Source organism: Agelaius tricolor, unplaced genomic scaffold (assembly GCF_023055355.1).
Source record: "Agelaius tricolor isolate 1412-34295 unplaced genomic scaffold, bAgeTri1.0.p SCAF_6, whole genome shotgun sequence".
Lineage (NCBI taxonomy): Eukaryota > Metazoa > Chordata > Aves > Passeriformes > Icteridae > Agelaius > Agelaius tricolor.
This window is the reverse complement of record NW_027269266.1, coordinates 13,555,309-13,677,204: the sequence shown is the minus strand read 5'-3', so window position 1 is coordinate 13,677,204 and position 121,896 is coordinate 13,555,309. Positions and strand designations below refer to the sequence as shown.

The 121,896-nt window shown below is 41.7% G+C and overlaps 3 protein-coding genes and 1 long non-coding RNA gene across 17 annotated transcripts; 2 read left to right on the top strand and 2 right to left on the bottom strand.

The window, feature by feature from the left end:
• Nucleotides 1–898: 898 nt before the first annotated feature.
• LOC139590872 (microtubule nucleation factor SSNA1-like) lies at nt 899–16,124 on the bottom strand. Of its 9 annotated transcripts, none has more exons than XR_011679461.1 (4): nt 15,982–16,120; nt 14,610–15,038; nt 11,483–11,547; nt 2,540–7,060 (listed from the first exon to the last, which is right to left on the bottom strand). XR_011679461.1 is itself a non-coding variant. In XM_071428747.1 (3 exons), the coding sequence occupies exon 2, from the start codon at nt 14,995–14,997 to the stop codon at nt 14,653–14,655; it is 345 nt and encodes a 114-aa protein (XP_071284848.1). In that variant the 5' UTR covers nt 14,998–15,038; nt 15,982–16,120; the 3' UTR covers nt 899–1,955; nt 14,610–14,652. The 9 variants fall into 9 exon arrangements, 7 of the variants coding, with proteins under 7 accessions (XP_071284848.1, XP_071284850.1, XP_071284847.1 ...); XR_011679460.1 differs by lacking the exon at nt 11,483–11,547 and adding an exon at nt 7,798–7,871; XM_071428747.1 differs by lacking the exons at nt 2,540–7,060; nt 11,483–11,547 and adding an exon at nt 899–1,955.
• Nucleotides 16,089–73,521, top strand: WAC (WW domain containing adaptor with coiled-coil). Of its 6 annotated transcripts, none has more exons than XM_071428740.1 (14): nt 16,089–16,193; nt 16,932–16,968; nt 18,368–18,563; nt 36,491–36,597; nt 37,341–37,456; nt 38,023–38,135; nt 39,579–39,887; nt 54,592–54,837; nt 56,788–56,910; nt 57,857–58,005; nt 61,348–61,466; nt 66,293–66,479; nt 69,578–69,705; nt 72,014–73,521. In XM_071428740.1, the coding sequence occupies exons 1-14, from the start codon at nt 16,177–16,179 to the stop codon at nt 72,081–72,083; spliced, it is 1,917 nt and encodes a 638-aa protein (XP_071284841.1). In that variant the 5' UTR covers nt 16,089–16,176; the 3' UTR covers nt 72,084–73,521. The 6 variants fall into 6 exon arrangements, with proteins under 6 accessions (XP_071284841.1, XP_071284843.1, XP_071284842.1 ...); XM_071428742.1 differs by lacking the exon at nt 16,089–16,193 and adding an exon at nt 16,401–16,542; XM_071428741.1 differs by lacking the exon at nt 16,089–16,193 and adding an exon at nt 16,628–16,762.
• A 25,134-nt stretch (nt 73,522–98,655) lies between these two features.
• On the bottom strand, nt 98,656–102,194 carry LOC139591368 (uncharacterized). The gene is made up of 2 exons (XR_011679623.1): nt 102,031–102,194; nt 98,656–100,084 (listed from the first exon to the last, which is right to left on the bottom strand). It is a non-coding gene; the product is annotated as an uncharacterized lncRNA (long non-coding RNA).
• A 93-nt stretch (nt 102,195–102,287) lies between these two features.
• Nucleotides 102,288–107,196, top strand: BAMBI (BMP and activin membrane bound inhibitor). Its single transcript, XM_071428736.1, has 3 exons — nt 102,288–102,675; nt 105,657–105,947; nt 106,396–107,196. The coding sequence occupies exons 1-3, from the start codon at nt 102,600–102,602 to the stop codon at nt 106,812–106,814; spliced, it is 786 nt and encodes a 261-aa protein (XP_071284837.1). The 5' UTR covers nt 102,288–102,599; the 3' UTR covers nt 106,815–107,196.
• The last annotated feature ends 14,700 nt before the right edge of the window (nt 107,197–121,896 follow it).

Sequence of the window (121,896 nt, the reverse complement as noted above, 5' to 3'; positions counted from 1 at the left end):
GGTAATTCGTTACCTCCCCAAGGCAGCAATCCTGAGAAGGAAAGCGAGTACAGTATGATTGTTTAGGAGAGAGGCACACTGCACTGTGTTTTAACCATTTCTCCATTTTAGAGCTGTCTCTTCCCCACAGACTGCTCTTGCACACAGCAACACCATGAGCTCCTCCCATGGGAATGCTCCGCATCCATCAGAGAAATCACTGTGTCTGGAGGCACAAAAAACTAGGTTGCATATTTACCCATCAAAACAGTGACCTCTGAGAATAAAGTTATGGTTTGGATACATTTTTAGATGCTGTTTTGTGGTGAACACAGACTAATGAGGTATCAATAAACACCAAAGTTTTTCTTCCAGCTATAAAGGTCCCAGGGGTTGCCCTCCCCACCTCTTTTTTTAAAAAATGAAGCTTCATAAAAAAACGATGTTCTTACTCAGTTTCTGGAATGCAAGTCTGTGAAAGGGGGGTATATTTCCTCATGGATCAACTTTGTGGCAGCCAAAAATATACTGTGGCTTTGCATGAAGGAATGGGATGAATGAAACTGGGGCTTGCACTGCTTTTCTGTGTATGCAAAAGGCAGAGGCAAATGTTCCAGTTGAAAGTGTATTGAGAGCATTTGAGACAACAAATGAAGGTGGCAGAAAATTATGCCTATGTGCTTTTTCTTGTGGGTGGTATGAGGCATTTTGAGGTGATTACAATTACAGTAAGATTTTCCATGTCAGTTTATAAGATGCACTTCATTCTTTTATTGCTTTCACTTTTCTGGCTTAGTTCTACTAGCAGTTCCTTGTGTTCACTGAGGATTTTCAGTTTGCAATGTGAGAGGCTATTGAACATGCCTTTAGCACCATTAAAATATTCCTGGATAAAATATACTCTTATAGACTTGGGGGATAATTTCAAAATTATTTAATTGCCCTTCAGGCACTATAAATACCACTCTGTTAGTGAAGACAACTGATGAGTACATTTCTTCCATAAAGGTGACCACAAATATTGCACTGGGAAGTGCAGGCAGCTGGCAAGTTTTACAAGTTTGATCCTGGTGCCTGGCAGAAACACAACAGGCAGAACTGCTAATGATATTTTATTTTTGTTTGCTTGTATAATACATTTTTAAAAGCTTAAATGCGTTTTTAAATAGGCCCACGCACATTTCAAATGGGACGTCCAAAGTGTAGCAGGACTTCCCAGGGACACACTGTATCTTGCCATGAAGACACCAAGGAAATGTGATGAACAAAGAATATCCACATTCTTTGGAAGAAGGCAATTTCCTAACTCATCATACATAAGCCTTTCATAAAAGTAATGCAAAACTTCCACAGAGCAGGAGAGGAACAAAGCCCTAGCAGCTCTTGCTGTTGCAGTGACACAGCAAACTTGCTTGAAGAGTCCTTTATAAGTCAAAACCTACACTTAGTTAACACTAAGGAAGGATCCCTCTATTACTTTAATTAGACTTCTAATATTAATGTGGAATATACAACTTGTGAAGAATATCATGTGAAGGAAAAAGCATTTATTGCATGTGTTTGTCCATTTTCACTGCTATGAAAGGTGGAAGAGAAGGGGGCTCTCCAGCCCAAGCTGGCAGGGAGGCCCAGCACTGCCCTGCCAGCAGCTGGAGGGTGCCCAGCCTCCCGTGGGGAACACTGTATTAGGAAAGTTCTCCTTCACTGTGCCTCTCTCTCATAAATCAGCCTAATTACTCTAATGAGAGCTGCATCCCTCTGCTGCGAGCCCTGCTGGTTTACAGAGAGGGGGAAGTAAATAAAAAGGAACAATGCTGGCTGCTGCTGCAGGAGGGACACGGGGAGGGAGAACAATGGTCTTGAGTCTCCTCCCTGCCACCACCCCCTTAGGAGGGAAGAAAGAGATGGCTTCGTGCACAGCCCTGGAGTTATTCCAGATCAGGACTGAAATCAGACGCTGGGCTTGACAGCATCTGCTGAAGAAAAAAGCACATAGAAAAGAGGGCAAAGGCATGTTATTTTCCAGGCTCTGAGAGGATGCTGCTAAGGAAAGAAAAAGGATGGGATACAAGGCCTTGCAATGTCTGTCCGAGCAACCAACACAATATAAATACTGACCTGAGCTCTAATAGCAGCATCAAGTCTTCACACCTTTAGATTTTTTTAGAGTAAAGGTGAATTTTACTTTTTGTCTCTTAAAAAGATTTATTTTGGTTCCTCTTCTTGCTTTGTATATAAGCATTTCTTTTGCAATTGCAGAAATCAGAAACTTGTTTTTGTGTAATGAAATCTTAGCTTATTTACTACATGAATCTGGGAGCTGAGGCTTTAAGCAAACCACAAAGATTTATTATAAAAATAGGAGAGCAAAAATTATGTGCAGCCCCGCTCATTGTTGTCTATATTTTTGTCATGCTTCCTCTATTGTCCCCTCTTTATGATGACTGAAACAAATCATTCAAGTCTAGATTGCATATAATGACACCCACAAAGCCTCCTTGCTATTGTTTGGGCCAAATTTAAAACATTTGTCAAAAATAATTGTGGAATGGCATCAAAATTCATGTCCATTTTGCCAAGGATTTAATTATTTCTATTGTGATAATTTTTTCTTCATGTTATATACTAATTTATGTTTTAACAAAAAAGATTGGAAAATTATACAATTCTGGCAGTTCTTCTGATGTTCTCTCAGAAAAATTCCTCTAGATGTTGTCAGTTGCTTATTCTCTCTTGATCAGAGTTAGTTTTATTGAAATGTCTTCGTCCTACCCTTTATACAGCATACTTACTTCAATCTTTAGCTTCAGTTTGACAAACTGTTCCATTTCTAAATCACATCTTCAATCCCTCAGCTGAATATTGTGATCATATTTTTGGCCTTTCAGACTCCAAAGCAGGCTCTGCAAGTACTACAAACCCCTTCTGTTCAGTCATCTTCCCATCCATCTTTCCTGCATTCACTCACAGGGAATACATTGTGATGTTAGGAGATCCCTAGGAGCCTCTTTCAGCCCTGAAATTGCTTATTCCTCTAAGATTCCTGATTCTAGGAAGCATCATGTCAGGCTAATAGTTCTTTTGGCAGAAGACAGGCTGCTGCTGCATTGGTGCTGCATGCTCTCTCTGCCAGGAGTCAGCAGCCCTCCCTTCCCCTGCCATCCCATAGGGTTTCCAGCTTCTGCTGGCCAGGAAGCTCCAGAATTCCATACACCTTGTTCCCTGACAGCTGCAGATCACATTGAGGCTGGATTAAAAGGGGCTTCCCTGACAGTTCTGAGTAACCCAAAATGACTGTGGAAAGCTGGATGTAGTTGATAAAGGTACTAAGAGGAATTTAAACTCTGCACCTTACTTTCTGTACCTCACAGAAAGGCAGTTATGTCCTACAGCCACGGATTATGGGGGCCTTTCTTGGAGCCATCATTGCATCTGATTTGACTGAAGCAGAACATGGTGTGAAATTTTCAATAGGACTTTGACCATTACCAGCTTCAGGCACTGAAAAAGACATACACCAGGCCAAGCATGAAGTGTGAGACTGTTGTTAAATCATGAAAAAGATTTAGAATTGTTTATATTTGCATTTCTGAGCCTTTCTACTTGCTTTGGCGCTTTCAGCCTTTTCTTTACAAGAAACAGAAGTGTAACTTCAGGGGGTAGGGGGAAGAAAGACAAAGAAAATGCCCTTCTCTCAGGAGCCAGGCCTCTGAAAATGTATGCAGAATCCTGAATCTTAAAATCCAGAGCAACACCAAGCAGAGCACAAGACCCACAAACTTTCAGTGAGTCTTGTGGCATAAAATCCTTAGGCACCTATTAAATTCTAATTAATATCTCAAAACTCATTCCAGAATTTCAAGATTAATTTTTGTTACCTTCTTAGCTCTTATACAGGCCACAGCACAAGGATCAGAAGTTTACATTTTGAAATCCAGTGACACTGTACAACTACTGTAGTTAGTTTAAGGGGATTTGTGCTCCTGCTAATGAGATTATTTTAACTACAAGTTACATCATGGCTTCTCAATGTAACAATCCCAGTGTAGCAGAGGTAGCATCTAGCAGCTCAAGCAGCTATTATTTATTTAAAAGACACTTAGATGTGGCACTTAGGGACATGGTTTAGTGGTGGGCTTTGCAGTTCTGGGTTAATGGCTGACCATCTGGGAGATTCCTTCCAATTTAAATGGCTCTATGGCTTTTGATATGTCTTTAAAACATTTGGCTGTGCTCTCCCACCACACAACCAGATGCAGAAGTTATTTGAAACAAAGTCAAGTTCCATATAAGGCAATATGCAAATCCTAATTTAAATCTGCAAAGTCAAGTTACACTTCCCAATGTTTGGCTGCTTCCGACTTTGCCAACACCTGAAACTATAAATACTTATCAGCTAATCAAAGTTCAAAGGTCATCTTAATGCCTGAGAACTAAGCCTCCCTCCAGCTACATCTGTATGGTAACACATTTAGTAATTCATGGCATTGTAAACCATGGGAAAAAAACTTGTACTTAAAAGTTATAGGTTAAGTTTCTTACCTAAGTAACAACATACTTACATAAGTAATATATAACATGTATATATAATATACATACAATATAAATAAAAAATGTATACTGCTTTATTATATTTATCTAAAATAAGAAAAGGAATTTTGGACTGAACAAGTCTGAGACCAAAAATCCATGTTTCGGACAAGCAGTACTTGCAGCCAAGAAACTGCACATAGGAGTGAAGTTACTGAAGTATAAATGGTCTGCAATGACAAGCAAACACAACATTTTGTTGTTCCTCTTTTCCTTACAATGGCTGCTTGCTTTTAGAATTTGCATTTTGAAAATTTTTTGATGAAAAAATAAATAAAGCTCACATGGAGCAGCTTTATCTGCCTCCTATGTGGCACTAGCTTTTCTTGAAGCAAATTATGCCATTTATTATTATTCAAAAGAATTTTTTTTTTTACTCAGCCCAGTAATGATGTAGGAGGGAGCAAGTGAGCAAGTTAAAAGAAAGAAAAGCCCTCTCACTTGCTACGCTCGGAGGCAATCCCCTTTGATTCAGACCATGGCCAGCAGTTTGGTTCTTTTGTGCTTTTCCTTGTCTTTGATGGAGGCCAATACCAGATACTGCCCTGCCCCAGGTTCTTTCACTACATTACCAGAAGTTTGCCTTTTCTTTGTCAGAAATGAAATGATGTGCTCTAATACAACAGCATCTGATCTGAAGGAACCACTTTGTCACCAAGACTTTGCTACCAGTAAATAAAAACGGAAACCTTTATGCAAACCAGCAGGACTTCAGCCAGTATGAAAATAACTGAGTTACTGTCCTTATTCAAAAATTATTTGCATTCAGTCACCCCAGCCAGCAGGAAAACCAATTGTTCCCTAAAACACTGTAAAGGTCTGGGCAGACACTGTTGGTACCCAGAGACTTCACAGCATGCAGACTTTTAATTGCCTCTCCTTCTTCTCTGCACACAAAGGCATCTGCAATGTTTATCTCTAGCACATCTTAGTGGGGAATAGATTAGGTTGTAAAATAGAGCAGGATTGCAAAGAAAATTGCTGAACACATACAATGCCTTGACATAATTTTTCCAAGTTGCCTTATTGTGCCATACTCCACTCTGTCTTAGCACATATTTAATAATTTGCAATACAGATCACACTCAGAGCTTTGAAGAAGACACAGCTGACCTATAACAGGTTCCTCAATGAGATCACTATCTGCAAGATCCAGCACTTTATTCCTTTTCCTCTTTCTAATTTCAAGTTATAATTTTTTCTCAAACATAGAGCAAACATTTCTGAAACAAACTCACATCACTCTGGACACAGCCTTAATACAAATTAAATTACAGCGTCTCATATAGACCTTTATCTGCAGAAGATTACATTATTTACACTCAATGACAAACAAAATAAACTTCTGATCTTTAATCTCCATAGCAAATCAGGAAAATTCCCCTCCATCCATTGCTTTGACCTACATCCTTTTTATAGAATGAAACTCAGATCAGGTGTCTGTTGTTTCTCTGGAATATAATATTATCACCCCATCCAATCATAACTTTTGGGGCACTGTCAAATTGAATGTAATCTGTTTATCGTGCAAACAATTTTCCCAAGTGTGCTAGAACATGCCTGGACAATATCAAGATAGTGAAAGCATCTCTGACCCACCACATGTCAGAAGAGCAGCATGTTTCTGGTCAGCAGCTTGGGATAATCAAACACATGGAAAAAAAGGAGCAAGGAACTAGAGGCAACAAAAGCTGTTGCAGGAGGAAGATGAGGATGGTGCTACAAATGATGGCTTATGTGGAAGCAAGACTGCAAAGACTACTGAAAAAACAGAGTACACAACCTCATGCAAGTTGTTAATGTCCAACCTGTTTAAATTGTCTTTTCTAATGGCAGATAATACTGAAGTATTAGACAGCTTTCTCTATACTTACGAAAATGCTGAGCATATTTATATATACATTTTAATGTATGTGTGAGTATACACACACACACACATACATATACATACATATGATATGTGAATATATGAATACTGCTGTCAGGGGCCACCTGTCCTAGGTTCTTAACCTGAATTCATGCAGCCAGCTTATTTTCAATACAGAAGAGCCCCATCCATCTAGATATCTAGAGTTTCTCCCTTGCCATACTACCTCAATCCATTAACCCAAAACAAGCTGTGCTGGAATTATGGTTACCTCACAGCCTGCTGCTGTTGTATGTGCTCTGTATGCTGTTATAGATGGACTAGAATTCAGACCTCCCACTACCTTTAAGCATCAAGGAGCCTCCATGCCTAAAAAACCTGGTGGTCTTACATGGACTAGTATAAGGTAATAAGCAGCCTGATAAAACAATAGGGTCTATAAAGACAAGGTACCTGAAAAAGGTTAGGCTTTGAAAGGTAATTAATTAGCAACTATCATTAAAAGCTCTTTCTGTTCCTCTGCCCCACCTCCTACAGGTCCCAAAGCAGGGGCTTGAAAACAGCAGGTCTGGAAAGTGAAAGTGGCTGCTCAGGAGCTGGGATGCCTTGTCATGCAGGGTGTATCTATGGAGAAAGAAGTAACATATTTAAACATCATCATCAAGCTGCATGCAATGTTAAGGAAGCAACAACAAAAAAGTGTGCCTCTAATCTGTTATATCTATCCCTATCCCTAACACTCAGGTTGAGAATTCATAATCCTGTCCATTTATGTCAAAACACCAAACAGGACATGAATCCCTGGGAACCAGTCCAAGTCAGAGCATTCAATTAAGGCTGAAAAAGCAAAGCCTTTATTCCCAGATCTGTCCCTTATTTGGGGCAGATTACTACTGCGTGTCACTGTCAATCAAAGGGATAAAGATATTAACATTCTCTGTGAGGTACTATGTGATCAGTTCATTGGAAGCACTTGTTTATATATCCTATAGAAATATATGTATTTATAGAAGCGTCATTTCTAAACACTTTTAAAAACAAAACCAGCATGGCATAAAACCAAATTTTGTTTCAGTTAAATGGCTGCTGTACAGGTAGTTTCCTACTGACATTCTCAAAGAAAACATTCTCACATGCACACCATGAATGTGTATGGCAGAGTGCCACGGGAGGCCTCAATGGAATACTTCATTAAAAAACAAACAAACAAGAAACCGAAAGCACATTCCAAACCGAGCAAGCAACACTTCATGCAAATCATCTAAACTAAGAGGAGCCACAGAGTTTGCAACCTGACTGAAGATTAAGACTGCATTTGACCAAGAACTTGGTGTACTACACAGTGAGTACCAACAACTTACAGGCTTGTGGGCTTCAGTGGAACGTGGGCATCTGTATTTTTGGCCACAGGTATTTGAACTCGAACAACCTGAATCTAAAGCAAGAACACTTTAGGCTTCTTAGAAAAAACACTAAAATGTACAGGATTTTAAATAAATATCCTTCTCATGGAGTCATGTCACTAAGTCATGTATCACTAAGATGCAGGATTCCCTCAGTTTCAAGAACAGGTCACACTTTTCTAACAAGTCCAGTGACTCCAGAGTGTATCAGATTCCTTAAGTGTGTCCACAGGGCCAACTGCTTCTTGGCAGAGCAAAACAACACTCACTGAGCCCAGTTCTGCAGCAGCTACACTGCTGCCAGCTGTACCTGAGCTCCTGCCTTTAAAGATAACCTGGCTGCAATTGGGTATCACATTCCCTGTGACTGACAGCATGGACTGGGTTTTCTTTTTTTCAGCTTGCTTCAGTGGACCTTTACAACAAGGTCAACAAGGATGCTCCTCGCTTTCCAGACTGTGGTCTCTACTAAAAAGGCAGCTTATCTTCCACCTCATGTTCCCTGGAATGGAGTATCCTCATGCTAGCAAAAACATTTGAGGAAGACTCAGTATTTAACAAAAAGTACCTTGGATTCATGAGTTACAGCAATTAATCTCACTTACTATACAAGGCAGTGAGCAGCACAAATGTCTAGCAGGATTTCTGTTACTGAACAACTGCAAAACCATTTAAGAATTACTGCCAGTTTTTTTGTTTTAAGCACCTGACAGTGTATGATTCATCCCTGAATACTAACTACATTAAAAAAACATTCAAATAAAAAACTCTCTCATGCTGAAATTCAACTTTAAGTGCTCTTACTGTATAAGGATAAAGGTTTTTAAAAAGTGCAAGCTTGCAGAATATGAAGAGGATTTTGTGTCAGGAGCTGACAGACATGCCTGATCAGAACTGGTATCCAAGTTGTATCAACTTTTTAATAATCATATAACAACAACAAATAGTACTTTGATCTAATTCTGAATACAGACAGAGATTTGAAAGCCTTTAGGAAAGAAATAAGATACTTTTTACTATGTTCAACTAAATCAACTATATGGTTTTTTTTAAAAAATGTAAATTACAAATCTGTCATGGACTATGATGTAAATAATTTTCTAGAAGTGTTCCCATGTATCCCATATCAATGGAAAACCTCAAGCCAATCATGGGAGCTCTGACTGAAGCAACAGAACCTAGGCATATGAAGCTCAAAAAATAACACCTGTGAAGATTTAACTTTAAAATGCTCTGTGACCAGTCTATCAGGTTTCATAATTTTAAACATTTTTCAAAGTAGGTGTTAAAAATTGTTCAGCCTATTTGTTTTATAGTCTCTAACACTCCTGTGGTCTTGATTTAGGCTGGCCAGGAAGCTGCATGCCTACTTCACACAAGATAGCAAACAAGAACACTCAACACTGTTCTAAATCCTTCAGGACCAAGTACACACTCTCTGTACATGAGTGCTGCTAAGGCTTGAGAGGAGAAGCCACTCCATGAAATTTCACAGGCCCTGAAGTGAGGTGTGAGAGAAACAAGCTCCCATCAAAATCAGTGGAATCACAATCAACCCCACCTCCAGATCATGACTAACAGGACTTTATTCAAATGCCTTTTCCTGAGCATGATCTCTGTCAACACATGCTTGTTTTCCTCTAATATGGATGAATCCTTTTCTAAAAGTAACATTTTCCCCATTTGTGACATTCAAATTAAGCATACTTACAAATATTATCAGCTTTGCATCAGATCACAAACAATGGGTGTGCTATGATCAAAATGGATGTATTTTATACTGTTATTTTCCATTGTGCTGCTAAATAAGATACCCAAGTTTGTACTAAAATTGAGCAATTTTCTGTAGTAGTTCCTGCAGCATAACCATAGTCTTGCACAAATAGGCAAAAAACCCCGCAAAGTGTTCCACCCCACAAGATCTTGTAAAACTACTTTTCAAAACCACTACAAAATGAAGTGTTCCACTAGCCCCAATTCTACTAACACCTTATTTTAGTCAATACACACTACAACACTGCACTACTTTTCACACAAACCCCACAAGCTAGAGCTATGAATGACCATATAGCTCCCTGCTCTGCAAGCCTGAACTCCTCCATGCTTCATCAATGCCTAACATGCAAGCAGCTGGGTTTTACAGCTGGACAGTGAACCAAACTTCATCAGAAAGCAACTGAGGCAGACAACCATCAAGGACTACTCTGAGGCATCTAATAAAATCCCTGACAGATTTATAAATAGTTAAAGGGCAAAGAACAAAAAAACCCATCCCCAATTTAAAAAAGGCATAGAACAGACCCCCAAGAAATGGCCATGGTGCCTGACTCTGCCCCAGTAAGATAACAGACACTGACAAAGCAATTGGTGCACAAATTTATCAAAGGCTAGTCTGTCCTTCACCCAAAAAAGAAAATATTTTCATCTATATATAAAAACACACACATACATAAAAGCTAGAAGAGCATTCTGATTTTAGGAAAAATTGCCTATTCATCTGTTAAGAAACGCACCAAGACACACACAAATAAATCAACACTACAGTATTTATTAATAATTCTTTGTTCATTCCTGAAAAGGAAGAAATTTAAAAAGAAAATAAATTATAAAAAAATAACTGTTGTGTCTACTTCTTCTTTGATAAAACCCCAAGAATCTAGGATCTGCTCAAAGTTAAGGCAACAGCCACAAGCTACATCTTATCACTCAAATCTCTCCTAACCAGCAAAATCATCTAAGGAGTAATAGATATTGGTCTTCTGCACAAATCTCATCTGTATGATGAACTAACTGTAGACATTTAATCCCTTGGCTAACAATCTTCTGAATGTTCTTGTTACAGAATTACCAGTTCAGTTTAATCCACTTACTGGATTTGGAGTGGAACACACCTGTACCCCAAGTACAGATGGAAATGTCATTGTACCCCTAGATGGAAATGATTCTCAATTCTGAAACAGCAATCCAAGGTCCAGGCACCTGGGTTTAGACTACAGCTTGCTTCATTGTTTGAATGTACAATTCTTTGGGTATTTGAAGACGCCGAGTCTTCCTGGTCTGAAGAATTCCTAATCCAAGGAAACAAATCTCTTGCTTTCACCAAAAGCCAAAAACCTGCCAATCCTCTGCCTAAACCCTCCAAGGTCAATCTGACATACAGACTACATCAAGTACACACAGAACTGGAGGTTCTTTATAAAACTCGAGTAATTCCCTGAGAACTGTTCATAGGAGAGCAACCAGGACAGGAAACAACATCCTGTGTGAGCCTGGCAGCACACTTACCCAGGAAACAGGAGGCTCAGACTGCACAGCCTCCTGCTGGAACAGAAAGAAATAAAAGACAGAAAGAGAAAACAAAACACAGATTGCCTCTTTTGCTGACCATTCGTGGGCTTAAAGGAAGGGGGAGAATGTCCAGAGCTCAGATGAAGCTGAGATGATTTCTGGAATTTGATTTATTGGGTAGCAAGAACTGTAGGCAGTAGCTCAGTACAAGTACACTTAGAGCAGACAGGAATCAGGAGAACCTCCACCTCTCTATCCTACCCCCTCATGCTCCAGTCCCTAACCAGGACTTCACATCCATAAATTCTCTTTATTCCCTACCCTTAAAATCAGGGTGAACCCCCAGTCCACTCACCTCCATTTCTGTAAGGTGATTAACAGCAACTGCATGTGGGAAGCACCTAACAGCAGGGTAAGCACCTTTGAAAAGAGACAGTAATGGGGTGTGAATGGCTGCTGGCATAAGCACTTCACCCAGTGGTTCCTATAATCACTTCCACACAGAAAATTACTTCTACTTCAACATACCACCCACAAGCAGTTTCTTTTGGAACTGCCAAAATCTCTTCAGTTTACTTACAAGGAGTCAACAGTCAAACGTTTTGAAAAAACTGTTGATCATTAGTGTGTTAAGTGCTGGGCACATTTTCAAGAAGCATTGCTATAGAAGCAGGGAATCATCAGACCCCTTCCAGTTATCTTCTGTTATTTGGAAGCCGGGTAAAGTTGCCTCTACATAAATTCAGGACTTTAGACAACGGATCCAGATGCATTTCACTAAACCTCTGAATCAGGCACAGATAGGAGTTTCAAAAACTGTCTCCTCACATACTAAATAAGATACAGAACACTCAACACAGCAGTTTAGATTAAGAACCCAATTTTTCTCAGTAAGGCTCCTAGACTGTAAGCACTCCAGTAAAGCACCAGGTCAAACTCAGAGAGTCATAAAAATTCAATACAAAAATTAAGTTAGGAATAAGTATGATACTTTAAACTTACGACCTGCCTTATTCCAGGTAGAATTTCTGTTTCAGGCTATCCTTGCAGAGCTGCTGCCATCTGCAAATTATCACTTCTCTTCCAGCAATACTTTGGACCAACTTAAGTCTGCATGTCTTCTGAACAAAGTGAAGGATTTTAACAAAAGCTATTCATGTCAAGATTTATAGTGTCTGAAAGAGCAGTGAAAAAGGTTACCGCATCAATAAAAGGGTTCATTTGGGTAAATACAAAATGCAATGCTAAACACTATTTCTGAGTAGCAACTCTACAGGTGCAGGATGACTGCCACACTAGGGAGTTATTCTAAAAATAAGCAGGCCCTAGAGATCTATTATTTCTCTCCACTTTTAAATGTGAATTTAAATGGAAACTTTAGATTGGGATCACTGAATGGAATTCTAGCAACATTTCAACTTTTTATTTGAATGTTGGGAGGCCCCTGCATGTGCATAAGTACTAGTCAACAGTTACATTTTCCCTTCGTTTTTTTAGTAAAAAAAAGAAAAACCAAGCATCTCCAGTTATTTAGTTTTGACACCATAATAGCTACCACTAGACATAATAATGGCCGTGAAGTAGATTTCTTTGAAGTTTTTTAAGGCTTCTCTTAATGCTTCTTCAGTTTTATCAGCTTCACTAGAACAAGAAGCATTATTTATGATTACTCTAAGGCAAACAAACCTGTAATTATTGGGTGAGACCAATACTAGAAATTAACTGTACTGTTCTCCATAAATGAGCTTTCTATGATACAAATTGTTTTTCACAATTTCGAGTTCCAGTGTAGCTAATAAGAAGCAGCAGCTTACATTTGCAACTCAAAGTTCTTGCTCTTTAGGTAGTACTTTTCCTGAATCTTCCTATTTCTTATAAATCACTTACTACTATGAGTCTAAGGGCAGACAGAATGTCATGAAGTGTCCAGTCAAATAAATCACTTTTTTGCTACTAAAGAGAGCAAAATTTTCGTGTTTCCCTTCAACATAAACAAGGTGGTCCTGAGTGCTGCAGTACCACAACAGCAAAGCCCCTGAGATAATGTACTTTTATCACCTCTGCATTGCCCACTGGGAATCCCCCAGAGGGAAGCCCCTGAAGTGCCACACAAATAAACTGCCATTAGCTCAGTCACACTCATCCCTGACGTAGCTTGGCAACCACAAGAACATAAAATTTGCTCCCTATTATTGATGAAGAGCTATTACCAAGATTATTCACATCTCCATTCCCTCTGTATGTGCACCTGACAGACACACCACTATCAAGTCAGGAGATTTCAATTGCACTTCTTTCAATTTAATTAATTGGTATTGAATGAAGATTTGACAAGACACAGTTTAAAAAGTTACTGTTGTAACACACAAATAAGTGGGACAAAATGCACATGTACATGCACCTACTGCTGAGAGAGATTTCTGCAGAACAGAGAGGTTCAGCAGGAACAAAAAACAGCATTAAATTGAAATTTATGCCACGCTGTTATGTCATCCCTGATCTCTAAACTAAGGTCTATTTTGATGTCCTCTGTAAGAATGGCTGATAGCTGTAAACCACTTCTCATTTTCTTCTTTCACCTTTCATTTGTATTTCTTTCACATCATTTCAGGGTGTTCATTATACTCCACAATCTTACTACAATTATTTAACAGATCAGTATAGAGCTAAAAGGCACTAAAAAGGCTTTCAGACATTCTATTACTGGCTTTTAGCCAGGATTATCTTCTTTGGTCTTGTATTTACCTCTGTATTTTTAACTGGACCCCAGTGGTTTTTCAGGACTTTTAGTTGCTACTGACACATTTTTTTACCCCCAAGTGAATTACTGGTCCAGCCTTCCTGGTGTAGCTGCCTGCACTTGCACCAAACCTGACTTTCACTGTGGCACAACTCCTTTCTAAACAAGGCTTTGAAGAACAGCCTCAGAAGATGCATGAACCACATACAGTGCTAAATTTTAAGCCTCCATGCCCTGCATTACTCCTGATTTCTCACCTTATCCCTCTCTTATTGAAGTAGGCAATTACTGCAAACGGGGCTATCTTTGTGCATGCATCAGACAGATGCGTGCTCCTGGCTCCAAGCTCCTAGAGGAAGCTAAATAGCTCATTTCTACTTGGTCCCAGCAGTAAAGCCTAAGCATTTGTAAAGTGAAAAGAAGTAGCATCTGATTGACTTGCATCCAGTAGTTTTCAAAGCATCATTTACTGGGAGCCATCTGAAGGCAACCAATAAAACATGCCTTTTGTCTAATCCTTGAAACACAATGATGTCAAAACTGACAGTCTCCCATCTACCTCAACTACCTATCTGCTATTTTTTGTAGTGTTCAATTAATTAGATTTTTTAAAGCAAAACAGCAACTTTATTTAATCTATTTTCTAGTGCATTTGAAAATAAAACATACAGAAAGACTGGAAGAAAATCCCTCTCTGCTTACACTGTGGCTGTAAGGTTCTGTGGTTGACCACATTTCTCACCTAGTGGAATTTTAGCACTGCAGAGTCCAAACATTTGACTGTTTCACGTTACATTGGTTTTCAGATCTGGTGAATGCTTTAAGCTTCCCACTTCTTTCTTCAGGACATTAAGTAAAGTTCTAGAACTATCCAAAATCTTCATGTAAGCAGCTTCAGTTTCAGCAAGTATTTTATCAAGCTCATTCCGTGAAGCCACTTTTTGGGCCAGGTTTTCACATACACACTCCAGCTGTTCGCTGAGGACTTGGATTTCATGCTGGAGTTTATTCTTTTCCTCTTCTGCTTGCTGGATTTGTTTGTTCAGTTCTTCTTTCTGCATACATAAATCTTCAATGCATTTCACTAGTTCATTATTGTAACCCTGAAGAACAGCTCCCTGCTGAGTCATCCTGCACTCACTCCCTGAAGTCCCTTTTCAGCAATGGCCTCCTGCACTCAAATGAAAGAAAAACAAACAAACAAAGAAACAGAAAAAAATCTGTAAGATGTTGCCATGAATAATGCTTCATTAGCATAGATGGAGCCACCGGACAAGGTGCTCTATTTAAGGTTAAAATTCTCAGATGTGCCACATCTCTTCCCTTTTCAAGTGGGGAACGGGAGAAAACTTGGCAAATGCTCTTAAACCTTTACTGAAAGCTGCTGGTCCCTATGACACTGTCATGGCAATAGTATCAAAGTATTTATGATATTTATTTATAATACCTTTATACAATCCTGAATATAGGATGCTTTGTACCACAAACTTCGAGGGAATGGTCAGAAATAAGCAAAAATTACAGAATCACAGAATGGTGAGGGTTGGAAGGGCCTTCTGGAGACCATCCAGTCCAATTCCCTGGCAAGACAGGGTCACCTGGAGCATCCAAGTGGGTATTAAATGTCTCCGCAGAGGGAGACTCCACGCCTAATCCAACACGAGAAGTCCTTTCTCACTGTGAGGTGAAACTTCTTGTGTTTTAGTTTACGGCCCTCGCTCCTCATCCTTTCACCAGGCACCACCCTGAAGGGCTCAGAGGGCACTGACAACGCGAGGAAATCTCCCCGACACAGCGAGCACCCGGAGCTTCCAAACACTGGGATGACGCGGATCGCGTGTGCCGGGCCCACGGGCGGGTGCCGGGCCCACGGGCGGGTGCCGCCACTCACACCCCCACGGAGACAACGGGGCCAAAGCCCAACCCAGGCGGCCGCCGTCCCAGGGACATTTTAACACCGTCCTCGCCGCAGAGCGCGGCCCCGCGGAACACGCGCCGCGCACAAAATGGCTCCTGTCTGCACATCGAGAGCCCGGGCGGAAGGGGAGGAGGGGGTAGGTAAGAGGAGACCGTCCCATTCCTAGCTCCCCCCCGCAATTCCCCGTTGCCCCCACCTGCCTGGCAGGATCGCGATTCCTCCCCACCGAGGGAGCGGCTCTGCCAGCGAGGCCGCGCTGCCCTCGGCTAGCCGGCCCCGTGCGCCCGCCAACGACCGCGCCGGCCCGTGAGGGGTCACGGAAATACCCGAGCGCTTCCGAACGTGGCGCCGCCCTGACGGCCGCGCGGAAACGTCTCTCCGGAAAAACGCGATGTTTTCCGAAGACAGGTAGCGCTCGCAAGAGTGGGCCGAGGCGGGAGGGGCAGGGAGGGCCGAGCGTTACGGAAGGAGCCGATGTTTTCCGAAGGGAGGGACTGAAGGGCGTCGTGCTCGGCGGAGGCAGCCGATGTTTGCCGAAGGGAGGGACTGAGGGGCGTCGGGCTCGGCGGACGCAGCCGATGTTTACCGAAGGCAGAGTCGCCCGAGAGCAAAGGGGACAGAGGGGACGGAGCGCGTCGGAAAGAGCCGGAAAGAGCCGACGTTGACCGAGCGCGGCGTCGCCCGAGTTCCCCGGATGTAGTTGGAGCGGCGGCGGCGGGCGCGGCGGGGGGAGGCGGTGGCCGAGTCGGTGCTCCCGGTGTGTCTCAGCGCGCGCGGGGCCGAGCTGCCAGCGTCTCCCCTCTCGAGGCGATGGGCCCGTGAGCGCCGCTCCAGCCGAGCTGCCCGAGCCGCCCCCTTCCCCCGCCCCTGCCCCCGGAGCGCTGCCGCCCCCGCCTCCCCCCTCGGCGCCTGTGGCCCGGCCGCGGCCGTGCCCTCCTGGTCCCCTCACCCTCACACACACAGGCCGGGCATTGATGGTAATGTATGCGAGGAAACAGCAGAGACTCAGTGATGGGTAAATTCACCCCCCCGGCCCCGCGGGGCCACCCCCCCCCCCCCACCCCCTCCGCCATGTTCGGCCCGGCCGCGGGGCCGGTAACGGGCGCTCGCTAACGCCTCTCTGTCTTTCTCTCGCTTTCTCCTCAGCTGTCACGACCGCAGGGGGGACTCGCAGCCCTACCAGGTACCGCCGGGCCGGGAGGAGGAGCAGGGGAGGCGGGGGGGTGCTACTTCAGCAGAGGCTCCGGCGGCCGCTGCAGGCCGCGGTGCCGCGGCCGCCCCGGTCCGGCCCCTGGCGGCGCTCTGGGCCTGGGGCCGCGGGGCCGAGAGGCGGCGGCGGCCCTGGCGCCGGGAACGGGGCCCCGGTGCTCGGCTGAGGCCTGCGGAGCCGGGACGAGCAGGAGCGGCCTAGTGCAACCCGTGCGGGCCTCGGGCCTGGGAGTCGGGGAGGGTGCGAGGGGCGGGAGGGGGAGCCGGGGTCTCCTACGGTGGAGTGGAGATCCAGCAGAGGTGAATGTTTTTCTTCTAAAAACAAAAGGAGTCTTACTCTTCCACTCCCCCCCCCCAGCCCCCTCCCCCAACCCCTCCCCAAAGCCCTTTCTTCTCCCCAAAACTGCTGCTGGGGGCTGTAATCTGAGTAGGGCACGGGTTTAGACCCTGACCAACTTGGGGCTGCAAGTGAGGCTTAATTTCTGCAGTTGCCAGCTGCTGGGCATGTTCAGTAACCATCAAATCCTTGGCTTACCGACAATAGCCTCAATTCCTGTAAGGTGGACACTGCACTTCTTTGCTGTGTCCACTGAAGAAACCCAGTTGTCGAGGTTTGAGTCTGTGGAAAGCCATATGTTGTGATATTGATGTCTGTAGGCCCTGAATTGAACTATTTTAATGCATTTCTGTGTATTTCAATCACTGGAGTGCAGTATGGCGGTCCAAGGCAGCTGTCAGTGACAGTTCACATAAATGTAAACATTTGCCACTCAGGAGTTCACAGAACCAAGTAGGTTAGAGTTAGGCAGAGCATGTAATTTTTGGTAAAGACTTTAGAATGAGTTATTACATTACATGTTTTGGCCCCCTGGAATGATTTTTTTTTTTAATTACACGTATTACAGGGCTGTTAGTACTGAAGAAAACATCACAGAAATTCAAGGTAATGGTGAAACTGAGTGGTCTTGGCTAGAGTATAGAGGACATATTCAAAGTTTACACTGATTCAGTCTAACTGTAAGTTTGTTTTACTAATAGCAAGTGGAGACTAGTTCTTCTCCCAGAAGTGTGGAAGAACTGTGGCCCATTTACTGCTGAAAGTGTGTAGTCCATCAGTGAAAAGATAGAGAAACTAGGTTCTTCTTAACAGCAAGTGTTGCATTGGATGTAATAGTGGGAGAAATTGGTTTAAGTTCTAATTACAGAACTTGTTGCTTTAATCTAGGTAATTAAAACTAGGAAGACTAATGCTGATTTTTTTTTTAATAGGAAATGAAAATTAATTAAGTTTTAAAAGTACTTTTGGAAGAGAAGAAAAAATCCCAAAATGCTGCATCTAATGTCAATGCCTGTTTTCTTGTGATGTGTTTCAGGCTCTTAAGTACTCATCCAAGAGTCACCCCAGTGGTGGTGATCACCGTCATGACAAGATGCGAGACACCACAGATCCCTCACCACCAAATAAAATGCTGCGGCGCTCTGACAGCCCTGAAAACAAATACGGTGACAACACAGGGCACAGTAAAGCAAAAAGTGTGCATACTCACAGAGTTAGAGAGAGGGATGGTGGTAAGTCATTTTAACAAACTTTTACTTCAGCAATCACTAATTTCTCATTAAAATTAGCCAGTATCATTCAGGTGATGTCTTATACTAAATGTGCCTTGTACTCAGCTAGGGTGACTGCAGTGAACCCAAAATGGGAATTTAATTGGAAGCAATCATTGAGGTAACACCTATTAATTTCCTGGTTTTTACAGATATGGTAGTTTTCCTTACAGCCCCAAAGATTAAATAAACCCTTTTTTTATTATTTGAACTAGTATGTCTTATTTATTTAGACATACTGCAGCATTTGATAACATGAAATAGTTTTCTGAATTTTCATTAGCAATAAATATTTGCTGTTTTGCATTCTTTTTAATAACTTTGTGTATTGTGGTGCTGTACTGTGTAGGTACATGCTCCATAGACTATACCCCATCAGAAATGAGAAAAGCTTCTTGGTAAATTTAGCTGCTATGTAGAACTCTTAATAGATGATCAAGGGTAGCACATACTAGAGCCTTTCTTGACAGGAGCTTGAAGAACTGTGGTCACAGTCAAGTCAGCCTGCTGTGTTTTTGCAGGTTTATAAACAGTAGTAATATCCCCAGTATTTTTTAACTGGTCTTATTTTGTATCCCTGCTTCCTAGGAAAAGAGTAGGATTTTCCAGGTAATAAACAGTGTTACGTAACAAACAGCCAGAGTTTAGAAAATTGCAGTTGCTGTCCGAATTTGGAAAAATTCTTTTGTTTTGTTGATTGGTCTTTGTGTCAAGGTACAAGGTGAAGAATTCAAGTAGAGAATTTGGAGCTTTAAATCAGTGCTTCTTTGTTCTGTATAAAGCTAACAAATTCTGATGTACATACACATTTATTGCTGCACTGCTTTTACATGATATAATAGTTATAGTAAAATAAAGGAAATAGCTTTCAAGTACCTTTTTAGGACATACTAGTTTACCACTACAAATGTGTTCATGGGTACCCAATTATTCTTATAAATCCTATTTGTTCTTCCTTCTTTGACTTAATGCTGAGGCTCTGTAGACTACTGTTAATGGCATAGAAGTGTGTAGATGCATTATAAGAACATGCCTCTTTTGTTAATGCACTGATTTTCGTTGTATCTGATAATAATTGAAAGTGTTGTAATCTCAGAATTAAATGCATGTGTAATGCCCATATGCTGCTATTCTGTGCTACTTTGCAGGATATAGATGTGTCCTCTTTTATTTTCTGTTCACCTGTCCAAAAATTAGTCCCACATTCTCTTGCAATTCTGCTTAGTTTTGCTACAGTCAGTAATTTTTTCTGCTTGAACAGAGCTGCATTTAGTGGAATCATGCATATATGAAAACATCTGGAGGATGAGGCTCTATATGGGGAGTGCTTCTGCTTATTTGTGTGTTGGAAGTGTGGTAAGATAGGAGAGATATTCTGAAGTCCTTACAAGGTCCAGATGGATTTAATAGCTGGGGAGTGGTCTGAAGCATGTATGCATGCAGTCAGGGTGAAGGAAAAATTAATTATTTGTAGTTTTGTGAATGAAAGGAACACCATCCCCCTGTACCTTCTCCTAGTTGTTAAGACAGTGGAAAGTTTCATTTACTCTGATCTGAAAGCAGGTGTTTTCACATCATGTGTTAACAGACTGGAAGAAGGAAGTAGTCTTCAACAGTCTAAGGGAAATTACTAATTTTAAAAGTTTAACATTTGTACTGTTTAATGTAAATAAGTGATTTTTTTGTGTGTCATTAGTAAGGTTAGTTTGACTGCAGTTTCACCTCTGTGAAATGTAGTCAAAACAACCAAAATTATGTTAAATCCTGTGTACTGTATGTAGTTAACCAAAGCTGAGTAGATGTGGGCAGAAGGGTATTAATTTTTCTTTGATATACTGAGTATTTCTGTCAGTATGAATTGAAGGTAGGTGTTAAAATATAGGTGAAATGCTGTAGTGTAATGAGCATTTGCATATTACTAATAGGCAAAAGACATAATAAAATATTTTACCATTTTCTGTATTGAATTACTCTGAAGGGCTGCTATTATAGTATTCCCTTAGTTTTGCAATTAGAGACATACAGTGGAAAAAAGAAAAACATTACAAAAGTGCTAACATTTTTCATCTAAGCCTTTATAGGACTGAGAACTACTAATTTGCTATGATACTACTATAAATGCCTGTCTTGTTTTCTTTTTGCATTCTTCATGGAGGAAGGAAGAAGCTGAGTGGTTTTTATTTTTTGTAATTGCTGTGCATTATTTTAAAATTGGTGCTGCTCAGTTTGAAACTACTACAGGTGTTACTGCCTTCCTGTGATCTAGCTGAACTTAGCAAATCTCATTGAAACATCTCTAGTATTTATTTTCCTAAACTGAATTAAAGCTCCAAACAAACAATATCTTCTTCTCTCATACCTTAGAAAACAAAATAGGACATAAATTCAGAGTATTACTGCTGAACATAAAGCCGATTTAACTTGATCTCTCCCTCTCAACTCTGTGTTTGGAAAGAACTCCTATACATCTCTTAGTAATTTTAGCTCTGAAGAGAAACAGGAAGATTCAGTGTTGTAGCACACTGATTCAGTCATGACTGGTTCATGTTTTTGTGGTAAATGCAGAATGTCATTTAAATGTCATTTGACGATTTAAGTATATGCATTTAAAATATAAGCAGGAGTTGACTGAAAATTAATTAGTCAAAAATGATAGAACCACCTCCTATTAATATTCTTAGTATGTGTATAAAGGTATTTTTTGTAACAGCTTATTTCTGTAATATTCATGGCAGAATCTTCTGTAGAATTGTAATCCATGGGGAGAAATTCAATTAAGGTTTTGAAACGTGTTACGGGTAAGCCCTCCATACTGATACAGTGCAAACAAAGCATTTTTCAGAATTGCTTACTGCATGGTTTCTGTAGAAAGAGACTGTGTACAGAGACACTTGTTCTCTGGAGAGAGACTTCCAAGTTTACCTTGGACTGAACACCGTGGAGTAATTGCAAGTTTTTGTCACATTCCTGGTTTCCTAAGAGCACTTGTACATGCAGTGTATCAAAAAACTGCCTTAACTTTGTTCGTGCTTTCAGGTCCCTGTGCATGGGGGCATTGTCTCTGTATGCAAGTGTTCAAAACATAATGAACAGCTTCTCCCCCTCAGTGCATCTCTTATTTATAGGTCAGCTGCTATAGGCAAGTGTGGGGTTTGAAGAGATTAGGGGGTCTTATGAGACCAGCTCAAGTGTGAAGTTTCTTAACAGTAACAAATGGGGACTTAAAGCCAGCATTGTTTATGGGGAATAGAACTATGAAGGGCCTTGTAGATGTGGAAAAATGTTTCCATGAAAGAAAAAGGGAAATACAAAGATTTGAGGACTCTCCTGCTTGAGGATGGAAGGCTGTTGTAGGTCTTTTAAAATGCATGAATGATGAGATACTGGTGTCCAGGAAAGAAAATAAAGAGGCCAGATAAGTAGGATAGCTTTAGGAATAATGAGAGGGAGATACATAGCTATAAATAGATACAATTTAAAAGTAAAAATGCTAGATGCAACCCTTGTTATAAAAAGGGCAGAGGGTGTTTCTGCTTCACTGTATGGAGCAGAATGACCCACAGTAAGATACACAGTAGAACTTTATGCAAACAAGCAAGGTTTGTTCACTTGAGCCACCTGTACTCAATTGTTTTTTACTGTGAAGAAAATACTGCGTGTTTCACTACATTTATATTTAAGAGACTTTGAAACTTTGCTTCATACCATGGTCTTACTGAATTGCTTAAAATAACAACTGAAGAGTGTAAATGTACATAGCATAAAATCTGCTGAATTGTGTGCTGTTGTGCAGTGCAGGCTCTTTTAATGAAATTTGACTATAGCTCGTGGTATTTAAATTCCAAAGTATAATTGAAGCATTGTGACTGTTTCTTTTGCACGTGAGTTGTTTTTTTTCTTTTTAATTGGCAATTAAGATCATTTGTCAGTGAGCACTGTTACTGACTAATACAGTTCTAAGATTAAAAATCTTACTGCTATTAGAGGCTGAATGAAATATTTTAAATAATGAGTTCATATTTTTACTAAAGTGGTGGTAGGAGCTTCTGTCATTCTTTGTTGACTTGCTTTGTTTCCACTGGTTCCTGAAGGAGTTCAGAGTCCTCATAGCAAAGGGATGGCAAACAGCCTTGAACTGAGAACTGTGTTAGGTTCCTGTGTTGGCAGCCCTGGCAGCAAATGGGAACTGCTGATTAAATTAGTATGACCATTGGCCAGGGAAACAAACAATGAGCAGGGTGTTAGGGCAGCCACAAGAGAATGGAAGATGCTCGGGCAATGGGCTTTGTAGAGAGGAAATTGCAGGGTAGGTGGAAAGAGGCAAGTCTGAGAGTAATGGAGCATAGTGAAGGGTTCAGGGGGAAGCTGGAGTGGATTCCATCTATGTAGTTACTATTAACTGCTGTTAATGTTTAAGTAATTATTCATTACTATGAAAACCATTTCTTCACTGTAACTGTATGGTCAAAGCTGGGATGAGAAAACTCTGATCACAAAGGAGAGTGAGTTCTCCATGAAACTGCTTTGAATATCCCCTAACATCCAAGTGTAGATTTAGTGATTCACTTCACTGTTCCTTGAATGTTGGCTTTAAAGGACGTATGGGTTGGGTGGTTTGTTTTTTAAGAAAAATAGAATTGCTTCCAGGATCATTCACCTTTTAGAAGTTTTTCTTTGGATTAAAAAAAAAAAAAATTGGAAGAGTAAGTTTCTGTTTTCTGATGTTTATAAAAGCTTTCTTTTAATTTTTATTAGTTCTACTGCCTTCAGACAAGGTTTTAATTTTAAGTTTGCTTTCAAATTTAGAACTTGTAGATAGAAAGTAGCTTTCCATTTACTCAGTGGATTTGACAATATTTCTGAGGTGAGTTTTTGTGGGATTAGTTGTATAAACAACTTATGTGTTCCTCTGTCGTGAGGATCTCTAATAGAAAAGAAATTGAAAAATATGTGCTCATAGAATCACAGTAAGAGATCTGACTTGTGTTTATACTTTTTAAATCTAGAGGTTTAGAATGTTAATATTGAAAATTGTTTTTGAAAAGTTTCTGCAAAGCTTTTAACTAGCTTTTAAGTAGCACAGAATGGAAGATAAGGCCCCCTAATTTTATATTATTGATGTTAGGTAAGAATTGTGATATTAATATGGTGGTATTAAATGCTAAGTCTTTATTCATGTGGGTGGATGGAGTCCTCTGTTTCTCTTAATGAAGTTCAAGTGTCTGGTGTAGGTTGCTAGAGTAAAGATGTATTAGTGTGAGACCTGATCTGAAATGGAGGCTACATCAAATGTTAATAAGCAGAGCTATTTGTTTGTTACCTGTTGACGCAGCTGCTTCCCAACCTCTTGCTATTAGGACTTTGGGAATTTTCACTTACTGTTTTTACATTCTTTTGTATGTGAGAGTGTAGAATTCTGATGTCTAAATAGCTCCTGTGAAGGTTTCCATTTATAGTTGTTCTGTTTAAGCAAATATATCTCGTAGTTTTAAGAATTCATTGGATTGTAAATGTATTATGTTCAAGTCAGTCTGCCTGCTAGACCTGCTAAGCTTTTGTACATAAGCAGATTTTATGTTTTGGAAAAGAGAAGATAACTGACAATATACAGGATTTGGTGAATTTGGTTGGTTTTGGTATGTGAGCTAATCAGAAGGGAATGATTTTTACTTAGCATCATGCTTTAATATATGCTTCTTCCCTCTGACTTTATAGAAATGGAATATACAGTTTACTAAACTTGTACTTTTGGGTTGCTTTTCTGAAGATGAAAAGAAGTAATGAAAACTTTTCATTTCTGATGAGCTGCCTGCTAGTAGGCCATAGTCAAGATACCAGTTTGTAAATTATGTAGCATTTTGCTCTGCATTCCCCAGTGGCCCCTGATTAGAGTTATTCCTTAACCATGTTTTGCGACATGGCTGCTTTCTAAGAGAAACACTGTTTATTGACAGTTTACATTTGTTTTCCTGGCCATTTCTGCCTATTCATTGTAAAGTGTCCAGTAAGGCAAGTATCACTGAAGCTGTGCAGAACTTGGAAGAGAGTGCTCTGCTTCTGTTTTGGCTGAGAGGGGAGGTGATGCTGTAATAACTTCTCTGTGAGTAATAGTAATTTAATGGCACCCAACTTGCAATGATAACTGCATTTGTTTACAAAGTCAGGCTTTCATGCAATTTCATGAGCATTTTCAGGGAAAAACCTCTTGCTGCACAGAGAGATCATTCCCTATGTAGCTCTTCAGTAAGGATTCTTTCCATTTTTCTCCCTACTTTCAAGCTTGTGAAGCAAGCTGTGTGTTCTAAGGCACAAATTGTACTTGCCTGCTCACTGGAAGTGACTGATGGAATACTGTTCAAGAATAATGACAGAGTGGGTCAGATTGGAAGGGGCCACAGGGGTCCAAACTCCCTGCTCAAGCAGGGTCATCCTAGAACACATGGCACAGGATTGTGTCCAGGTGGTTCTTGAATCTCTTCAGTGAGGGAGACTCCACAACCGCCCTGGGCAACTGTCTCCAGTGCTCGGTCACTCGGGCAGTAAAGAAGTTCCTCATCATATTCAAGTGGAACTTCCTTCACCACAGTTTGTGCCCATTGCTTCTTGACCTGTTGTTTGACGCTGCTGAGAAGAGCTGGGAGCCATCCTCTGACACCCTCTGTTCAGATACTTGGAGACAGTGATGAGGGTCCCCCTTGGTATGTCCAGTTGGAAAGTCTGTCCTTCAGGTCACTGGGAAGGGAGATAAATTTTTGAGCAGATGACTGACTCTTTTTACCAGGTGCCTTAAGAGATGTCTGTTAAGCTTTTGTGGCCTTGGCTTACCTTTCCATGCATGCAGCAATGGTACATTGTGTTTGAAATTAATGAAAAATAAGGCCTTGAGACCTGTGATTAGGCCCTGTAGTACTTTGGAATAATCACCTGTTCCTTAATGTGACTGTTGTTACAAAAGGAGAGATGCATAGGAACAGTCTGTCAAAGTTTCCGTTGCCATGTTAAAACATAACTTGTTTTGTTTCTACAGCGGAGGTATGATAAAAAAATTATAATACCCTCCTTTTGTCATCACTCAAAAAGAGATGTAAAACAGCTTTCAAGTGCTTAATGACAAGGAAAAGGCAGCCAGAAATACAAACAGTGTGCTAAATGAGCTAAATTCCTTGTCTTTGAGGGGCAGCAGAAATCTTCAAGAGGTCTTTTTTTGGTCTAAACTATTATCATTACTTTTCTGATAACTGTCAATATAATTTCTGTGACCTGCTATATATATTAAGTAATGTCAGGCTTTCTGAAAGTACTTTTACGAAGCAGATTTATAGTTCCATCCCAGCTACACAGATTAGTTCCTCTGTGAGAGTTTCCCAGATTTCTTAAATATTGTGCTTTGTTATGTTTTCCAAAGCAACAGTCTTCCTCAGTGTTTTTCTAGCTTTGTTTCTGAGTTTTTTAGAGCAGCAGAGTTATCAATTATCAATGTCTATCAGTAGCAAAAACAGGGAAAGGAAATTTTGGTCTGTCTTGCTCATCTCATTTTTATATTTTAAACATACCTATTCACTCCCAAATGTGGGAAAAACCCACAATGAATGTTTTTTTATTAAGGTATATAATAAGTAATTCACATTTGTGCATAAATGCCACAATACAAGTTAGGTAATGTGCTCTACCTAATTTTTTTTCTGCTGTGTTTATTTCACATGATTATGTTCTTCTGGATGGTGGTGTGTTCATGCCAGCTGTGCCCCTTGAATAACATGGGGAGGAGTTTAGATCTCATCTAGTTAAGTTGTTTGAGTAGATTCCTCATTCAGACACCTGCTGCTGACAGATTAACACAGACTTCATTTTAAAAACTGTTCATTTGAAAGAATGCTATTTCTGCTTACTTTAATACAAGAAATAATATGATCCTCTTCAAATTCAAGTAGTATAAAGTTCACCTCATACTGCCTAGACCTTGTCAATAATAATGATTGCAGTTTTTGTATAGTCCTTTTAAGAGTGTTTACTTAACTAGAGAAATAAAATTAGACACTTAGGCAATCAAACAATTGTAAAATAGATTTTGAGTTTGTAAACATAACTACAGCTTTTGTGAAGAGGATTATTTTTTATAGTAAGGTAGTTCCAGGAAAGACCAGTTGAATTTGATGTATTTAAGAATTACTTAGTGGGAAGAGGGATGAATTGTGTTGTCACCTATTGTGCTGTAGGTGCTTGAAAGCCCTGTTGCACAATACCTTTGTTAAGCTGAGCTAAGCTTTGTTAAGTTGAGCTGGGCCAGCCTAAAATAAAGCTGTGAATCTGTTTTTTTTAAAACCACACCACTATATATATTAATTCTTAGGTCAATCCTTGCTTGACATCTTTGCTTCCTCCCAGAGCTGTGGGCCAGCATTCCTTTATTAGTGAAGAATTTCTATGTGACAGAAAGTAATAAAGTAATTTGACTTGCTTTTTTTATTTTTTATTTAGTATTACTAGCATCTCTCAAAAACAATTCTCAGCTGAAAATTAAATAGGCATGAAATTAAAATTATGCTTGTTGCATATCTGTACTCAAATAAATACACATGGCATAGTATGTCCAGAACAGCAAATGTATTTTTTCTAAACCTCATAATTTCTCAAGTCATATAAAAGTGTAGTGACCAATTGCTGTTTTTAATACTAAATATTTTCAAGTTAGGTTTCTCATTTGTGGTGAAGAAATAACATGACCAGGAAAAAAAGAGTAATCTTTCTGAAAACAGAAGTATTCCACAATTCTTTATAGGCAGATCAGTCAATATCTAAATTTTAGATGAAATAAGGCTTTCTCTGTTTTACTGACACATGGACATAGCTATAGTCTTAGAAGAAAAGAAAGTTCTCTTCAAATAGCAAGTATTAGTAGCACTCAAGGAATTGAAGTATTGAAGTGGATGTTGGTTCTTCTATTGTGTTTGATGCATTTTAAGACTTTGAGATAATCTGACCTACAGTTACTATTTTTAAGACACATTTAAGAAGGTCAATATATGGTGCCTTTTTTTACTTGCCTTGTTTTAATGTGGTTAGACATTGTTTCTGCCACAGCTTTTTGATTAAGGATATATGTGTGCTATGTGTGACAATCCTTTTTGCAGGATTGCAGTAATGTTTTGTGACAGAGACTCCCTTTTTTTAGTACTTCTACAGCACCATGTACTTTTTGCATTGCTGTCAATAGTGTGTGCTCAGTTGAGATGGAGGAAACTTGAGATGGGATGAAGTTCACAAGTATTTGTCATTGTGTGGCACTACCTATGTGTATAAAAGCTTCTGGCTTCACCTTCCTTGTTCTAAGCCTAGTAATGGAAACATTCAGTGCAAGTTCATTTGTAAGCAATATTGCATTCACAGGGTCTTCTGTTTAAACTTTCTTGTTCTCAAGACGCTATCCTCAAAACATCAAAAGAAATTTGACAGTTGCTAAACAACCTGGCCTTGTTTTTAGTTAACCTTATTTTTGCTCAGGGGATTTTGTTAGGGAGATTAGTTGTCATATCTTAGTTAATTGTTTGGAGCTTCTGTGTGGGTGTGTTAATTTGGTGCTGGAGACACAGAGAAAAAGGGGAAATAGTCTCAGAGCTGTTTGGGCAACTGCTTTTTTTTTTCCTTATAAGCAGAAATTGTTTTGCATGACCCCTGATTTTAATCAAACTACAGTTCGTGATGACTGGGTTATGGTGTGTCAGTCTTTCACAGTCCTACTCTGCTGTTTGTAATCTAAAAATACTGAAATATACAGTTTTTATGAAGTGTCTGCATTTGAGTAACTCCCATCTGAGGTGTGTGTTGATAAATATCAGTGGTTCTTCCAATATTTTATGTTCTTTAAGAAGCTCCTTGAATGAAAAGTAAAATTTATGATGCTTGCCCCCCTCCCCCTCCTGCTATGTTAAAGGAAGTGTTATTCACTTCAGTATCCCTTGAGCCTAATTTTCATGAAGCATTTGAGTATGTGCCTGTTGCCCCAGATGACTAATGTATTTTTTTAAAATGTCTTGTCTAGTTTTTCTTGGCTTTTGAGGGGAAAAAACTTCTAAATTTGGAACTGTCTACTGACAATTATTGTGAATCAGAAATACAGTCTCAGTCTTGTGCTTAATTTTAGTTGATGAGTTTTGTGGAAATGTTGCTGGAGGTAGGAGAGTGTGTTGTGGTGCTGTTAGACTTCCATCACTGAGTTTGACTCTCAGTGCTGTATTACACTGTGTTCATGGGAGGCTCATTTGGGTTTCGTGGTGTTGCTGAGGAGCTCTTTGAAGGGGGAAGTTCAGTCCATTGTCCATTTGCTGAGCTGATCCATATGGAGTTCAGATAACATGGTTATTAGTTTGTGGTAAGGATCCTAGCAGTCAGTTTAACACATCTGTTTTTGCATGTCATAATAATAAAAAAAGTCTCTATATGAAGCTGTTAGTTGAGGTTGGAAGAACCTCTCTTGGGCAGTCTCTGACACTGTATTAGAGATGTAAAAGTTTTGGGAGCCACAGTCCAGAAGGAAGGCAGAGTTTGGCTTTATTCTCAACCTGCCTCCTTTCTTTTTAGAGCAATGTCCCACTCCTTGTACAAATACAGTCATGTTAACTAGTGTTGCAATTCAAACTTCAAACTGGCAAAAGTGATATTGAACAAGGATTTTGGTTTTTTATTAAACATACTAAAATCTTCTGGTGTCATGAGCCAGAAAGTTATGAATATGACTGTTGCTGAAATTCATGGTACTCACTCACATTTTCCATGGGTGAAGCTGCTTAAGCTGCTTTTTTCAAGTTGATTCATCTCAAATGAAGTGAGTGTCTTAGTAGATCTTCAGGAGTGTTGAGGATGCTGCTAGCATTTTTTATTTTATTAGGTGACCTGAACCTAAAGTTCCCTATAGGGAAGAAATCACAAACGTTAATCTGAAGAACTTGTCTACCCATAGTTTTTAATTCCACATAAATCCACTTTGTATATTATAATTTTAGGAACGTTTGAGTATTACCAGAAATGTTTAGAAGCTGGTTGGAATTTGCCTTAATTATTGAGAAACAGGCAAATTCTTTCAAATGATGCTGTTTACCCCACTTCAGAGTAAAGAATAAACATCTTTATGGGCAATGGTAAAATTATTTGTCCAGTCTTTGTTTATTGTTATTTCAATAGTTGAGATATGAAGGAAACTAAAATCTACTCATTTTCTTTGAAGAAGAAAATCGGTAGGAATTATCTCTGGAGTGTGCTGAAAATCCATTTTTCATCCCTTAGGCTTTTTTCAGCTCTATAATTTGTGACATTTGAGTGTTGGATCATACAGAAACTCACTGCATTCAGTGGACCTTGTTAGTGAACCTGATAATTTTCAAAGTTGAGTCTTAAGTTGAAAAGTGATTTCTCATTGCTACTGGGAGGTGGACTGGGAGGAGAAAGAAAATAACCCCAAAATTATTTAATTATTAAGCTGTAGCTGTAACGAGGAAAGGAGCAAATGATAGGATGGTTGGATAAAAAGAAGTTTATCTGCTCTATCAGTGAGGAGAACCCAAGCTGTGTTACTCATTTAGGCTGAAGTACAACCCTAGGAAAACAGTTAGCTGCTAGAGTGGTAAATCCCTGAATTGTTAACTTGAAAACTGAAAGTTTGAATTTAGTTTAAGGCATTTTATTAACTTTTGCTTTACTTTTTGGTGGGCCGGCATAACTTGGTGTTCTTTCTAGAACAGTTTGGTCTGTTTGCCCTAAAATTAAGCTTCAATTTCTGAAATAAATTGAGTATAGCTAAGTAAAAATAAAAAGTAAGCAGAAAATAGCAAAATAAAATTTACTGTACATTATGCAATATGTAAGATTTAACTTTTTCATTTTAATAATCAGTATTGCCTTTGCATTTGCTGAGTGTTGCATTAGTGAAATGACTCCTTGACTTTCATTAGTTTACTGCTCCTCACTTTTCCTTTTCAAGGTGTCACTTTCTTACTACTGTTTTAGAAGAAAAATTCTATTATGAATAAAACTATATGTTTACAATATCACTTTCATCCACATTTGGTCATTTGTGCTATTCCATGTATGTATGACTCCTGGTCTGTTTATAGCAATGATTTTGGCTGATGTCTGTGAAATTCTGTGTGAGTGGTAACTTGGAGAAAAAGGGAACTTCTTTACATTGGAATGCTTACCCTGTGAGTCGGATATTGCAAAACAGTACAGACTTTGCTGTGCTGGATTGGCACTGTGGCAGGAGAGAGGGGTAGGGAATGAAATAAGGCTTTGTAAGTTTTTTTGCTCCATAGAGCTACTTCTTGACTGGTATAAAACATTTGTTGGGGGGGCATAATGAGTATGTAGTTGGGCAGTACCATGATCAGGCCAGATTTTCTTTCTTTGGCAAAGTATTGCGCATTCAACTTAGTAGGTTATGAATTTCTGGAAAATGTTACTGCACAGTTGGTGTATTCTCTGAGGCCACTGCTCTGCTAGGAAAATTGCAAGTTTTTATGCTTTTGCTTGCATGTGGAAGGCAGCCATGTTTATTTCAATACACCAGGTCACATAAAAATGCAGTGAAGAAAAATTGTTCTGTCTTATTACTTTTACATTTGGCAAATCAAAATGACCATTATAGGCTGTTCTGTTAGTGCTGGCATGTTGGGTATTGTGTTCCTATTGTGTTGTTTTATTTTCTCCCATATGCAGTACTTTAGAAAGTGTTCTGCACAAAGATTTGCATTGAAGTAACAAAACCAGTTAAAATACACTTTAGACATTTTAGTTTAGACTTGTCCTAGATAAATTTCTATAATTTTTACCGTTTGAAGAAGTCTTAGTTATCCCCATATAATATCACCACCCTAAACTAATCTTGCTGTTTTCTCTGTTAACAACTAATTGGTATCTGTTACTTGCTAGTATTTGTTCTTTTGAGGAAGTTCAGATTCTGATATTGTCTGTAGTTTAATGAATTTGATTGCATGTTAGCTGAGAGGTGGAACATGGAGTCATAGAAAGTATGGATAGACTTGTCACAAAGGTAATGACCTTCCTTGACCTTTCTTTTCTGCTGCCTAGTGTTTCTTTCCACATGCCCAGTATGTGGGCACAGAAACAGTGACTCTCCTAATGCCCTTCCTGATTCCCAGTTCCCTCTAGAGGGGCTGGAGGAGCAGACCATCTCTGAGTTCCAGCTGGTGAGCACCTGTAAACTTCCTTTATTTTATATCTACACTGACACTTTTCAGTATGGACAAAATGAGAGTTAGGATATTGACAAGGTATTTTTGTGGCTAAAAAGAAAACATAAATGCTCTATCAGCAGTGAACTGTGTAAAGTTAACTGTCATGTGGTACAACAGTATGTATACTGCAACTCTAATGTCTCTCTGTTCCCACTTGTGCATTTCAGAAGAAGATTTTATGATTCTGATACTGTGCGATGTTATGAACCAAAAAAGAGTTAATTAGGCTAAGATACTTGGATGCCAGAGGATGGTGGGTAATGCACAGTCATATATTAGATTATTCTAATCAAATGGCAAGAAAATTTATTTTAGGTGGTTTCAGGTGGATGTTGTAATTGCCAGTGTAAGTTCACAGGTTCTGGAAAGGAAGGAGTTTTGGTTGGGTCTTGAAGATGGTAGGGGAGAAGGGAGGGAAACCAGGTGCTTTATTAGAGCAGTCTGATCTTTAGTTAACTCAAAATTTGAACTTCTTATACTTTCAGAATTGAAGTGATGTTAATGGAGATGCTCATTAACTTGATAATTGCTAGAAAAAGTTGACTGTATTGGAAAATGGAGTATTCTTATTTCAGCCTATGTTAAATCTGTTTTTCAAGTCCAGGATAGTTTTGAGCCTTTGTTGCAGTTCAAAGTGTCTTGGATTCAGCAGTTGGGATACGGAAACAACTTACTCTAGGACTCATTTTAATGTTTTTGTAACAGAATCTCAGATCTGTAGTAGGCATTAAGTCAATTTTGAATTGGTTCCCAGACCCTTACTCTTTGTGCTTTCTGGTGATTTTCATGCGTTAGTAAGGAAGATGTGATTTTTGTTGGAAAGGTTAGGAGATAGCTGTGATATTTTAGCCTTGATTCTGACCTGCCCTATGACTTGTTAATCATTAGGGAAGACTTGCTCACACAGTTGCACCACTACAGTTTTATATAACTGTAGGGCTGATGCCCTTGTTGGCCATCTTCCAGTTAGGAGTAGCTCTTTCCAGCTTCAACTGCTTTCAAAATAATGATTAAACAGAGGAAACTCACTGTAATTGTGCAGTAAACATTTCCATGGGGAGTTCTGAAACCGAATTGGAGTATTTATAACACAATATAAATTTCCTTATGGTGCATCAAAGATATATATCAGCAATTGCTAAATCTGAAAATATGCTAATAAGGAGTGCAAAACCAAGTCTTTGTTCCTCTTTCCTGAGGAAAGTGTAGCTAGTAAGGAAGGTCTAACTGTAAGAGGAGAAGGTGAGAAGTTGCCATGAGGAGCTGTCTCAAGGGACAGTAGTATGCTCTCTCCCTTATCAGGCCTGTTTCTGGGGTCTGGACTAGTCTTTGTGATCCTGTTCTCAGGATCTCCTTTGCCAGGCATGCAGCTGGGAGATACAGAGCTGGTGGCAAGTCACAGCCACCTTGGAATTGCTTGGGGTTAGGCTTTGCAAATTATCATTCAAGTGAGGGGAACCCCCCTGTTTTTAGAGGTAGACCTCTGCTTGTGGGTTGCTTTCTGGCCTTTTAAACATCCTCAGCAACTTTCCCAGACAACTTGAGCTGGCACTGCTTGCTTGGCTGGATTGTCAGATTCCTAGGTGACAGCTGTGCATGTATTTAACCACATACTAAAACCTTGCTGCCTCAGTATAAAAAGGTAATTTGGTAATATGGTTGTCATGTGTACATACAGTGTTTAAGCCCTTGACTTGTTTGAAGTTCCTAAAATTCTTGTTCCCCAGAGTATCATCTACTTTGGTCTTGTAAGCTTTCCAACAGCAAGCAGCAGTTCAGCAGTCCTTTTGTATGCTCATTCCTGAAGTTTGGGTACAGATCCAAACATAAAGTGTTATTATGTGTAAAACAGAATGGAGGTCTGGGTGGTGAACCCACACCTGTAATTACCCTGCACCATCAGCGTGCATTTATGGCCAGCTCTGTAAAGGCCTGTGTCGCCTGTCCTAGTCACATGAGGCAGTCAGCATTGCTGGAGCAGCCATGATGAGTTCTTAAGCAGCTGAGGTAGGACAGGGTTCCTGATGGATAGAGCGTGTGGGTGGACAGTCTGGGAGGACTGCAGCTCAGAGAGGCCCAGGGGCCCCTCTTGTGGAAACTGCTGCCTGGCAGTGTTCGCCTATCGGGGCCAGCTGGAGGTGGGTGTGACTTGCTGCAGCTGCGCTGCTGATACTCCTGCAGAGCCCTTGCTGACTCGGTACTGGGGCTGGGCACTGCGTGACATGGGGGCATGCTGCTGAGCTGATAGACCATGTGGGGTTCAAGTCTGCGCAGTGAATTTGAGGGGCTTGTTTATGGGCTGGATAGAACCGGCTTCACAATATTTTATTGATATAATAGGTATGTTGTTGGCTCTTTCACATGTTTGGGAAATGCCTGTTAGATTTAGGTGTAAATACACCTGGCGGTGTATTTAGGCCACTACAGAATCTAAAAATCACCATGTATGTCTTGAGCATGCTGAACAAAGTGTAGTGATACTGCAGCTGTGGTACAGGATTAATTAATTAATTTACAGGTAAATTAAATGCATTGGTGCTTTCTAATGTTTTGAAGGGACTGTTCAAACAAAGCCGTCTGGTAAATTTTCATCTCATTTTTTTCCTTGAAAAAGGGAGATGATTTTACCTTTTAGCAGAAATTAATTAAAATATGTCTGTGTTGAACAACCTACAAAAATACATTAAAAAGTTTTAATAATTTTTACCTCAGTAGAATGATACAGTAAATAAATACTAAAAAAATTGCTAAACAGCTATTTCCCTACATGATCAGTGTCTTAAAAAAATTGAGAATGTTGGTGTAGCTGTGGAGCACAGCCTCGTAATTATGATATACTACATATATCTTGGGGGGGGGAAATCAAATGCATCTGTACATGGGGTTTTGTTGTTGTTGTTAGGCATGTGCATCACAAGTGTGTCATGGTTGTTAGTATTCCTTTGACAAGCCTAACTTGCCCCCATGCTAAGTCATTCTGCCTGGCTCTGAGCATGCAAGATACCTTTGGTGTAGGATTATGGCTTAGCTTTTGAAAAACTGTATTTGAGTATGAGACTTACTCTATTATCTTTACTTTTTTACCCTTATATCTTTACAGAGAATAACATACAGTTTTAGCCAACATAGTGTAGGGAAAGGTTTTGAGGTAGTGCTGGTTCAGGTTGGAGTAACTCATGTTTGTGCAAATTGACCTTTAATCTTTATAGAATACTGAACAGTTTGGTGGTGGTCTACCTCTTTTTGCTTTTTTGTGGTGGACTGTCTTTCAATCCTTCAGGGTTAAAGGTGGGGAGAAAGAAGTTTGAAATTGCAATTTTGTCACTGCTTGTGTAGCTAGAAGGCTCAGAAGACAAAATTTGCATTCTAACGGCTCTCATTTTGCACCATACTGTGTCATTTACTTGTGTTCTGTGTGTGTAGCTCAGAAGACTTTGAAACAATTATTTTTTTATTACTCCATTCACTCCTACCTATCAGTCCTTTACTGTTCTTTACTGTAATTGCTATAAGATAAAGTCTTTGCCATTTTCAAATCACTTTGACTTCTTATTTACTATGAATACTAGATTGCTATACAACTTGTGAAGGTAGTGTTACTTCATGTAGTACCCCTGGGTATTGAGAAATTTCTCAGTAGGGAAAGGGAAAGTAAAAGCTGGGAGAATGTTATATTTGCAATATCTTGGTTTTTTCCTGAAATGTGTAAGAAAATTACTTAGTTTGGTGCGATTTATGTGAACATTTGGAACTTTAGAAAAATCCCATCTAGAATAATGGAAAAGTTTTTACTTGCTTAAGAATTTTTGAGAAATGGGAAGCCTTAAGAGCAGGAAATTTAAAAGAAGGTTGCAGTGTGAAATGGGTATTCTTGTTTAATTGTAGATGGAACTGTTCAGGTGACTTGAGCTTAGGCACAAACACAGATCTAAAAGATGATGAGAATTATCTCCTTTCTTGTTTCAGCTGTTCAAGTGTCTTCACATTGAGGAAAACCAAGTTGCCTTGAAGAGTAGTTGGTAGGGAGGCCAGAAGCAGGTGGCCCATTTGGGAAGTGCTGCTTTTGGTGTTCTAGATGCCAGTACCTTTATTGCAGAGACTGAGGTGCAGGAAAATTTAGTCTGCTCAGTATGCATAAACAGAAATAGTTGCCTAGAACTAATAACAAGTAGTCTCAAAAGAAAACAACAGTTTTAAGAAAACAGCATTGCTTCAGTAAACTTAAAACCTGATTTTATGCATCTAACCATGTAGGCTGTTGATAAGCCTATTTAAATTTTCTGATCTAAGGTTGAGGAGAAAATGTCTGTTAATTTCTGAATTGGCATGTTAGGACTATTAAAAGCATCAAAATTATAAAGGCTGTTTGTTTGCTAGTAATGAAATAAAGTTTGAAAGTTTGTCAATTCACTGGTCTTACTGGATTACTCTCAATTATAAAATAAAAGTAAGTTTTATGCTATGTGAAAAAAAAAAAATGTGCATGTGGTCTCTTGAAATACTTCTGCTTCTGAACTATGGTTCACCTGGCTGTGATCCAGATTTTGGACAACTTTCCTTTGCCCTTCCACCTCCATAGAATGCAGATGGTTGATTACTTTGAAATCATGCATGGTGAATAGTCTTCATCTTTTCTTTCAGGGACCAGTTACTCTCCACAAGAAAATTCACACAACCACAGTGCTCTTCATAGTTCAAATTCCCATTCTTCTAATCCCAGCAATAATCCAAGCAAAACTTCTGATGCAGTGAGTATTTGTGATTGATTTTTATCAATGTGTTGCCCTGTTCATACACCCCATATTTTCATCATTTTGTCTAAGACAGGCAGCATATACATTGTGCTTGAGTTTTCCAACATCAGTCTTTATTTTATAAACACTCTGTAAACCCAACCTGCAGTTGTTATATGTTTTGAAACTATTCTAATTGGTAATCATTAGAGCTTTGAGTTACCTGTTGTTCATTTTAAAATATTAGATTATTTTAATGACATAGAAACAAATATTTTCCGTGAACTTTGTGGTAAATCTAGAGTAGACAGTGTGATTTTACTTACTTGAAATGCATTACATATTGTGAATTTTAGTCACTTCAGTATCAAAGTTTTAGTAGTTGCTGTGGTGTTTTTAAAAAATTGCCCAAAATTAAAATTTGTAAGTTTGTGATCAGTGGAAAAGTTTTGGAAAGATAATAATTCTGAGGATGTTGTAAGGTGAAAGAAACTAACGTTATCAGTATTGACCTTACTGTATACCACTAAATGTACTACTAGATTTTGTTATGGGGTTTGATGGGAATAAAGGAAACCATTGCAGAATGCAGCAGGAGGAATGCTGGTCATGTGTTCAAGCTGTCATTTAGAGGTGGTGGAACGCAGTGATATGGGTACATAAAAGGTGCCATGTAGTTTTAAAAACAATGAAAGATATTAAATTTGTATATCCAAACTCTCAAGTAGACTTTTTTCCAACACTGTTTTGTTTTAAAGGCTTATGATTCTGCGGATGATTGGTCTGAGCACATCAGCTCTTCAGGCAAAAAATACTACTACAACTGCCGGACAGAAGTTTCACAGTGGGAAAAACCAAAAGAGTGGCTGGAAAGGTATATGTTTGTATTTGTTTTAATTGTATAAAGAACAAATATTCTTAAGCACATTGCAGAGCACTTGAGCTTATCTAATAGATTACTGCTATAAAAGATTGTGCTCTAAGTCTGCTGTGTTCCTACCCTTACCATGACCTCTAGCACCTCTTTTATCCCTTGACAATCCAGAGCCTGAGAGGGAAGTGTGGTTGGTTTGTGTGGAGATGATTTGTTGGGGGAGTTCTGTTGTTTGGTTGGTTGGTTTGGTTTTTGTTTTGTTCTGGGGTTTATTTGTTTGTTTTCATTGGATTTTTGTTTTAGTTTTCTGGTTGAGTGTTGTTTTAAATGTTTTGTTTCAGGGTGGGTTTTTTGGGTGGATTTTATTTTGGACAAGATTCATGAGCTGAGCTGGTATATTGTGGGCTTCAGCAAGCACGCATGTAAGGAAGCAGTGGCTGGGGTTTGCTAACCCCACCTGTAGCAGCAAGCACTTAACAGTTTAATTCATCTCATGTAATTTATAGAAACTGGTTTATTATTAGATAATACACGTTTTTACCTAACTTTTGTTTTCTTTTCTTCAGAGAGCAGAGACAAAAAGAAGCAAGCAAAATGTCAGTTAACAGTTTTCCAAAAGATAGGGATTACAGAAGAGAGGTGATGCAGGCGACAGCTGCCAGTGGGTTTGCCAGTGGAAGTATGTGGTTTTTTTACAGCAATATATTCTTGCCTTGCTTGCATTACTGTTTTCTTTTCCAAACTTCAAAAACTATAAAAAAATCCCTTTCCTTAGCTATATATGAAAAATCCCTTTTCATATATAAAAGCCAAATGGGTAGCACAGTTAACTCTCACAAATGTGGTTTCTTTAAATAACTTTACTAGTGCAACATTTGCTTAATGCTTTTCATGGTTCTCCTCCTTTTTGTGGCTTTTACTGTCGAGTTCAATTATCTTCATGGGTAGTTACTTAAACAACTTGCATTATCTGTAATTTAGTTGGACTGTTGTGATCATTGAGACCTGCTAATGTCATATTCTGACCTTAAAAATAAAGATTTCACATCTAAAATAATAACCTAATTCAATGGATTTTGATATCAGGGTTTTCAGAGGCATGTGTGTGTTATTGAGAGCATTTTTACCTCACCAATACTCTTATCAAAATTTTCCCTGGACTGTAAATTTATGTAACTTGGAGATTTTTATCCTCATACCTAGCTTTAATCTTTGTCAGTTTTCTTCTGGAAAATAGTTGTACTGTAAGATCCTGTCTGTATCCTCATGTAGTTTGGATAAATTTGTAGCATAGTTCTCAGGGTAGTTTAAAAGCAGAAGCCAAAGGATTATTCTTCTACCCACGCTCTTGGGATTTGACAAGGTGATGTATAAAGGGGTATTTTTCTGTGTAAACTGAAACTTACTGTGTATGCTAAAATATACTGGATGCTGCAAAAAGATAGCAGTCATGCATAATGCAGTGAGTATTTGTTTTGTGACAGGTGAAAATGTAAGAATCTATAGAAGAATTACTCTCTGTTTACTTGGTATGTTCTCTGAGTAGCATATTTTAGTCTATCATAATGTGACCAGTGCAGATGAGTCATTCATTTAATATATATAAATGCCTTGAATTAACTGTAAGTAAGCTTGTTGTAGTAGTACTCAAGTGACATGGAGAGGAATTCTTTGAAGGCGTAGAATGCGAAACTATTAAATGATACTTGATGTTCAGGGATTTTAATGAACAAAAGAAAAACGGCATAAATTATCTCTTCACACTAAATACAAGATGGAAATAATAGATCTTGATTTAGATCTTTTTAGGAGACTTCAAAAGTTAACTTGACTGTAACACTCATTATAAAGCAGCCTTTCATCAAAATACAGTACTTAACTGGAGCTCTAAATCAAGCAAAGGTCAGAGAAAATGCATTTTGTCAGTGAGTAGAATTAAATTTTGCCTTTTTGATGCTGATCTACTTGAAGCTTTTTTTAATCATAAAAAGTTCAATCAGCTCTAGTTGTTGGTGTGCAGCTGTATTAATCAGTTACTGCAATCTTAGACTTGTTTCTAATTTAATCCTTTTTTTTTGTTTTTGTTTTATTGCAATGTTACTTGGGGAATCCTGAAAAAAAGTGGAAGACAAGCATTCCAGTGACACCAGCAGTATGCTCCCACAGAATATTTTATCTCAAACGAGCAGGCACAATGACAGAGACTACAGACTGCCAAGAGCAGAGACTCACAGTAGTTCTACTCCAGTACAGCATCCCATCAAAACAGTGGTTCATCCAACTGCTACCCCAAGCACTGTTCCTCCTAGTCCATTTTCTCTACAATCTGATCACCAGCCAAAGAAATCCTTTGATGCTAATGGAGCATCTACTTTATCAAAACTGTCTACATCCGCATCTTCCATCCCTGCACAGAAAACAGAGAGAAAAGGTATGTCTAATGAAATTCCCTCTAGTATTCAAGACAATGCGTTGCATTACATTGCTTGTTCAAAGTATGTTAGTACTAGAATTTAAAGATTTTTTTCCTTTTTGGTTGTGTGTGCTTTTAGAACCTGATTACTGTTTTGATATGTTTACTTACCCCCAAACCCAATTTGCTGTGCCTTGTAGAACTTCACATTGACACTGTGATATTTACTATTTATGGCCTTATTCTGCAAATTAACATTTCAAATGTATTTTTGTAGAGCATAATTTAATTCTTGTTTTCTCTCTTGTTGTTTTGGATTTTTGCCATTTATTTGAGTTGTCATGTAGTTACACAATTTGAAAGTCATTTTGGACCATTATGTTTTATGAACTGCTGTTATTGTTTGGAATGCCAGTGTCAAACCTTTCAATCAACACAAGCACAGTTCTTACAGAAAGTGAGAGTTTTCTACATTTTCCTAAGAGCTAATCTCTTTTGATTTGCATCTTGAGAAATACTGGATCTTCAATTCTAAATCTGATAGTATGTGTTTCTTTTACCTGATAATACCTGGTAGATCCAGTTACAGTCGAGCAAAGATCAGGACTTCACAGTGTGCTGTTTATGACCTCTCAGACCTCTGTCTTTTTGTTAGATTTATTTCATTATTAGAGATGAAGAGCTCAAGAAGATTGTGAGAATGAGATGTGTGTCATTACTGATAGTGGGTTACTTTGGTGTAGTTTTCAGAGTGGTAGTGTGTAAGAAAATTCTATTTTGAAGGCTTTGGGAGGGAGAAAATAATTTTTGGTAATCATGTTGTGTTTTAATATAAAATATTGTGTACTTAATATGTAATTGAATTCTTTTTTTGAAAGATGGCTTGTTGCCCTGTCCATACTTGCAAGTTGGCCTAGTTAAATAGTTTTAAAAAGAAGACCAAAAGAGACTCTGGTCTGACACTAGTCTTGTGCTCTGTGTTTGTTTTCGACTCTTCCATTTTTGTTTATTAAAGAGTTCCAACTTCTATACAGACTTAAGAACAGCTGGCTACACAAAATATTCGAAACTGACAAATACTGTAAGGTAATTGTGCATGTAAAGAAATATTTTTACATTTTTTCTTGACACTTTGTGCAATTTTTACATAACCTGGGTTATTAATACTGATTGTAAACTACAGAGGAACAGGTTATTTTCAGCAAGCCTTTTCCTATTCAACACAGTAGAGGACAAAGTAAGGTGTACTAGTTCAAGCATGGTTCTTGTACTGAGTGCAGTAGTTACCTGCTTCAGTTCAGCCTCGATTTTCTGACTGCAGTTTGATGCATTTGAACACATTACAGTGCAGAACATCCGTGTCAGGTGTTCTTTCCTTTAGTATATCTACTCCATTTCCATTTCTATATTTAAAATAGACTTAAACCCCCTCTTATTATTACTCAATTCTGGCATGTTCTTGATGCCCATTTGGTGTGTGATCAGATTTCATACTGGGTATTCTTTTGCTGCTTAACTGCACATCTTCATTAATTGAAGAGATGACTCTTACAGAAATTGAAGGAACTTCCCATCCTGACAACTGCTGCAGATGTTGGCAGAGTTCAAGTATTTCTTACATACAACATTAATTTGAGGACATACAGCTGGGAATAATATTGAAAACAATCACACAGGGCAGTCTTGTAAATCTAGATATTAGAATCCATGGATAGTTCCATATTAAATAATTTCCTGAATTTCTGTATTCTTAGATAGGTATTTTTTAAATTTTTTATGGGCTAAATGAATAGATTCTCTGTAATAATCATGCCTCATTGATCTGTTTCATGGCACTTGATTGTGAGAAAATACTGTACTGAGCTTCAGAAAAGGGTCAATTACAGAAAATTAGTAAATAATTGAAGAATTAGAATAGGTAAATGTTGGGCTTGAAATTCTTACTGTAGAAAATGTGAGTTTTACACGTTGCTTTACTTCTTGTACAGAAACAGAAGACTTCAGTGTGGGTGCTGTCATGATAAAAGCTCATCAAACAGTACATTCAGTTGACTTTCCTTTTTCTGGTGAATGTTGGACTGTCTTTTTAAGAAATTAAACCAGTAAATTTTCCGTAGCATTTTACATATCTAAATTTTTTAGAAGGGAAGCAGCAGTGCTTTGGATAATTTACTGTTACTCATTCTCTCAGGTGACTCTGAACCTGTAGTACTAGAAGTATGCAGTTTAGTAAATGTTTTTTGTAGCTGTTTTACAAATTGAAAATACAGTAATTGTCCTGAGACACTCGGTTCAAACTATCTTCTAAAAGTTTTTGCAGAACTGAAAAATAGTTTGAGAGGTTTATGTTTACAGTAGTAAAGCAAATAGCCTTTGATCTTCTTTTTCTGTTCACTGACTATGCCATCCCTCTCTCTTTCTAAAAAGAGGTAAAACTGTTTTTTGCCTAAAAAAATAGGTTGGTCCAATGACTGAATAATATGTGCAGTAGTCCTTCCTTAAATGAATTCTTGCTTCTTGTGAATGTGTTGCTGGCTGCCTCATCCCAGCATATATGTACCACTATTTTAATAGTTCTGATTTCAGTGTGTATTTTTTTAAGCAGTAATAGTTTTGAACAGAAGAACAACAGAAAAACACAAAACCCAACGACAATGCTTTTTTCAGCTCAATCTCTTTTGCTGCAGGGGTATGTTGTAGTCCCACAAGGAGATTGAATAAAATCCCTGGCTGAACTATAGCTCAGCTGTTAGCAGTAGTCCTCTGCCCTCAATGGCTGGCAGTAGTGGAGAGTTCCTGGGGAACTATTTGACCTCTACCCTTTGGTTTGAATGTTCCAGTCAGAATCTGCTGCTTCTGTTTGTGCTCACTGTGAGTGCTTTATGCAGGTAAAGTGTGGGGTTGCTTTTCCTACTTTTTGGCTGCTTTATCTGTAGGGCACATCGCATTTTCCTATTTCTAATTCAGAATGAAATGTTGTATTGTCCATATCTTAACAGTGTGTCTGTCTGTAGGATACTGCTTCTCACACCATTCCTCCAAGTCCCATCAAGGCAGCACTTCTGTTTCTAGTGCAGCAATACTCTAAAACTTTTATGAGAGCACGGCAAGCTGGCCAGTGCAATGCTGGATGGGCTGTGACTCCAGTGCTTCTTTTCCTTTTCTCACCCTTGTGGTTTTCTTGTAACACTTGCTAGCTTTAGTGGTCAGTTATTAACATTGCTTCTGGTATTGTTGCATCTTCTTTGGCTGAGTTTTGCAGTTCCAAGTACATTACTCAATTCGTATGTCGGTTAGAAAAAGTTACATGTGAGAAAATTAGTTTCTTCCAATACTTAATGCTTGTTTGCTGAACATTGCTGTTACATTTGTCTGGACAGCAGAGGTAAAATACAAAAAAAATTCAGTTTTAAGACTGGAGTAATCCAAATGTGAGAAATAGGGATTTTTTTTTTTTTTTTGTATTTTAGGTAATTTGAGTTGTTTTGAGACTCTAGTTGCTATTGTTACTATAGTTTCATTTGGCCAAATGTGTTTACAGAATGCATTGCTTTTAAATATTTATGTATTTTGGCTGTGGCTTACAGTCCTTAGTAGATCAGAACTGAACTGTAAAACAGATAAATGTGACTGTCAGTGCTCAGAGAGCTTAGTTGATGGACTGTACACTCCAGGTGCTTCAGCACAGAAAATGTGTTATGACTCTTAATCATGAGCAGAAAATGAAGCAATTCTGTTAGCTGTTCTGGGTAGTAGTTTTTTAATCAGTGAAGCAGAGATGAGTTCTATAGGGCGACAGGATACAAATTTCTAGAATTTTGTAATGTAGTTTTTCTCCTACTGAGAGCACACTGTGAGAGCACTAGTGCCTAATAGTTGCTAGCAGTGCAAAGATAACAGCTCAAGCTCACAAGAGAGTGAGGTAATATTATAGTGTTGACTCCAAAGGACTTGGGATGCATTTGTTTTGTTTTAAATGGGATAAAAATACATCAGCAGTAAAAGCTATAGGAACACTCAGAGTCATTTTAATAATTTAGGAATCATCTAGTCAACAGTAGTTGGTAATCACATGTCATTAAGAGTAAGTCTTTGTTGCTATAAATCAGAGTAAGAACAAGCTAATATATAGCATTAATTTAAAGGTAGTCATACAGGGAGTGCAAGTATGTTAGCTGTCAGAAAGAGGGCTGTGAAGTCCTTTATTCACAAAAAAGGCATTTTCCAGTTTTGTTCTTTTTTCCCCATCCACTTCTCTGTCACGCTCGTGTGCCCGATGAGCTCGGCGCACCCTGGTCAGGAGGGAGAGTAAGCAACTTCCAGGTGCTCACAGGCCTCCAGCAGCACAGCACAGGTGTGGGACTGGCAGTGTCAAACCTCTGCATTGAAGCAGAGTAGCTGAACAGTCAGAAGGCTTCCATTTCCACCCCCTTGCATTCAAGTCTTGTAGGCTCAGGGTTGCATTTCATCATGTCAGTCCTGGCAGATCAGCTGTTTGCTTAGGTGCAAAAATTCTTGTCATAATGGGCAGAGATTGGTGATGGCAAGGTTCTGTAGTGTGTTTATGTACTGACTCAAACTGAGAAGATAAGAGTGCTTAGAAAAAAACCTGAGGATCATTTTGGCACAACTGCTGAAAATGATCTGTTTTCTGTTTTTTTTCTGAAAGGATTGTTTGGCCATTATTTAATAACCATTTAATAACCATTTATTTGGCCATTATTTAATAACCCATTATAGGTTGTTAAAAAATTCGCACTGCTTGGAAGAATCACACCAGAATGTTCCCATTATGACTTGACCTGGTGTTTCTACTTCAGCAAAAACTTTGGCAAACCTCTTCACAAAACTTAAAACAAACTGCGTCTTGTGTCATACAGGTTCTTGTCGTGTGAAATTCTGACTGATAACTTGGATTTCTTTCTTTTTTGTCCAAAAGATGTGATTGTGGGTCGCACTCCTAGCAGAGAGGGTTAAGAATAGAAAGCTCTTCCCTAATCATTGTGGTTTTCAAAAATAATTTTTATTATAAAAAGGTTTTTTGCTGCTCCATTTTAATGTTACCAAATTAATACTTCTTCCCTTTAAGTTAATGTCTAAATCTAATGGTGTTTCTTTTTGCCATCCGCCTACTTTGTTTTCCTCTGTGGGTTTATTTTGGTCAATTTTTTTTCCCACGGGATGAAGTTGATGGGCCAGAAAGTTGTTTAGTTCTATAATACAGGTATGTATGTAGTCTGCATCTAGTAAACTTACTTGCATAATTGTTAGAAAGCAAACTGTATTTTCACGTTATTGCCACAAAGGGAATGGATTTTTAAAGTTTTTTTAAAAGCTCCAGATATTAAGACTTTATTGTGCATAGCTTATAATGGAAAAATTGGTGCAAAGTCATGTTTTTAAAATCACAAAAACTTATTTTAAAAATTATCTAATTTTCTTTTTTTTTCTTTAGTTATTCAGAGGAAGAGATAAAACAAATTTTATTTAATGAAGTTCTTACAACTTGAAGAGATTGCAGTATGCTGTATTGTAGTTTTAGTTTTTGGGTTTTTTTATTTAAAAAGCTTTCCTTGGGACTTGCATGATAAAAGCTGAAGTTTTAGGTGAGGTTAGAGTCATTTGCACAGCATTTGTTTTGAAATTGATGTTGACAATGAAGAGGCTGTAGCCTTGCCCTGTTCCACTTATTAAGCCATAATCTGTGCTGTAAAGCCTGCAAAAGTCTCAAATTGTTATAAAAATTTCTTTATACGACGTGGATTAATTTTGCATTTTGTGTTGATAGAATTCCGGTTGTCATTTCAAAATTAGTTTGATGCTTAATGATTCAGGTTAGGTTTATGAATGACTGCCACGTAATCCAAATCCTTATTTTGCAATAATAGTGGAGATTGCTTGTCAAGGACCATGAATTGATGTTGACACAGGTGTAGGGACCGGTGTATCAGAATTGTAAAACGACAGGATTTAAATTTGTGGAGATGTTTAACTTTTCTCAGCATGCTGTGTTCATCTTGACTGTGTTTCGTGATGTTTGAGGGCTTCAAGTGCACTTAAGAACCACAGGATTGTATTATTAACAGCCATTTTGAAAAACCTTAATAAACTAAAAAATAGTGTTTTAGATGTTGGAAAGTAAACTTAATTCTTCGGCAAAATAAACAATGAAATAGTCTCTCAGGAAAAGGGAATTAAGGAGGAAAAGAAAGGGAGTGAGGAGTTTCTGCTTCTATTTGTGGAAAAAGCAGGGGAAATCTATACACCCCAGTGAGTGATATCTGAGGGTTTTTGTCAGACAAATATTTCATCTTGAGGAGTTCTGGCTAGTTAAATTAACTTCAAAAGGCAAAACTTGCAGGATCTGTACAGCATCATAAATTAAACCAGGTTTTAAACTTTGTAGTTACATTACTCAAAAATGGATGTGGAAGTATTTTGAGGCTTTGTTTTGTTGGCAGCATTCTAGGATTTAGTATCCTGTCTGAGCTGTGAAGTAAGATAGATGGGTTTAAATTAAGCTAAAGAAAGTTGTGATTATATACAACTAATTTGTAGTCTGTATTTTTAACATGCGAGTTTCCATCACAGAGGGGTTTCTCTTTGTGAAGAAGAGGTAAAGATCACAGGTTGAGATGAGAACAATTTACTGGAAACGGCAATGAAATAAGAAATGAACAGTAAAAGCAACAATATTATTAGAAGGGTGTACAAGAGAGGTGAGAAATTCACCTGTGAACTAAAGCTCAGCACGGGGGAGCTGCAATATGGGAGCTGCTGCCACCTTCTCCCACTGGAGAAAGGCTCCCTTCCCCAGCCCTGACAGTGAAGTGAGGTGGTACAAAATAACTGCCCTTCCTGGCTGCTGCAGAAATTAACCCTGTGCTGGCCAGATCCAGGACATTATCCACCCCCTATTCTATACCACCTGCATCATGCCCAGATCCTACACCTTCCACCTGGTGTGCTCCTGGCTAATTGCAAGATGTATCAGAATCTCCTGATTGGTATATCTGAAGCAGTCCATGCTCACTGTCCACAATAGTTATAGCCTACAGTGACAGTGTCATTCAGCAGCCAGAGTTTTAAAATTCAACATTACAGACTGTTCTCACAATACAATCAAATCCCCTTGAGGTACACGTAGTGTTTCCTTATCCCTCTGCATTACCCACCAAATGCACCCAGGTTCTTGAGCAGAAACATGGATGGGTTTGCCTACCCTGTGTATGGGTTTTGCCTTTGCTTGAGGAAGGAGTAATCCAAACTGTCTTGCCTAACACGTTCTTCATGTGCACCACAGGGACTTAATCCCTTTCTGTGGTACATGAAAGTTTTGTTTGGACAGGGTTTTCTCACTTAGTGGAGCTTCTGGTGTTAACTAACTAGGTGGCCTTGGCTAGATTTATCTCCCAGTGTTTGAATGCCCTACCACTTGCTGCTTTCAATGTGGTTTTTAACAGTCTGTTGTACAGATCAGTTTTCCCAGAGGCTGGTGTGTGATATTATATATCCACTCAATACTGTGGCCCAGGTGTCTCTGAGGCTGTTTTTGAAATGAGTCCCATTGGCTGATTCAGGTCTTTCAGGGTACCATGCTGCTACAGGACTTGCTTTTCAAGGCCTGAGGTGGTGTTCCAGGCAGTGGCCTAAGGCACAGGGTATGTCTCCTGCCATCCAGTGATTGTTCCTGTCATTGTAAGCACGTAGAGCTTGCTGTGGTGGATTTGTGGAAGTGTGATACAGTCAATCTGCCAGGCTTCCCTGTACTTTTCACCATAGTCCATTGAACCACAGGGGCTTTACCCGCTTGGTCTGCTTGATTGCGGTGCGTGGTTTGCAGTTGTGGATAACCTGTGAGATACTGTCCATGGTTAACTCCAGCCCTCAGTCGTGAGCCTGTCAGTGTGTTGCATCTCTTTCCTGTTGATGTGAGGTGCCATGAGCCCACTGAGGCAGAAATAAATAATTCACCCTTATGTTGCCAGTCCAGATGCATCTGAGACACTTTAAGCTTGGCAGCTTGGTCCACCCCTCTCCTGTTGTGGTGTTCTTCAGTAGCCCAGCTCTCAGGTACAGAGAGCATCGGCATGACAGACTCCCACAGTGAACTTCCCTACCCGAGCAATTATGTCTTGCCACTGTACAGCAGCCCAGGTGGTTTTCCCTCTCCAGTGCCAATTGGTCTTTTGCCATCAGTCCAGCCACCCCCATAGAGCATTTGCAACTGTCTGTAACTCATTGTAGAGGTAGAGTGTTGGCCATTTTGTCTCATTCAGTGATATCTAAAACCAGTAGGATGGCTTTCAGCTGTACAACCTGACTTGATCCACCTTGTCCCTCAGTAGCTTCTGTGGCTTGCCTCATAGGAGTCCAGCAGCTTTCCATTTTCAGGTGTGTCCCTACAATACAACAGGAGCCATTGGTGAAGAGACTATAACTTTTCATTTGGTAGTAGCTGATTATGTGATATGGTCTCCTCAGCACATGTCACCTTCTCCTCCTCTGATGATGATGATAGTTCAAGATTTTCACCTTTGGGCCAGTTAGTGATGACTTCCAAGATCCAAGAGTGATTGGGGTTTCCTGATTGAGTTTGCTGTGTAACCAGCATGACCCAATTTCTCCACATGCCATCAGGTGTGGAAGGGATTTCTCCCTTGCATCTCCAGCCCAGCAGTGGCAGTCAGGATGCCAGTAGTAGCTGTACTTCGGTGCCAATCACTTCTGAAGCAGCTTGAACCACTTCATAAGTTTCCAGTATCTTCTTTTCAGCTGGGACGTAGCAGGCCTCAAATCTTTTGTATCCCAGCTCCAGAACTCCAGGGGTTGTCCTTGTGTTTCCCCAGATGCTTTTACCAAACACTTTACCAAACACTCCAGGAAGGACCATTCTCCCTGACTGCAGTGTAGAGCATTTTTCACATCTTCTGTCTTGACTGGCCCAGGGTGACTGCATGATCCTGTTTTGTTTAAAAGTTTGTTGTTCAGGGCCCAACTTGAAATCGTTCTTCATGTCACATGGTAGAGAGGGCTGACTACCTGTCTGTAATCTGGAATATGCACTCTCCAAAAACCCACAGCACAGTGGGGTAGTTTTGCCATTCATTCCCAGTCAGATTCACTTAACTTCCAGTACAGTCAGCTGTTGGGATGCCCCTGTCACCTCAGAAATCCAGATGGATTTTGTCTCTACGTATCTCGATGGCATCAGGGTACATTGCGTGCTGGTGTCAACTAAAGCCTTGTACTCTTGGGGTCTGATGTGCCAGGCTATTGGCTCCAATTATAGGATCCATTGGGCCAATAGATCCGATTGCCCCTTTCCCCCATCTGGCTGGGGGCAGGGCCTGGTCATAGTTCTCATTGCTCACTCCTTATAAATATGAACTGGAGGTTCCTTCTAGAGGATCAGAAGTAACATCACCTCTTCTGTCTGAGGACTTGCCCACTGAAAACTGGAGTGGCATTTGTCCATGAAGAGTTTCCTGTTGTGGTTGTTCTTCCAAACATTCAGCTCACATAACCATACTGCTAGGGCAGAGGTGAATTTTCCATCCCACTTCCTCATGTCCTCTGTTTTGCTCACAATAAAAACACAGGTTGCCTTGTCTGTGTCTTCTCTCTCAAGCAGGGGGGTGCTTGCTCCCAATAGCAGAGACTTTGGTCTGTACTGGCAGGGCACAGGACATTTCCTTGCTGACTTTTTCAAGTTTGTCCAAAGACAGTCCCCACAGCCGAGGTGTGTGTCAAGATGATCTTTATATTGCTGGCATTGGGTAGTCACATGAAGTACTGTTTGTTTCTCCTTCTCTGGACATGAATGCCAGTTAGTTGGTGTATGACAGTGGCATGCTCTGTACAAACTTCTGCCACATGGATTGTGTGCACTGGACCTGATCTGAATATACAGGAGACTCCTTGTTATTTGAATCTATGTACATTACTCCATCACATCTGATTCATGTACTGGATACCTTTTTTCCATGGCATTCTGCCTGCTGGGGTGCACTACTAGATTGTCCTTGAGATGATACCTGATACCTTCCCTCCTGCATGACAGGAGTCACCTCCAAAGGCTGAGGGTATGTCTTCTTCCCAATTCCCTATTTAATGCCCATATCCCTTGACAGAGATCCCAGTTGCTTGGCTCCACTACCATCTAATTTCATATCATGGGCCATGATACCCCAGCATTGGAGCAGCTAGATTACCAGGAGTTCATTTGACTGGCAGCTGAAATCTTCCTGCATATCTCACAACTCACTCAGGGACAGGGATTGGGTAATTATCTTTGGCCCTTCCTCTTCCTGCTGTTGTGAGGGTTCTACTTTGTCTTCATCCCTCACTAACTGAACTGATTTGATCTTGGATTTCTTCTTATGTATAGGGCAACTTCTAGTGGCACAGATCCATCCTGTGGTTCAGCTGCTGTTTGAGTGGTCTCAGTGCCTGTTTGTTTTCCTCCTGTTCTCTGAGGGACTGTCTAGTATTGAACTATGTCTGGTAAAGAATGGCCAGTGCCCAACACACTGCAATGATTTCCTCCCCTCTGGAGATGTCACACCATCCATCCTCCTTGAAAATATACTGTTGCTTTATCAGGATTCTGTAGTTGTTCAGGGGTGAACTTCCAAACCGTTGGAGCAGAGAATTTCCCCCAAAACTGGCCCATTTTCTCTGACATTCCATGCCACTCAGGATGATCCACCTGCAGAGCAGGCCTCCTTAGAAATCTCTCTCTGGATTCTAAACATGCTGTGGGCCACACTGACTCTAAACGTGGTACAGACTCTACTCAAGAGACATAGCAGCAAGACCATGCTTTTTTAACAACCAAGGGAAATCCAAAATTCTCAAAAGCTGGTTTAATAGGCCTGAAAGTGACAAAGGGCATAAAAAGCTGGAGAAAATTACCTGCCCCTGTTCCCCCACAGACTAGGTACAATTTAATGAACTCCTAGAGGTAGGCCCCAAAGAAAGGATAAAAGAGCATTACTGAGCACACATCCCAAATGACTCTCATTGCCCCCCCACATGCCATAAACTGGTCTCCCACAATACAGCAACACAAGAATCCTGATCCCTCTCTCTCCCTGCTATGAAAAGATACTGTGGTGGGCACACAGGGTGTATACAGGAATATATACAGGGTTGTGTGCCACAACCATGTGAACGGACCAAGCAACATTGTGGCTGTTGACTCCCTGCCCAGTACAACAAATGCATAAATCAAATTTGTTTCAATCCCCTCTGGTCAGATCTGATTATCTCAACCCTTTGGGTGCCAAATAAAGCTATTGAGGTTTATGAGTGGTGTTCCCCATGCACTGTTCATTCACTGCTTCCTCCCTCTCCCCTGTGACAGGCTAGAGAGGAGAATTGGAGGCACAAAATGAAAAGATTGAGATAGGAAAAATTTACTGGAATCAGTAATAAGAAATGAACACTAACAGCAACAATATTAATAAAAGGGTGTACAAGAGAGACAATTCATGCTACACTGACTGGAAAAACTCCCTTACCCCTGCCCCTGGTAGTGAAGTGAGGTGGTATAGAATAACTCAACCCCTCTGGCTGCTCCAAAAATTAACCTTGTCCTGGCCAGAACCAACACAGCTACTTCATACCAACAAGAAATACTTTATTTTCTACCAATATTTTTACAAGTTTGTTTTGGGGAGTTTTTTTGGCAGACACAGGTTTAAAGCTTAAATTTCATTAATAATAAATTAATTTGTGAAATGCAGTGATGCTCTGACCAGTCATATTATTCTGCATCCTCTGTGATGTTAAGTAGCAGTTCTAATGTGATGTACATGTAGCTAGTCATAATCATAGAGATGTATTCTTTTATAACATTTAGTGGTTTGATTTTGAGTTGCTAAACATCTCAGAATAGTGGAATGTTAGCAGTAGGTGTTATCCTTGCTTTGTATCCTTTCTCTAGTTTTGATAGGGTGATTGTACAAAAATACCTTTCACAGATACATTTTAACTTATACTTAAAATACCTGCAGTAATACAGCTTTGTGAAATAATGTCTCCATATTGTTTGAAAGAAATAACTTGACTGTATTGTGTTGATGCAATTCAGTGTGCATTTTTAGAGCTTAAAAACTCAAACTAAAGTAGTTTTACAGACCTCATGGAATTTGGTGGTTTGAGTGACATGTTTTGAGTTCTGTTATTCAAGTAATAAGTGAATACCCAGGACTGGGTGGGTATAAGGTTTATTTTAACTGCATTGTTAGCTTGAGTTTGCCTTTGATTCAGTGTATTTTCTGTTCAAACTGCAGCATGGGTGAAAAGCACTTCCAGCTGTTTGGTACAGTGGTGTGGTTTGAGGATCAGGTATTTGCTTACATGAATAAATAATACAGTAGTGAGTTGATTCTTTACTTAACTTACTATTTAACTGTGAAGAGAAGCCTAAATGCATTAAATATGTTTTAAAATTAGTGCTGGCAGTTGCAGTATTTTTTAATTTTGAAATAAAGGTGTTTTTGGGTTTTTAATGGTTGTTTTTCTGGTAAGGTTTTCAAAACTGTAGGTAGCAGGCTTGTACATGTAAGTACTAACGTGCTCCATTGTGCTTATTTCCCTTGCTTTTGTCTGCCAGTGTATCTTGATCTTATTTGGACTGTGACAGATCCAAGTTCAATTTCAACTTCACATGTTTTTGTTTAGTATGATTAGATTATTGTTTGTTGGATATGTCTTTGACCTGAAGTTGTCTTAATGTTTACTTTAAACGGTATAACATAGGGTGCAATATTTTATAACAAAAACTTTTACTAATGACTTAGTGTTTCATGGTAACTAATACCTAATCAGCTGTTCTAGTTCACATGTTACTGAAAACACTACAGAAGCTTTGTAACAGGTTATTCTTTTTTTCCCATCTTCAATCTTTGTAACCCCTTTGTCCCTTTTTAAGTTGTTCTTACCAAAGCTCCTGGCCAAATGACCATGTCCCTTCACAGATTCATTGCTACCAACCCTGAGGAGATTGTAACTAGATAGGGGCACATCTTTTTCAGAAGTTCGCCTGAAACTCCAAAATATGTCTCTGTGTCCTGGCTGTTGCATCCTTGCAGGCTTTCAAATTCTTTAGCAGGTTTTTTTTCTGGTTCAGATTTCTCAGCTACTTGTCTGGAAAAAGTTTTCTGGAGTATTTGTGACCTTTATAAGCTATTAATAGAATAACAGCATAGAAACAGAAATCCTCTTCCCAGTGAGATGAGAAATCTTAGTGAAAAGATTTATACATCGTTACTTCTGTAATTCTTTGTTTGGTTTTTTTTTAGGGTTCTTCTCCAAATTAGTCTTGGAAGTTGCAGTTAAGGTTATTGGAATACAAAAGCTGTTAGAAATTCTATGACATTTTATTCTTCAGTAGTAAAACAAACCAGACCATATCACCTCTTTACTAATAAAGTCAGCATCATCTTACTTTTACCATTTCTTCAAATAAAAAAACCAAGCACACCATTAAAGTAAAAGAACTTCCTAGCCAGTTTTTCCCTACTTTTGGGAAAAACTTCTAGACTTTTGCCTGAAATGTAGAACATGCAGGTTGGCCTTCTCTGCCCGGTTTGAGGTGGGTTTAAAATCTGGATCTTCATTACTGTGGGCAGACATCCTGCATAAGATCTTGGATCCATGGCTTTATGCTCTGCATCCAACTTCTTTGGTGCTATAGATGCATTAGTCTTGACTGAATTTGTGGGCAGGGTCTCTGAGGGTTTAATGAGGATGAGAGAAGGAGGAGCTCAGATTGAAATATGGTGATCCAAGTTTCTTAAAGGAAGGATATTTGAAGTGACTGAAGGTACACATATAGTAAGTTGAAATACTTCCATTGCAGAGATTTATCACTGTATTGGAATGGAGGAGCAACTTTCTGTTGAGTGGAAGTCATATTTAAAATTAATTAACTCATATTAATCAGAACAAATTACCATATAGTATAATTGTATTTAAGTACTGTGTGTTTCTCTGGAGAAAAAGTGGTAATATTTCCTAAAATCATATTAATAAAATAAAGGATATCGGTCTTAATGCTTCAGAAGAAGCTGACAAGTTAAAAATTAATTATAGGCAGACACATTTTAGATATTTTTCCACTCTGCTGTGGGGATGTTAACAGCACTGTTTTACATTTCTAGTACAGCTCATTATCCTTTCTAAATCCTCAGCAATGTAGCTGGATTTTGTACAATACACTTATATTTGTGGCTTCTTGCACTGGTGTCTTCATAAATGAAGTATGGCTTTATACCCTCCTGTCAAATTTGACACAGTAGCCTATATGCAAAATCCGTGGGTTATGAGGTTTTTGTTCATAGTATATTTTCCAAAGAAAGGTTGAGATCATAAGAAAAAGTGTAGAATATGAGTGGAGGTGATCAGTAAGGAATTTTTGGCCTACATTTGCCTTAAAGGTTAAGGAAAAAAATGTCCTGTTTTTAATACTGGCTGCTTTTCATCCAGTATCTTGAAGTGGAAAAGTTGTATTTGTGTGTGCATAATAAATATTAGGTTCAGTAGCATAAACTGCGTTAGAAATCAGCTGTCTTCAATTTTTATTCTATTAATGTTGTGAGTTTTTTTCTTAAAATGGTAGTTAGGCATTTGATCTTCTGAATTTGACTATTGTACTAGTGAGTTGTCAGGTTGTATTGGGGAAAATGAAAAACACTGTCTGTCTTCTGTTCAGAGTCTGCATCTGTGGACAAGTCTGTATCCCATTCTTGCACAACTCCTTCTACATCTTCTGCTTCTGGACTGAATCCAACTTCTGCGCCTGCTTCATCTGCTCCTACAGTTCCTGTTTCACCTATCCCACAATCACCAATTCCTCCATTACTTCAGGACCCAAATCTCCTTCGACAGCTGCTGCCTGCTCTGCAAGCCACCTTGCAGCTTAATAATTCTAGCGTAGATATATCCAAAATCAATGAAGGTAAGGATTCTTTAAAGTTCATGTAATCTCTCATTTACATACATTAGTGTATTATTGCATACCAGACTGTAGTAAATGAAAGCCTTATTTTAATTGAAAAGTGAATAAATGAATCCCTAGGTAAAGTGGAGTTTTTTGTGGCCTTTTTTTTTCTGTTAAACCTTCTCAACATTTAAGGATTTCAAATTAATAAATGTTGATGTACATGAGCAGTGTAATTGAAACTGGTGACTTAATCACTAGATCAGCATTTGTCTGTTGCGCAAAATTTCGTTAGAGCTCTTTGTTCTTTTGTTTCACGCACTGTTCTTTGTTTTCTGTAGTTTGTGCTGCTGTTCTATTAATGTGTGTTGCATATAGTGAAACTTCTAGGGGTTCTTAAATCTTGTTGCCTAACAACTTTTTTCTTTAGCATAACAAAGAAAGCCTCTCTGAATAAAGGTAGCGTATCAGTAACTTTGCTAGCCAGTGAAATTTTGTACATTTAATCAGTGTGTCCCTTATATTTTTGTTATATTGGCTTAGGTTGTTAGAAGTCAGTTTATCACTTACCTGTAGTGCCTTTTGCTGCAAGAGAAGGTAGAGTTGATGCATTTTGAATGCAGTTTTTTCTAATGTGTTTGCATGTGACAGGTTACTGATAAAGTGGTGTAGGAGTTTTGTTTGCTTCTCGTGCAAGAATCACTGATTTAAATAGGAAGTAAAACATTTGCATGGAGTGCTGAGAGTTAATTGTCTTTAACTTTCTGAAAGTACAAATCAAGTAAGGGAAAATGCTTACAAAGTATTCTATACCTTGCAATTATTCATCAGAAAAAGTGGTCAGTTGCTTCCTTTTAATCAGCAAATATTCTGTCTTCATTCAGTACTAATAAGTGAGTAGGTCACTGGTTTCTTTTTCCTGTGCAGGGAAAGTCTTTAAAACTGTAATCCACTAGGTTGGACTAAAAAAAGACTGAAAAAACCACTAAAAAGTGTTATGGCTGTGTTGAAAAATGAAAGGTCCACTCAACTCCAGTTGTATTTTATTAAAAAGCTGCCCGGTGAAATTTCTAGTAATTTTCTCTTGCCATATGAGCAGCAGCTGTGTATGTCTTGGAACAAGAGTGTTCAGAATTGTTCTGATGACATGAGGGCCTGGCTGTGTCCACGTGGGCAGAGTGACTTCACCTTGCACAGCAGGGCTGCTCTTACTGTGCACACAATCCAGAGTTACTCTCTGCTTTGCTGGTGAGTCAGTTTTTGCAGGAGTGTGCTGGAAGGTATGTCCAGGAAGTATGCCACAGAGCCTGTAGACCTTTTTGGAAAGGTTAGTTCAGAAGCTCAGAGTTCAGGGTTTTGTCATCTCATACTGCAAGATGCTCTTCCTGTATTGTGCAGTTTTAAAATGGTTTGAAGTGATTATTTTTTTTACTGGTGAGGGGATGACATGGGACAGCTAAACCCAGAAGAGGTAAGGGTTTTTTATTAGTAAGAAGAAACAATGATTTTTAACCTGAAAGAGATATGTCTTCCTCTTGAACATGAAGTCTGGGCCCCATCTCTTTCAATGAGTTGAAGTGATTCTGCTTTTTGCTTTTTTAAAAAATTATTGTAGTATAAAAAAATCTTCACACATGTTCTGCTTACTGCAGTAGCAAATTAAACAAATTTTCTCTTGCTGTTTACAAGAATTATTACTAATCCATACGATCAACTGGAAGACTTGACGTTATTTCTTTAAAGAATTTTTGTCAAATGTGTGTCTTAAAACTACTAAAGAAAGGACTTGCTAGACATTCCAAGTCAACTTGAAATCAAGTAACTGAAGAACAGTTCAGGTGGATCTTTGGTCATGGTAGATACGGGAAATAAATGTGAAAGAAAACATACCTTAAATGTAATTAGCCAGTTTCAACAGTTTAAAGTGGTGTTCTGGAATTGTCAGTAAAACAGAATGTTTGTTTTCAGTTCTAACAGCAGCTGTGACACAAGCCTCTCTGCAGTCTATACTCCATAAAATTCTTACTGCTGGACCATCTGCTTTCAATATCACCTCCCTAATTTCTCAAGCTGCACAACTGTCTACGCAAGGTATTCAGAGTTTTTTTTTTTCACTTACGTAAATTTGTTACACAACATTTTAAAAAGTCTGATACAGTTGTGGAATCTGTCTCATGTCATATCTTCGGCCACACAATGTGGAGAATGTGAAATGACTTCTTTTTCCAAAGATAGGATAAAAAATTTTTATTGAGGGGCAGGAACCTGACACGCTACTGAGTAAACATGCTTCTCTGTCTCACCTTTTGGGATTTTCTTTGTATGTTAAGAAATTCTACAGGAGTAATGTGAAACTTGTGGAATTAGATGTTACTTAACAGTATAAAAGACAACTCTTCCTTACTTCAACACCCATCTTGTAATACTGTGCAACTGTTGACTCTTGGGGGAGGCTTTAAATTCTTAAAGTTTCCTCTGTCTGGTGGGGACTTTTTTTTTCATCTTCCAGGCAAGATACTCTTTCAGGTATTTCCAATATGTTCTGGCTTGTAACTTAATAAAAAAAATTTTAAAACTTAAGTTTAGAAACTTAAACCAAAACAATAAATGCAGTCATCTTACTGAGTAGGTAAGCAGTGCTAATGGTAATTTTTAACTATGGGTGGGGAGCTGTTGGTATATGCCTAGAATGGATTCATAGGTTTCTATATAAACTGTTCATGCCTTCTTTTGGTTAAATCAAATTGAACACTCTTAAAATAGGAGTCGCATATGATTTAGTCTCTGAATCTGTAAAAAGCATTTCCTAATAGCTTCTTCTCTTTCCCCTCCCCTGAAATTTTAGAAGTGGGGAGTTTGGGGAACGTAACAGTCCCTTAGCTAGGATTGTTGTTGAGCATTAAATAGTTCTAGTTGTTCACAGTGAGCATGTTTGTATATCATCTAATACAGCATACTCCAGAGTACCCAAAGAAAATCTAATTTGCATTTATGATAGGACATGGTTTTATTAAAAGCATTTTTCTTTTCTTTACAGCTCAGCCATCTAATCAGTCTCCAATGTCTTTAACATCTGATGCCTCATCACCAAGATCATATGTGTCTCCAAGGATAAGCACGCCACAGACTAACACTGTTCCACTGAAACCTTTGATGACTACGCCACCAGTATCATCCCAGCAGAAGGTGAGCTCCTTTTGGCTTGTGCCATATTGTAGTAAGAAATCATTATACATAATATTAAATATTGTTCCTATATATCCATGTGCTAACAGTTGTGTGTAGGATAGTAAAATATGTGTATCTTTCCCAATAGAAACAAACAGCTGGAAGCAACTACTTGACTGTATTTTGGCAGTGCAGCTCCAGCATGAAATCTAGTTTACTTCTCTTGAGGAAATTCTTAATGCTGGCCTCAGATGCTGTCTGGAGATTTTACCAAGGCATTGGTATTCTAGCATATTTAAATAGCAACAAAAGCATACCTCAATGGCAACAACTGATACAATTATTTAGACTTGCCCAATAAAAGATGTTTAGAATGGGAGAGAACTTCTTGGGGAAATTTACTTGAAGTAGTCTCAGATTTTGTTTAGAAATGTTCCAGGTGTTTACAGGTCAATAATATAATGTCCCTTTCCCTTCCTGCCCCCTCACCTCTGTTCATTCAGAATTCCTTCACTGGATCAGTGTCTAGGAAATGTAAATTGAAGCTAACATACAAGCTCCTGATGTTCTTTCTGAGAAACCCCCACCTTCCTAAAATCTGTCTTCTCTATCACCTTCTGCTTAGCTGAGGTGTCTTTTTCTCAGTTTTCTGCTCACAAGTGAACCTCTAATGTCTTGGATGCCTTTGAGGAATACTTTTCAGGAGAACACATTGCATTCCTCATTATATTCAAAATGCCTTATTTTCTTTCATCAGATTTTTTTCATGGGTACAAATAAAACCAAGTGATTCTCCCAGTTTCTTTTGATTGACAGTGATACAATGAATTGCAAAGCTTCATGTGTGTACCAGTACTGGTTGTTACTTTGGTTTCTGACCCTGGATTGCATCCTCAATCTATGTTCACATCCCATAGCTAGGTGGCAGGTAATGAAATTATCAAATACCAAGGTTGAGATATTTGGTACTTCCAAATCCTGAGATATGAGAAAGAATCTTAAGTTGTGTACTGTCAATAACTGGAAGTAGATCTCTTCTGGTCTCTACAACCCAGAGATTGATTGTTAGTCCCAGAAGTAACAAATTTTTTTTCTGCAGCAGATACTTTGCCAGTTTGATAAAAAAAGAACTGTCTTGATAGTTTTTCTATTTGTGTAACTCAGTTCCATGAGATGGGAGCTTAGGTGGTGATAGCTCCGGTGTGAGCACGTCTGCTTTAGCAGCCCATCGGGTATGTGAGTCAGGCTAGCTTGTCCAGTTGTACAGTTTGAGGTGAATTATGCCTAATCAAGATGTGGTGCTGTGCCAGGACACACTTGGTTTTAGAGCACATGGGCTTAGAGCAGACAAAGCTGAAGTGACTCTGTGCAAGAGGAGCCCAGTGCCAGAGGCACAGGGATTTGAGCTGGCTGTGGGACTACAGTAGTGCCATTGGCACAGTACCATTGCTTAGGACTGCTTGAACGTGTCAGCACTGATTTCAGACTGAAGCTGCTGTGGCTGCCTTTGGGGTGCTGTGTGCATGTGGCAGCTCAGGGGGCACAGACTTTGCCTTTTAGCTGTGCCTGTATTGTGTGGTCAGAAGCTGTTCTGAATTTCTGCAGAGTAGTTGTGTAAAGCACTTTACACAGACTTGTCAAGCTCACTGAGAGTGTTGCTTTTGGTTGGTTGGTTTGCCTGTTTTTTTGAATTTATTTAGCCCTTACTATTTTTCTGTTTCTGGTATATATATTTACAGTCTTTGAAACACTTGGACAACATGGAGTAATTGAAAGGTTTTGTGGTTCATTTATTTTACAAATCCCACTTTTTCTTTATGGTCCTTTTTTTTTTTTTTGGTTATTTTTACCAGCCAAGGAGCTGGTTGCTTTACCAGTTTGTATCTGCTTCATGATTCCTTTTTTGCTGATGGGCTTCTCTTTTGAAATTGTTCTGTTTGAACAGCCTTGGTGATTTAATGTCTGCTCACACACTGAGCAAAATGCAGGCATTAATAGCAAAGTTCTTCATGTCATACATTTCATAAAGGTACTTGTGTAGTCTGTTCTCATAAATCAGTTTACGATCTGCTACTGTTTCACCCTCCTGAACTATATAGTTCTGTTTATTTCAACAGCAGATTGATCTTACAATTATCTTGCTTTTCCCTTTTAGTACCATGGACTTATCATGTGCTACTCAGACTTCTTTAGTATATGCCTATTAATCTAAAAACCAGAAAGAACACATGTTCATTTTGATGATAAGTTTAAAGGTGACTTTTCCTCTTAGACATTTAAGAGTTTGAATTGGCATTAAGACAGCCCCCCCCCCCCCGAATATTTAAATGAATCAAGTTGTGTCTTCAGTTTATTTTACCATCTGTGGTTTGTTTCATAGAAGTCATAGTTTCTGAAGTAGAGCATTTCTGGAGGTTCAGGAGACCACTAGTTAGTATTCTACACTAATGTGAAGTCAGCAAATGCCAGAGAGGCTGGACAATTTGTTTTTTTTGTCTTTATGGATCCCTAGAAGCCATTTTTTCTTTGCTCTCTCCCTTTTCTCTCAATATTGTTAGCTTGATTTGTGAAGTGGAGGATAAATTTTGAAGCTCAACCTCTCTTGTATGTATTTCAAAATTGGTATGCAAAGCATTGGGCAAGATGAAATATCTTGGACTTCCTTTGCTGTAAATTAGGCATTACTAGATTCCCAAACTTCTCATCCTGATGTAGTTGAGAAATTCATAGAAAAAAGACTGTATCTTACTGCTGGTATCTTAATACCTTGCATTGAATGGGTACTGCAAAGGAAAAGCAAGAAAGTACTGATGGCTATTTTTGTAGTCACCTGTGAGTTTAGAATTTAGAGATGAGGGAACAGCAAACTGATAAATATGCTTTAGATTTTTTTTCCATTTTTGATAGAGATGTTTTTAATATGCTTGTGATGTAATTATGTTCTTGACACTGTGTTATGTATTTTCAAGTAGGGAACTCTTAAATTTGTACAGGAAGATTTTATTTGGGTGATTAACAACTCTTCTGAGGTTGAAAATGAGCTCAGTGCTCAGATGGAAGATACAGTCAAAGATAACATAAGCTTGCAATATTTCGACAAGTCACATGGGTCTAAATTTGCTTCTGTTACGTCTATTAATAACCCCTTCTTAGTACAAAAAAAAAATCTTTCTGCACAGCTGTGGAATAGAATTTTTTTTTTAACTAACACCTTGTGAAGATAATAAAAATTGTGTCAGCAAAAGGCCTTGTAGCAAACAAACCCTACAGGTGTTGAAACTGTAATTTCCTTATCTTTTTGTGTTTCTTACACTTGCTCTTTACTGTGGAGGAATTCTAATGAAGTCTTGAACTTTCCAGGTTGCTACTTCAGGTGTTAAACAAGGACCAGCTTCCCAGGCAGCACCTCAGCAGCCAGTAATAGCTGACAAGCAGGCAGGTCATGAACCTGCCTCTCCACGAAGTCTTCAGCGTTCAAGGTATATTGAAATGCTTCTCTTCTGTCATTAGATTTTATCTGCATTCAGTGTGTGTTGTATATGTTGCAGTTAGTGGACTCTCTTTGGCCAGTTTATTGAACTGCTGCTACTGAGATGATGCAGCTAAGTACCTTTGTTACATATTTAATGTGGTAGATTCTCCATTTTTGGGGTAGTCATTAGACCATTCTCACAGAAGTAACATGGTTGTGTTCTGTCACTCTGGTGTCAATTTTATAAGTGATTCCTTGGATTGTGATTTCAGAGTTTTGAAGTTTCTGTCTCTGTGCAGTTAGAGAATCTGTGATGCTTAGTGTTAGCTGTTTGTAGTGTCTTGCTGTAGTGTAATTTAATTCTGAAATTAGCATGATATTTTGGTTTGTCGGGTGATATTGCACTCTAATGAAAAGCATTAAAATTAAGTAAGTTTCACAAATACCTTTCATTGGCCAGACTTTTTTGTCAACATTGCAACTTATTAAGATGTTGCATGATACCAACATTTAACCTCTGATTTACAAGGTGGGTTTAGAATCTGTATCTTTGAAACCTTTCTTTTGGGTAGATGGAGTCTTCATAGTGTTGGATGCTCCACATTTTGTCATATTGGTTCCAGGGGCTGTAACCAAAGATGTGTCATGAGTCATATCAAATGTGTGATGGAGTCATGGTATAGAACTGTGGTAGGAAGAAGTTGACTTTTTTAGAGGTTCTGTAAATCTACACTTCTTAATAGCTGGATTTTTAGTGATTGAATAAGGTGTGTGGTGTGGTATGGTATTAAATGCAAAAACAAAAAGCCAAAGCCCAATACTCTTGCATTGTCAGCATCCCTGAAGCTACACATGGTGCTGCTTTCCAGATCATAAAAGAGTGAGGTCCTTTTATCTGCCCTTCTGGGACTAATAACAAAAGTGACTTTTGTTTGGTTGGTTGTTTTTTTGTTTGGTTTGGTTTGGTTTTGGGGTTGTTTTGTTTTGGTTTTTTGTTTGTTTTTTTGTTTTTGTTGTTTTTGTTTTTTGGGGGTTTTTTTGGGTTTTTTGTTTTTGGGGGTATTTTGGTGGGGGGGAGGTTTTTTTTGGGTTTGTTTTTTTTTTTGTTTTTTTTTGGTTTTTTGGGGTTTTTTGAGGTTTTTTTGTTGGTATTGGCTGTTTTTGTGGGGAGAAGAGATGTGTGTTTTGAGGTTTTTTGGGGGACTGGGTTATCTGTTGTATGCTTGGCAGTCCTGTCCCAGAAGCTGGCTTTATTGGATACCCTGGAGGATTGACCAGTTTGAGGGTACAGACACAAGAAAGTCAGAAATTCTGAGTTTTTAATGAAGGCTGTTTTACAGACACTTGATTCTAAGCTTTGTTGGATTATAAGCCTGTAGCTCATTTATCTCTTTTAGAAGAATAAAGGCAAAGTGTCCAGCTCCAGTCCCTAGTAATTATGAATGGTGCTATTTAAATCTTTCTGAATTATAGTACCAAAGATAAAGTTACACTTTGCAGCAAGCTGAGCTTCTTTTATGAGGAGTGATGAGGTTTTGGGGGATAGCTCTCAGTCACAGGCCCTTTTATTCTTTGCTTGTCACCCTCTCGGCACAGGAAGTCTTCTTAAGAAAGATGGTCTTATTCTTGGAAACCTTTACCATGGCTTAGAGTCTGTGTGAGTTGATACTGGTGGGCATTTGGCCTGCTAGTCCATGCCTCACCCTTCCTTTGGGTTACATGACTTTGTACTCCAGCATGACCCTTACCTACAGTGAGTTTAGGGATCTGCTGTCCCTCTGCAAACCATTGCTCCATTTGGCATCAGCGTTTTGCTGGAGGAAGCTGAGTTTGCCCCAGCCCTGCTGAAGCAGGGGCATTGTGCAGGTAGCACACTCCATGGCTGAGGGCAGGAGGCAGTGTGCAGGCCAGGGTGAAAGAAACTGAGACAGTGTTAGTATTGTTCAGTGTCCTGTGTCTCTGAAATTAATACATGGTTGTGACTCTGCTGTATTGTGCATCCTGAGTTCATGTGATTTCAGTTTGCTTTGGAAGTGTCTTGTTTGCAACAAGTGGAAGATTAAGGAATAGGTGACTTGGAAAAACCTGTGTGACTGGTACTTTCTTCTGTTGAGTGCAGTGGAGTTGAATGAAAGTGGACCAGTTCAGATATTGATTTACTCACCTGCAAAAGATTTGCTGTGTCGCAGTATGTCTGAATTGATATGGAACAGATGATTCCTTTATAAGTGAAAGTACTTGGTTGGATTGGGAGTGGCTCTTGGGAACAATTTTTACTTTTATAGGAGTGAACAACAGTTTAGCAAACTGAACTGTGGACAGATGGTCCAAAATCTTTTTAGCTCTGTGAATTAAGGTTGCATTTTTCTCCAGCTTAAATACTGATTAATTGAGCAGAAGTTCATCACGACTGCATTTCCTTGGCTCATTAAAAGTTTTAAGTAAATGGAGGTAAAATTATTTTTGGTTTGCTGGGGTGGAAACACAGTGTGAGAAAACCTGAGTAGCTATTGTGAACTTTCAAAAAGTGAACATTTCAGCTGTTTAAGTTGGGAAATTAACACAATGCAGGCATACGGTGAGTCTGTCTGTTAGAGATGATTCCAAAGACACACAATCGATTATGGCTGCTTTAAATATGAAACTAAATTAGTGCTTCCATAACTAATAGTTTCATCAGGTTGGTAGTTTCTCTCTGTTTTTAGAAAGGACTGAGAAAAATTTTCCTTTACCTTGGGAAAGTGCTGTGAAGGGAGACATTTCATTGCATTTTTTGTAGGTTGTAAAATTCTGACGTTTGTAGTAGTATATTTCAGAACCATCATGTTTTAATACCCTTGATACAGATATTTTTGCCTCTCTGGAGGCATTCTGTTACTTGTGGCATAGTCAGTCTTTAACTCAGCTAAGGCAAGTATTTCCCTTTAGTGAGGCATTTAAAACTACTGTGGTAGTTTGGAACAGTCATTGCTGCATTCATAGCTCCCCCTGCTGCTAACACAGCAGTGCCTAGGATATATTGTGACAGTATGCTTTAGTCATAATTAAGGTACAGCTTCATTTTTGAGAAGCCCTCAGATTTTATTTATTTATTTATTTTCTTGAAACATTTCTGATGTATTTGAGTTTTACTAATGAAGCAGGAGTGGGAGAAGACAGGCTGATAAATGAAGAGGAGGCAAGTCATAGAGGGAAATTTAATTCTAGTAGAACTAAGGAGTAAATAAGGTTGTGCCTGAATTCTACTTAATTAATAAAAATAGCCTGTCTCTGCACCATCACTATGCTGATGCTAAATTAGAATAATTTACTTTGGAACAGAATTCTAGCTGCAGTCTACTTTGGTCCCAACTTGGAGTAGGACTGGCAAGCTTGAATTGCTTAGGTGACTTTTTTTTTAATATCTCAGAATATCTTCTTCTGATGTTTGACTGCCCTTATGGTGATTCTTTTTTTCTCATGTCTAATTAGAATGTCCCTTGTTGCAGCTTGTCTCTGCCTCTTGTGCTGTCACTGTGCATCTCTGAAAAGAGTCTTTTCTCCCCAAAAGTAGTAAAAATCTGCAAAAAGATCCCTCGATCCCCTTCCCCTCAGTCTTCTGGTTTCCAGACTGAATAAACTTTAAGCTTCTTCTGATACAGCATGTGCTTCAGCCCCTTAGTCACCTGTGTGGTCCTGTGCCACATTCCTTTGCTATAGCAGTTTAATTCTTGTCTGGTTTTAGGCTTCCCACTATACAGTGCTCCAGATACTGTGAATCTGAAAAGAAGGGAGGAGTTGCCTTTTTTATAGGAGAAGTGCTTCATGCCTCTTGTCAGTTTGGTGACTCTCTGGCTTTGTTCCAGCAGGTCCAGTCAGACATCCAGTTTGTTGGCTGTAATTCTTAATGCTGTAGTTCTTTGAAAGTGTGAGTTGAATAGGGTAAATGTCTGGGCATTGGACTAGAGAGATAGTTGCATTATGTAAGGATGTTTTCAGTCTTCAAAGGGACCGACAGGTCTGGTGATGAATCATAAGTCCTTTAAAATTTGATTCTCCTTCATAATACTTTCTTCTTGCCTGCAAGTGATACACAGTTTTAAGAAATAGACTGAAATTATGGCCTGTGTTGAAAAGTTTCTGCCAGTGGGAGAAGCACTAACACAATTAGTGCTACTATTTCTCAGTACATGTAGTGCCAAAGAACATTTAACTGTGAGGTACCATCACTGTTATGCTGAGTACGTTCCAGTAAAGCAGTCAGGTTTGGTGGCTGCAAACACACTGCTCCTGTGATACTTCTGCTCTCCCGAGTGCATTCAGTAAAGATGTGCAATGTCACAAAACCGTGTAGATTGTGTTTGACATGAGTACTAAACTCCTCAAATCCCATATGGCTGTATTTTCAGATCAGGATATCAGGCATTGTTCTTAATGATTATTCTGGCAAACCTCTTTTGAATAAATGTGTTTGCCTCCCATCTGATACATCATTACTGAAGATCTTACGTTTGCAGCTGTTCGAAGGAAGAACATAAATATATGTATATTTTCTATCCAGCACCATTTAGGCACAGCTTACATCTCTTGAATAGCTCTCAGAGTTAAAAACTAGACATCACAAAACCCTACCAAATAACAGAATCCTCTGTTACATTGTAGCACTCAGTTCCAATTAAATTTAGAGGTTTGTAGAAAGGTGGCCCAGGTTAGGTCTACCAGGAGTATTTACTTGTGGTTTGAACGCTTTATGTATTTTTGTGCCTGGAAGCAATGAATTTTCAGTGTTCATTTCTCTCTAGGTTCACATATGTTTTTAAATGCTCACTTGCTTTTTGTTATTCTTTCTTCTAGTAGTCAAAGAAGTCCATCACCAGGTCCAAATCATACCTCTAGCAGTAGTGCATCAAACTCAACACCTGCACCACAGAATACATCTGTACGACCCACATGTTCATTAACACCTACGCTAGCAGCACACTTCAATGAGAACCTTATAAAGCATGTTCAGGGCTGGCCTGCAGATCATGCAGAAAAGCAGGTGAGTGCTCCTTTGCTTTGTTACCTGGGAGAGGGCATAATATGTAGCTTAAAATTTGGGTTGCTTTTTCTAGGAATTAAAAGTATTAAAACCCTTATTCTTGTCCTCAGCCAGGAGAGAGGAAAGGGAGATTAGGCCAGACCTGCAGGTTTTATGTGTGTTTGCCTTTCAGTAGTTGGGTATTTTCAGTCTCACTTGAAGTGTCAGTGCTTTTGAAATTCCCTCAGATGAATAGCTGTCCTCATAACTATTTTCTTACTGCTAAAGTTCTGTTGAAATTTACAGAGAACATAGAGTTCAACATATTTTTTCATAATGATATTTTGATTATGTGGAAAATGTTATAAATTAGGTACAGAGTTAAACTATTTGAGAATACTCCATGATTTTAGTTACTGACGTGTTAGTTCTACACAGTGTAAAAGAAACTCTGCCTTGTTTGTGAATTGATGTAGATACTCAGACTGAATTTGGGCTATTTTTACATAATGGGAAATCCAGTCAAACTGCCATCCATATATTATAGCTAATTGCCTGAAACCTGTTCTGTTGTATTAATACAAGGAAACTGGATGCATGTCAGCTGCTTGGAATGTATTACTCAAAGGAACCATATTGGTTATTGAATCTAGTTAAGTTATTTCCGCAGGCAGCCATATCTGATTGGGGCAGTCTGTTTGGGGTAATAATCTTACCTAGCCCAGTTTACTTTGGTCTTTTAAAGACTTGATGCATGCTGGCACAATTCTACACTGGAGACTTTTGGGTAGTAACTTGCAAGATGACTCTCATAAGCACAGTCTAAACTGAGACCCTGTTAGGATTCCTGCTTCTTTTCACTGATTTGTTAAAGTTGGTTTTAAGAAATTACCAACCTGTACTGAGTCAAACACTGAGGCATTGCTGTGGAGTGTCTTGAAGGAAATGGTGTAGCATAGGCACTTACCTATGGCCTTGGTGTGTAGTTTTGAAAGTATTATTTTCACAGTGTACTGAATTCACAAGTATCTTAATATAGAAAGCAGATTTATGCAGTGCATAGGTTTTGGGGTCTTTTTCCCTTGTTGGTAATAAAGAGATCAAAAAACTCAGCTAATGCTAGGCAGTCAAGTACTCAGTTGGGTACTTCTCCCTTTGTGCTACATGCTGTATTGTCCTGTCTGCTATTTCAGGTGATTTCACGTGGTGGTGTTGTTTATAGACCAGTTTTGAATAGTAGCACTTGAGGCACTTAAGTGAGATATTTGATATAAAAGTGAATGAAAGTATAGGTGCAGTACATAGTGAAGAAGATAAGATAGATCAAAGTGGAGAGACTAAAATCCAGTGCCTTGGTTTCTTCAGATAGCTGCCAGATATATAGTGTAATTTGAACTTAAGGCAGAAGAGCACATGCCTGAGTAAACTGAAAAATAAATAAGTAAATAAATTAGAAAAGTCAGGACGGGTATGTGCTAAAGTAGTTGGACTTGAAGAAATGCGGTATGCAAGTAGTTAATAGCTAAAACATTCTTGGATTACAGCAATTACCTCACAGAACTCATAAAAAGCACTTAACATGGCAAACTGAAAAACAATTCAGTAACTGGAGTTACTGCATGGGCAGTTATATCCTACTAGACACCAGGGTACTCCTGGATGTTAATCAACTCCAGAAATGAAAACTTTTAATGTAGGGAATTAGAATACAAAATGCTGCTTTGAACTGGAGAAATGCCAAAAGTTGATGAAGACCTGTGCTAAATAATATTATTTTTGGGAAGGAGAATTAAATGTACAAGTACCTAATCAGATGTGGATGAATCCCAGTAGGCAGCTAAGCACCACACAGCTACTTGCTCACTCTGCCCCAGTTGGACAGGGGAGACAATTAGGCAGAAGTGAGAAAACTTGGGAGTTGAGGTAAAAGCAGGTCAAAGAGTAAAAGAGGGTGGGGGAAAGGGATGCAGAAGCAGTCACTACCAGCCAGCCAGTGCACTGCCAATTCCTGAGCCATGGCAACCCTAGAACACTGTCCCCCAGTTTTACTGCTGAGCATGGCACATGTATGGTGTGGAATATCCCTGAGGTCATTTCGGGTCAGCTGTCCCAGTTTTGTTCCCTCCCTGCCTGTTGTCCACCCACAATGTATTTGCTGGGTGGAGAGCAGGTCAGAGAGAGAAAGGGAGAGACCCTTGATGCTGTGTAGGATCTACTTAGAAATAGCTAAAGCTTTACTGTGCTGTCAGCACTGGCTTGATCACAGCTTCAAAACATGGCACCACGTGGCACCATTTTCTTCTCTCTGAAGAGAATTAATTCCATCCCAGCCAGACCAGTGTAGCAGAGGATAACATTGCTAAACAGTAATGCTGCAGGGAAGGCTGTATTTTGAAACAATTTCTCCATGTGCCACTTGAAAGAAGTCCTGTTCCCTATTGCAGTGTAATACACAGGGCCTCAGATCATTATACTGGTCTCCCTGGTGCTGTTGAGGAGTTCTCTGGAGTCATATCCAGTACAGTGATGACACTTCAAGAAATGCACAAATTGGGAATTGGATAGGTTGTGCTTTTTAAATTTACACTTCTGCTTATCTCCAGCTGACTAAGTGGGAATATTAAAGTAATGGAGTTGATCTGTTAGAGAGGACCTGAAGAGGGTTGCAAAGTTTTTTTCTGTTAGGTAGAAGGTAGCTGGAAAGATGATGGCATTCAGTTATTTTTGTCACTAAGGCTTAACTAGATGGGAAATTTAAGTCTACCATTGGAATAATGGTTGGAGACTTTGAAACTGTTTGAAAAGGTTATTTTAGAAGCTCCAAGTCCTGTCACATATTGTCTTTCAAGATGGCTGGGTAAACATTTAGGATCAAGAAGGTCTAAACTAGCCCTGCCTTAGCATAGGCGTAGATTAGACAATTTCTGGGCAGCAATGTTGTTTATTTGTGATTTAAAATGGGCTTTTGTAGACAACTTAAAGTGCTTCTGATTTAATACTGCCTTTTGAAATTAGAGTGCTTTGCTGTTTCAAGAGACACTGATCCAGCAATTCTCTGGCTACTGCCAGTTGTTTCCAATGCATGATTCAAAATCCTAATCTTTGTTTAACCCCTGCAGGCATCAAGATTACGTGAGGAAGCCCATAACATGGGAAGTGTGCATATGTCAGAAATTTGTACTGAATTAAAGAATTTAAGGTCTTTAGTTCGAGTATGTGAAATTCAAGCAACTTTGCGTGAGCAAAGGTAAGTGTGTGCTCTGTGCTTATCTTCAGTTTTTAGGGTGTTACTAGAACTTCATTCTTGCATTATTTTGCATGAGTTCTGTTTACTGATGGCTGTAAGTACACCAATACTTGCCATGTTTGCAAGCTGTCTTCCCTGTGTACATTCTGCCTGTTTCTGTCCACTAAGCAGAACCAGATATGCAATTTCTGTGTCTGCTTTAACTGAGATAGAAAATAAATCTCTGCAGAAACCTTAGTGCATTACAAAGAACTGATGAACTCACAGTATTTCAGCATGCTTCTAGAGTATCAGCCCATACATAATGCATAGATTGCATAGGTACATGTCTGCACAGTTTATCCTGATCTGAAGCACTACAGTTCATATGAGAAATTCAATAGATCTAAAGCCAGAGCAAGTTTGAACAGGTGTAATTTACATCACAAGTGAAGGAGAAATTAATGTTTGGTTATAGCAAAGTAGATGTGCTGTAAGTCAGTGATAGCAGGTGTCTTGTGTATCACTTCAGTGATAGGCTGAATACTTTTGTGCAAGATTAGAAACTGTAATCATAAAATACATGCTCAAAATATTCACCAGTGGTCCTGATTTTGTATCTGCTTTCATACTCAGTTTCCTCTTTCAGTGATATTATCCCAACTATCAAATCACACTACACTTTGAATACAGTGCTTCTTACTGTTAGAAGCCACCTTAATTGTGTTGCATGCTGCTAAAATAGCTGCATTTATTCTAGAAGCTCTTGCATTTTGGCAGATAGTGAAACAATCCTTTAGAATCAGGCTATAATATATTTGTAAGCCTTTCCTGATAAAGAACTGAAAACACCCATTTTTTCTGAAGCTTTATTTCATAACTTCACTACATGAATTATAACTTCTGTAGTATATTTAATGAATGGCTTGGTTTCTTACAGTTGTAATTTCCTAAGGTGTCATTTGTCTCTGCACATTTGATCTGAAATAACATGTCAAATGTCGTTGTTCAGCTCATTAAATAGCACCTTCTTTCTTGTACACTTTGTATCCTAAAACTGTCAATGGATAATTATTATTATGACTTTGAGCCTGTAGTAACATGTATCTTTTATTTTTGCTGCAATCCCAAAGATGTGGAATACAAGGCATAAGTAACCAAGTTGATGGGGGAGGCTTTGACAAAGGATGGGATTATCAAAATCAATACATTTAAATGATGATACTATTTCTGTACTTCTGCACAGAATAGTGCTACTTAAATGTCTTCCAAGAAGGAACTTCATCTCTAGATAAAGCACATACATTGTTTGAATCATAACTGACAGCATGTGTAAAAAGTCACTTTTCATTGATTGATATATTTTATATGCCCATGCCTTGAAGCTGAATGTTCTCTTTTTGGTGTCTCTATATTAATATATTATTTTCCACCTACTTTTCAGTAGAAAATTCATTTTTAATGAAGTGGGCACATATTTGTAAAGTGTTCCAAAAAAGTGCTGAATTGTTCCTTTTTCTGCATTTATTAAAGTTGCTTCAGCCTTCATAGAATATTTATATAAAACCTAAATTCTCCCTGAGTATTTTCTTATTTCACTGACATGTTTGCATTACACTTCAGCATCATGAAAAGTGGTTCAAATTGTTCATTAAAAATTCCTGTGAACCAGATGTTTGTTAGTCATGGTAATTGCTTATGTCACTTCAGAAAAAGAGGAAAAAAGGTATAAGAAGTTGTGAGCAGTATAATTTATTTTTAAGCAAGGTGTAGTTACAACTTTTTATCTTAGATGCCCTTTAATGATGCTTCAAATGTTTTTGAAATTGGAAAATTGGAGCTTACCATAAGTAGAGACTGCCATTAGCCACAGAGCCAAATACTTTAAAAAAAGCAAGTGAGAAGAAGACTCACCTTTTTTTTTTTTTTTAAGAGCACTTTAGGTTGTTTCACAATCTGGAAAACTGCATGATAAAGGCATAATGCTGTTCTCCAGATTATTCAGTTACTTGGCTTACTTGCCAGTGTCCTGTTTTTTCTGGGAGCTACATTCAAGTGAAGAGCTGACCTAAACACAACTATGTATCAGTCATAATAAAAATGCAGCAACTTAGTTTTTTGAACTAAAGTGTCAAACACACCAAGCCTTTGTGCATCTGCACATGGCTGTAGGTTATTGAACAGATTGGGAATTGATACCTGAGTCTTTTAATGGGGCTAAGGAAGTTGGTATCTTTTACTGAAATTGCAGAAGCACTTGTGTAGATGCTTATTTAATACATCTGTATAGTGGAAATGTTTATACTAATTAATTTCTTTTCTCTTGCAGGATACTATTTTTGAGGCAACAAATTAAAGAACTTGAAAAGCTAAAGAATCAGAATTCCTTCATGGTGTGAAAAATTGTAAACAATTGCACATGGTTTTGAGTACAGGAACTATTAAACTGATGCCCAGTCTTAACACTTTTGAGCTGCATTTGAGTAGACTTTGGACCGTTGAGCTGGGCAGAAAAAAAAGTTGACATGGGGAAGGGGACAGGAGGGAGTCAAATTCAGGGGAAAGATACAAGAATGATTTGTAAAACCCTTGAAATGTAGATTTCTTGTAGATGTATTCTTCACGTTGTAAATATATTTTGTAGAGTGAAGCCATGGGAAGCCATGTGTATCAGAGCTTAGACATCCAAAACTAATCAATGCTGAGGTGGCTAAATACCTAGCCTCTTACATGTAAACCTGTCTGCAAAATTAGCTTTCTTTTTTTTTTTTTTCCTTTCTTTTTTTTCTTTTTTTTTTTCTTTTTGTTTCTTTTTTTTTTTTTTTTTAGTTAATTTATCATTCAGAAATTTTTCCTAAAATTCAATGCAAGCGCCAGGCGATTTGTGTCTAAGGCTGCAACAGTTTGGGCAATGTACAAAATACCACGAAACAACTGTTTCCACACTTGCACCGAGTCGAGAGCAGTGCTTCTCCATTTCTGTTTTACAGAGAAATGTTTTTCATCTTCTGTGTTCCATTTCCCCGTGAAATCCTAAATCTGATTTTATCAGCTTTTTAATGCTTCTAATTTTCTCTTTTCTTAAGGCACTGTTGCTATGGCACTTTTTCTATAATCTTTTCATTCCTGTGTACAGTAGCTTAAAATTGCAGTGATTGAGCATAACCCACTTGTTTGTATAAATTATTGAAACGTATTTCCATTTGCACCCTGTAAGAATGGACTTAGAGTACTGCTGGGCATGTGTGCTGAAAGTACATTACTTGCTCAAATATAAGGAAATAGCCCAATGAACATGTTAACATGGTTGTGGGAGGGGAAAGAGGAAAAAAAAAGCTAGTCAGATGTGAATTGTATCTGTTGTAATAAACATGTTAAAGCAAAGAAACACTGGTTTTCATTTCCTTTGGTCAACACATTAAAATTTGGTCTTTTTGGGGATTCTTTATTAGAACTGTTCTTGTTGAACATTTTTGTACTTAAATAATTCCTCAAGGGAGGTTTTGTTTAAAACTTGTAAACAGGAAAATATGTATAAAATATTTAAGGAAATATAAAATTCAACAAGGATGATTTAAGACACCTCCCCAACAGTTGTCATATGTTAACTCCTGGTTTACCTGTCTTGATATTATGACATTTCATTTCGAAGGATGTTTGTGTTGTAGCTAACTGTTTAAGTCTGGTGCTGACTGCTGTTCTTAACCATCACAAAACGCTGAATTTGTGTAATTGGAGCAACTCACCGTTTGAAAATGGTGGAAAAGCTCAGCTTTGTATATTGTTTCCTAAAGTATATTAAAAATAAAAAAGAAACTATTGCTACTACAAAATAAACGTGGCTTTTTCTTTGCTTAAAAACAACAGAAACGTGATGGCAGTACTAGTTTAATATTTGTAGAGGGTATATGTCACAGCAGTCTGTTAAGGAGGAAATGGAGATGGTAGGAGATGGATTAAAAAAAGAAAGAAAAAAGAAATAATTTAATGATACAGATGTTGACATGTGAACATGTGATACTTTGTGTTTTGTTCCTAAAAAATAATCTCAGCACCAGAAATGGTACTCGATTTTTGTGTTGAGTGAGCTTGGACTGATTTTTAAAATCAGGTTTTCATCAGTAGAAGCTGAATGCTCTGATTTAACAAAACATTGCAAATGGAGCAAGTTTAAATACCTAACTAACAACAACAATGGGAAGTTGGGACAGATGAACTTGTAGTTTCCTCACTTTGTAACCCAGTATGTTCTGTTGTGTTCAAACATGCAAATGTTTGATTATTCAAATCAAACATGCAAATGTTGGATTTTTCTCAGAAGATGGGAGTAATCTCGAATGAATTGGAACATACATTGTTTCTGCATTTTTAGAGACCCAAGGCTGAGTGACAGAATTCTTCCTGAGACTTTCATATTTGCCTTGCATCCTATTTTTGAAAGTTGCTCAAGTGTAGGGCAATAGCATGTGAATTGCATGGGGTTATGCAAGGGATCTCTCACCAGTGGCTGTCCTTAGTTTAGATATTTTGCGGTTTGGTTACTTCCTGAGACAGAGGTGGTTCCTATCTTAATAGATATGCTGGGTCTATTTTCCATGAGCTTATTTTGTTTCCTTTTGCTTATTATATTGCCCTCTACAGCATCCTGTATCAATGAGCCTCAGAAGTTAATTTTAGTTTTAGAAAATTACTTTGGATAATTTTTTTTAAACCTCTGTTTTGAATTCATTTTCTTATGTTTAACTACTGCCTGTTGATCTTGCAGTTTTGCAGAAGAGTGTCCTTTCCAGCCTAAAAGATGCTAATCTGTTTATCACTTGAAAACTTCCATAAAGTGTGAATGGTCACAGATAATTTGGGAGTCACAAGGATGAATGTACCACTTTAACCCTCTCAAACCACCTGCATAAATACCCATCACACAGAGACATGCTCTCTCTTCAGGTGATGCCCTCCCTAACTTTGCAATAAAGGTGGCTGCTTTGTCACCATCTGGTGACACGTCCACACCTGGTTGGGTTCTGTATTTACTCCCCGTGCAATAGCTTTCCTCCCTATCCCCCACACCCTTCCAACACCTGGAGCTGTTGTTAGCTGAGGAGGGACAGCCTGCCAGACTTTGGCTAGTATTAGACAAGTTAGGAAAGAGGATTGGATTGCAGGCACTGCTTTGAAGTCAGCACTAATCAAAGAGTAGGTTAGGTTAAGGTCCTTCAAAATGGCTTCAGTAAGATGCAAATACAATCCTGGCTTTACTGTGTGATCTGGAGATCCCCTTTGGCTTCTGTAGTGTGCCAAAGCCAGCATTCTGTAAACTCCTTGGGGAAAAAACACGGATTTTACTCCTCCCTATTAAATCTTGTATCTGAAGCTGGACAAAAATGAGCAGGTGTGCTGAGACCTATTACTAGATTACCAGCTTTTCATTAATTATCCATCCTGAAGCTGATGGTATCCCTCACGTTGGTTAATTAAAGGGGCTTTATTGAATTGCTCTGCACCTGTGAGTCCCCTGGATCAAACTTTATATTATTCCTAAGCAGGTGTTCAGAAGGTGTTGGTTGGAATTGTGGGATGTGTTTTCTGTATTAATTACTTGATAGAGGTAGTCAAGGAAAAGTGATGAGAAACTGGGGAAAGAACTGTTGTATATGTTGCTCTTGATTTTCTTGTTATGCATTTGCTAAGCACCTATTTAGTAGAATAGAAAAACAGCCTTCAGAAAGACTGAGGAGATTGTCTGAGCTGGTGCAGTGCAAGCAGTGCCATTGGGCTAGTGCTTTATCAGATGTTGTGGCATGCTCAAGGACTATCGCAGGAGCAGCTTGATATGATTATAAAATTACATGGCTGATCCAAGGAATTCCTATTTTTATTTTATTGTTAAGGCAGTCTAATTCTTCTGCAGGTGAATGTATTCTTTTCACTGACCCTGATCTGAAGGTGCTGTGGTTAACTGCTCAGTTTGCATCAACTTTCCCTGCCTACACTGATCTTCTGTGGCAATGCAGTTTTCTTTTCAGACTCGTTTCATTAATTGCATCTCTTTTGGCAGGAGCATCTTGTATTTTGGTGGATACTGGTGCTGTCTTTACTGTTGCAATTGAAAATATATTCAGAAAGAGTGTATAATTGAGGCCAGGAAGAATTTGTAACATATCCATTCTTTTCTGGAGCAGCCTCATTGCAGGACTATCCCCAAAGATACATGAGAAAATACTGGGTAGTTGTGCCATGCCTCCTAAGTCAGTGGGTCAAAGAAGGCTGTGTCTTATTGTCACCCTTTCATTCCAGTGTCACCTTGCCTGTGGTGACAACCTGAGGATTTAGCAGAGTCCTTTGTTGCTGTGAGTTTGGCTGCCATGGCCAGTAGCATATATTCTGCTGCAAGGAAGGAAGGAGTGATGTACCCTGAGCATCGCTGCCATGGTGCCTCAGGGACTCGTGAGGCCACTGTGTGTAAGGGGCAAGCACTTCACCTCTGTATCAACACACAGCTCTTCCATATGTAGTTAAATATCAACTCCATTCTTGGAATTAGCTGGATGTTTCTGTGAATATGTCATCCTTACTGCTGATCCTGGAATAATTTCTCCTCACCAAATCAATCTCATTTACAGATACGAGATGATAATGAGGTAAATCTGGATGTTTTAAAAATAATGCCTCGACTTTTGGAAGTTTGCAGCAGAGGAATGTTCTGAGCTAAAGTGCCATCACATTGACATCACTACTCTTCTGTCAGTCATTGCTGATTAATGATACATGGAGGTTTCTTTTGGTTTGGATTTCTTATTTGTTTTATATTATTTCTTAAGAATTGGAGCTTTTGATGTGGGAGGAATCTGTTTTGTTGCCTAGCAAAAGGAAAAAAAATGCCTTTTTTTGACAGTTGTTTTCCTGTAGTCAGTCAAGCAAAAGCTTTCATTTGCAACTGAGATCCATATAGATGTTGACTTCTGCAAAAAAATGTGTTCAGCATTGTTAGTTTTGGATTCCAGTTACACATCACTCTTAGATATCTGCTAAGTTTATCTTCCGTCTCTGGTCTACAACAGATGCTCGAAAATATTCAGTCTTTCATAGCTGTAGGCATCAGCTTTATCCTCCTAACCTCCATGGATGCCTGTGTTGCTGCTGCTCTGCTAACCCATCTGGAACTATTTCCTAAATGCTCCTTGAGACAGATTTCTGTATTTTCCAACTATGGCTTTTTTGTTTGGGGAGCCTGTCTGAGGGAAAGGACTGATGTAGACTCTCTAGCACTCAGGGCTCCAGGTAGCTGAGAATCTGAAAGTCACAAAGCACTTTTCTCCTCCCTAATAAAGGCTCTAACCCACCTGAACTAGGACTTTCTGGAGAATGAACTCCCATGGGAAGTAGGAACATTCTAGGATGTCTTGTTGCATCCTGGGCAGTCCTACCTGGAGCTGATGGGCTGTGTGCAGCTGTACTACACAGCTCCACTTAGCAGAGTTAGCACAGCAGGTTTGCAAACACAGCTTGAACAACCTGATCTTTCCAGTAGTTACTCTGTATGTGTGACAGTATTTTGTCACCTTCTGTTAGTCACACGTGCCAGAGAGCATTTGCAAAGGGATGCTACCTACTCCTGCATGCAGTGCCATGCTCAAAGACTAATCCCTGTGCTCCAGTTTGAAATCTCAGAATCTGGGCTGTGTAAAAGTGTGTTAATACAGTGATGCTCAGAATGTTCATTTAGGCTCATCTTCCTTCTCACTGTATATTACAAGAAAATCACTCATGGAGAATACTGTCACAGTCCTCTGTATTAGCAGCTACAATTTAAGTGCAAGTCACAAATTGATTCTCTTCATTCTCCTAAATCTAAAGTTGGCCCATGGAGGTCAGTTAGTGTGTTGCCTCTGAGTTCTCAACAAACTGGACAGTTCTATTGCCTGGCCAGGTAGATTTGCTGACAATGTCTTATATACTTCTCTGGGCAAAAATCTGTGGTTGGATCTTTTTTCAGTGTAATTGGGATGCTGTCAGAATTTGACTGGGGTTCCTGTTCTGCTGGATGCATCCTCGTTCGTAGTAGAAAATTTACCCTGGGAAGAGTTATTTGGTAAAATGACAAAAGCCCATGGCAGATGGTGCTACAGAAGGTGAATGTGTTCTCAGCAAGTCTGGACTACATGATGGTGCCAAGGAGCTCTGATGTCCATCAGTTCCACCCAGGTTTCTTTAGCTGCTGCTCTGCATCCTCAGAGTAAAGGCTTTTCCTTTCTTCCACATTTTGGAAGGTTTATTAAACTTCTTGTTCGTGTTTGAGATTCAATTGCACAGTAAGTCTTCTATCTTTTTTTAAGTGGAAAAGCTATTAAACCACTGACAGCATGTCCCTGTCTTCACTTGCTAAATAAAACTGCCTTTCTGCTTGCAATAACGTTGCCAGTAGCACGGATAACTTAACCTCTCCATACTGCTCTGGGTTTAGGTAAAAATTCCCAGAGTTCACTTTAACCTAGGGTGGTATCTGAATTTCATTTAATTTAAAGAAGAGTTGTGTATTTTATTCTTACATCCCCTGGCACCTCCTCAGCTGAACAATTAGGGACGGGGGTGTGTAGAGTGGAATATATGTATCACATTGATAGGACAAGATCTTTCAGGACTCTGGTTTGCCTCACAGGTTGTTTCACTGATAGTATTGCTCAGTGAGGGTGAGGCTTCACTCAGCTTATCTGACACCCAGCTCCCTGCAGAAAGAACAGACTTCCCTGCTCCTGGCAATGTGCTCCTACTGAGGCCTTTCTGCCAGCCCTAAAGTGTTCCAGGGAGTAAAGCCCCAGCAGAAACCTGCCTGATAAATATGTCACTGACTTCAGAGGCTGACAGGCTTCACACCAAGTAGCCAAGCAAGGGCAGGGCTGACACCTTCTGACATTGAAGGGCAGGTCAGAGTAACACCTGGGTTAGCTGTGAGCTCAAATGGCAAATGTTCTTAAAACTCTGAGCTACATAGGCAGAGAGCAAGGACTTGGGACGTGGAGACTGCTCCAAGTTAAGCATGTTTTTCTGGGGTTTGATGCATGTATGCTTTCCTCTGAAAATTTCATCTCTGAATTTCTACCTGCTGTGCATCTGAACAAAATTCCCACATCAAACTGCTCTATTAACATGAACTTTCAGGTAAACATAAATCAAAGTCTAAATATCAAACATGTTCTTAATATATTTTAAACAAAGCACCCATCCCAAAATAAACTCTGCATCTTTGATAGGTGTGGTGTGTAAAGGAAGCAGTGTCTCCAAGGAAATGCTATTCCTCTTCAAATACTACTCCTTGTTAAACTAACACTGAACTGCTATTCTTGCCCTGGATTGTCCCATCAGAGACCAAACCTCTCTCAAGAGAGAGAAAATCTGCTTGGCTGTCCTCATCTGCCATCTGATGAGTTTGGAGCATTTCCTGAACTCCTTAGTTGTTGTGTGAGGATCTTGCAGGCGCCCCTGTGGGAGCCTTGTGAGCAAGCACGTGCCCTGGCTGCAGGTCCTGAGCAGCCAGCCAGGCTGGGCATCTGCCACAGCTCCTGGGCCAGCTCGGGTGCTCAGCAGAGCTCTGCCCTTGTGCTGGTACAGGGAGACACTGGCTCTGTCTCTGCATGTGTTTTCTCTCCCTCTCCAGACAATCTGCCTCACTTCTGTGGCAGCTGAAACTGTTGGGTGCCAGATTGGGGTGGGAGGGGTTGTGCAGAACATGGTATCTGAGCTGATCCAGTGCTGCCCCTGGCTCAGCAGAGACAGACCAAGTGCATGGCCTGATAAAAAGCCTCTGCTTCAGCTGCCATTTCTTTACTCAGTTGGAGTTTTTAGTGCAGTACTATCTGAGGAAGCTCCAAAATGCAGGCATTGCTCTGGCACATGCAAGGCATCCAATTCTGGAGGGTCAGAGCAAGAGAACCACCAAAAGGAGGGTTCAGAAAACCACATCAGGGTCAGCACTCACCTGAACTGCATTGAGCACTGCTATTATGGCCAACTCAGATCTAATTTTGGTAATGCTAGGCCAGACCCCTTTCCTCTGGAAATTGGCTTCCTTTTGCTGAAAAAGCAATGTCACCAATTTTGGGGCCCTGATACCCCGCCTAGAATAACCTTTGGTATAAGCCCCTAAATTTCTCTACTAGGTAATATTTGTGGCTTTCTGTCCTAATTGTTAATATATTTGAATTTGTTTACATTCTCTAGTACTCAGAGTCAGTCCTGATGGTCCTTGATCAGGATAAGATGAAGTGGAGTTTATATGTTAGGTGTAGTTTTGTGACTGACTGATTTTAATCTGAATTGTCAGCAATTGTTTCAAGCTACTTGAGATTAAAGGTTCAATTTAGAATAGTTTATTGATCAGAAGATAACATTTTAATTGGTGGTTCATGGGAGTTTGTTCCATGCTTTTGCAGTTTCACATGACCGCCCTTCATGGCACTGGTAAAATGTGATGGTGGTCTGAGTTTCACAAGAATCTGCTTTTTGCAGTTGGGAGTGGCACACATCATCCCTGGATAGTATTTAGTAAGGGACTTTACTTCAGGCATGCTATGGATTGATTATTCAGCATTTAGTAGTCTGAAAATGAATTTTCATTATCATGCATGTACCCAAAAAGCTGCTACTATTTTTAGGTAAGCTACTCATATCACGAGATTAACTTCTGCTCACATCCTGTGTGCTGACCCATGGGCACGAGATTTTGTAAGATCTAGTGTGAAAACATTGATATGCCTCAGGCTTTTGAGGGGATATATAACTTTAGATGGGGCCCACCTAAAAGAAACCTGCTGTTAACTTTTACATTGTTGTTTAGAAAAAAATTGTCATATATCTAATGATGTTCTGTTCTTTTTATTGCCTTGTTCAACTCCAGTGGGATTTTTATTATTGCAGGAGTTTTCACAATGAAATTTTGTTAATCACATTTTTTCAGCAAAGGCATCCCAGGCTGACAAGTATAATAATTGAAATAACCTTATATTTTGTACCTCTTCATAGTAGTATTTATAAGATTTTCTCTTTGGAGCTGGAGTAATTAATTAATTTACACAGAGTTATTCAAGAGACAGAATTTCTACCTGGGAATCTAGCCCAGTTATGATGCTTTTGAAGGGCCTTTTTAATTTTCATCTTTTTTTTTTCAAGCAAATTGTACATAAATGAGAAGTGTTGTCAGAAACAGTGTACCCTAAAAACTAAAACCCCTGAATTCAAAAATAGCTGTGGGAGTCTAGTACTTTGCTGAGGGGAGGAAAAAGGTAAAAGTTAAATCAGATTTTCCTGTTCATTTTGTTACACACTTGAGTTCTGCACAGATTGGAAATTTTGGAGTGAGGTTGTATTCAATATCATTAAATGCTGTCTTTTCTGTGTGCTTTTACATTTTGTGGAATTTCCTGGGATGAGTGACAAGACTTTCATGAACTACTGGAAATACTTTTAACTGAATCTGCTTTTCAATATTAATCTAAAACTCAGAGATTATTAATGCATTTTAATCAATGCAGAAGTAAGCTACAGTGGCTTTGGAGACTTCACTGAACTGAGAAATCAACTGGATTATTTTTTTCATTTTGAGCTATTGGGGCCATTTTATTTGAAATGTTACTCTTCCTTTTAATTATTTGAGCCTTGTTTTTCTTCTCAGCACACTTTTATATCTCTTAAATTGCTTGCTATATCCTGTCAGTCATCCTAATCTTTGATCAGGGATTGTGTCCCCTCTTCACGTGTGCACCAAAGTGTCTTGCTAGGATAGTTCAGTAATCTAGGTCGGATTTTATCCTCCATTGCACATTTATGCTCTTGGTGCTGCAGTTTTGAGTATCATGGCCTCATCTTCCTTTGCCTAGTTTTGTCTTCCTGCTGCTCTCTACCTCCTTTTGTCAGTCTCCTCCTGCTGTAAAAGGGCAAATTCCTTATCCCTCCCACAGAGTTTTCAGTGGACAGCACATATAGAAATACAGGCTCATAAGGGAAAAGACCTCCAAGATCACTGCATCCAGCTGTTAACTCAGCACTGCCATATCACCACTAAGCCATGTCCCCAGGTGCCCCACCTACACACTGTTTGAACACTTTCAGGATGGTGATTTCACAGAGCAGTCTGTTCCAGTGTTTGACCACCCTTTTCATGAAGAAATTTTTCCTTATATCCAGTCTAAACCTCTCCTGGTGCATCTTGAGATAATTTCTTCTCATCCTGTCACTCCCTATATGTAAGAAGAATCTGACCTCCACCTTGCTACAGCCTCCAGTCAGGCAGCTGTAGAGAGTAATAATGTCTCCCCTGAGCCTACTTTACTCCAGGCTGAACAACCCCAGCTCCTTCAGGCATTTCTCATCAGACTTGTGCTCTGGACCCTTCCCCAGCTTCATTGTCCTTCTCTGGACATGTTCCAGCCCTGTCATTCTTGTGCTGAGAGGCCCAAAACTGAGCCCACTACTTGAGGTGCAACCTCACCAGAGCCGAGTGCAGGGGGACACTCACTGCCCTGGCCCTGCTGGCTGCACTATTGCTGCTACAAGCCAGAATGTCATTGGCCTTCTTGGCCAAATAGTGGAACATGTCCATTTCCATGCAATCCATTTCCATTGCATCATGAGGGTTTCATTCTGCTCCCCATCCTCACCTTCCACCTTAGGCACTGAGTACCCAGAGAACAACTGCTCTGTGGAAACCTACGCCAGTAGGGCACTAAGTACCCCAGCCTTTTCCTCATACCTTGTGTTTCGCCCCACACCCAGCGGAGGTCGTGGAGCTCCTTTTATTGCTGATGTGAGTCGGTGTCCCCGGAGCGTTCCCGTTCCCGATCCCGATCCCGCCGGGACACCCTCGTTCGGCGGGAGCCGCTGGCCGCCGCTAGGTGGCGCTGCGTGCGCGGGCTCTGTCCGCGCCCGCCCGGGGCAGCGCGGGCTCCGCCGCATCCACTGCATCCTTCTCATCCATCGTATCCATTGTATCCATCGTATCCATTGTATCCATCGTATCCATTGTATCCATCGCATCCATTGTATCCATCGTATCCATCGCATCCACCGCATCATCTCATCCATCGTATCCATCGTATCCATTGTATCCATCGCATCCACTGCATCCATCTCATCCACCGCATCCACCGCATCCATCATATCCATTGTATCCATCGTATCCATCGCATCCACCGCATCCATCTCATCCATCGTATCCCTCTGCCTCCACCACATCCACCACATCTCCATTGTATCAACCTAATCCTCTGCCTCCGCCGTATCCACCTCGTCCACCGCATCCATCGCTTCCTTCTGCCTCCACTGCATCCACCACATCCATCACATCCACCGCATCCTTCATATCCATCACTTCCCTCTGCCTCCACCTCCTTCCACTGCATCCATCACCTCCATCAACCCCACCGCCCCCACCTCCCTCTGCCCCCCACTGCCCCAGCACGGTGAGATCAGGCTGCAGGGATCTGTCCTGGCTCAGGACAAAATTCACCTCATCTGGCGGTTTTCCCCAAAACTGGGGCAGCAGCAGCGCGGAGGGGAGGCACACGCTGGCAGATGAAGGTGACGGGATGCCAGTGACAGGATGCCAGTGACAGGATGCCAGCCTTGCAGGACACATCCCAGGGCTGTTTTCCATGCTCATGTGCTGTTTCCCCAGCTCTTGACCACCCACACCTCACCCGTATCTCCACTGTGTTTCCCAGGAGAGGGTGCAGGACAGAGCTCGGTTAGAGGCCAGTTTGAATTGTTGTAGCAGTCACCAGGCACAAACCCCACCAGCTCCCTCTGGAAAGGCTCTGTCTTCTTCCAGCACTGCAGCTGGTTCCCTGTAATCAAACCCCCAAGGGACCCAGATTTTTCCCTGATTATAGATGGGCTGAAGACACAAGGCTGGGTGAAAAACTGAATGTGTTTCATCATTATTTTGGTGCATCTTGCTGTTACCTAAGCTGCTGTTGTATCCTTCTGCCAATGGTGTTATGGCAAATGGAATTTCTAAAGGGCACTTCTTAAAAAAAATTTAAAAATTAAAAGGTTGGCACTTGGTCAGTGTGAGTGTTGCAGATCTGTCTAAACCTTAGGATCTCCTCTGTTCACATGGGCTTGCAGCACCTGGAGGGGATGGCAATACTCAGCCTGCTGATGGTGTTCAGCCTCACCTTTCCCCCTCCCTCACCGTGCTCATCCAAATCTGCCCCTGAAGGCCCTGGCCTTAGCTACTATAAAGTAATGGTGAGCAAAAGCCTGTTAGGAAGAGCAGAGTTTTGAGTGTTCCTATGTCATCCTGCAAAAAATGCTTGATTTCAAAGCCTGTGTTTGAACTGGTTTTGCAGGTCAGTGCACTTCTTTGTTTTTCCCCTTTGAGTCCCTCCTTTGTTAGCTGAAATAATCAGAGTTTAAATGTAAAATATAATAACATAATATTTGCTAAAGCAATAAAAGGATACAGCCATGAAGGTTTTGCTCTATCAACTGGTAATTAACTGGAGTGGATTATGCCATTTTGCAACGACTGCAGCTTTCACCAGGGCTGCTCTGGTGGTGTGGCTCAGCCCTCTGTCTGGCCTGTCTGCATGTTCTTTCTTTCAAGAATTTTTTTTACTTGGGAACACAACTGGGAAATTACTGGGAAAAACATTGCTTTCATGCTGGTTGTTTTTACTCTTAGTGTTGGCACATTCTGTCCCTCCAAATCTCAATGATTACGTGAGGAGGCTTTTGACCCTGGAGATGACAAGTAAATTCACTTGATTTGCCAAACTAGAAATGAAGTGTCTTGTGATGAGGGAGTGGTGATGAGCTTTTTCTGCCTCTGTTACCCTTGTTCTTCCTCTCTGCACTCATCCTATTTCCCCACTCTCATATGAGGCAGAGCTGCTTCAGCCCCTTGATGGGTGACCCTAAATTTCAACACACATGACTACAGGAACGCTGTGTTTGGGTGTGCATACCTAGCCCCAAACCTCAGCCAACCTGGAGGTCACCAGGTGATTTTAAGGCTTGCTCATTCCTAGAGGGACAGGGTTTGAAATTGCTTCTCTTTTCACTCCATGGTCCCGAGCATTTGCAGTGTCAAGTCCAGAGAAGAGGAAACATCAACTGAGACGTTCACTCAGTGTCACTGCTGACGAAAGGCAGAGCTGAGCTGCCCTGGAACGGGCAAGATCCTTTGGTTCCTGCTCCCTTGTGCTCTCTTTGCTCCCCTGTGGTGGGAATCAGGCAGAAGACCCCTCCAGGCACAGTGTTTGCCCTTCAGAAACCCCAGAGGAGGAGGCAAAAGGACAAGAACCCGTCACCCGGGATTGGCCTGCCCTCTTCCCAAAGAAATGCAGTTTGACTTCCAGCTGACCTTCAGGGTTTTACAAGCTAAAAGAGGGAGAGTTACAGAATTGTTAACAGCTATTTTATTGCACTTACAGATTGTGTGAGTTGCATTTTATTGGAACGCAGCACTTGGCAGGTTCTGAGTTTGGCTGCAAGGGGAAGTTGGAGGGCTGTGGTTACTCCAACATGTTTAACCCCCTGCTTCCAGCATCATCTCCTGCTGTGCTGAGCTAAGCCAAATGCTTGGCTACAGCTGCAACCTGTTTCTTTACAGAGGTGCCATGCCAAAAAACTGTGATGTGAAGCTAATAGTTTCTGACCACGAGAGAATATACCAGGGGGCTGAGGGTATCTAGAGACAGAAGAATAGTTTTTGATCAAAGTTTCATTTACTAAGGCTATGGCTCGACAAAAGTCCTGTGCCAAAAACATTCTGTACATTGAGAACTTGAATTCTGAGGTGCTTAGAACCTAGAGCTTGGAGGCAGAGTGTGGCAGTGCTCAGCCTCTCCTGGGGAGGCCCTGGCTCCTGCTGGCACTTGCTGGAGGTGCATTCCCAGTGCAGAGCTGGTGAGAGGGGGACTGCAGGCTGTGACTCCCAGAGACATTTTCATGAGGTACTTCTATTCATGGAGGGATGTGGGGAATCCTTATTTCTCGAAGGAAGGTTAATATGTGCTTTTGAAAGAGCTTTTGATTAGTATCCATACTGGTGCAAAGCAAGAAAATCCCCTTGGACCTTGCCAGTGAGCTTTGTTTTCCTGGATGCATCTTCTCTTTTAGCACAATTTGTTGCTGCATGACACCAGCTCTCCTCTGCATTTCTGCCTAAGTGTCCCTTGCTTCTTATAGGGCTGCATAACTTCCTTTTATTTCTGGCTTTTGCACTTTGGGAGGTAGAACATTTGGATGAGAGACTGGGAATGCTGTGGCTGCCCATTCTCTTTGCTCTGCTCTCTGCCCTGATTTGTCATCCTTCTGTCTTCACAAAGGCAGAGGCCCTGGCAGCTCCCACAAGATGTGGGATTTTCTAGCCTCTTATGCTCATCCTGGGGTATACTGGAGACAAAACAAATTCTGTTGACTATCCCAGCTTGGCAGCACAAACAGAATGTTGCAACCTAACTGATTGATTTTAATGTGAGAACTGAGACTTGGCTCCTGAGTATTTGACTTCCTAAATATGCTTGGACACAGGCTGGTTTCTCAGCCAAAATATCTCCTCTGTGCCACAATCCCATATCTTGAATTAAGAATATATTTCCCAGGGAGTGACCTGGGTGGAGTTCCTGTCCCTTGCTTGGTCATTCATGGGTCAAAGGTAGTCCTGCAGCTGAAAGGTCACAGTGTGACCCTTCTGTGGGTTTGGGTTGTGCCAACAGTAGATCAGTGCTCAGGCTGAGTGAAAACTTGCCTAGATTTGGGAGAAATTACAGGAATGGCCCTCATAATTTTAGTTGAGGATAGGAAATAGTTGCTTCTCAGTCCCAAAAAGGATTTGGAACATTTCAGAAACCAGGAAATATCCCTCACACTGCACAGCCAGTATGTTTCAAAACAAGATGCAATGACAACCACTAAAAGTACTGAGAAAAGAAAGAGGAAACTGGGTATCTTAGCTTGATTATTAATCAGTTTAAACCGCTATCAGCAACAATTTGGTATATTAGGTGAATTAGCTTGTCTAAAATTCCCTCTAACATTTGCATGCATCTACGTAATGAATTTTGAAATAGATTTTCTCACCTAGGCATGATTATTCCCCCATGCCTACACTGCTTTGTCTAAGTTACCCATCAGTGACAACTCTACAAGCTTGCTTCCCTTTCCTATCACACCCCAGCAGTCCCTGCCTCTGAGAGCTCAGCCTTTCCCAGGTCCTGTAGTTGAGGTACCATGATGCAAATGCCCACTTCAAAGTGTTACAAGTTTTTAAAAAACCCAAAAAATCCAAACCCCTAAGTGTTTCTGGAGATGTCAAAAATATGTAGGCTTGCAGAAATCTTTTGACTTAAATACACAGGAATGCTTCTTTCAATGTTGAGAGGAGACACAAACTTGAGTTATTTATTTCTGATTCTTTGGAAAAGAATTTAAGGCATCAGCTCATAAGCAGTTTGGAAATGGCCCTGTTTTAGTAGCCACCTGCCCACATTTGGGCTAGGGAGATAAAACCTTGATCTTAACCCAGTCCTTCTGAGACTGGAGAAACTTGGTGACCTGTAGTAGGTTAAAACATAACCTGTATAGAGAATAGACTGTAAAAAAGTTGGGGGACATAGTTACCATCTCTTTCATAATGCTCAACACAGAAAGAGCCAACCTCATAATGTTTTCAGAGATATTGAACATAAATGGTGAGAAAAATAGCCAAAATAACACAGCTGAAAACTTTTACCTTACTCCTTTTGAATATTAGGGGTTTTAATGCCTGACACAGATAGTGACAAAGCCAATGGCACCTGTGCACACTGAGGAAAAAACAGGTCTCTCAAATGCTGGGCTTCTCTTACACAATGCAAGTGCCTACTTGGAGGAGACACCAGCTCACCTAGGTGAATCTTGGCTCTCCTTCTGACAAGGGAATCTTGTAATGAAAAGAGCTGATGCCTAGAATTGGGGCAGCCTGCCCCATTTCTGCTGTTGTGAGACAAGCTGCACTGGCAGACAGAAGCAATGCCCCTGTTCAGAAACTAATGAAGGGGATTTGTTGTGGCTCTAATGCTGCTCCTACTCCTCAGCTGCTTTAAGAGACTTTCTCATTTATCCTTTTCAGATTATGAGAAAACTGGTTCTGTCTAAGATGAATTTATGGGGAATCCCAACACAGCCCCATAATCCCTCCAGCCAGAGCCATCTGCTGCAGCTTCCCCAGCTACATCAGTTTAATGAGAAGTAGCATCTCTGCCCTCTTTTTGCTACCTAATGAGAGAGCAGGAGGCAGCTGGGCTGGGAGAGAGCCTGTGAACCCCAGCCCCAGCATCTGTGAGTGAATAGGGCAACAAAGAGAATTTCAGATGGCTGACAGGTGGGCTGGGACACAGCCTGAGAGGCAGAATGGTGGAGCAGAGTGCTGTGGAGCCCAGACCTGCCTTGCCCTGACTCTCTGAGGCCAGGCCCCATGGCCACCACAAACACACTGTGCTTCAGCCTGGATCCTGGGCTGGGGTACCAAGGACTGAACTCCACGTTTTTCTCCTGCTGAGGGGGAGGAGACCTGTTGTATTGCACTAAATATTTATTTAGTTGTTTGCACTGGGTGTTGAAAAAAATGTTATTGGGTCACATGGATGGTATATTCCCCCTCACATGGTTTCTCCCTCACATAAGCCCCTGGTTTCTGTATGCCCTGGTGGTCTGTCCCACGGGTGGTCCCTCCCCTCGCCCCTCCCCAATGTTATCCCATTGGCCACGGTCCTCTTTCCCCGCCCCCATCACCTGGGGCATAAAACCCTACGGCAGGGGTGGTTCTGCCTCTTTGCTCCTGGGTGGTTGCTGCCACCAGCCGTGTCCTGTCCCAAGCTAATAAACTGGATACTCATCTCCAAAAGAGAGAGCAAAGAGCGCTTCTCGTCTTTTATCCTCTGTCTATGCAATTCCGTGTGGGCTTTAGTCCTGAGCAAGCCAGATCTGGGTTTATATTAGCCCAGAGAACCACGGATTTATTGCAGAGACCAGCATGGTCCAGCGTGGAGAATAGTCATGGGGAAACTTCTGGGGAAGCAGACTGCAAGAGCTGTGTGGGGAAAAGTCAGGTAGAGAAAGGATCATCATTCCACAGGCCCAGATAGAGTGGATGCTGAAAATGCAAAAGCTGGGAAGCTGAGGGTTTTGCAGCAGCATTGCCAATGACAGAGGGAATGCTGCAAAGGGAAGTCAGAACCTTAGCAGGAAAGATTGCCCAGATCCTTGCCCAAACACAAAGTGGGGACTGAGCACCGTCAGTGCAGAAGGAAACACCCCACACCTCAATGGCTCAATGAAGAGCAAAACACCTTCAGTGGCATCAGTGCAGAAGGAAACACCCCACACCTCAATGGCTCAATGAAGAGCAAAACACCTTCAGTGGCATCAGTGCAGAAGGAAACACCCCACACCTCAATGGCTCAATGAAGAGCAAAACACCTTCAGTGGCATCAGTGCAGAAGGAAACACCCCACACCTCAATGGCTGCGTGATCTGCGGCTGCTCACCCAGGAGGAGGTGAAGGCTTTCACAGGAGACACTGGCTCTGGCAGGGAGGATGGCAGGGAAAGAAGGAGCACTGTGGCTGCACGTGCTCCTGCAGGCTTCTGTAGCAGGAAAATGAGGTGGACCAGGCGGCCTTTCAGTGTCACCCAAAGCACAGAGCGTGGCAGGCGGTCACGGAGGGCTGCAGTCATCTGCACAGCTGCTGGGAAAGGATGAGTGGGATGCAGACTGGCGAGAAATTCCAGCACTTGTTGCCATAATGTGTTTCATAAATATATGTGCCTATTTCTACCTGTATGAATGAGATGGAAAATTATTTTTTTCACTTTCTTTATATATATATAAAGTAATTTAGAAAGGTAAATTCTAGGTTTGAGACTAACCAGTAAAACAAAACAGGTTGACTATGAAGTTAAAAGGTAATGTATTTGCTGTTCAGGAATACAAAGTGATAGAAGAGCAGACTATAGACAAAAGTCTGGAGTAAAATCAGAATTAGTAGATAATTTCAGGGAGGAAGCCTGAAGGAAAAAGGAATGAAGCAGAGCTGGCAATTCCTTTAAATAATAATTAAAATATGAGTCCCAAGAATGCCAAAAGAAGTTGTTCCAGCATGAACCAAGGAAAGCAAAAGCAGTAAGAGGTGATACTGGCTACAATGTGGTCTTTTCTTTCACAAGGTAGGGGTGTACAGTAAGAGAAAAGTATTTTTTCTGAAAAAACATGGGATGAAACTCCTTGGTGAAAAGAACAACTGTGCACAGAGGAGAGCCCACCACAGGAGCACAGCTGGGGAGCAGAGCTTTGGAAGGTGTCTGAGAGCCCATCTGTGTCTCACAAGCTGGATGTGGTACTGGCTGTGTGTCTGTCAGACACACCTTGCCTGATGCCAGCTTTCCCAAACTCTCTTCCCAGCCAGCAGTAACCTCCTAAATTGAAATTTGGACTGCCTTAGCTGGACAACTCCTCAAGAATATCCTCTGGAGTAGCCTAAAAATTTGCAACAGGGAGATTAACTTCTTCCTTTTGGAGATCAGTTCAGGATATGTCTCAGTGTGTTGCTGTTGCAGGAGAGCAGCAAATCCAGAGGTGTATGCTTGGTTCCTGTCTGCAGAATCAGGCAAGGGGCGCTGAGGTGTAGGGTGGAGTCTGAATTTGTAGACTGCACTTTGGAAAGAATCTGGACAAGAACAAGGACAATGATCTCCAAAACATGATGTGACAGAGGGGGCTGGAAAAACCCCAGGGGTAGCTTAGCCTGGGGCAGCCTATGAAAGAGGGGAACATGCAATATTCAAATATATAGAGGGTTGTTGCAAGAAGCCTAAGTTTTTCTGTGTCCTTGGCAGGTAGGACAAGGAATAAGCAGCTCTGACTGCACTATGTTGGGGATTTTTTTAGTCAACTGTTATTTTTATTTTTCTTTGGTCCTGAAGTGATTATGGATGCCATTATACTTTATAGTGGCCTGCAGCTCTTTCCTTGTCATTTCTGGATGACTGTAGATGAACTTTCAACATCTGTAGAACTTGATGACTGCAACTTTGGATGCTGAACAAGTCTCACAATTATTTTATGTACTGGAGCAAGAGTCTAGCATGGGGTAGGGCAGCACTTTGAATAATTGAATTATTTCTGCAGAACGATTGAGAAATGTGGTTCATTCCTGTTCCTTTCATCTATTCTTAAAGGGTCAAACAGGATAGTCTCTGATGTTTTCTGCAGGGATATGCCTAGTGTTTCCTAAAGGTTTTCTGTAGGGGCACTGTTCAAAGGAAAGCCAGGTGAAGAGGAGGACTTGTATGGAGGTCAGCCAGACCCCTGCAGTGGAGCACTGTCCTCAGGACACTGCCTCTGCTGAGGGAAAACCATCTGCTGGAGTAAATGGGATGTTTTCCAGTGGGGATGCTTGAATGGGTGTTACTGCAGGGTGTGCAAATTCACCAGCTCATTCTGGCTGTCGGTGCTGCATGGCTCTTGCTGACACCTTGCTCTGCTTTCCATGTTCACCACATTCAGCCCTGGTTTGTGCCCATCACCCTCTGGTAATGGATGAGTGTTTCTGTGGCAAATGGGAACTTAGCACCACTGAATTCCCCTGAAGGATCCCACTTTAAATCACTGAGTCTGGAGGAAATAAGAAGCTCGTGAATGAGTTATTGTGCTTTCTGAATCAGCTGTAGGATTGTTTTTGGTAATGGTCCAGTGAAGTTTGATATTGTGATAAGAGCCATGGGGGCTGGTGACAGAATTACGTGTTTCCAATTTATAAAAAATCAATCAACATTTATTTCTCTTGCTTCAGAATTGGCATGTGCATTTTTATTTAGGATCATCACCTGAACCATAGTTGAGAAAATGCAGGTCTTTTAATAAAATTTAATGAGAATTAATCATTTCTGCTGACTGATTTTAATACTGGGCTTTAGGGACGTTCTAGAAGAAACATGCTTTATAAGCTGAAGGTATCTCCTGACACACTATCTGCCATTCCCTGCTGGTTGGTGATGGTAAGTCATTGCATACCACCACATTTTTAAGCAATCTGCGTGAGGGACTCTGAGGCAGCTGTGTAATTTTAAGGATTAAGGTAGGACCCTGGCTCAGTTTCCATTTTCAGATTTCTGACAACCCCTTCTTTCAACAAAAATGAAGTAAATCTATGACACAAATGTAGTGAGAAGGACTGCTACAGATGTGCCAGCAAAGAGGGAAGCAGCATGCCTTCTCAAAAGCCTCATCATTTGTGCTTTCCTAATTATGTCACTGAAATCAGAAAGGAAAAACTCAGTCAGCCACAGTGAGATATTCCTCACCCAAGTGCTCCTGCAGGACTGTCAGGGATGGAGTAGGCCATGGGGAGGCTTGTTTTCTGGGCACAGTGAAAAACTCTGAGCTTGGCATGCTGGAAATAATGATCTGTTTCTGGAGCATGGTACTAGATTTAGGGAATGAAAGTATGAGCACTGCTGCAGATTTGCCAGGATGGATGTAGAGGGGCCCTCTCAGCTGAGAGAGGGATCCTGACAGCACTGTCCTACACAGTGTCCCTGAATGCTTCTGTCCTCCTGCCAAATATCTGCTCCTCACATTTCAGGTGCACCTCATCTTTGTGCTCTCCCTGTACCTTCTCCTTGTCCCCAGTTTTTCCAAGCACCTCCCCAGAGCCAGCTGGGCTCCTAGGTTCATCTAGTTGCAAATCAGTAGAGGGGATGGTGAGGACAGTTTTTCACACACTGGTGTTTGGCAGTGCCAGTGCCTGTCAGTCACTCTGTCCTTAGCCTTCATTACCACATCTCTTTTTCCTGGCACATCACCCCTAGTTCCCTCAGCAGAGTGCCAGGACCAGCTTTTCTCACTGTGGGGTTTGTGCTCAGATCTGCTCACTGCTTTTCACTTGGGTGGCTCATTCCTCATCCTTCTTCCCTGCTAGCTTTTTGGACTCCTCTCCATTTTGGCCAGTTTTCTCTTCACTTTTTTCAACAGCTTAGTTCTTCTTGCTGTTGCTACTTTCTAGCTTCATGTGTAAACACAGTGAAAAAAAGCGTGAGCAAGAGGGGTGAAGGGAAGTTCAGGTTTTTGGGGAGAGGCTTGAAGAGCATGTCAGTAGGGGTGATCTTGAGCAGCTTTGGTTCTGACCAAAGGTGAAGAGCAGGGATGTACCTGGGTGCCCAGCAGCCCAACAAAGCTGGTGGGTTATTCTCTGAGTTATTCTCAGCTCCTTGCCATTTGGACAGGCAGAGAAACCCTGCACAGCTTCCTCAGAGCTGAATCAAGTGTTACCTCCTGCTACTGGAAATAGATGTGTTTCAGTTGGCATTTGTGTCATGAATTAGCCAATGCTGTTTTAACCTCAGGGTTTCGGGAAAGGCAAAGAGGTTTGGTTAAATGAAATGGTCCTGGCTGGACACAGCACGGGGGCAGAGTTACTGCCTGTGTCTCCCTCTGCCAGCCCTGCTCTGAAAACAGCAACCCACAGGGTCCTCCTTCCTTTGACACAGAGCTTGAGTCCAGCTTTACTCATGGGAATGCAATTCAGATGAATATTACATGTATTTATTTAGAAATGCATGTATCTAGTGTTAACAACAGGGATACTAATTAATGCAGATCGTTGTGTCTGATTTCTATCATGCTAATGGCCATTCAGTTGCTAAGTGCTCAGCAGCAGTTTCTCTTAATGGGGCTCCTAATATCAGCCCTTATGCTACTCCCATGGTTAAAACAAGATGAGTTTAAAATCTGCCCTTAGGAGGGAAAAGAACATTCTGTGCTTTATCAACCTTCCTGCCAGGCTCTCCATGGGGACCTAAAGAGACACACTTAATATCAGTCTGAATGTGTCTTTAGAGAGATTGATAGAATTTTGTTTCATTAGGACTCGATAGTTAAGATGAAAGTGAAAACAAGGTTATTATTGAATTGATTAGAAGAGAAGGTGGTCATAGATGGGCTGCTGGGAGAGGGGGGTGTGCCAGACAGGGCTGCAGCAGCCACAGGCAGCATGGTGCTGCCATGAGCATCAAAGGCAGCAAAGAAGACAGAGCAGTTGGCCAGCCTGTTCACAGTCTATGGCAGACTGGTGATTTGCTGAGGGCCATAATTTAGTCTCTTCATTACTTTTGGTACATTGGGACCCCATCTCTGAAGCTCCCTTTGGGTCTCTGATGACAAAACCCACTATCTCCTTTTTTAACTTTCTGTCAAAGTGAAGGAAAAATATTTGTCCATAAACATGCAATGGAATTTATTGAACACACCAAAGTAGAAGAGCAGCACGTTGGAGGTATGGCAGAGGAAGAGGATGGCAGCCTGGTGGAGGCAGAACCAGTTCAGTTCTGCAGTGCAGAGATGTGAATCTGGGGGCTGGGGGCAAGGCTTGGGGGGCTGCCCAGCAGCTCTGGGGCTCTGGGCAGCGCTCTTGTGCTCCCCACCTCCAGTGTGTTCAACTCCCATGTTTCACTACTGCCTTGCAACCTGTGGAGAAGACCTTGGTTTAATATCCTACTCTGCTATATAATGCTCTTTGTTATAAAAGGTGCTTTGAGACTAATCAGGGCTTTCTCTGTCTGAGGCTTCTTAATTTTGTTTTAGTCCTGTGTAACTTTAATGTCTTGCACTCATGGCTATGAAAACATAGGGGCTACACTTCTCCCCCCTTCCAGGACTCTCAGCTCTCTGAACTCAGCCCTCTTGCTTCCTTGCTGCCTCTGAGGTCTGGACTGTGAGCAATCTGAATTTCTGCTGCACTTGGTATTGCTTTCTGCCAACACTGCTCTCTCCACCCCTCCTTTCCTCTGCCTGATCTGCCTTTGATCTCACAGTGCTCCTACAGATGAACCCTTGTGGCTTCTCGAGGTGTTCCTGGCAGCAAGCTGTGGATCCTCCTCCTCTGCCTGAGATTATCCTCTCAGTCAGAGGGTGCTCAAACCTGTTCCTTGGGTGCTTCTGTGCCAGGCTGCAGGTGACAGGGCTGGGTGATCCCATCTGCAGTCCCTGTCACAGGGGTGGGAGTCCCTCAAGGAGGGCCACCAGAAAGCTGAGGGTATCACAACCTTCACCCTCCCTGGTTAAACCAACCAGAGGTGGTGGGCTTGGGTCTTCAGATGCTGCCCTGCCTGGCATCCTGGATATTGAATGCCTTCAGCTTCTTACATATTTGCCAAAGCTCACTGCAGCTCCCCCTGCCCTATTATTTGTCCTTTTTATTATTATTTATTTATTTATTATTATTTATTTTTTATTATTATTATAATTATAATTTTTTATTATTATTTATTTATTTATTATTATTTATTATTCTGACTCAGAGTTATCAGAATCACAAGCTGTCTCTGATGTACTTACTGATCCTGCCCTAGTGCCAGGGCAGGGAATTGTCCACTCTCTCCCTTTGGAGCACACATGCTGCTAGAATTTAAGTGTGTTCACAGCCTTTACTGACTTCACTCTTCATGTCCCCTCTCACAAATACTTTTTTTTCCTTCTCCTTTTCATGATAAAGTGAGAATTAAGGTTTTGTTTTAATTGCACATCTATGCTTAGATGTCCTGCTGCCTTCTTTTTCAAACAGCAGCTTTGTGGAGCTGAACTATTAAAATCTTATTAAATACAATTAAGATACATATCCATCTTCTTGAAACGGCTGGTCCTTGCTCTGAGATCTAGCTCTGCCTTCATTTTTTTCTACTGTATTTACAAATGTCTGTCAGACCTGGAGCTTGGTGTAATCTGGCAGAGTGCTGCCTATTTAAATAGCTGAGACTCCTGTCTGTTACAATGTGTATAGACTTTCTTGACTTGAATTGACTGCCTTGGCTCTGGCACTTGGCTCTGAAATATGCGACTCAGAAAACAGAGCTGGAGCAATAAATATTGACTAATACAAAGTAATGTATCTCTGGAGAGTTTCTTTATCTGCATCAAAAGCTTTTAGAGCTGCTGTTGTGAAGGGGCTGCTGACAATAGATTTGCAAGAGTGTAGAACAGTCTCACATGGCCCTGCCGAGCACGAGGGTTTGACTGCTGGGTGAAAGTCTTCCAAGGGTTAGGGTAAGTCCTCCAAGGAGCTGGTGTTTGTGTTTAGACTCATGGACAGTGTGTCTTGCGTGTGCAAACATAAGCCTGAGACTCTTGCTTAGGCAATAAGCTCTTATTCAAAAGAGGCTGTGGTTTCACTGGCAAACATGTCTGTTTCTCTCCATGTCCTATATCCAAACTATAGCTTTCTGTAAGAAATGTTACTTGAACTGTATATTCTGTCCTGCTACAGTGACGCTCAATTTCTAGGGTTTTTTGGCCATGTCCAGTGTCAGCTCTCCTCTCCCCCACACACATTATGCTATGACAGGACGTAACTAATGGTTTATCACGCTTGGGATCTAAAGCAAATTCCTAATATTTGCAATTCCTTATCTCTAGACACCTGATAACTCCGATCTGATAGGTGATGCTTGACTTTTTAGGTACCGTTTATAAATCCTGACATGTAACACCTTTACGTGGATCTTTCAGAAGGTGATGGCTGAATACTGGATGTTAACTCCTGTGTGCAGGATGTGCCTGGGGGTAGATGCCGATGTGAGCCCCGGTGTACCCGCACTGCTCCTGCTCCTGTAGGCAGCCGCATCCTCGCGTACCTCCACCCGGCGCTCTTTCTCCCTGCCCTGGCAGAGAGGAGGTTCCTCGCTGCGGGGAGGCCCCGGCTGTCCCTGCTAGGGCCGGCTCTGCCGGCAGAGGGCAAGAGGTGCCCGCGCTGAGCCGGGAGCGCCGCCCGCCCCGCCGGGCTCCGGCCGCCTCTGCGGCTCTCAGCCCGCGCCTGCCCCGGCTGCCTCCATCTCCAGGAGGGTTCAATAAACCTGCCCCGGTGCGGGTGGCTCCCTGACCCCCCGGCTCTGTGCCGAGGCTCTGTGCCCGAGGAATCCAAGGCGAAGGCGCAGCCGAGCGCGTCCAGTGCAGACCTCTCGCCTAGAGCCGGTGTGAGCTGTGCTCCGAGATAGCGGCCGTGCCGGCCGGGCACAGGGACAGAGACACCGAACCACCCGCACCGTGCCCCGGCAGAGCCGCAGGGCAGGTGGAGACACTCTGCAGCATCCCCTCTCTGCTCCCGGGAGTCGCACCCCACACCGGGGAGCTGCGGGGAGGAGGCTGCAGTGGCAGAGGGGGAGTCTGCAGGGAAGGGCTTGTTAAAAATAGGTTAGAAACTAGTAAAATAGTTGATAGATCGAAGGTTAAGGGGCTGGGGCTGGGGCTGTCCCTGTCCTACCTCGGGACAGGACGGCGTTTGGCCCTGGCCGCAGGATTTGGGGCTCAGGGCGTGACTTTCCCCGCCCAGCGACAATGAACACACCGAGAACTCCACAGGCACGGGAGTCTCCTGGGGCAAGGGAAAGGGGGCCCTGGGACCCTGGCAGCAGGCATGTCCGGAGCGACTGTCCCAAATGCAGCAGCACAGGAGACAGGCCTGTCCCGGGAGCAGCGGGAGCCGGCCGGGCTGGAGCGGGGCCGGGCTGGGCCGCCCGGGGCCGGCTGGGCTGGGCCGTCTCCTTCATGTGCGTCTCACTTTGTATTGAATGATGTTAAGCAGGGCTGGAGCTGGCGCCTCGGCCTCATTACCTTCAATTACAATAATTGTTGCCTCTCTCCAGTGTTTTGCATTTCTCCCTGGGGGAAATCTCTCTGCTGCTTCTTTTCCAGTCTTGCTCCAGCTTTCTCCTATCGATTGGATCGCTCTGGCCCCGATTCTAGGAGCCATGCCTCCAGGAGGATAAATGCAAATCGCCCTATTGATTGGGAGGAGTAGGAGTGCAGCTCGCTTGGGGGAGGGAGGATTACTTTTAAATGAAAAAAAAAAAAAGTAAAGTGATGAGCATGGCAGGAAATGCTTCATTTTCTGGGCCTATTAAGTAGTGTGTCTTTATCATGTCCTGTGTCTGAGGGGGATGCAGATTGGTGCCATCTGGATAATATATCACGTGCATGGAGAGGTGGATCCTGCGACATAGACACTGGTCTGGTTTCTGACTTATTTTAGGTGAACGTGTATCACTGTTCATCTCTGGAACGCAGCTCCCCTCCTCCAGTTTGGAGGTAACTGGGTTTCGCTGGGAGACACTAATTGCTGCTGGAAATGAGTTGGGACTAATGTGCAGGTTCTATCCACCTCCTTGAACTGCCCCAGTTACAGGGATAAAGCTCCTTGGAAGTTATTATCCTTGAGGGAACCTGCTCAGCAGCCTGTTTGTCACTGGGGAGCGGCTGGAGGAGCCAGCCTTTGGGATCTGCATAGCCTTAGATCCTGAAATGGCTACTTGCTTCAGGAAATCCATGACCAGACCCTGAAGTGGGAAGCCAAAAGAATTGCACAGTCACATTATGTTCACTGCCCCCTGGCCTTTATGCCAAGTTAAGCTAGCTTAAGCCTTAATTATTTTTTTGAAGGCAATAATCAGCATAAATAAATGTAATTCAGTAGAATTAGCTTTTGTGTATCATATCCCAAATGCTAGCAAAGCAACTCAAAAAACAATGGTTGTTTGTTGGCTAGTGTTAAGCAGTTTACAAAAAAACCCCAAACTACTCTGATTAATGTTGCTCCAAAGATGCTTTAAACAGTCCCAATGCTTTTAACTTCACATCATTTCCAAATGAGAAATTCCCAGCTGAATCATAATTGCAAGGTGCAAAAAGGAATGGATATGGTGTGCAAATGTTGCTTCTGACACCAATTTGAAATTACTCCAAAGCAGCAGTACTAACCTTTCCTTGTTGGTGCAGCGAGCATCTGATGTGGCAGTACTGACAAATGCTGGTGTGGGCATACAGATCCAGCAGTATGCAAATCCTCATCTCCCTGAGGAATGTGGGTCTCCCCAGGACAGGGCTGCAGCCATGCCTTGACTAGAGAGGTGATTGTAGAAAGAATTTACGAATTGCACCTCTAACAAATTTTTATTTTTGCCTAATTTTTTTTGTTTTTGTTTTTTTTGCGAGGGGGGTGCATTCATTGTTGAAAGGTTCAAACAAGTATATAACAAACAAACAATAATACTGTGAAAACACGGGGTTATTTGCTAGAAATGGACAGAAGGGTTACATCCAATCATTTGGGGGAAATGGTCATGAGTTGCCAGCATGCCATGAAAGTTTATAGAGGGGTGAGGAATTCATGATAATGTTCAAAGCTGTCAGATGAAAGAAATATCTTTGATTCCAAACTGTTTTTCTGGGGTGAATTTCTTAAATCAGGGGCACCTGCAGGCTGAAGCTGTAACTTTGTTTTGCAGACAAGTTGCTGTGGTGGCACATAAACAGTAGGCAGTAGCAGCAGGGACAGGCATTAATGCCAATTCATGTGAAAAAGAAAATATGAAAGAAGCAAAACAATGGGAGGAAGTTGAATTTTCTAAAGCTGGGTTCCCATAGCCAGAGAAGAGCTTTTCTCTTGTTCAGAGTTCTGTACTTAGAAAAGGCTGCCAAGCTGATCTCTGTCTTGGCTTGTTTTATTTTCCTCCTTGACGCAGGAAAGGCCCAAACCCCTCATGGCAGCCGTCCTCTCAATCTTGTGCTGGGACTCTCAGGCACATGGAGATTCTGGAGAAGGTGATGGATGTGGTTTGGCATTTCACTGGAGGGACTGCACCCTGACATTTGGAAGGAGAGTCTTGCATGGCTGCAGTGCTCACATGCTGCTGGAGGGAAATAGTGAGCCTGTTCTGGAATGGGATTGTAGAGGAGAGCAGGTACTGTCCTGAGCTATTACTTGCCCGATAGGAGAAATCCTGGTGTGGAATAGACCAGGAATTGGCCTTTTAGAAGAACTTGTCAGTTCTAAAGTCCTCCTACGAGAAACTTGGCTCTGCAAACATTGGCTTGTGAAAGAATCAAACCAGCATTCATGTGGCCTGCAAAGACTGATTGGATGGATCTCTTATTTTAGCTGCAATTTCTTCTTAAAGACAAAATTCTGCATCTGTGACAGAGCTTTGAGCTGATGCAGAGAACGTGCTCCTGTGAGATGCTGCCCAAAGCAGTCCCTTTCCCTGAGGTGCCCAGAGGCTGATTTTGCAACCAGCTCCTTCTGTTCATGTTGGCTTCAAAGGCCTTCACGGTATCTGGTGGGAGGGAGCAGCCCTGTGCTCTGCAGGCTCTGGCTACAGGCTCTGCAGTCCGTTCAAGTGGAGGCTTCAGGCTGCTCTCCCATGGCTGCTGGAGACACGTAATGCGGCCTGAGGCTCCTGAGCTTTCCTTGATGGTTCCTTGTAGTCATTATCCCACATTCCTTCTGGTTGCAGAACATGTTGTTATTATTGCTTTGTGCTGGGTCTGTCTCCTGTCCCTTTTTCACAGGCCAATCTGGCCCTGTTAGCTCTTGTCTCTAAAACAAAAGCAAATTAGCACTGCAGAAGCTGAATTATCTTGTTTATGTTATAGTCTGTCAGAGGACCCCACACAAACCTTGCATGTCTCTCTGAGCAGCGTACCAGAGAGTGAAGAGACACAGTAAATTGGTAAAACACTGACACTCTGACTCGATCCACAGGTTTACAAAAGGCTCTTTAGCTGCTTTGGGGGGAACTAAGGCTGGGTAGTGATCCCTGCTGTCCCTCCCTCAATTTTGGTACTTCATGCGCGCTTGTAGCATACGGAATTAGAAAATTTTTTACAGTAAATTGTACTTCACAATTCAAACTTGACAGCTGTCAATGAAATTTGCTGCTCAAAACTGATCTCAAGCACATTGCCCTCTGGTTAGTCTGTCTGTGCTCCCTTGGCCAGGATGTTTATAATACTCAGGGAGTCTCTCATGTTACTTAGAGCTGTAATGTGGCTCCATGAATAAAAGCCATTTCCAGTCTGTCGGTACTGCATGTAACAAATGAGATCTGTTAAATGCGCTTGTCACCGTTGATAGGAGCAGGAGAAGCAGAACTGCACATGTTGCTGTAATGATTCTAGGTTATAATAAATGATATTTTGTATGTTTGCAAATGAGTGTCTGATAGCTGGTGCCAGACTGGGAGATATGACTTGGCTGTTCTTGCTCGTTTTGTAATTTCTAAACAGAAACAAGAATTAGCAAATTACTTTGTGGTGGAGTGCAAATATGTCTAACATAGGTGTAAAGACTGTGCAGCACACGTGTATCTATCTTATACATATGCAAATCACAAGACTCACAGTAAAACCATTATAACGTGTGATGGCATCAGCAGTAATTAGCCAGAGATCCAGTCTGTTCCTCTCTGCCAAAGTAAACTGGAGTTATCTCGATCTCAGATTTCATATTTCCTCCTTTCTCTTTCAGGGAGGAATGTCTCCGACATGAGGTTTTATGTCCCCTATTGAAAATGTCTTTAAGGACTCACAAAAAATTTCAAATGAAAATTCTCAAGTAATTTTTTCATTATTATCTACACATTATCCAAGAGCTTTAATACTACTAGTGGACCCAAATATGTAAAGCATTTTGCCCATAAATGGAAAACAGTCTGTGCTGTAGAAATCAAGGCTTATAAAACGTAATGAACAAAGAAAGAAGAAAACTAAGTTAGCAAAGAAATTTTAACTAAGGGGCACATTTTTTTCAGGACCAACACGTGAATGAAAACTGTCCAAGCTAAACAGAGCCCACAGGAGCTGTATCGGAGCTCAGTGGTAGAACACCAGCTCGTGCTTCCATCCCCAACAGCTGTTCTTGGAAAAGAAATACTGGAAGGAGAATAGTTACTGCAGGGCACATTCGCTAAAAGCTCTGTACACGGGCCTGCCCTTGCTGCGTGGATGTGACAGCAGCGGGTGAGACCCTGCGGGGCTGAGTGCGAGGTGCAGGAGCCCCCGAGCAGGGTGGACCCCGGGCCGGGACACCGGGATGGGCAGCCCGGCTGCACCGCGCTTCCAGCCGGCGGCTGCGGCTCCGCGCTGCGCCAAGCCCAGGGGCAGGGTTTCCATAACCTTGGGAAAAAAGCCCCGGCTGCAGTGGGACTGCGGCTGCTCCCGCTCGGGAAACATCTCTGCACCTTCGTGCAGCGCTGCGGGACAGGCAGGGCTGGCGGCAGCGCCGGGACAGCGGCCGCGGGCGGGAGGGCTCGGACACCGCCGCGCTCCGCTCCGGCGCTGCCGGTCACCGCTGAGGACAGCCCATCCATCCATCCATCCATCCATCCATCCATCCATCCATCCATCCATCCATCCATCGCGGCTCCGCCGAACTCGCAGTCACATCACGATGTTTTTTGTCAAACCCCGCGCTGCCGCCTCCGTAGGGAATTATCTCGGGGACCCGGCGGAGCCCGTTCCCCGGCCCCGCGGAGAGCCCCGAACCTAAGGCGGTGAGCGAGGGCGCTCGGTGTCATCAGCGGCCGCTCTCCCGGCAGGTCTCCGGGGCTCCCGGCGCTCAGAGCCCATCGCCGAACGCAGAGCCCGGCCCGCTCCCGGTGCCGCCGCCCGGGGGCGCCGCGGGAGGAGCTCGGGCCGCGCCATGGGGCCGGGGGAGGGCGGAGCGGAGCGGGTCCCCACCCACTCCCGGCAGGCGCAGCCAATGGGAAGGCGGGGCGGGGCAGGGGAAGGCGGGGCGGGGCTCAGTGGCGCCCGGCGCCGGCCGTATTTACGGGGCGGGCGCCGCCGCCGCCGCCGTGTCAGTGAGACAGCGCCCGCCGGGAACCGCCAGCGCGCCGCCACTCCTGGTGCTGCTCCTGCGGCCGCGGTGAAACTGCGAGGGAAGGGCGGAGAGCCGCGGCCGTACCCCTGGCCCGCCGCCGCCGCAGCAGCGGTGGCCGCACCACGGCTCTGCCCGCGGGCGAGCGGCTCTTCGGCGCTCCGGCGGGGCAGGGGCGGGCGACGGCGGCTCGGCCGTGCCTGCGCTGCGGGCTGTGGCGAGCGGCGCCGGGTAAATGGATCGCCATTCCAGCTACATCTTCATCTGGCTGCAACTGGAGCTGTGCGCCATGGCCGTCCTGCTCACCAAAGGTGAGAGCTGCGGTGGGGCACCTGGAGTCCGCGGGGCCGTGCCGGAGGGAGCGGGGTGCCCGGGGGCTGCTGCCCGAGGGCCGCCGGGCCCAGCGCTGTCTCGGGACGCCGCGCCGAGCGGTGTTGGCGGAGTAGCCGCCGGGCCGGTGCCTCCCGCCCCTGTGTCCCTCCCCTCCCACCTGGCCGCCGGAGCCGGGCAGTCACGGCCCCGCCGTGTCCCGGCGGGACAGCCGCGCCCGGTGCTGTCCCCGCCCGTGGGGAGCTGGGGGCTCTGTGCTCTCTGGGGGCTCTGTGCTCTCTGGGGGCTCTGTAGGGACTGTGCTCTTTGGGGGCTCTCTGCGGCCTCTGTGCTCTTTGGGGGCTCTGTGGGGCTCTGTGCTCTCTGGGGGCTCTGTGGGGCCTGGGGGCTCTGTGGGGCCTGGGGGCTGTTTGGGGGCTCTGTGCTCTCTGGGGGCTCTGGGGGTTGTGGGCTCTGTGGTCTGTGGTCTGGCCGCCCGGGGAGCGCCCTCGGGGGCAGAGGCGACCCGCTGGCTGCCGGTAATCGTCGTGCTCCGGGGAGGAGGGTAAAGGATAAGTTAGCGTGGTGGTGATGTGCGACGGTATTTATTTATTTTGGAAGGAAGGCTGTAATTAACCCTAAATAACAGCCTTGCAGCGTGCAGGGGGGGAGCCTGCTGGCCCCATCAAAGCGGGCAGAACAGGGAGTGACTGAGTGATGTGAAGTCGCAGATACTGAAACTATGTGCCTGATAATGATATAATTAGGGGATCACAGACTTCTGGCTGCTGTTGACTTCAAAAGCTTTAAGAGAAGCCTGCAGTCTCTCCTGTAGCCATCTTGACTAAAAGCAGACATTTTTCTTTAATAGCTACATACAGTAACAAGAAAGAGGAGGGAACAGAAGGGCATTGTTCACTGTTTCAAAATACTAAATACCCTTTCTGGCCTTTTGCATAGCACAGGAAGAAACTTTATGAATTGACAGAAATACAGTAATACAAAGTCCATTTTGTTTCACTGAAAACGTGGCTTTAATTAAAAAGCAGTTGAATTAACCTGATGACTAGCCTGTCAGATTTTGTTTGTAAGATTGTCTTAAGGCAATAAAATATAGATTTTTGAACGTGATTGTATAAGCAGTTGAAATGAAAGTATGTGTATTGTTTCTCTTTATTCCCGTATCGTGCTGAGATTAATGAAAGAACTGTCAGCTCTGGTACTGTGCCATGTTTGCATCTTAAATTTAACAGTGCAAAAAATTACGAAAACTATTTTTTTCAGGGGGTAAGGGGGAGACCTCATATAGAATGCTTAGAAAATGAGTCTTTTTTTTCTGTAACATGCTGGATGACAGTGAGTGTGAATTCATGAAAAATTAGGTTAGTTGGTCTGAAACCCCAAGGGAATTGGACTGGAGACAGTGAGACACTCCATCATTTGGCTTCTATTAAGCAGAGTTATTAAAGAGCAGCGGGAACTTCAAGGCCTGGAGCCTGCAGTAGCATTTTGGGGAAACTATTAAGGTAGCCTGACGAGGGGAAGGTAACTTGTTTGGGATGATTTTTTTTAACGTCTTGCAGAACAGTTGGGGTTTTTTTCAGATATAGGTGGTAGGTAATATCATAAGAAGGGGTGGCAGCAGAAAAGCCTGTAGATTGGTTTTTTTGGAGTGCAGACTGTAGGAGGAAGACATCTGACTATTCAGTCAGCTTTGAAAGCCTTGGTGCTACTGTGGTGGCAAGTTCAGTAGGCACACCAAAAGCAGTTTTAAGTCCATTCTTCCAAGGATGTCTCCAAAATGTGGCTTCCTCTTAAACCTTGGCTCGTTGGCACACTGAATTATGTTTGAGTTGCAACTTGCCTGGAAAGAGTAAGTTTTTGCTACAGCACAGGACGTGTTTAATTCATACCAGAGCAGTTTGGAGAGCACAAAATGAAGAATTTTGTGAAAGGAACTTTTTTATCGCTTCCTTCAGAAATTTTTGAGGTTTCCTGATATTTTTCGTAGAGCCGGTAGAGGATTTTCAGTCTTAAGTGTTTCCTCTTTACTACTGCATATTGGATTGCATGTGAAACTGGGGAGAGGCAACAGGGAGACTTTAGCCTTGCAGTTTCACTCCATTAAAAAACTTCACATTTGAGTTGAGAGTCATTGTCTCTGGTGAGCAGAATAATTATAAACTGAAACTTTTTTGTTCTATAATATTAAAAAGTCTTTTTGCATGAAGAACTAGTTAAAGATTTTCTCCTTCAGTAGAAATTAGAAATAGTTGCTCAGTTTCACACAGTAAAACCTTCCTGACAGAGAGACTTAAATGGTAATGGTTCTAGCTAATAGCTTTATAAGGTGTTAGTTAGACCTTTTAAATTTTGGGGCAGTATTGAGAGGTAATAAACAATTCAGCAGTTCCGAGTTTCTCTTTTTCATTTGTCACATAAATATTGAAGCCTGGTATTTTTGTTGTGTGCTTATGTGCAAAAGAAACGTTACTTCTATAAAAATAGAATGCTGTTCCTGGAGTAATGGTTAAAAACATAGATGTGACTTTCTTCTATGACTGAAAGTGTATGTTGCTTTTAGAACTGGTATTTCACTTAAAATGTGGTTAAAGGCAACTGCTGACAGTGAGTGGAAGTAGCTATAAAATGGTCTTGTTAGTTATTTACCTTGGAAAAAAAAGCCACTGTGACCTTCCCCCCCCAAGCCCTCCCCCAGTCCCTGTTTTAGTGAAATGCTCTCCCTTTAATTCAAAGGACTATAGTACTAGTCATTAAAGCAAGTGCCCCAAGGCCTTTACAAGGATTAAGGTTTCAACGCTGTACAGTGATGGGAAGGGAGCAGCTTGTGGATCTACAGCCTAAAGAAGTACCTCAAAACTGGCACCGAGTTTGTGTGATGTGTGTGGCTAATAAGGATATATGGTGAGGTGTCCTTAGAGGACCAGATTCTTACCTTTCTTGCCCAATTTTTGTTTTTTAGGTGAAATCAGATGCTACTGTGATGCTGCACACTGTGTTGCAACTGGCTATATGTGCAAGTCTGAGCTTAGTGCCTGCTTCTCCAGACTGCTTGATCCTCAGAATACGCATTCCCCACTTACTCATGGCTGCTTGGACTCTATTGCAAGCACAGCTGAGATCTGCCAAGCCAAACAAGCACAAAACCACTCTGGCACCACCACCATGTCCACATTGGAATGCTGTCATGAAGATATGTGCAATTACAGAGGACTACATGATGTTTTGTCTCCTTCCAGGGGCGATGCTTCAGGTAGGACAATAAAGCTTCAGTGAAACCCCTCTTCTGGCCATCAGGCCAGCTACAGTCAAAACCTTGTGCATCTGCTGTTACTGATTTAGTTGTTAATGTAACTAGAAACACCAGAGGGAGAAGCAGGTGGCTGGATGCAGGAGAACATCTCAGCCAATTAGGTTTGTTTGTCTGCATTAATATTGGAAGTTTCTCTTGCCATGACATGATGTCTAAGAGTCAGTGGCAGTGGTATTCCTAGTTAAACTGGCTATTGGGGTAAGAAGTTCTATGTTATAAGCAGACTTAGAAACTGATTTTTTTCTTTACAGGGGTATTTTCTCTAGATACTCCAGTGTGTATCAGTTGCTCCTTAAACTTGTCAGTGTGGGATTTAAGGGAGGTGCTTATATGTAAATCAGTGTATATATAAATCCTGAAATAAGCTTCACATCTTTCCCCTTTGCAGGACAAGGGAGCAGATATCAACACGACAGCAGCAGGAATCTCATCACCAAGGTGCAAGAATTGACTTCTTCGAAAGAGTTATGGTTCAGGGCAGCTGTAATTGCTGTTCCAATAGCTGGTGGGCTCATCTTGGTGCTCCTCATCATGCTGGCCTTGAGGATGCTCAGGAGTGAAAACAAGAGACTGCAAGATCAGCGACAGCAAATGCTCTCTCGTTTGCACTACAGTTTTCATGGACATCATTCAAAAAAAGGGCAGGTGGCAAAATTGGACTTGGAATGCATGGTGCCTGTGACTGGTCACGAGAACTGCTGCATGACCTGTGATAAAATGAGACATTCAGACCTCAGCAATGATAAAATTCTTTCACTAGTCCACTGGGGAATGTACAGCGGACATGGAAAGCTGGAATTTGTATGACCAATTATTTTTTAATCTGAGCTAAACTTACTCTCTGGACTCTTGAAGGCCTTTGGGTTCTGCTGGACAGGAGCACTTTATCTTAAAACAAAAACTCTCATAAATCATCTTTGAGAAACAAAGGACCTCTGCAAACAGAATCTTGGATATTTCTTCTGAAGGATTCCAAAAGTTGTCTTATTTGCACAGAGTAAAATACACTCAAATGTATTGTTTGCTTCAGAATTGTGAAAGCAAAAGTTAGAAGTTGTAAACACTGTCACCAGGATTATCTGAACTGTAGGGAGCTGAGAACTGAGTTATTATAATAAACTGTATGCAAGCTCCTATGTTTCCTGACTTATTGTAAAGATTTTTTAAAATATATATATTTTCTCTGAAACTTGCTTGTGATTTCTGTTTTGGAAAATGGGTTTTCTTGTGGATGACAGTAGAAAACAAATCAAGGTGTACATGGTAATGCCATGCATAACAATTAGATTCTGAAAGCAGATTTTTTTCCTACTCTGCAAAGGACTTCAGGTGATTTGAGAACGAAGGTGGCAGCTTTGTTTTATACTTCAAGTAGCAGTGAACCCACATCCTTGGTTTTTGGCTGTTGCATTTTGTTCATAACCTCAGTGAATTCTTTCAGGGCTTTGTGTGATAACTTTCTTCCTCTGTTAATGAAGAAAGACTTCCTCTGTGCAAAATGTGTGAGAAAGCAACTCCTAGTTCTTCATATCTGGTTTTCCTCCCTTGTCTCACAATTCTTGTTTCTATGATCTGTTTTCCTTTTGTACCTTTTACACCCAAACTTTTCTTTGGGGAGGAGAGGGAAACCCCAAAACCACACTGTCTATTAGGTTTGGTGGTTTGGTTTTTTTCTGTTTATAACCCCTCTGGGCACAGTGGAAAGCATCTGCCTTGCTCTTCTATCATGTAACTAAGTATCATATGCTCCTAGTTTTGTGTGGGACTAAAGAAACAACACTGTACTTTAATCTTTGGCTCCTCCTTTATGTTGTTGCCTAGGTGGCTTTTCTTCCTGGCCAATATTTGTGCACTTAGTTGCTTCTTACTCCTTCTGCTAGTTGGCAGCACTTTTTATCATTTCATTTATTCAATGCCTAGTTGCTAAAAGCAAAAAACCTCTGGATTATTCAAGGAATTTATTGTATTTATTTTTATTGCTATGTTAGACTTTGCAATAATTAAAGTATACTTGCTTAAAACGCTGAAGCCACATCATGGTGAAAGAAGCATCCAAAATGCTGCTTCAGAAGACAAAACCTGGCACCAGTCTAGTATTCATCTATGTTTTAAGAAGTCCTGGAAATGCTTCTGCCTCCTGTTCTGGCTGTGAAGTTGAGGTGCTCCTGTTGCCAGCAGTGAGAAGGGGATGGCATACACGGGGTTTACATCAGCCTTGCAGCAATGCTCTGATCCCTGTGCTGTGGTAGATTGCTTTGGGATGTGCAGGCTGAAATGCAAAGGAATGTGAGCAAGGGAAACTGCCCCTCAAAGCACACTTAAGTGATGTGGTAGGGTTCTTGGTGGAGAGAAGGTGGTCACTTGGCTGTGCAAGCAGAGGTACTGAAATTGCATATTTGCCTCTACAGTTAAACACTGACATGGGCCAAGTGCAGCGAGAGCCTTGGGAATGCCAGGGTCCCACTGTGCCCATGGTTGCAATATTAAAGTGCAGTTTAGAAGGATTAGTTTCATCTGTGTACCTCAAGCTGCTGACCCTTACTACTTCAGCGTGCCTGGAGAGTTGCTTTTAAGGCAGAGAATTAAATCTGATTTCTACCTCTTTGTGCTGCTGAAGTTTAAGAAATTACGTGGCCACAACTTCTCTTGGAATCTGGCCTGTGGTCTTCTGGCTGACCTTTCAAAGTGCTGCTTTCCTATAAGAGCTCTGCCCTTCCTCTGCACTGATCTGAAAATCTAGGGCAGTTGTCTGCTCTGCCAAGTGTATTTTTTTTGGGAATGGATGACTGGGAACTTGATGCTGAAAGAGACAAACCTGAAATACCGTCTGTGGCTGCACCAGTAGTTACTGTGACCAGACAAGTTAGAAAATCTAATGGCTAAACCTTTTAAGTGCCTTCTCCAGCAATCGGAGGGAGCATATTGTATAGTCATTTAAGCATCCTGTGACCTTCACTACTCATTTGCTGCTGATTTGAATACATAAGGGGCTATTTATGCTTGCCATTAAAAGGCTAGTAAGACCAGGATGCTCTAATTGGCCCCTTGCTGTGGAGATGTTTTAAAGAAGAGCTTGTTTGCCATCCCCTGCAGTCATGGCAGCAGGGCTGGGGTTAGCTAGCAGCTGCCATCTCCTGGGGTTCTGTTACATGCTGTGGTACCTAGGGTTTACGTGGTAGCTGATATGGCCTAAGAGTTGCAGGGATATGAGTCTTCTAAGCTTTCTTCTAAGAAGAAAATTAACTCTATCCCAGCCAAAGCCAGGACGGTCTGAAATCTGGATTTCCAATTTATTTTTAAGTCTTTATACTCAGGAAGTTGTGTTGTGAGCTCTGGTGTCTGTCTGGCAGCAGCTCTGTGAGTTACGGAATGAGCCCCAAATCTTTTCACTGAAACCACTGACTGCAGAGTCCAAAGGGCGTTGGAGCCGGCAGTAGCAGCTTCATCGCCGGTATTTCTGCCGGTATTTCTGCCGTGCCTGCGAATATAGCCTGCAGGCCCCAGCGCTATTTAGAAACTCCTGTGACAAGGAGGGTCCTTAGTGATGTTCCCTGGGCTTCCCGGCTGCTGGGTGCTGTACCAGCATGAAGCAAAGCAGTCCTAGACAACCACTTCACCCAACCCAGTGAGGCAGGCCACAGGTATTAATAGCTGAAGAGCCTGGCCAGGGGCTGGAGGCTGACGAGGTGAGACAGTAATCGAAGGCTATCCATTTAAAAGCATCTGAGTTAAGAGCCTGGATTTGCCATTGTGCTAAGCACTCTCAGGTTTCCCCTGCAGATAATAACGAGCACTCCTTTCTCTGAAACCCCTGCAAGCCTGGGAGCGAACGGACAGCCCTCTATTTCCAGCTGAGAAAGTCTCTCAGATTGGAATAAATGAAATCAAATGTCCAAGATTTAGTTTGGCATACCCCGTGCCTCTCTCTTTCTCTGATTCTTTCCTCAAAACAATAATGGCTGTAGCTTTTCTTGTGTCTCTGCCGCTCCTGGCTTTGCGAGCCGCTGGGTTGGTATGTCTCCTCTTAACTCCTGCTGAACTGATTCCATTAAAAACCCCTTACTCCACAGGGGGCTTGACCTTTCTCTGAAATACCAAATGCGTCTGCTTTGGAAATCACAAACTTCTCCTCTAAAGAGCTTGTAAATCTGGTTTCAATATTGAGTGATTACAGGCTGTGCGGAGAGCTTGAAAGTAAGCAGCCACTTCTGGTAGCGGAGCGCCGGGGCTGCGCTGCCGGCGCTGAGCGCGACTCTCATTTTTCACCCCGGTGTGTGTTAAGCATAAAACCCCTGACGTCAGCTGATTCAACCAGATTAGCCCTGGGGTGACTGGTCAGGCTCTGCTCACAGGACGCTTGTCTTCTCTTATCAGGACCCCGGAATCCAGTTTTTGTTGTACAACCACTTGCTCTGTTGTAAATCCCGGGATCTCATTGCAAATGGATGATGCCCTAGAGGCCAAACACCAAAAAAAGCCTGGGAAAAGAGCAAGGTTTTTTCCTAGGTGTAATGGACGCCTTCTCACAAGAGCAGCAAGAGAAGGTGCAAATTACACCTTCTTGTGATAATTAAAACAAGGTATGAAGAAGGGAAAATATATCACCAGGCTGCCTGTGTGAGATGGGATGTGCCTCAGCTACCATTCAGTGGGGTTCCACAGTGAATAAATGAAAGCTAAATTTGGCCTTCTCGTGAAAAAGGGGGAGCAATAAGAAGGCAATCTACCACGGAAAAAACATCAGGCACAAGTTGAGTGAATAAAAAAATAAAGTCTCTGAAGGAGGCAAAGTTGCCTTTATTTCTTTTTTCAGGTACTTTCCCACATGGAGATCACTGGAAGCATATTTGTATTGTTCCAGTGTCTGGTCACTCTGTAGAAAAAAACCTCTTCCTTGTTTTGGTCCTAGGAGCTACTTAGGGAAGTAGTATTTTGGATCTGTCACTGTGTTTTATTTCTGGGGACAAACAAGTGGTGGAGAGGTGCTGGTAAATTACGATTATCTCTTGGGAGGGGCCCAGTGTCTCCAACATTATGAATTCTGTCTCCCTCTAAATAAACACCCAACCTCATTTTCTTTGTTTCACCTCTAACCCTCATCTGCAGCCTTTACAATCCCAGGGGGTGAATCCTGAAGTAAAACAAACTGCAAGGGAAGGAAGCCAGGAGGGAGCCGCAGTGCCTGCAGATTAGCAGAGCCTTCTGCTCTCCAGCCAACCTTGACAAAAGGATTCAATCCTGGGCTGACCTTCAGGGGGAAAAGCAAAACAAAAACCACCTTGACTTGAACTTTCAAGACCGCAGGAGTTTAATGCTTGGTTTGATGTCTCCTAAAGGGAGCAGGGAGTTAGAAATGCCAAACACCTGTCTTGCAAACCCAAATCCTAACAATTTATTGTGAAATCTGAGCCACAAATCACATGGATTTGAAAAATTTCGGATTTGCTCATCGCTGTTTCTAAATCATTCAGTGTTGCTAAAAGGGCCTAAAAATTCCTCATTGTGATTGTCTAGGCAAATCTATAACATTTGGTTAAGCAAATAGTAAGTTCTGTTGAAACATCAATATTTAAATGCAAGTTTTCACTGAATAAATATTTCTGCCTTGGAAGCAGGTCCTGCCTCCCAGCCGAGCCCTGCTCTTTTCCCTGTAGGCAGAAAGGAAGGGAACAAGTCAGCCCTGACTTCATAAAAACCCACACTGGCATGAATGTAGGGTGACTCAATTTTTAAAGAAGTTTTTTATTAAAACTGAAATGGTAGAATATTTTCCTCTTTCTAGTTATCACGCTACTTAAACAGATCAACGGCTGTGCAGTTGGGGAAATGCATTGTTTGAGTGAAATGTATTGTTTCACTGCCCTTGGCTATAGGCTGTGTTTAAAAAATACTGAGTTTTGACAGCCTGTTAAGAATGGAGCCTCTCCTGTAATTGCTTTTTTACCTATTAGATTAAAATTTCAGGACAGTGTCTGTGGAGCAGCAAGGTGATGAACACTTGCCTTTCTCTTAACATTAATTTTTACCTATTTTCCAAGCAAAAAAAGAGGTAGACACTATGATGAACTAAAGTAGGCACTGTGATGAACTAGCATCTGTCTGGGAGAGGCTGTGGGGGACAGGGGACTGTCACCCTGGCAATGGCAGTGGTGTAGCCAGTGTGGCTGCTGAGTGCCAGTCTCTGCTTTTGAGACTTTTTCACCCCAAAGGTCTGCGGGTTGCAGATGTAAATCCCCTTCTTATCGCTTGGGAAGAAAATATTGATGCACTAAATCTCCTGGCACTTGGCTGTGACAATAGAGAGGGAGGAACAGACCAGGCTCAGGGTCCTGCCTAGGCTGGGGATGCTTGTATTGGTGTGCAAATCAGGGCTTGTGTCAAGCAGGTTGCTTTGAAATGCTCAATTTGTTGAGTTCTGGCTGTGAAGTAGCTATTTCATCAGTGGAAGAAGATTTATTAACCAATTTTTTATGGCTATCGACAATGGCTTAGCTCCAGCAGGGTCCCAGGCATTTTTATGAAGTGCAGTGGGTTCCAGAGGTAGAGGTGTTTTATATTGTTCTGGTATTTTAACCCAGTGAGCTGAGGCCTCTATCCTGCAAATACTTAAGGTTGTGCATAATTCATTCCGGTCCCAGGGGCTGTTTTGTCCCTGCTGCTGGCAGGGTTTTGTTGAGCTCTAGGCTGGGTACCTGCTCTTGCAGTGGGCTCATTGTTGAGGAGCTGCAGCAGGCGCAGGGGGAGTCCCTCCTGGCCATGGCATTTGCTTGGCTAAAGCGTGGAGGGGAATTGGGCGTTAATGCCAGCGTTCAGTCACAGTCACGCTGCTGGTGGTGATCGAGTCAGTGTTTTCCCTTGAGCAGTGACCTGGCTGCCCCGGCTGTGGCTGGTGATGGGGGAGCAAAAACCCATGCTGGCCAAATTAGTGTGGATGTGTGTTTGTCAGGGCAACATCTCACCTGGCTCTGGAGCCTTGTCCTAGGCTGCAGCTGCCCCTTTCTGCAGGCAGTGTAAGGAGGTTTCCATCACCTAAAACCTTTTATGCTTTTGCACACAAGGAATCACGAGTGCTGAGCCTGCAGCAGACCAGCTCTCTAAGCCTACCCAGTGCTCAAAGCTGTGCTCTCAGCCATCATCCCCCTCTGTCCCACACACTCCATGATGGTCAGGGTTTTAATTACATGAATGTATGCAAAGGTTTTTTCACAAAACCTCCTTATTGAATCTCCTCCCCAACCATCTGGGTCCCTGTGTGGCTGGCTGCAATCTCTCTGCAGCTCTTCATCTCACGTCCTTGCTCTGGCTCTCCCTCCCCTGGATGCCTTTCTCTGCTCTGTTCACAGGGCTGGAGGTGCAGGACGCCCTGCCTGCGCTGGAGCAAACTCCCTGGCAACAGGTTCCGTTCCCAGCCTCCCTAGCTGTTATCAGTCCACAATAACCTTTCCCTTATTTGATTTTTTTTTTCCCCTGGAGGACTCTAGGGGACAGTCACAATTATGTTTCTTCCAACCCAATTCCACCTGGCTTTTTGGTAGTGGGAGAGCAGAGAGCAGAGTAGTTCCCTCATGATGGACTCCCAGGTGGGTGGGCAGAGCCAGGCTCTGCCAGCCTCCACTGACCAGCAATCTGCTCTCAGGATGGGACAGGCCCAAACCTGGGGGTCTTCCTCTTCAGAAATAAGAAGTACAAAACACTCTCTTGTAAGTGATTTTTTTGTGAAGCTTTTATATCAGGAGCTGGAAACACTTTCTTCTTCTGCATCAACAGATGACAGAAATAATTTTTTTTTGTTGTTGTTTGTAAAAAATGCACCGAATTTGGGACCTGCTCAGACATTCATTTATCATAATGCAAAAGAAACTTGCCATATGTTTTTGTTTTAAAAAACATCTTGTACCAAAGCATAATGTTTCTAATTGTGTTTATAGGCTGGGTTAAAATTGCTTTACAGCAGCTTTTTGCTATGGGAAGGACTGGTTGTGGAGTTTTGTAATCTCTGCCTTCATTACTCGCTCTGTTATCTGTCCTGATTGCTGCTGTGCTTTACTGACTGCAGGATAATTTTGTCTGTAGAAAGGTTGTCACCCTTTACCTCTTTGAACTGAACTTTGTCTCCTTATATCTGCTGGTGGCTATTGGTGCTCCTGCCTTTCTCCTGCAAGGGAGAGGGACCTCCATGGCCCAAGGGACTTGTGCAGCCTTCTGGGTCTCTAATCCATTCTTCAGTGCCCCCCTTGCTGCCCCCACTGTGTGAAACAAAACCCTGGTGGTTCTGCTGGCATCTTGCAGCTCCCAGGAGAGCTGAAGGCTCCAGGAGGAATTTTATGGCAAGCACCTTATCATAGATTATAGCTGAACATACACAAGCACTCCCAGTGACCAGTGTAATCCACTCTTTACTGACATGATTTGACTTTATTTTTTATTTACACAGGGAGGCTTGGGTGGAGTGTTATGTACATGGTATCAGAAAAACAGTCTGCTCCACCTCGGGGCTGCACACGTGCTGGAGCCAGCGCAGCGCTGCCCCGAGGGCTCCAGCAGCCTTTGTACAGAGCTCTGCACACGTGGGGAGCGCTCCACTTTCCCTAGGAGTGTCTGAGCAAGCAGGTTATAGTGCCCCAGTCATCTTCAATAGCCAGCATTCGGTGACATTCCCTGTTTCACAGTGGCAATGGGTGAGTCTGCAGGAGTCCTGAGTACAGCAGCAGCAGCAGTGCCTGCTGAGCACGGCTAATCCTTATCAAAGTGGTGCATCCCTGCTGGGACTGCACCCTAGCTACACATTAATATTTGATCATTTATGAGCAATTTGCAAATTTGTAATGAGTAATGAAATATCCTGGGAACTGTTTGCTCACAAAGAGTTTCCAGAGTATTTCATTACATAGGAGAAATTTTTAAGTAGGCAGTTGCCAGTATTGGGGGATTTGTGAGTTGTCTTTTCCTCAGGAAAGTGCTGCTGCAGGACAGATGGACTGGTGTCTGCTTGATCACAGCTGGGGATACTGTCAGTGATTTTTTGTCACAGTGCATAAAAACATCCAACAGCAAGATTACAGGGTTCTGCTACATGTAGTATTGAGTGAAAATGAATCAGAAATCAGGAGTAATTTCCAGTCTTCACTTGAGTATCTTATCTCACTGGTTTCTTCTACAGCCAGACATTTTCCTCAGTTGCCCACCTGGATTCATAGATGCTAAATCCATTTTTCCTTGATTTTTGCTATTTTTGCTAGTGTTTTGCCAACAGCTTTCTAAAAGTCTGGTACAGTTGAACAGCAGTGAAATATGGGGTTTCAGAACAGGACAGTGGAGTACAGACAGCAAAAGTCACTGGTAGTTTTTGCCTGGACCAAGGTGGAAGAATTTGGCACAAAGGGAAGATCAGAGCATGCAAAAACCTATTTTCTCTCCGGAAAATATCCATGTATGCTATACAAAATTAGCAGAAATAGCAACACATGAACTTATCCCAGCAGTGGAATACAACATGGATGAGCTGGCTTTTAGTCTTCAGTGCTGCCATGGCATATGGAGGCTTTTGCTGCAGCCTGTGGATGACTGCACTGGGAAAAGATCTGATGGGATGGCTGCAACCAGCATGAGGAAGAATATGGGGTTGAACTCAATTGCACACAGCTCTTTGCTGATGCTGTATTACACAGCATGTGCACCAGGTGAGTTTGGGTCTCATGGTGCTGTGTTTCATGGGCACTGCACCAGGCACCACCCCCAAAGCTCACAACTAACTCCCAGAGGGCAGCAAACCCTCCAGCGGTGTTGGCTTCTGCTCGCCCATGTCATCAGCTGGTTAGTAGGAAGGACATGATTCCAACTCCTTCTCAGCCAATGAATATGACAAATAAGTTGTTGGTGATAATTAGGATGAGTATAGTGATTAGGAAGAATAGTAAGTAGGTGAAAAATTTTGTGATATGGGGGTCTGATGCTATATATCATGTTGCAAATTGTAGGATAGATCATGACACGAACAGTGCAATGGGAAAGAAGGTAAGGGAGTAGAAGGCTATTTTTAGATTGCACACAGCTCTTTGCTGATGCTGCATTACACAGCATGTGCACCAGGTGATTTTGGGCCTCGTGGTGCTGTGTTTCATGGGCACTGCAGCAGGCATCACCCCCAAAGCTCACAACTCCCAGAGGGGGAAAAATCCTCCCCAGAGCCAGCAGCGGTGGGAGCTGCTGGGTGCACAGCACAGGCAGATGTCTGGAGCAAGAGATCTGCAAGAGATCAACAGGCCAGCCTCCAGAGAGAGCACAGAGACAACCCCACACCTTGAATTTAACACCTGACTGCAGGCTGCAAAGGCTGGCAGTGTGTGCTTGGGGCCAGCCTGGGTCACATGGCCCTGCAGGGGCACTGTCACTGTCATTGCTGTCACTAAACAGTCCTCTGGGCATTGCATAAGTGAAAGCCGGACCAAAGGTCTCCTGTGTCTCAGGAAAGCATCTGATTTGATGAGCTTTGGGTTAAACATATTTTAAAATATATGTGTTTATAGAATTTATAAATAAAATAGTCTTCTGGCTGAGGATGAGGATTATGTAATTAAATTTTATATTGGTAGTAAATAAATTATTTTATAATTGTTAAATATTTTTGTATAATTAGCAATATATCCAATAGAACCTGAGTGGAATGCCCTGTCCAGCTGACACACACTCATTCTTTGCTCTTCTCCCTGCTTTCTCAGGCCAATCTATATGTTCTCCAGCTAGGAAGAAGAAGCTCCTAAGAACTTTTCAGGTCCATTCCAGATATGGGGTGCAGATTCCCACCAAATATGGGGTGTGGGAATGGGATCCCAAATATAGGATGACTATGTGCAGTGATACCTGTATATGTACAAGCATGTGTGAGAAGCCACAGGTCTGTAGGTATGTACTTCCCAGGCCAGGATGTGTGGCAGCAGCCACAATTCTCCAGATCAGCCTTTGAGATGATTGATGGAGATCATCTCAGGAGAGATCATCAAAAAGGAGACCTGTTTCCAGGGGCATCACATTTCTGAGCCATGTCCTTAGAGAAGTCATCCTTAGAACTGATCTTTCCAGGGCTGATGTGGACTTCTCCAGGGTGCTGGTAAAGCAATCTGCTTTGTGTTGTGACAAAACTCTCTGCACGGAGCAGACCAGCCCTCTTCTGCAGACAGGTTAGAGAAACTTTTCCCCCAGAGGCTGCACAAAATCAGAAATTATTCTTTGAAGTTTCCTTCCTTCTTTTCTAACCAGTCAAGAAATGTTCACACTCTTTCTTAAAAATAAGAAAAAGTACTTAAAATGCTGCTCTAAAATTATGAGTGTGTGGGAAAACCCCTACTCGGCCAGAGGAGGAAACAGTAGAGACATAGCAACAATTACTGCTGAGTCTGTTTATGTTTGTTCTCCCCAAAACAAGAATGAAGAAAAGGACTAAATACAATTAGTCACCAGCCACTGGTGAGGGAGAGGAGGCTGCTGAGTCACAGCCACATTCAGCTTTGTCCCCAGAAAGGCCAGAGCCAGCTCGGGGTGGAGGATCCAGACTGCACTGGCGCCTGCCCCCCCTCTCCTTGGACAGTGACCCCGGGACTGGGGTGCTGCAGGGGCAGGTGCTGGTCCCACCACCCACTGCCCTGTCTGTGCCAGGCATGATCACCCCTCCAAAGGGACAGGATTGCTCCTCTGGGGCATTTCTCTGCTCCCTCTGGGTGCAGCCACACTGGTGTTTCTGTTCCAGCTTCAGCAGAGTGCGGGATCGAGCCACTTCCTCCTCCCTGCTGCCTGAAAAATTGCAGCTGCAGATGGCACAGGTCTAGGAAGGCAATCAGACACTCTGGAGGAAGGGACCTGAAGGAATCTTTCTAGTCTGCTGTGCATATAGTGAATTTTTAAGAACCTGTTCCAGTTGGTGACTGGGATGACTCCCAAGCAAACACATCTTACCTGAGACTTCCCTGCCTAGTGAGTGTGCAATGTTATCACACAAGCATCTCTTGAAACCTCTCTCTGATTTCTCTGCTTTGCCCCCTCAAGGCAAACAGATGGAAGTTTAATCCTCTCCCCTTAGTGTCTCCGGATTGCAAAGCCTTTGTCAAAAGGGAGCCTGAGATCTTAAAACCTAATGCTTTTTCCTAGATATTGAGATAATTGCTATGGGCTAGACACAGGGACAATAAAGAAGCCAGGCTAGGCAAATGGGAAATGGCAGGAAGTGAGAACTAGATAATGGAAAAAGTAGTTCAAAATTATTTTCTTCATGTCTCCATATACTGATTTGTTGCTAGAACAAATGGAAATGAGCTTAATGGATTCTTCTCTGCTCTGAAGGTTTGAGAATAGGTGCATTGAATTTATGCCAAATTAGGGAAGAGTCTGGGCATTTCCCAGCCAACAAGATGAGAGAAAAACAAACCAAAAGAAATAAGAAGTTTTTCCCATTCCAGATTTCTAATAGGTTAGGAAGCAATGCAGGTAGATGTAACAGAAACTGGGGTGACTCTCTTCCAGCAGCCCACATGTGAGGCATCTACAGCCAGGCACAGAGGGGGAGCAGAGCTTAGTGGCTTTGGGATGGGTTGTCCTTGATTAGGAGATGCTGTGACTGCCTTGGCTGGACTCTCACGATGGCCCTGTCTGCAGGGGGATGTTGAGGGAGCTGAGACCCCTTCCAGCCACAATTCCAGGATATTGGGGTCCTGCAATGGCTCTCGTGCCTGGAATGGCTTTTCTCCTCAGAGACTCTTTGGAAAGCAGACATTCTTCACAGTGTGCCTCTCAGTGTGTGCTCACAGGTGAGTATTTGGAAGTCAGAAAAAAATAAAAGCTGTGCAGAAGATTTTACTTTCCAGGCCAATTTACTGCACAAATTTCATTATTGTTAATCTATTATTTGTGTATCTCTTGCGGTCTGAATAAAACAAATGACCATGGATGGCTGTCAACTGATGCTTTCTCCTGAACAAGAAGAACAGCAGCCCTGGAGATGCTTGGGCAGATATCTGCTGCTGCAAACCAGCTTTGTGGCATTGACCAGCAAGTCAGCATCCATTTCTGCATCTCAGGCTGTATGAGAGAGCCTGTCCTTGTACATCATTGCTGTGGCTTTATTTAATCCTCACTGTATGCAGGCAACAACAGGAAGACTCTTGACGTTTTCAATTGTCAGATGGGGATCACATTCTTGCAGAAATTGTCCTGTCTGAAGCAACCTCTCGAGAATGGTGCCTGTGCAGAGAGAGTGAGGGGAAAGTCTTTTCACCTCTTGGTCTCCAGCCCTATTTGCATGCAATGTGCCCTATGGTTTGGTGATAGAAACTTGCTCCAAGAAGAATCTCAGGGTCTGGCTGTCTATCCCCATCAGGAAGCGATGAGCAAAGTGGAAGCAACTAATTCAGGTGTTTGGTGATAGTGTTATGAGCAAGGGTACTTTTGTTGCATGGAAAATATATGGTTGTCCCTTTTAAATTGGAGGTACCGTGCAAGATACTGTGGTGTGTCACAGGAACAGTGCAGCTCCCAGGCAGATCAGACCATTGGAAAGGCAGAGATCAAACATAACTTCTCCTGTATTGACATAATGCACATTGCAGTTTCAGTCCACCATAGCGCAAAAAAAAGATTAGAAGGCAAACTACAGAAATGATCAATGATGTTAATTACAGTTCTCAATGAGGGAGATAATAGCAAAGCAAGGGAAAGTAAATACTTATTAGCTCTAAGGAGCATCCTGTTATCTGTATGAAAAATAAACACATTTGTCTAGGCACCACCTTAATGGCTCTGGCTATGAGGAGGCATGGTGCTTACTTCACCCAGATGTTGGCATCATTACCCTGTCTGGTGGAAAACAGAAGAAGCTTCACTGATGCTAATGGGTGTAAAAATGGTCTGGATGGCCAATTGGACCTTAAAATTCACCTCACCTGATGCCAGAACACCAGCCTGTCACCTAACAGCTAGAGCAGGTGTTAAGTACCACTTAGCAATATGCTGTATATTATATGTGTAATACAGTACATTATACAGTCCCCTCTCCCTCCTGGCCTTCAGAAATCCTTTTGAAGATCTCATTAGCCCTATTGCAAAGACAATGGGGGCTTAGATTACAGGTAGGTGGGATGTACTGAAGGCCTGGAACAAAGATGGAAAATGATTTTAGTCTTTTCTTTAAGATCCAGATGACAGTTTTGCTGAAAGCTGTTGTGGTTTCATGTTTGGAGGTGCTAAAAATCCCAGTGGTTACAGGGTGGGTGGCAAGAGCTCAACATTTCTGGATGTCAGGCCAGGCGTGTCTTCACTGGGCACCTCTTTTCAACCACCTCCAAATGATTCCCCAATTTATTGCCACAAAAGCTTCAGCCCTGTCTCAGAGGTTCTCCATTAGTGGTATAATGAACTGATACAATGCTAAGTCAAAGGATTCAGAGCTGGTGTGCAGTAAACATAAACATATGTTTAGCGTTGGGTTATAAACTACTGTAGCCAAAGTGGGCAAGTGTTACAAACTTCAAACACGAAACAGATGCAAGTTAATTCGAGGCATGAAAGTGATGACAATAGAAGTGAGCTGTAGCAAGGAAATGAAATGTTAGTTTAGGCAGAAGTTGCTGCAGCTCTGCCGTGCACTGGAAATGCCTGCAGTTTCTGCTGAAGAGGGGAAGGCACAGACATACTTCATTGGGACAGCCAAGCATGTTGTCCATATGTCAGAAATGTAAGTCACTGCTGAGTGAATGTGTGAAGGAAATACGATCTGACAGGCTTTTGAAAGCTGGGAATTGGCTTGCCATGAGGTCACAGAATCACAGAATCACAGAATAAGCTGAGTTATAAGGGACTTACAATGATCATGGAGTCCAACTCCTGGCCCTACACAGGACAGCCCCAAGAGTCACACCTTGTGCCTGAGAACATTGTCCAAAAGCTTCTTAAACTCTGTCAGGTTTGGTGCTGTGACCACTTCCCTGGGGACCCTGTCCCAGGGACCAACCACCCACTGAGTGAAGAATGTTTTCCTAATATCCAACCTCCCCTGATACAACTTCAGGCCATTCCCTCATGTCCTGTCACTGGTCACCAGAACAGAGATAAGTGCCTGTCCCTCCTCTTCCCCTCACAAAGAAATTGTAACTGCACTGAGGTCTCTGCTCAGTCTTCTCCAAACTGAACAAACCAAGTGACCTCAGGCATTCCTCAGGAACTCCCCTCAAGGCCCTTTGCCATCCTTGTTGCCCTCCTTTGGACACTCTCTAAGTGCTTAATGTGTCTGAATCTGGGCTGCAATGGAATTGTAGAATGGTTTGGGAAGGGACTTTAAGGATCATCTAGTTCCAGCCCCCCTGCCATGTGTGCCAGGGCTTACAGTGCCCACTGTGCAGGAGAAAGCAGATGTCCCACAGTGTGGGCATCACCTGGGACAGGGGTCCTGGGCTCCTCAGGCAGTGCTGTGGCATGGCAGCCATCCAGCACTCAAGGGCTCAGTTCTGCCCTTCCCCTCAAACTTCCCAGCCCTTGTTTCCTGCCATGAGAGACTTCCAGGCCCTGGCCAGGGGCTGGTAGGTGCCCAGCTGGCGACATGAGTCCCACTAAGGAGGCAGAGGTGCCTCAACAAGGCTAGGCAGCCCTAGTGAGCACCGGGCAGCCTGCAGCACCAGCGTCTGTCCCTGCCTTGTTCTTGGCTTTCCTCTTCCCTATCACTGTAGACAAAAGATTTAGTGACTCTTCCTGCCAATAAATCTTTGCTCTAGTTGCTTATACTCTGCTCCTTTGCCTGTCATCTGAGTAGTCCTAAAAGCAGTGGTTTGAAGAAGTTTTTGTTTTATTAGGTCCTTGTGAGCTGATGTCCTCCCGGGCCATGCATGTTTCTGTGGTTCTCATGGAGATT

Coding starts and splice junctions, on each gene's coding strand:
- LOC139590872 (XM_071428750.1), bottom strand. CDS start 14,997: ATGACTCAGCAGGGAGCTGTTCTTCAGGGTTACAATAATGAACTAGTG.
- WAC (XM_071428738.1), top strand. CDS start 16,760: ATGGTAATGTATGCGAGGAAACAGCAGAGACTCAGTGATGG. Junction 39,888..54,591: donor ACAGAAAACAGAGAGAAAAG/GTATGTCTAATG, acceptor TCTTCTGTTCAG/AGTCTGCATCTGTGGACAAG. Junction 54,838..56,787: donor TATATCCAAAATCAATGAAG/GTAAGGATTCTT, acceptor GTTTGTTTTCAG/TTCTAACAGCAGCTGTGACA.
- BAMBI (XM_071428736.1), top strand. CDS start 102,600: ATGGATCGCCATTCCAGCTACATCTTCATCTGGCTGCAACTGGAGCTG. Junction 102,676..105,656: donor GGCCGTCCTGCTCACCAAAG/GTGAGAGCTGCG, acceptor TTTGTTTTTTAG/GTGAAATCAGATGCTACTGT. Junction 105,948..106,395: donor TTCCAGGGGCGATGCTTCAG/GTAGGACAATAA, acceptor TCCCCTTTGCAG/GACAAGGGAGCAGATATCAA.